We start from the raw sequence: 121,900 nt of genomic DNA, 5'->3' as shown, positions 1-121,900 counted from the left end.
GGGACAGGGTTTCACTGGGTAGTCCTGGTTGTCCTGGAACTCACTCTGTAGACCAGGCTGGCCCTGAACTCAAAAAGATCTGCCTGCCTCTGCCTCCCAAGAGGTACAAGCTGGGATTAGAGGCTTGTACCTCCACCATTTGGTTGCAAGATTTTTTTAGAATAAAGTTTATAAAATAAAACATTAAAACTAAGATTGGAGACCTCTTGTCACTGTCCAACAGGCCCCTGCCAGTGTCACCCCCACCCCATGCTGTGTGGCGGTGGGAGCCAGGGACTTGGAGAAGCCATGCTTCTGCTCATAGCAGGGCAGGGTTGACAGAAAGTGACACCTAGAAACAGCCCAGCCCATCTATGAGGTAAGCTGACCGCTATAGGAGTGGGCCCCTGGAGAAGGGACAAGGTGTAGACAGCCGGGGAGGGCTCCTTGGAGGAGGCCTTTTAACTGCCTTGTTCCTCCTGAAGGCCTGGGATGAGCTGAAGGCCAGAAGGCTGCTGTCTACTCATGCACTGGGGCTCCGCTTAGGCCCAGCTCGGGCTCCAGTATCTTCCAGAGGAAACTGGAGGGAGAGAGGAAGGGAGGCATTCCCACTCCCTCCCACTGGGCCCTGCCTCTCAGAGCCTACCCATGGCCCCTAGAGGTCCTGCCCAAGGCATCCAGACCTGGGACCTTCAAGAGGAAGTAAGGACTACCTGGTGGATGCTTTCAGGAGGCCCCGCTGGCCCCTGCTTCTCTCTGGGCCAGAGGGACCAGAGGGACCAGAACAGGCATGTCCAGCTGAAGGGCCAGCAGAGACTGCTGAGGCCAGTTAGAGCCCAGACTGTCACAGAGTCACCCAATGAGCTTGGAAAGGTTTTCAGACCTCAGTCCTCTTATTTGTGGACGGGCATGTCTTCCCTCCAATTTCTTGGAATGGAAGCCACAAAGCGACCTTGCCCTATTGTTCAGACTACCTCAGGCAACCAGAATAACGGACAGATGCCCAATAAATGCTTGTTGGTTGTACAGTCCATGAACCAAGGTGACTAGTACCAAGGAGGGCTAACCCAGGAGGGCAAATCCTGACTGGCAGGATTACCCTTGAGAGGGGCATACAAGGGCGCTTTGGGGTTCCCAAGGCACAGATTGTGCCTCTACTGGGCATTAGCAGTGAGGAGAGGAAAACATACAAAGGTGGACATATGTGTCCCTTTTCCCTGCCGGCTCCCAGCAGGGTTGAAGGTTTGAAGTAAGGATTCAGGCCAAGACCCCTCCAGGTCCATTTTCTATCTTCTTGGCAGGAGGTGAGATTGTGAAGCCTCCCCCACCTCCTCCCAACAGGTCCGCTGCCCTTGAGGCAGATCTTATCCACTGGTTTTAAACTTCCAGCTACCTGGCAAAAATCACAGCCGCTCAACATCCCCACATCGTTCTAACACTGCGTGCCCTGGCAGCTGTGGAAAATATCTGATAAAGATCTTGGGGCAGAAAGGGCCAGGGCTAGTTTCCAGGCAGGAGTAAGAGGCTGTGAAATTGCTGAGTGACCTTGGCTTATCCTTTCTTCCTTTCCCCAAAGTACCTGTGTCAGCTGGGAGGGGTGTGAGGCTATTTCTAGAAACTTCTGGCCCAGTACTCTCTCTGGAGTAGGCAAGGCTTGTGGCTGCTGGGATGCAGTCCCTCTGATAAACCTGGGACGGGTTCCTCCTGTTAGGGAGATAGCACTGGGCCACACGGTCTCTCCCCTCCTGTATTCAGCTTCGGAGAGGACACAGGACCCCCTACTCTGAGCACAGATTTGGGATTGGGCCTTAAAGAGTTTCCATTCTATTTGCTTTTGGGGCGCTTTTAAGCAAGTTTCCCCACTGGATGAGCCTTAGTTATTGCAGCCGCCGCAAGGCACCTGTGCCAGGGTCAGCTAGATCCCTCCTGCCTAGCCTCAGCCTGGCTCTCAGGGGAAACAGGGCAGTCAAGGAGCAGAGAGACTCAAGGAATCAGAAAAAAAAAAATCCTCACTGCAGGGGCTGAGCCACGAGGACAGGAGGGCAGGCTGCAGACCCCCAACTCAGGCCTGTTATCTCCAGGGCCACAGAGGGCCACCAGCAGAAGAGAGGATCCCACAGGAGATGGGAGCAGAGAGGAAAAGTGGGTAGGAAAGGGGAAGGAGGTGGATGGATTGGACGAACAGGGAAGCGATGGCGGGAATCCAGACTGCAGGGGCTGTTTCTCCATTCCACCACATTTATTAGATAACAACCAAATACTATTTTCTGGCTGAGCAAGTGCCCCTTCCCGGAACAAGACAAAGCCCTGCCCTCTGGGGGCTCACATTCTAGAGAGAGACAGATAATAAACACACGAACAATGGTCAGAATACACCTGGTGAAGAAAGTGCTATGCAGAAAATAAAGCTTTTTCTTAGGTCTCTGAGGATGAAACCCTCAAGCTTGGCCACCCATATGTGAGCAGGATCTGCAAGAGGTGGGGAGTCGGGCAGGAAGAGAGCAAAGGGCCCAGAGTGCAAAGTGAGGCTTGGGCTTCCAACAGAGCAGAGAGGTCTGGGTGTTAGGACTAAGCAGACTAGGTGTGTCCCTGGAAGAGGGAATTCGGGCCTCAAAGACCATCTTACAAGTTATAACTTATTATATGATGATGGTCAGATTTGGAGTTGCCATAGATCACATTGGTGGTTCTGTAAAGAACGGACTAAGGGAGACCAGACAGGGGTTTCTTCAATATGCAGTGATTGGTGGCCAGGCCTGGAAGGAACTTTAGGGTGGTAAGATGATAGGTGTCCTGCAGACAGAGATGGCAGCATTAGCATCTCTGTGGAGTTGTATGAGACCAGGTTTGGTTTTCTTTGGGGGGTGGGGCAGGCAGTGAAGGGAGCTCTCCATGGGAGAATATGTTCCTGGGTAGGGTGCCAGGATAAGGAGCTGATTTTGTTCTGGGTGTCTTGGTGCCAGGAGCAGTGGTATGGTGCGCATCAAATCTAAAGGAGGGAGCCTGGGGAGGGCAAGCGGGTGCCTTGGCATGGTTAGACAAGAACGGGGGATCAGCTCAATCCTGAGCCACAGGCCCACCTGGTTCCCTCCTGCTGCCCGTGGATTAGAGCCGCTTGGGAGTGCTGACTGAAGTCACACTCAGCGCCTCCGTGGCTTGGTAGAGTAGGGAGAGGGCAGACACTGGCATTTGTCTAAAGCTGCTCGGGTGACAATGAGGAGCTGTATGACCGAGATGCCATGGACTGTTGAACATCACCTTTCACAGGCAGTTAACCCCAAGCTACCCTGTCCCCAAGTTCCTGTGTCCTGTGGTCCCGCGAGGCTTTCCTGGAGAGGATGGGTAGGATGCAACCCTGGTGTCGTGAAATAGCCGGGTAAGAGGATGCGCTGCTCGTCGGCCTGATTCACAACACCAGCTGCAGCAACCTACCAGAACCGTGAGGCTTCCTTCTGGGGGCGTGGCTTCCTCCTGGGGGACGTGGCTCCTCCCATTCAGAGACTGTAGAAAACCCATGCAAACGTCTACCCTGGCCAGGAGTTGCCCTGGGTCAGAACCAAGTAGAAGCCTAGGGCTGCCAAACATGAAGCTGGATCCCTGCCCACTAGGGGCTCACAGACTTGACTCCACTGAAGGGAGACAGATCCAAATCCTACCCAGTATTCCCAGGAGCAGGGAAGGCACAGCGTTATCAGGAGCATGGCAGCCCTGGGAAGTCAGAAACAGGGCTGAGCCACTGGCATTCCCTTGGAGCCTTGCACAGCACATGGCCATGCCTGCTGTATCCTGGTCCTAGACAGCATTATCACAGCCGGGCACTAACTACGGTCAGCTGATGCAAAACGGAAATGTGTAGCCCCTAAGACATCTGCATGCTTAAAGAAAGGACTCCAGATTATTTCTTGGCCTTTTGGCTAAAACCAAGGGTAGGAAGGACCCCTGGCTGTTTGGCCACCATCACCCCACAGGTCTCCAGAGGTATAGGCAATGCACGAGACTTAATGTGACCATTTTGGAGAATAAGCAGGACAAAGTATGGCTAGTGTCCTCAGACGTGTGATGTTCAAAACCCAAAGTCGCGAGTTACAATTTAGACATAAAAGCATAAATCCTTGGATAAAATATTACATAGGTTCAGAAAATGGGGGCTTCCTCTGGTTGGGGCAAGGATGCTATAAGGTGTTTGTAATATCTCAAACAAAGAAAAGAGAGATAATCATTTAAGCTTGGTGCTTCGTGGCAGCCAAGGCAAAAAGTTGACTCCTGAATAGATTGCTATCTGGTGAGACCGAGATTTCATTTTTCTATTTCCCGCTTCACAAAACACTAAGTCCCCACCAACCCTTTAGCCTTCCATTCAGGTTTAGCTGCACTTTTCAATGCAGGGCTGGTCTGAGCTCAGTCCTGCTGCAGCTACACAAACTGAAGGAGCAATCCTTCTAAGAATTCAGGTTTCCAGTAACAGGTAAATTCTTCCAACCCACTGACTGCCAGGAAACCAATGAATCAGCCACTGTTTGCTTCCCTTACATCTAAACTTTCATTTTAAAAACATCTTTGACCTTCTAACTTTCTGGGAACACCCCTCCCGGCCCCAAACCAGGAGGGGAGGCATGGTCATTCTGTCTCAACCTGAATTCCAACTGTACATTTACGCAACAGTTTTTGTTTTGTTAACACGGTTTCAAATTGGGTGTGGGGCCCATGCCTATAATCCAGATTCTGGGAGGTAGAAGCCAGAGGATCAGGAGCTCAAGGCTAAACTTAGCTACTCAGGGAGTTCAGGCCAGCCTAGACCACATCCCAAAACAAACAAACAAACAAACAAAAAAACCCACAGGGTTTTACTGTGTAGCTCGTGATGGCCTTTTTTGTTTTGTTTATTTACTAGGGCAGTATTGAACTCGTGGTCCTCCCGCCTCCATCTTCTAGGTGCTAGATTGACAGGTGTGTATCGCCAGGCTCAATTTAATTACTTTCCCCCTGATTTTTGGGACAGTCTTGCAATATAACCATTGCTAGCCTGGTAACTGCTATGTAGCCCAAGTTAGTCTCAAACTTGCAGCAATTCTCCTGCCTCAAGCTCCCAAGTACTGGGATTATAGGCAGGTGTCACTATACCTAGCTTAATGGTCTCGAGATTTTGGGATCTAGACACCTATGACCTGCTCCTACAACAGGGACCATGCAAGCAACCTCAGAGCATCTTTTAAAAGCCCAGTTCCTCTTTAGCTATAAGCAACGCCTGGTCCTGGAGCCACAGAGGGAATAGGAAGGATGAGAGAAGCAAGCCTGGTCCATGCCACATACACATACTTTTGAGACTTGGAGAACCTTCCATCTGTGGGCTGACCATCAGAGCAGGGACTGTAGAAGACATTCACAGGGCTCTGCAAACAAGAGTTTTGTGTTTTTCTAGATTCAGTTCTTCATTTACTATGTAAAACAGGTGTGAGAAAACCAGCTCCTTGGCTAATCTGATTAGTTTAAAGTATGCTTTCTGGGGAGCAGCTACTACGATGGTTGGCTGTGGGCAAAGGCAGGAAAAGGAGGCTGAGACTCCGAGTAGAGACCAGAGTTGGCTGTGTTTGCTCGCAGGTGAGAGGCCGATGTAAAAACAGAAAACACTCAAGAGAATTCTAGGAGTGCCATGCATAGTGTTCACATGACACCAAAGTGCCCTGCCCATCTCCTAGAGCTCTCCTACTGGTGGCTTCCGGCACCAGGGGACCTGCTGAGGACACCTGAGACCAGGCCGCAGAGCTGGGTGCTGGACCCACACTGGTTCCCTCAGCGTTTGGTTTCCCAGCAGGAAGCTGTTTAGACTGCCTGGAACAAGCCTGGGCTCTTGCCCCAGAGAGCTTGGACTTCATATGGCAGGCACTGAAATGGGCAGTGAAGGGCCCCAGCCAAGGCTCAAAAAGGCAGAAGCAGGCAGACATCACCAAGGGGTACCTTGGGTTTGGGACTAGGGATTCAGCCCAAGTTGTCAGATGTCCTTCACCTGCGATATCCTGAAAACTTGACTTCAACTCCTCCACTCCCCACAAGGCTCTTCCCATCTGATGCCATTTGAAAAAACCATGTGGATGGGCTGCCTTGACCATGGCGGGGACACCAAGCAAAGTGACCAGATGGGCCTAGGCATGGTGTATTTTTCCTAGTCAGGCTGAATTTTCACCTCTTTGTTACAGCTCAAAGGTTCTTTGAACAAACTGTGCCCTGGAGCTTAAGGGGCTACTTTACCACACCCTGCTGTCAGTCAGAATGGTGCTTCCTGATCCTGCAAGGGAGGAAAATCAACTGAGGAACATCTGAAAACTAGCAGCCAGTGTCTAGCCCCTCCCCAGGCCACTGGAGCGGACTGCAGCAGTTTAGCTCTGCAGCTCAGGTGTCAGCAGGGCTGGGGGCTGCTGGGCGGGAGGTGTGGCCTTGCAGCCCAGAAACTGGTTCTTCCTGCTAAAGGAATGCTGATTTGTAAGTTTTTGAAAATATCCTTTATGCTGTAGGTGGCTTTTAAAGATCTCTTCTCTTCTGGTTAGATACTGAAGACACACTCTGGCCACTAGGTTTCTGCCTAGACACACTGCCTCAGCAGTTGTGTGGTCTCTTTGCTCTCTGCCTCATGGGCCACCATCCAGGTCCCCACATACTCCTTAAACAAGACAGGAACCCTGTGGCCTCTGTCAGGTTCTCCACTCACCTTAGTCCCTCGGCTGCTGCTGCTTCAAGCAAGGAAACATTACCACGTGAACGGCAGCACTGGAGCATGAGAAGAGGGAGCAGGCCAACAGAGCCCTGGTGCTCACTGCCTAAGCTGGCCAGACGGTCACTCATCTTGTTTGCTTCTGTGGGTCACATACAGAGAGCTCCTCCATCCCCAGCTTCTGGGAGACCTGCCTTCCATCTTCCTCTTTTGGAGGACAATCCTGGGACTGAACCTATGGCTTTGTGGTGGCAGGCAGGCACTTACCACTGTGATACCCAACCCAGTCCTTTTCTGCTTTGAGACAGGGTTTCAGGACTTAATTGCCCAGGATAGCCTTCAGCCTGCAATCCTCCTGCCTGAGTACCTGAGATTATAGGTATGCACCCCCATGCCCATCTTCATCTTTTTGTGTATCTTCTCTTGTGGCATTTCTTGGCCTATTTCATTAGTGTTTGGGTGTATACATTCAGCTCCCCAGAAACCAGGGCTGTTTTCACAAACTGAGAGAGGATCTGCAGCCTCAGGACTCCTGGTGACTTGCCATCAATCAGGAGACTCACCTGCAGGAGACCTCTCACTGCCTAAGAGGGCAGTGACTCTGTTTTAGAACCATGTACCAGGAAAGGGGACACTGTAAGCTGAGTCAATTGTCTGGCCTCAGGCAGGCCCTCAAACATTTGCTGAATTACATTATCCAATTATCAGCCACTGAAAGAAACAGGAACCACCAGCTGCAATTATCAGTAACTGTCCTCCAAGAGCAAAACCGATCTACCGGCTTTGACCTAATTTTGTGTCCTGGAATAGAAGAAACAGAAGAAAAGGCAACCCTGATGTGGGCTACTTACTCTCCCTGAAGCCTTATGAAGCCTTGTTTTGAAGGGCTAACTAAACCACACAGGGAAACCCCCATCACCTTTGCGAGCCACCTACATGGAGCAGGAAGAGGGACCCAAGCTGACTTTTACCTGATTAGGGTCTCCTGAGCGACAGTTCCAGGTAGCTGAGTCACCTGAGTTAACTGATGCTTCCTAGTATCTGAGGGCAAGGGAGCTGGTACCTCTGCCCTCCCCGGAGCAAGCTGTCTCTGAGGGAGTGATTCCCAAGTAGAAAGCAACTTCACCCAGCTCCCAGCTCTCCCGAGAGAGTTCTGCTGCTCTCCCACACCGCAGCTCTGGCACGTCTATGTCTAGGGATCTGCTCTCCAGAGTCACCCAACTCCAGCAAGAAGTCTCAAGGCTCTCATGGGAAGTCTATGCTTTCAAATGTGAATGGCTGCAATTGCCACCAAAGGGCCACACATCACACACCCATTCTTAGAAAAATTTTGGTTTGCTTTAAAGTTTTCTAAAAAACCCAGTGAGCCCAATTGCATGAGAGCTCATGGAAGGATCCCATTCCAAGCGAGGGAGGGACAGAGATGGTGAGGAGGATGTCCCAGGCTGGCATGGCCGGAGAAAGGGACCTGTGGGGAATTGAGAGGAGCTTCTAGACAATCTCCAGGGCAATGGGGACAGTTTTCAATCATGCTGCTACAAAGCTTCCTAGGCTCTGGGCCTCTCTTTCCAGCACCAGTCCATGTGTTTCCAAGGGTTTCTATTGCTGAAACCTGGCCATTTCCAGGGAATAGCTGTGGTAACATTCATGGTGGGTCACCAATGACTACCCCCTTTTATTTTTACTTATTTATTTTTTAATAAAAACAAGGTCTTAATTAGTTGGCCTAGAACTGAATTCAAGTAATCCTCCTGTGTCTGCTTTCCAAGTCTCCATGAAAAAGGAGGCCACTTCAAGAGACAGCTCCAGCAGTAGTTCTGACTCTACCCACCTCACCAAGGTCCCTTCAAAGGCCACAGCCTTGCCAGCCTGGTTCCAGGAGGTGCTCTGAGTTCAGAGGACATCAGGAAACCTTTACAAGGGGTGTGAGAGCACTGGTCCAGAGTACGACTCCGGGATCAACAGTCTGCCTCCAAGGGCCCCAGCAAAGAACAGGTTGAAAACTTTTGGGGAACCCTTAGGCTGAGCTCAGGTCATCTCATTTGGGCCCCAAAGAAAGACATGACCACCCCGTGCTGCTGGCCATTTGCATATCTCTAGGAAGAATACCAGAGCCCAGAACTTGACAGCATCCTTCCTGGTTAGAAGCATAGCAGGTACTGTCAAGAAACACCTGCCCCCTGGTCAGGCCCAGCCTTTCCTGCTATCAGCTGAGATAAAGGCAGCCCCTACTATTGCCTCCCCAGTGCTTTTCAATGAGGGTCCCAAATAAAGGCTCCCAGATCCAGAATGCCACGCGAATGCTGTTTACTGCCTACCACACCTCAGTTTGAATCTGAGGTCATTAATGACTTCGGATCCTATACTTACAGAAGGAGGTTGCTGTGCCTTGAAGAGACCCAGAGATTAAGAACCAGGTAGGCCTTGGGAGCCTTCCACACCAGGAGTACAGAAGGAACTCCCTTACCTGTCACCTTCTGAGGAGCCCCAGCTAAGGAGCTCCCGCTCCACTGAAGAACTGAACAAAGGGAGCCCATGGCACACTGGGAGAACATTTACTGGATGGACACAGGGGTGGAGGTGAAGGAAGCATCCTGAACAGAGCAAACACAGAAGTTACTGCATGGAAAGGAACACGTGACACATGCACTGACTCTCCCGTCATTCCCTCTCCCCACAAACCACAAGAGTGACCTCAGAAAAGCTAAGAAGGAAAGAACCCAGCCATGCCACCGACTGACGCAGAGAATCTGCCTACCGCATTCCCAACAGAAGCTACTCATCAGTGAGAATTAACTGCAGTTTGCCTCTTCCCCCTTCTAGCATACGCAGCATTCAAAGCCCCGATGGAAAACACCTGGGAGGCCACAGGAGGTGACCAATTGTTCCATTTGTCAGCCTGCCTGAACTCCAGCTACTGCCTTCTCATCCTGTTGCCATTTCTGCTACTTCAGAAGTGCAAGTCATCCAAGTAGCTGCAGAGCTCCTGTGGTTGCAGAACTGTCAGCCTGCGCCAGGCGCTCCATCTCCAATAGTGAGCGCCAGCAGATGCCAAGCCAAAGGCACTGCAGACACCCAACTGACCCTATAATTTGCTCATTGTCTATCTTCAACCCAGAAGTGACTCAGTGTTCACTTGCTAAATCTGTTCCCAATGAAGGGGGTCACGCAACCTTTTGCCACTAAAAGCCAGGCTATGCTAGGTCTTCCGGGGCCAGCAGAAGGCTACAATACATTCACACTGAGGCCAGATGCCCCATCTAGAGTTGTGACAACCCCCTTTTGGCTGCAACAAGTCAATGAAAATCAGAAGCAAATGTTTTTACCTGCCTCACACCTGAGAAACCCGTGTTCAAGGGCAAAGGCAGTCAGGAACAAAGCATGCCAGAGCAATGCTAGGTCTCTCTGCCCACACTACCCCTAAGTGTGCAACAGTCCTCAATCCCCTAGCAGAGGCTCAGTCCACCCTGTAGCCAGTTGGTTGGCAGGCTCAGGCGACATGCCAGTCTGGAGGCTATTTCTAGCACAGTATTCAGCAAGCTCCAAGCATGAATGGCTAGGATAGAATGGACTTAGGGGAATTTGGCAAGTGACATGAAATACCCAATGAAATAACTAGATACAAAGGCTTTGACGCCCAAGGAGAAACACGGGTGTGGAGATCTAGCCTAGGGAGGCAGAAGTTGGCGCATCCAGCTAAATCAGTCTTGGGAGTTTGAACCAGGAGCTATGACAGGCTATGCTGAAACCCAAAGCAAGAACAGACCCAGCTTTGTTATTCTAATCAGCCAATGCTGGGCACTGTGGGAGGACCCTTAATTCTTTACTTAAAATATCTTCAACCCTACCTCAACCCTAGGGCTTAAAGTGACAGGGCAAAAGCATCACGGCAGCACAGATCTTTCCAGCTCGAGTCTGAGTTTACACGGGGCAAAAGTGGGGTCTGCCTTCTGCCTCCAGAGAAGTGACACTTCTGGCCCTCCAATGGACATCCTTCTCCCCAGCTCAGAAGTCACAAAACCAGAAGACATGCTCAAAGAGGGGTCCTCAATTCCATTTCATTGTCCCATTGAAGTCACCTAACTACTTTGGAGGAGGAGGAGGAGAAAACAAAACAAAACAAAAACAAAGGAAAAGAACAGGGAAAAAATCAAATCTCCAGGCCCTGAAAAGGTGCTGAGCAGTCAGTACCTCCCTGTGAGGCTCCCCAGGAGTTAGTTATGAGATACTGAAACAGCCTCTACAAAGCACCTTTGCTTTTGTTCAAGATTAGAGTTTCTGCCCTGAAAGACAAGAGACTCCAAGAGCTATTTTCTCCTAATTTCTCTAGGTAAACTATGAAAGCGCAGACCACGCCCCAGGAAAGGGTTTATTCTCTGAACAAGCGAGTGCAGGGCTGGCTCGAGTTTACATATCTGTCACCCAGTCATGAAGCTGTAGACATGTATGACTCCCGGACACAGGGTAATGCCATGCCTTGCAAACTCAGGGTGTTCTTAGTTCCACACAGGCCCAGCATGCCACATGCAGTCATGGAATCACTTTACAGAGCAAGCACTGGAATTCGCTTGTAGGAGGCTTAACCCTTTTGGTACAGTTATCTCATTCTTCCACAAAGGTCTCCCCATACTAACTCCTAAGCTCCGGGCCACTACCTGAGCTGCTGTTTTTCCTTCCTGTTGGCTTTAGGCCTCATCTGTGCTGTTATCCTACATGCAGTCGGCACTGCATAAAACAAGGACAAATTCAGTTAACTCAGATGGGGTAAAGAAGAGACAAGCCACGGAGGTCACAATCAACTCCAGTTTTCTCTAATTATGGAGAAGGAACCAAGAAATAAAGACAAGATGTGCTATCAAAGTCTAGAGAGCTCCCATCACAGCACTGTGAAAACAAATCATGTCAAATCTTGGTGCGCATGAGCAAGACAGACCTTGCTTAGCTAAACCTCCTACGGGCGGGCTTGCCTTCTCAGACTTCAAAGGAAGGTCAGTTTTGGGTCTCACCTACAAGATGAGACCAGGGAAGGAAGACAGAATAGGACCAGAGGGCCCTTTACACATCCTGAAATCCATGTCCTTTCCCAAAGGAGAAAGTGCAGGAGTGACTCTCCGTTAGTAAGAGATTTTCCCCTAGGAGCCCGTGGAAAAGGGTTCAAGAGTGTTCAACATCCTGAAGAGCAGACCCTGCCCAACTGGCTCGCTCAGGAGCAAATGCTCATTTTGATCTTTCTAGTTTAGGGCTCTGATGTGGAGAGAGAAGCAGGGTCCGCAACAGATGACAACTATTGTTCAGGGACCAAATACCCAGACTGCAGATGCCAAAATGTTTCTGAATGTCAGACATGCAGAAGGAGCCCATGAGCTTGCCTTCATGAGTGCTGAAGCGGATCACCAAGTAGAACTGCCTGGCAAGGGAAAGCGGCTTAAACGTTCTCTGAGAGGGGAGTGAAGTCATCCATCAGCTCACAGCAGAGCAGAGCAGTGGATAGGCTCCCCCAGATTCCCCTTGAGCTGGGCACTCACACTGTTTCTATCCAGCGGTACCAAGCCCACCTTTGAACCCTCCGGGATCTGTGGAACAGCAGACCCATCCGCTGGAATCCTGGCTGAAGAACGAGGGGTTGTCTGGGGATACCTGACCTCAAAGGCTACTCAGCAGGACAGCAGCACAGCAGTCCACCCACAGACTGTCTATGACCCAAGGCTGACGTCACACTCAGCTAGCCTTGGGAAAATGCACTGTGACTCTGCTTCTATGGACTGCAGCATCTGAGTGAATGTGACTCCAAAGGCTTTGATTCCTTGCTCACGATGAATAATTTTTTAATCATTTAAAGTCATATTAGCCAAATTACAGACACCTACGTTAACTCCTTCTCTGGGTCAAAACTATTGCCAACATTTCCCGAATAAACACACACACACACACACACACACACACACACACACACACACACACCCCAAAACAAAACAAAAAATCCAAAATTTTAAAAGAAAAAAAGGAAAGAAAAAATGTTTAAAAGAAATACAAATCAAAGAAATTTATTGATACTGACAAAAATACATAATACAAAAACAAAACACAATACAACAGAAACAAAACTGGGAAGCCCACCCCAGCTGGCCCACATACTAATATACTGATAGTGTACAGGCAGTCCTAGCCCCATCCAACACAGCACTTAATTCATGAGGACCTCCATCTGCACCAGCCTGGCATTGGTGTCCCCAGATGTTCGGTAGGGTATCATTCCAGCAAAGGTAATCAGAGCTCTGGCTTGACTTCGGAGTTGCTGAGAGAAAAGATCAAGACAAGAAAGCTGGTTAACTGTCAATGCAGAGTGATGCACTGAGAACCACCACGGCCTCTTCTACGCTGTATACGCGGTGTCAGGAATGCCTTAGCCTTCACTGTCACATTCCACAGGGTGTCAGAGCTCTCAACTGAGCAAAGGCTGCTTGCTCTGCCAGAGAGCTGTCTCAGCCCAACACACTGTAAGGAACCAATCACAAATTATCATTTTATTTGACTTGCACCCCACTCCTCCCCCTGGTTTGAGAAAAGCAGTGATCCCACCACTTGAAGCTTTCTCCAAGAGCTTCCTGTATAAGATTTATACTAGTGCTAGGTCCCAAAGGAAGAAGGGTTGGGATCATGTGGTCTAAGGGGGCTGGGCAATTGCAAACCAGCAAAATGATTCTTAGCAATGTTTCTCAGGGATCTTACAGAGTCACGGTCTTCGATCACTCGCTGGGGCCTGGATGCTGAAGATGGACTTGTTCCCTTGAGCCTCTTAAACTGTGTGAACAGGATGTTCATGGTGGCAAGAAGTACTTCTGAGAGGTTGTGCCTGATCTACAGAGAGAAAAACACCTGGAATAAGTGAAAGGGACCATGGCCTCTGCCTGGTCATGCTACATCCAATAGCTGCCGATAAACAACTACAGCCACCAAAAGGGAGCTAGCAGCACTGTGATGTCAAGAGTGGGACCAAATTTTTGGAGTTGCTACTCACTGGCCACTAACCTTTTAAAACGCGGCTTTCTGGGCCATTCCGCCAGCGTGAACTCTGGCTATGGAGCATTTCAATGGCATCTGTGGGCCCGGGAGTTTGTGTACCCACTCGGGGTGGGGAGGAAAAGTTGCTGAGACCATGCCCACGGCTTAGCGCTCCCTGCCTGGGCAGGCAGCGGTATCAGATCTACTAGGCGTGCACAAGTAGGAGAGCATGGCAAATTCCTGCCACCATACACAGAGATATTTCCAGGCCACGCAGTGCGCTGCATGGTGGATTTAGCTTTTACTATTAAAAAAAAAAAAAAAAGTTTAAATGCTGCATGGTGCTACCCAGAGTTTAAGTGGTGAGGACTGCTCCTACCCGGCAGTCCTAGAGCTGAGGTGAACTACCTCCATCATATTTAAAGCCTGAGAGAGGCAAGAGCCAGCACCCAGGGCCACTGAGACCAAGCTGCTTAGCATTTTAAGAAATGCTTCTGAGCCGGGCGATGGTGGCGCACGCCTTTAATCCCAGCACAGAGGCAGGCGGATCTCTGAGTTCGAGACCAGCCTGGTCTACAAGAGCTAGTTCCAGGACAGGCTCCGTAGCTACAGAGAAACCCTGTCTCGAAAAACCAAAAAAAGAAAAAAAAGAAAAAAAAAAAAAAAAAAAGAAATGCTTCTGATCAGAAGATAATTACAGATAACACAGTAAGGACAGATTCAGACATAAAAGAACTCTAAATGGGTCACAGTGTTGGATAAATGTATGCAGGCTTGGGAGAGAGAAGAAAAAGTACAAAGAGTTGGAAAAGAAGTAGTTTTTTAAAAAAAAAGTCTTTAAAGAGGCAGAATACAGATTGATGTGGGAGTGTCATATCAATCTGTTGATTTCATTGGCTGAGCAATAAAGAAACTGCTTGGCTGGCCCTGATAGGTTAAAGCATTGGTGGGAGGAGAAAACAGAATAGGATGCTGGGCAGAAGAGGAAGTGAGGTCAGACTCTGCTCTGCTTCCAGAGGGACCGAACAGCTCTGCTCTCTGGAGCAGAGACACCATGATGGACGGAGGCTAGAATCTTCCCAGTAAGCGCACCTTGGGGTGCTTACACACATCATTAGAAATGGGCTAGTCCAGGTGCGAGAATTAGCCTGTAAGGGTTAGAGTTCATGGGCCAAGCAGTTCTTAAATGAATACAGTTTGTGTGTTGTTATTTCGGGCATAAGCTAGCCAAGCGGCTGGGGTGTTGGGGACGCAGCCCCGCCGCTCTTATTTCAACAACAGATAATCATAGATTAAAGGGAATAAAGAAAAATGAGCCATGTAAAGATGGAAAATTCACAGACTGTGGATTATGTGTATATTATTGTGTTTTCTTTGACTTTTTTGACTGTGAAGGAGCTAAGTACAGAGAGACATTTCACTGTATGGGCTGCTAAGCTAAACCAGCATGTATATTATAAAGGTATCTCGACTTCAGAATTTGGGTCTAAGAACGAGTTGCTTGGGAAAAGAGGTTCTTCTTTTGTTTTCACAGAAGATGAGAACCTGAGGATTGCTTCCAGGCAAATATGGTTTCATGGACCAAGGCCTCCTGAAAGGTCGCCATGAATACCCTCAAAAAATTACTTCGCCCAGCTGCTGACTGAGATGAACTTAGCACGCAGGATACACCATAAAAGACCTGATTAACAGCACCCCCAATCAGCAGGAAGCAGTTTGGACAAATCTACGCCCATATTCCCAAATATTGTTTATAATTTTGTTTACATTTAAAGGGGGATATGCTATAGAAATGTATCATTTGCTTTGGTGTGGATCTTGGTTTACTGAAACAAATTTAAGGTCAATTTTGTTGTAAGTGTATTTCTGATCTTGATTAAGGTATTGTGATTGTGTAGCTCATTTAAAAATGTAATGTATAATTAAGAAATATAGGTTAAGAGATAGTCATCTATAATAGTCAAGCTTGTAGTCATGTTAGATTTTCTAGATATATAGACACATATTTCAGTTAGATAGGAATTCTTCATATTTTTCAAAGACTACAAAATATGGCATTTAAAATGTTTTAAGAACTTAGGACTTTTCATGACGGTGAGACATGTCTGCTCCTGGCAGCACCAATTACTCAAGAGGAAGATGGGCATTGAAGAAGCTCCTTAGTCATTTGGGTAAAAAACTGCTCTTACCTGGGCTGCTTCACTGGACATGCAGTACCCACAGAGAAATGAATGTTGAACTTGCCTAAAAGTCCTTTGGGATTCATAAAAGAGTCTGCAAGACATTCTGCAGGACACAGAAGTGACTAAACTGTCTTTGAAATTTTCTGCTTCATGGAGAAGTCTGCTGGATACTATGGGCCTGTAGGCTGAAGATGGATGCCCCAACGATACAGAAGAACTTTGGGTGACTGTCTAGGCAGTGAGATATCTCTGTCTAGTTTTGGAAGTTGTTTATAATGCACTTCCTGATTACTTAGGTAATATTATAACCTTCTGGAGTCTTTGATGGAGTTGAAGAATTTATAGTTATAGTTTTCCTTCATTATGATAAAAGATAAAGTAAATAGAAATATTGTAACTGTAACTCTTGCTTGATACCTGTTATATGTAATTTTACTATGTTAAAGTTAAAATCTTCCTTTTTATTTAACAGAAAAGGGGAGGGAGGTGATGTGGGAGTCATGTGTGTTGCCTGTATTGGTTAATGAATAAAGAAACTGCCTTGGTCTGACAGGGCAGAACTTAGGTAGGCGGAGAAGACAGAACTGAATTCTGGGAGGAAGAAAGCAGAGTCAGAGAGAAGCTATGGATCTTCTGCCTGACACAGATGGGCCAGAAAGCCACTGCCATGTGGTGATACACAGATTAATAGAAATGGGTTAAATTAAGATGTAAGAATTAGCCAATAAGAAACTACAGCTAATAGGCCAAGCAGTAATTTAATTAATACAGTTTCTGTGTGGTTATTTCGGGGCTAAGCTAGCTGGGTGGCCAGGATGACAAGCGGCCCTCTTCTCCAACAGACCCTGCTCCCTTATGATACATGATACTTTAGTGGGGCAGCATGCCCAAAGCTCAGGCACCAACTCCAAGCATGGTGGCTCTGCTGGCCAGCATAACAAGATTGAAAGTATCTGTATCTAGTATTAGAGGGTAAGGGATGCATATGGTTCCCCAGTTCCCCACAACTCCCCATTGCTTCAGGTCTGCCCACCTGTCTTCACTGGTCCTTCCTTGGGAAGCCTAATAGGACAGAGCTTAGTATTGACTTTAGCTCATGAAGCAACAAACCTTGTATATAGGGAGGGTAAGAAATAACAAAGGAAGGATGGTTAATAGCAGAATTCTCCCTGTGTGAGGTGAAAGATGACAGAGGACGATTTCTGAGCTTATGTGCCATGGTCCCAACAGTCACACCTTCCTCATGTGGAGAAGCTAGCCCAGGCAGCTGTGTCCAGAGTATATTATCTATGTTCTAAAGAAAATTCTTACCTGAGTGTACATGGAATGATCAGGAGAAGACCATGCTATAGCCCAGCAGGGTAAATAGAACCTTGTGGGGCATGGCCTGGATGCTCAGAGATTTAAAGCACTCTTAGTGGTTCCATACGTAGCCCAGCAGAGCACCTTGAAGTAGATGGTGACAAACTTGAAGCCCTGGAGAGGCAGTGAACCTAGGGCTTCTGGGGTGATAACAGTCCATGGTCATTTGCTTCTTTAGAAAAAATTACCTACTGTATTTACACGTGTGTGGGAATACATGCTTGTGTGTGTATGTGTTGAAACTGGAGGTTAATATTAGTTTTTTTCTTTTTTTTTCCTCTGTGGCACTTTACCTTTTGAGAAAGTATCTCTCAGGAAACCTGAAGCCCAGCATTTTGGCCAGCAACCTTTGCATACTCTACTGTTAGGTAGGCACTGGTCATCCAAGCTCAGGTCCTCACACTTGTACATCAAACACTATCTACTGAGCCATCCGCCCCCAGCTCCAGCCTTTTGATTTAATGAACCTAATAACTCTGAGAGTTCTAGTTATGATAGCCAACTAGACTACATTTTTCTAGAACGGGTTCAATTTCAGCTCTCTGTCTGGTGTTCTATGAGTTCATACAATGTGTTCTTCGAGAAACAGGGTTTTGGTTGACCTGTGAGTCTAGATGAATTCTCTTATTGTCTATGTATGTGAGATATTTTAATACTGAAGTGTATCCACAGGGTGCATGACATATACCCCATGACTTATACCCTATGTCCCCCAGTATATAAAGTGTAGGGCAACTGAAGAAGACATCTATCATCATCTGAGGGTCTCCACATGCACCCACACATGTGCCCATATACATGGAAACATACAAAAACACACAACACACACACAATTAAAAAAATTAAGCTTTCAGTTTTGGAAAGGAAGGAAACAATTCTGTAATGAGTAAAGTCTCACTTCATCACTGAAGTTTCTGAAGGCAGCCACCCTTTCTTCTACACTTTCCTGGTTCAGAGGCACCAGCTTCAAGCGGTCAATGATCTGTTTAAAAGAAAACATCACCAAGCCCATATGACACAGCATCAGAGTTATATCATTCCCCAAAGGCAACAGCCAGCTGGTGAAAAAACGGCTTTTAACAGAAAATGCACTCTTCATGTACAGAAAAGTTTTGATCCTAACTTACTAACTGGATTTTTGTTGTCATTTCCAGACCCAATTCTAAAATTCGGAAACCCCCACTTCTTTCAGAAGCCTGTGTCTAGATTAGAGGGGAGAGGAAAGAAGCAAAGCGAGTGGGGCAGCAGGGGTACAGCATCTTCACATCCTGGGCTCACACTTGTCCTCCGCACATGACAGGCACGGTGGTGATACCCTGCACTTCAAAGCTCCTTGCAGAAACTCACGTCAAAAGCTCTGTCAACATGACCACTGTGATACTCGTCAAAAAACGTTATCAAGTCCAAGAGGAGGTAGAATGTAGAGTCCACAAACTTATTTGCACTTATTCCCTGAGCCCTGTACCTGAAAGACAAAAAAGAGGGGCGCTGAGGGAAGCAATGGTGGAGCATGGATGGCCACAGAACCCTAACCTCGGGACAGCATTTCAAACGCATCAACCTCCTAAGCTCTCTGGATGACGGGCACTAGGGAGAGGTGAACAGTGTTCACTTCTGACGTTGTAAAGGGCTGAGTAATGTAGATTTGGCAACACTCTAACTCACATTCTGAGTGAAGCATGCTTCTTTAGTGTCTACCAGTAACTCTGCAGCCAAGTCTTTAGGAAAGAGATGAGGACTCCATGTGTTAAAACCCCGAAGACCAATGCTGGGGATTACTGCCTAAGTGGAGAGGCCTCACTTGCCAAAGGTTTGTGTATGCGTGTGTTGCTGCAGGAAAGCATCTCAAATCAAGTCTCCTCTGGAGTTAAGCTGGTTACAATCTGAGAACTCAGTGACTTTACTGGGGAGGAAGGTGGATTCTCCAACAGTGCTCACAAAACCCCTAAGATCACAGGGTGTTCTAGAAGAAGGTGCATTAGATTAACCTCTGTGAAGCTGTCTGCCAGTACCTAGTGAAGCTGAACATGCAGCAGCGTGGCATAGTGACTTGTGACCAGGCCCACTGGCCCTGGCCTTACCTCTCGGCAATGGAAAGGGCCATGTTCTTCAGTCTTTCCTTGTTGGACTGTGGGGCACTGATCTGTGGGACCACAGGGCTCAGGAGTTTGTTCATCAGCTCCAACACCTTGTCAGCGTTCTGTTCGAGTTTTTAAGATGAAGAAAACAATCAACAAAAGAACAAATTAAATAAGCAAAATAAAAACAGCAACTTTCTGGGGTGATGAACGGAACTCTGTGTACTGAGACTGGAAACAGCCTAGGACAGTCCATCTAATGGACTACCACCTGCATATTCTCCTAGGCCCTAATTATACCCCAACCACAGTCTTTTCAAATTTAGAAAAATCTTCCTTTACTTAAAGAAGATTTATTTATTTTTATATGTGTGTGTTTTGTCTACACATATGTATATGCACCATGTTGCATATGCCTGTTGCCTACAGAGGCCAGAAAGGGCATCAGATTCTCTGCAACTGGTAGTTATGGATAGTTGTGAGCCACAAGTGGATTCTGGGAACCAACCTGGATTCTCAAGAAGAGTAACACGTGCTTTTAACCAGTGAGCGATTGCTCCAGTCCCAGGAAACCTGCCTTTTTAGGTCACCTAAATCATCAGCAGTCATCACATATTCTTAGGGAGATGCATTAACCCAGGCTCTTGGACTACGCACTGTTGGCTACTGTAGAAGGCTACCACAGGAAACCACGGTGGCTTTGACAGTGCCTGTAGGAAAGCCTTTCAGTATGCTATCTTCTTTGGTCAGAGATACCTTTGGGGCAATAAAACGTCTGTAAAAAGGGAATTTTACCCCAAATGAACCATTAATACGCTAGAAACAGTATTCCAGCAGGGACAGTGATAAACAAGATAGCGCTGAAGCTTGAGAATTAATGCTAAGAGGCTGGCGGAGCTATCAGCACAGAGAAGAGGCATGAAAGGGGCACATTTACCTTGGCAAGATCATAAAGCTTGGCTGCTTCTTCAAATAGTCCTTTATTTTCTGCCACAGAAGCAACTTTGTTGATAATTGGCTTTGTGTCATTGGTAAACTTATCAATGACTCCAGGCTGTGAAGACAAATTATCAAAGGGGAGGAAGAGACTCATCACCCAGCTGCAACTGTGACACAGAAGCATTTGAACTGGAAATGCTTGCCCTACTCAACACGTTTTCATCTCCCAGACAAACCCCAACCAAGACCATGGAAAGAAAGACGGGGCACATTTACTGGAAGCACTGTGGAGCTGGCTATGGCACATTTGTGGCTTCTGAAAGACTTTCTAAAACGACTAAAAGTAGGTAAAATTATTAGTGATTCTTAATCAGGAAGTTATGAGAAAATTATTTTCAAGACTTTCAATTTGCTTTCTAAGATAGATACTAAAGCAGACACGAAGTGGTGGTGAGTACTTTGAAAAAAAGTCTCCATCACCATCCAACAGCAGGCATGTGATCAGGAGAGTCTGAGGCCCTGGGATAGGGGAGGGGCTATGGACTACGCAACACCTGTGCTTATCCAGGCTAATGCTCCACTGGGGCTGGACCAAGTTGGGGTGATTTGCCCTGGATCAATAAAATATATATGTTCAGATTCCAGTTGTGTGGTATTAAAGAAAACAATTAATTAACCTGTCTTATTTCTGCTTTCTTACTTGGGAAAAAGAAGATAATGGTTCTCACTTTGTAGGTAATTGTTCTAACTAAGAAAGTACCCACAAAACACTTGGCACAATGCCCAAGAAGATGGACTCCCATCATCAGGACCATCAGGCCTCTCACCTGGGCTGCTAGGCCCAACCATGCAATCTTACAAAGAGAAGCGAGTACCTGTGGGGCACAAAGGGAAAGCTGGGTCATGGCAAGTCCCTGAGAACTGTTTAGGACCCTGGGAACGGCATCTCCAGGGCGGCAGGGGTTCTGAGTACTTAGGAAGTGGTCCTGAGAGAGGGAAGTCATTTCTAACTCTTCCATCTGGAGACAGCAGGCATAGCAATCAACCTACTTTTCTTCATGTTTTCTGAGTCAAAAATGGCAAAAATTTAGCCATCTTAGCTTTTAAAAAAATGACAGGCATGCTTTGAACATATGAAAAAGCTAACCACTAATCACAAATTTAGAAACTTTAAAGAAAAGAAAAATGTGTGTAAAGCCAAGTCCATTGGCTGGGCTGTGATTTCATCTTTGTTAGAATGACTGTGTCCAATGTGAACACAGTGTAACTCGTCCTCTGCAGTTAGGGGCACATTAACCCACCTTTCTACTTCCGTCGTTCTCTAGTTTCCCAAGGATCATATCAAACTGTGGAGGAAAAGATTTATTTAGCTTACTGATCAAGGAAATAAACATAACACACAATTCCTTAGGGAAAAACATGGAGGACAAGGGGCACAAACTAGACCACGGTGATACTGGGATCAGTACTGTCACTGTTAGAAACCAAGGAAAGCTCCACCCACCTCTAACTCTAGGCCATGCACAACATACTCAAGGAGCACCGCAGGAGAACACATTGAAAACTCCCAGAGCGAGCAGAGAGCTGACCTACCTCTCGACTTTCTATCACAAGCTCACTCACACAGCGCAGAAACATGTTTTCTCCTTGACTGTCTTTCTCGTCCCTACAAAAGCACAGAGACAGCTTGGGTGGGTTGTGGTATGCACTCAAGAGTCTCCTAGAGTCGTTCTCAGAATGAAGAAATAAAAGGGAGCCAAGTAAAAAGGCAGAAGCAGGTTTCACCTGAGGAAGTAAAAGTACTGGAGCGCTTCCCTTGGATCTGTGGACTCAAACTTGCGGGTGTAGAGCATGAGCAGACGCACGAAGTTCAGCCGCCGCATGCAGGGAGGGTCACCAGGCTCGTGGCTGACTGCACATGAGAACAGAAGGGCTCACATTCTGACAGCTCCTCTGAGCCCCAGAACCCACGGAAGTTGGATGTGCAGGCTAGAAGTGTGCATTTCTGCAGCCCACTCACTCCACATTCCCCAGTGGGAGCTCACCACTGTCATTCACTTTCCTCTGTACAGACAGTAGAGGAAAATGTCTCCCATGATAAATGGGCAGCATGATGGCCTTTACAGGAAATGTCTTAGTACCTGACCATCATGGTTCATATACTGACCCACTAAGGACCCACCCACTCACATCTGCCTGCCTCTCCACCTGCCTCTCCCACCTGGATAGGCTAGCTGGGGTTTCCAAAGTCTTTAAAATCAAATCCCAAGTGGCCATGATATTCGTGACTCTTGGAAGACTTTGTCTGGCACAAACCTAGTAGTGCCTGGCATCACCCTTTAACATTCCAGGAAATGCTGAGGGGTTACAAACAAGCACTTGTAACACTAATATAAAAGCTCAATGGCTACAATGCTCTAAAATGACCGAATCCTGAGGGTTTGCCGTTTCACAGCCACTATGACCAATGGGAAGATGTGCTCTGTACACCTCTACCAGCTAAGAACTAAATACTCACGGAGCTGAGCACTCTGCCCTGAGGATTTTAAAAGCAGCTTTAGCTCAAACAGCACCAGGGCCACATGGACAGCATGGCAGCGCAGCCGCTCCATACGGAAGAGAAAGGCAATGGCAGCCTCAAACTGCGCAGTCAGGAACAGAACTTGGAAGTAGAGGAAGGGCTGCTGGTTCACTGTGAAGTGGGACTCGCCTGGAGGAGAGGAGATGAAACCAACTCAGAAGGAAGCTGCCACCAGTATCTACTGGTCTTGTTGGGTGGGAAGAAAATACCAACATGATCTTAAACTAGCTGAAGCAACTCTGGACACAGTAAACTACATGAAATATGACTGGAGCCAGGAAAGGTGGCACATGCCTCTAATATTTTAAGTCATAGCAATAGAAAGGCAGAGAGGTGAATCTCTCTGAGTTTACGATCAGTCTGGTCTACAAAATGAGTTCTAGGACAGCCAAAGGGAGACCTTGACTTAAACAAAAAAACAAAAAAACAACAAAAAAAAAAAGACCCAGTTCCTCTACTTTCTCTAGGCTTCACTACATGACTGGCAAGCAGCAGTCCCATCATAAGATTTAAGCTGTTTGCACTGAAGGTGTTTGAATTCTCCAAAGTGAGTTTGTCTTCAGTATGAACAGACATGGAAACCACAGAGACACTGAATGAAGTGTACTTGATTCACAGAACTCTGAACTCAGCAGCACTAGCTGTAGCTGCTGATCTGTTACTTCCCAGAGCTGCTCACCAATGAGGTCAAAGGGAAAAGCTACAGGTCTCTCCTTTGTAGCCAGATATGACACTAGCAAGACCTAAGGGAGCAACAACTAAGGCCTCATTCACATCCCTCCCAGCAAGAACTAGAAAAAGTTTATAGTCTATGACCATGGAAGCCATAGATTTCCCCCCATTTTTTTCTTTTGGTGGTGCCAGAGATGGATCAATCTGAAGGCTTCTGGAATATCAGTAAGTACTTCACTAAGGAGCTACAGTCCCAGACCCTTTAATTCTTATTCTGAGACAAAAATCTCTCTAAATTGCTTCACTCTGAAGACCACGCTGGCCTTGAACTCATGATCTTTCTGCCTCAGTCTCCCAAGTATTGTATACAGGTGATACATATTTTTTCTTTTCTTTTCTTTTTTTCCTCGAGACAGGGTTTCTCTGTAGCTTTGAAGAGCCTGTCCTGGAATTAGCTCTTGGAGACCAGTAGACCAGGCTGGCTTTGAACTCACAGAGATTCAAGAAATTCGCCTGCCTCTGCCTCCTAGGTGCTGGGATTAAAAGTGTGCACCACTGCCCAACTGATACATATTTCTTAATGCGTAAGTCTCTGCCTGATTGAAAATGGTTAAAACTCAATAGAGGAGTTTATGTGTGAAGGACTTCCCCACAGGTAAGCCATGTGTCCAATAAGGAGAGAAGGTGACTGTCCAGGATCTTACCATAGTCTTCTAGCAGCTGTTTCTGGAACTGTGAGAGAGTGAGCCTGTCTTGTGGCGAGCTGGTGCCGTCATCATCAAAACACACCTGGTTCAACTAGATCCCCAAAGGAAACACACACACATTGGTACAAACTACATCTGCAGCCATATGTCCAGCTGTGACTGTCCAGCAGCCATGCTCCGTATGAGCTGGAGGTTGCATGAGACCCTGGGGCTGGGTTGTAGCTCCACGGTAGAGCATGCCTGAGGCCCATTCTATCCCTACCAATGCATAAGGGAAGGGAAAAGGGGGAAGGGGATAGGGGGAAAGGGAAGGAAAGAAGAAGAAAGCTAACTGTGTAGACATTAGTGGGAATTGTACAACAGAAAGCAGGCTGACAGACAGAAATTCCATGGCCCTGTCCTGATCGGCACACAAACATCATGCATTAAGCAGGTAAAGAGACTGAAGAACTTGAGTTAGCAAGTGAAGCTTTGCGTACTTTTAACCATAAGTAGTCCTCAGTCTTGTCTGCTACTTCGCTCTGATTGTCGGTGATGTCGCATCTGCCAATGATACAGTACACAGCACGCTTATAGGGGTCTGTGTTGTTCCTGAGGGCTCTGCGGTAGTGAAGCCGGAGCTTGTTTTCAGTAGCTGGAGACAATCTGAAGACAGAGACACAGATTCAGCAAACATCCTCAAAGGCCAAGTAAAGGCATCCATGTAACAGGAAGCTCTCCATCAATGACCTGACTTGTAACTACCAGCACCATGTTCTTTGGCTCATCAGCTTTTCTCCAGTCCTAAGACTTCCGGAGGAAGGTCAGAAATGCCAGAGATCATTATTCCACTCGAACATCCCTCAAGTAGTGACAGAGTGGGTTCTTCCCTTAACTGGACTGTTGTCAAATGTATGTCTGAATGCACATTTGTGTACAGTAGACTATAGAGGCCAGAGTCAACCTTTCATGCCATTCTTTAGGTGGTGTCTTTTTATATAGTATCTCTCAATGGTCTGGACCTTGCCAATTAGTCTACGATGACTGGCCAGAGTCCCAGAAATCTTTAACCCTTCTTTCTTCGCCTTCCCAGTGCTGGGATCACAAGCATGTGCTACCATGCCTAACAAGGGTTCTGGGAATTAAACTCGGGCTTGCACAGCAACCACTGTCTTCATCCCTTGGCCTCCACATTCCCTTATTCACACGGGCTACTTGCACCAAAATCTTTGGCTCAGGATCTTCTGCTGAGCTGGATGTGGTGACCAAACATGAGGCTCTATGCACACTCTGCAGCAAATGCTCTCCTTCTGAGCTAATCTTCAGCCCTAATCCTACTTTAAACTATGAGCAAACCAGAGGCTTCTGAGTTGAGACAACCTTCTAATACGGCAGTATTACCACTTGAATATTTGCTTTCCACAGGTGCCACTGGAGCACTGTATTTCTTCCATGCTTGTGCATAAATACAAACTGGATTTGAATGGAACGTGTGTCAATTACATAAGAAAAATCTCGAGAAAACTGCTGTTTAGCCGCTTCTTAGTTCAGGAGAGCACCTCACAACCTCAACAAACACTATATGCTGATTTCAAGATGATCAAATTCTAGCTCTAACTTTTGAGTTAGGAAGTGTATAGCATATAATTCCACAAGGACTGAACAAAGAATATTATGTCACATATAGTCACAACAAAGTGACTATAACACAAAAAGGCTCATTTTATTTCAGTTATTTATTAATTTTGGTTTTTGAGATAAGGGGTCACAATGTAGTCTAGGCTGACTTTGAACTCAACCTGAGTACTGGAATTATAAGTACATGCCAACACTCTCAGCTAAAATGTTCTATTTTATAAAGCAACCTTAACTTAAGAGTACATCCTAAGCACAGTCCTCCAGGGCACAGTCCTCCAGGGACAGGAAACTTCCCGAATATACCCTGCAGGCAGAGCATAGCAGTGTACCTTCTATCTTTGCTATTCATGTACTCTTGGAACCAGGTTTTAAATTCCCCCAGCTGGTGCTGGGCTCGACTGACAACTTGTGATGCAGCAAGCAGGTCTCCACAGCGCATGCAGTAATAGATTAACGCCCAGACAGGATGGCCTTCTACCTCTCCATCCTAAACGACAAAAAACCAGTCAGTCAAATAAATGCTAATCAACCACTTTCTTTCTGATGTGCTGATGATAAGCTAAAGCACTTAATTCTCACCAGAACCCATGAGTTAAGAGCCACGGACAGCATCCTACTCCCTGTATTTTGCAAACACTAATTTGTCCAGAGAAATCTGGAAGAGCAATGTAGTACGTATCTGGAGTTACTCTGAAACGAACAGAGCCCATCTGATCCACGACACCCACGCTTTCTGACAGAACCCTTGCTTTGTCTCTCATACCCACATGTAAGTTTCTAAGAGTTCTTTCTTAGAGCTCAACTGCTTCCCTTTCCTGCCTTTACTCAGGATTCCTGCATGACTAGTTTTCAATGGGTCCCTGGGAAACAGCCCCACCTGCTCATCCCTGGCCTCTTCACCAAGCAGAATCCTCCCTCATCCCGCCTTTTTTTTTTTTAAGACAGGGTTTCTCTGTGTAGCTCTAGAGCCTGTCCTGGACCTCGCTGTAGACCAGGCTGACCTCAAACTCACAGAGATCCGCCTGCCTCTGCCTCCCAAGTACTGGTATTAAAGGCGTGAGTCCCCACTGCCCGGCTCTGAACCCTCTTTTAACTGAGAACACCTGAGAATAACTGACAGTTTCAGAATTTGTTTACCCATAAGATGCTTCTAGTACCTGAAGTCCTGGGGAGGGAGCTGGCAGTTTAATGTTCAGGAAACTTCGAACCAGCTGATAAGTCCCTGGCACACCGCCCAGTTGGGCCTGATGCAGATTTCCAAACACAGTCACAAGGGTATAATTTTTATAACTGAAAAATTTTAAAGAAAAATGGTGAGGGTTGGCAACATGTATTTCACACATCTATGTCCACATCCAGAATGCTCAACTATGAACTCTATGGTCAAGGCCTGTATTTTAAGTCTCATACAGAAGAGCAAACAGTACATGCTTAAAGAAGCAAATTCCATTCTTATTACTGTACAGATTTATACTACGGCTACCCCAAAGTATTCTGAGGGGACTACAACTGAGGCTTCAAATACGTTAAGGGTGGAGCCCTCATGTTCTAATGGGTTTGCTAGAAAAAAACCAACAAAACAACAAATTTTTAAAGAATCTGAAATAAATTCCATGAAGTCAAAACAGTCCAGTGAATAGCAACACATCCTTTACCTCGATGACCAGTATTGACATTTGTATGTGTTTCCCATCTCTACATGTCCTACCTGACACCCAAATGTACACAGGAACATGATTTTGTTTATTCCCAGAAGTGAAGGCGTAAGTCACGAACAAGGCCACACCAGTTTGGAGTTATGATTAATAGGGTGTTATTTATTTAAAGGGGAAAACTTACAGATCACCGTCCCAGACAACAGCCATCTGCACAACCAGGAAGGGAGTCTAGTCTCCGGCGGAGCAGGAAGTGAAGAGAGCGAGCAGAGGAAATAGCCGCTTTTTTAAAGGGAGAGAGACCACGCCCCAATGGGCTGGTATCACAGCAGCTATTGGTTGGAGGGGCGGAAGGACCTCCCGCAACACAGAAGCATTTAAAAATACACTACAAAAATCATGGCTACCTACATCATTTTAGCCGTGTACCTAAGACTCAGGAATGAACCTAAAGGCCAATTACAGAGAACAAATTGTGGAATCTGACGCAGCTAACAAAAATGATGTTAAAGAATTAGAAGTGGAGCTATGTAAAACTACTATTATAGGCCGGGCAGTAGTGGCACACGCCTTTAATCCCAGCACTTGGGGAGGCCAAGACAGGGGGATCTCTGTGAGTTCAAGGCCACCCTGGTCTACAGAGGGAGTTCCAGGACAGGCTCCAAAAATATATAGAAACCTTGTCTTGAAAAACCAAAAGATAAACAAAGCTACATATTACACACACACACACACACACACACACACACACACACACACACACACACCTGGACCATAAAAGTAGAAAAATAAACTAAACTAAATACTCATGGCAAAAGAGGGTGGAAACTATAACGAAGCAACAGGAGCCTCTGGGTGTGAGGAATGGCATCTCCCCTCTTTCTTGCAGCTCTTCTCAGCATCTTCCTAAATCTCTATAGAAGTGTACATTGTTCTACAGTGGAAAAGAAGCGTAAGGTAATTAATCAATGCATTCTCCTCACCACTACACGCATTTAAAAGCACAAGATGAGAGAACTGAGTTCCCTGTAGTAACCAGGACAAGCAGATGCCCACTACCACCTCCTCCAACTTGCAATAAGACAACTTATGTGCTGGCAAGATCCTAAATCAAAAGAGCCCAAACTCCTTGAGAACCAAGACAAATACATCCCACTGCAAGCTTTGGAACATGGAAGGGACAAGCCAAGCCTATATTTTCAACATTTTTGGCCTTATATCAAAAAACATATTTGGAACTAAGTCTCTTTTGCCATCTGGTAGATTATGTAACTTGAAACAGTTATACTGTCAGCAGAATAGCATCTGCAGAAATACTGTAACACAGAGTACAGATATTCAAACAGGTGATAAGGAAGCTTTCAGAAAATGCTGCCAGAGAGAGATGCTGCTCCAAAGATGAAGACAGGCTTTGCTAGCTAGGCAAGAGCTTCAAAGAGCTAGAGACTGGGCAAAGAAAAGAATCATTAAATTAGGATCTGGAGAGATGGCTCAGCAGTTAAGAGAACCTGGGTTCGATTCCCAGTACCTACAAGGAGGCTTACAACCGTCTGTAAGCCCAATTCCAGGAGATCCAGTTCCCTTTTCTGATCTCACTGGCACCAGGCACACACATGGCTCACGCATGTACTTGGAGGAAAAACACTCATACCGATAAAATACATCTAAAAAAATTAAAAACATTTAAAAAAAACTAATGGCAACAAATAATAAAATGGGATACATATTTAGGAATGTAGTCTGGTGGCTGAAGCACCAGTTTAAAGATTAAGTTTATCAGAAAAAGCATTTTAAAAATTTCTTTTTCTTAAAATTTCTTAAGAGTTTTATATGGGGTAAGAAAATATGCCTCATAGTTTGCCAGCTAAAATGAATAAATGTTGCTACATTAGATTCCTTATGGTTGACGATCAATACAACCAAACCTCCATCTCAAAGGTTTAGCCAAAGGGGCTGGAGAGATGCCTTATCAGCTGAGAGTACTGGCTGCTCTTTCAGATTCACATGACAGCCCACAACCACAACTCCAGTCCCAGTTATTCAACACCCTCTCCTGGCCCTCATGGACACTATACAGACATACAAGCAGGCAAAACAACCACACAAATAAAAGTATAAACTGAAGTGGAAAAAAAAAGTTTAGCTAAAGTCTGAAGAATTACTTTATAAAACCTTCACATACACATAATCTACAGAAATTAAAAACACAGAACCCAAAACCTTTTTAAGTTTCAGATTTCTTGTAACAAAGGAATGGAAGTTAGTGAGTATACATCAGAGGGTACTCATTTTATGTAGCTAAGGTGCAATTAGCATAGTATTTGATATGAAGACCAGTCTCTGCAGCATCAAGTCTGAATTTCCTCAAGGAACGTCCTAACCAAGTATTATTTTGTTGACAAAGCTCTTCTCAAGCCAGTAGGCTGATGCCCAGTGCCCTGTCCCTAAAATAGAGTCTGCTACACAGTCCTGACCATTCCTGCTAGGATTCCACAGAGTTCCACAAAGAGGGGCTAACGGCACACACCCTAATAATGAAGCAGACATAGGGTTTGAGGATACAACCACAAACCCTTCAGCAACCAAGCCCAGATACAAAGCACTGGCCTCAGCAGCTATGCAGAACCCTGACTCAATGATTAACTGGGTAGAGCCAGGAGGATAAAATTAGAGCAGGTCTTCTTGAGGTTTCAAATTGCAAGGGTGAGTTAAAATGCTGTAAGGAAATGAAGGAACCTGGGGAACAAATGAGGAACCATATTATGACCCAAGTCATTATCTAAGCAATATGTCTTCACATTAAATGATGACAAGCACAGAAATAAAAGAGACGTCGACAGTGCTCCCCTTTACCACCATTCCCATGTACGATTTTATCAGCTGCAGATACAGTCCTGGTAGGTAAGTGTTCTGACAACAGAACTAACTCAGCTCCAGTCAGTCTACAGGACTCTAGGTATAGCACCAGCCCCAGACACACACACACACACACACACACACACACACACACACACACACACACACACGACTTACAGCTGCCTTACCTCTGCTCAAGGTATCCCAAGGCCTGCCTGACAAACTCCATGCGCACTTCTACACTGCTTCGGCTCTTCAGGGCATCAGTTGCTGGTGTCAATACCACATCTGTCATTTGTTTGACCATGGCCCACATGTCAGAAATGCTCTGCATGTAAATGAGATTGCATGTGACAAAGCTGTAAGGATGGAGAAGTTATGTGGCTATAACTGCAATGGCAGGCAGAATGAGGAGGGACTGAGGCTTTCTGTCTGAGACCATCCTGGCTTGAACTCAGTGCAGAAGATGGGCCTCTGCCTTGCCAAACACCTGAGCTATGACCACTGATGAGCAACCCTTCCTTCCTTGGAGTTGGTCTTCAAATCAATTACCATGCCAGGCCTGACAGAACCAGCTCCATCACTGCAGGAACATGAATGTAGCAAGGGCTGAATCTCAGCAGGTCGTCCCTTAAGAGTGTCTGAGTGCACTTCTAATCAACCAGCACTAGGAGTTTAAACACAAGTTCTTACAAGGTTATTTAGGTTTTTAAGGCTTAAAATAAGAGTTTAACCTAAATAATAAATGTTTTGTCTTCCCAGAGGCGATCTGGGCTTATGAATAAATGTCACAGCCTCCCTCAGAAGAGCCTCCAGGAAAGAGGCTTGTCTTTGTGTCACCCTACCCAGTGGGCCTCCTCTCCCCAGGCTGTGAAATCCTCCTTCACAATGTGTCTCCGGCACGCTAAAGAGAGAACCAGAGAAATGCAACACTGTGGAGAGAAGTTGGTTCTTATGGTGCCCTCAAAAGGGAGAGCTGTAAACACCAGGCAGACGTGAGGAGTGAGTTCTCACTTTTGTCTTTAAAGCTACTTACATTGCCTTATATTTTACTTCTGGAAAAACCCCACATTTTTTGAAAAACAAATCAGTGTATAGCTGCTTCTGCTGCAGTAGCAGCCTTGGCTTCTTTTAGCCTCTGCTCGCACCTTTTGATTCTGACCCACCCATCACTGCTGCCCCTTCCTAAAGGAGAAAGCAGGCCAGGAATTAAGAGTGTGGACATAATAAAAATTGGGAGAAGGGATTCCAGAAGGAAAGGATGAGTTAAGTCCAAGGAGGTCACACAAACGGTGTCCTCGGCTGAGACCTGAGGAGAACCTCTCACCACTAGCTAATCCCAGTCTGGCCTTTTGACGATGTATTTTTAAAAAGCCACCATGAAAACAATCACTCCAAATATATATAAAACACTAGAAAAAAGAATGTTATTTCATAAAACATTCTTTCTTACTATACTGAAGCCAAGTCAGTAAGCTACTGACCCCAGATGAACACTGAACTTGTGTTTCTACCCAGGCTGGCGCTGGGCACTACCTTGTCATCCAGCTCTGCGACAGATGAACACAGGTCCACCAGGTTGGGCTGAAGGTGTCCACTCACAATCTTCTCATTGTAGATATAAATCTGAAATAAAAGGAACCAAGTGGCATGATCTATTTCACTTCCTTTTACGATCTGAAGTCGTTATGAAGCCGGCAAGTGGCCAATAGAGCCACTTTCCCCTTCCCTTCCCCAAAGTACCTAATCATTAACAAGACCAAATTTCCAGCTGTGGCTAGCACCTTAAAGCTAATCACTAGCCCAGTCTTACAAACACCCATCAAACAAGGGACCAAGGTAGTTCAAGGAGAAAGTTTAAGACCAAAAATGAAGATGGGACTGAGGAACCATGGCCTGGCTAAAATCCATGTCAAAGTCTGCTAAAATTCAGGTCAGAGGACTGAATGGTCATGGGGCCAGGGTTCATGGACTGGGGTAGGTTTGTCAGAACAGTGTCTGCTACACATCTGGAATACCTACTTCTAGAAAGCATCTCTAGGCCAAGTAGTGTTTGCTTCCAGGCCGGACAAGCTGAATTAAATCTCTGAAATTACCTACATAGTAGAAGGAGCGCTGATTGCTACTTGTTGTCCTGACCACTGCCCCCACAACAAACCAACAAATAAGTAAATAAATAGATGTAGTAATAAATAATCTCTGCTCTTCAGGTAAAATCTCTCTCAAAACAAATAAACAAACACAACCAAGCAAACAAACAAAAAAAAACCCCACAACTATGATTTGATGCAATGTTTATTAAGGTTTAAGAGAATACTTTACTTCAGATTTGATCTAAAAATATTAAAATCATGGTTACAAACTAAGTTCTACTTCTGTGTGTAAGGTTTTCTTTTACAATTTGAAGTCCTTGTTCTACAGAGGACTGAGCTAATAACAATTCATGGACCCATGGAACCTTTACTTCTTCTATTTTAAATGGAGGATGCTGACATCATATAGCTTCCAGGGTTGTTACAAAGATTTAACCATAAGTAGTACTTAGGCACTCAATAAGCATGTCCAAGAGCCAAGGCTGTATTAGACACAGCACACAAGCATTCACTTTCTGTGGGAGAGCCAGATAAACAGACAGCTAGCATTGGATCCTAAGTGCTGCAGCAGTCAAGTTCTACAGAGTTTAGCTTTTCAGATGAAGAAGCTACATTGTTTCTTCATTCATTTGTAATTTTGTTGGGTCTGAGATGATGGTGGCCATAGCAATGGAGGGAACCAGCCAATGGAAACTTAAAGGATAAGGGTGTGGAACAAATGTAGGAAGAAGAGGGAGAGTGATCTAAAAAGCAGAGAAAGGAGGAGGATGGACGTAGGCATCAGCTGCCTGGAGTTTGAAGCAGCACTGTATGAAGAACTCTGCTCCCAACCTGCGGAGTACATTCTCTGCTTTTACTCTTACTTAAAACAAATCTACATTTACACAAAAGAAATAGCTAGGATATCTCTCTCGACAAAGTGTTAACTAAGATTTCTAGTGATACATGAATCAGTTAATGTAGAATCCATTAATTAATTAACTGGTAACTGAAGAGGGAGTCCTCTATTGGGTCTAATAGTTCTTTCTTCCGTTTATGTGGCTGTCATCTGTGTCTTACCCAATCCCAGTTCCAAGGTGGCAGGAGGGGAGTAGGGAATGTATCAGTGTGTCCTCTCAAGGTCACGGCTAAGTGATGCAGGGCATAACATCTTGGAACTTTGTGGAGGAAAGTGACAATTACTTTGAAATACAGGCTTGACTCGCATTGTTTTATTCCAAGAGTCAACCACAGGTAAGTCCTACACACAGTTGCACATGAACCATCTTGATCCGTGCTTACTGATGCAAGCTCATGATCAGCAACCAGGAGCATGGTTCTCAACACACCAGGAGCATCCTTATCTCCACTGCAGCACTAACAGGATCAACACACTGTGCTTATTAAGGTAGAAAGCATTTTGAAAATCCCACTCAGCAAGGGTATAAGAATTTAACGTATCATTCATTAGCCAGCCAAGTAATTCAGTTAATACAGAATTCCATTTGCCACGCATTATAGTTACTCAAGGAAGCTATTGCCAACAGAGCAAAAAGAAACACCTGGTCAGCAGAGAGGGTAGATTTCAATTTCGCTGCATTCTCTGAGTCATTTGATTACCCTATTTAACCAAATGGAGAACAGTGGCATTCACGGTAAAATATTAACTAACCCTGTGAGCAAGAAGCCCACTTGCTTTCACGGCTGACTTTCATGTGAAGTCACTATTCCCTCTGACTCTCCTGAGGATCACACATTTCTCCAGGATTATCTCTTCCTAAAAACCATACTCACCTGCCGGGCATAGGCCATCTCAATGCTATCCAGAGAACTTCGACCAGGAGGACCCACATCACTGATGTAACTTGGCTATAGAGAAAGAGACACCCAGGATTGGTTAAGAATAGTACTCACCCAAGGCATAAACCCCACAAACTCACCCTTGTCTGCATACTGTTAAGTGGGGGAACCTAGTGTGGGGAATGAGGGAAAAGAAAGAAGAACAGCAGCAAGGCTCTGCTACAAGGACACGGGCTCAGCTATCCTTTCATAGCCTCAGGAAACAGTTTCCAGTACTAAAACCCTACTTTTAAAAATTATCCATTTAAAGAGTAGTTGATTGCCACCTCTGAATTTCCATTTAAATGACTTTTGCCTAATGCTCTTGTTTTCAAAAGCATTTCTCCTTCAGTTGCCCTTGGCCAAGCCATTATTTTTACCACATATAAAGTCAATTATCCATCAACAGGGTGTGTGCACTGTGATTCCTGAATAGAAGTGGCTGGCAAATATTCGACTGGAATTCCACACGCAGGGCTGTGTAAGAACATAGATGCTGGCATAAGGATGGGAGAATGCTCCCTCTACTTCCTACGTCCAATCAGGTCTCTGCACTGGGAAAATGTAGTCAATATACTAAGCCACACTGGGTATGACAGGACAGGACACAATATAGAAGTGGATAACAGGGGCAGCGAACACCAGAGATCAGAAAGGCAAGGCAGCCAGACTAACTGGGTCAGGGAAGAGTGCGGCTCCCCAGGCGTCTGGAGGTATGTAGGGAGAGAACAGGCATCGCTTACACACAAGACTGGGAATGGGCTTCACAGAGCAGAGAGCGTTCAGAAAACAGACATTCTGGGACAGAAAAGAACGTGACGGAAGGGAGCTGCAAACTATTAGCACCCATGACTGTGAAAAGTGTACCCAAGGTGTGTAAAACTCTTTCTCAAGGAGGGTTCACTCCAGACAGGGAGAAGGAAATACTGTAACAACACTTTCACAAAACAAGCCTAGGGTGAAAAAATCCAGTGATACCACACACGGAGATATAGATGGTCTTACCTTCATGAACACAAAGAGAAATCAAACCAATCAATTTACAATATTTGGTAATAAAAGCCACTACTGTTAGGAAAAAACAGCAACAAAAACAAAAAAGCAAACAAAAGCCAGGACCAGCACAGCAGAGCTCTAAATGCAACTTCGCTGTGTAGAACTGTATGCATAAAACAAGCAGAGCCGGGCGGTGGTGGCGCACGTCTTTATCCCAGCACTCGGATCTCTGTGGGTTTGAGACCAGCATGGTCTACAGAGTGAGTTCCAGAACAGGCTGTAAAGCTACACAGAGAAACCCTGTCTTGAAAAAACAAAAAACAAGCAAACAGAAACTTGAGCAGAATACTTGAGCATGCTATCACAGCCACCAAAAAAACAACACAGGCCGACATAAAACAACTCTAGTGAGTAAACATAAGGCAAAGCCAAATTGTAGAACCTCAAATACACAGTTTAGAGCTGACAAGAAAATGATATGGCAAGAAAAGAATATTCCTAAGAAAAGCACACAGACTGACAGGAGTTCTGTCTGTGCAGGGTAAGAACAGCCACCAGGAGAGGAGCTCTTTGTGGTACATCACAGCAGTAAAATGAAGGACCTGGTGAAGAGAGATTCGAACAATTTCTGCAAAGAGTAGTGGAGCACTTTCTGTGCTTGGAATCTTACTCAAATCCCAACATATGAACTAAACCCATCCCTTAGGAATCTGCCAGGCAGCACAATATACAACTTAGTGTGAGGCTGTCAAATTCAAACTGTCAGTCACTCATTTAAGACATGTCGTACATGCCACTATTATGTTGGAAAGAGAAAAAATGCTGCCAAACTACACTAAATAAGGCATTGTGATTTCAGAGATGTTAAAATAGAGGAAAGCCATATGATTGACATTTGAAATAAGGTCTTAAGTCTCTTATCAAAATTAGTGGCTGCTCAATATTCGCTGAGTTTTATGTACCAAGTGAAGAGCAGCAGCCGCCTCACCTGCAATGAAGCTTCAGCTCGGCTTCTGCGGGAGCCTGCTGCTTGCCGAGTCACTTTCCAGACACCTCATCCAGGGATCTGCCCACTGCCCACGGCCAACACATCCAACCCACCTAAGTTAAATCCACCTTTAAATACTGCTTTTTAAAAAGTGTCTCAGAGACAGAGAGGGAGACAATAGGCATGCATAGATAGGTCGACTCTCCTCATCTACCTTTACATGGGCTCTGGGGACCAAATTCAGGCCAGCAGGCTTGCCTGGCAAGTGCTTTTACCCACTGAGCTCGCTCACCGGCTCCAAAATACAGTTTTAAATGTCGGCTAAGCTACATCTAGGAATTCCCACACTGTCAACTCCATCTTGTCATGTGAACAGATGTAAGAACTGTGACACAGGATGCACATCAGGGCGAACAGGCAAGAGACTCTCAGTGAAGCACATTATTTTTACCCAGGAAATACTTGAAAAGTTAACAATCCGTCAATTCCTGCCTTCCTTTAAAAAGCTGTATCTCTTTCTTCAATGACATCCTAAGGACATTAATTTTCCAAATAACTGCATGCTATTAAAGTGTCACTTCCTTTATTAAAATCTGCCAGGCATAGATACTAACATTATGTTTTTGCTCTTCTGTTATTGAAAGGCTCCAGGGACAACAAACGTTCTAGGGACTACCATATTTCAGTTCATTTCTGCCTTAAAAAATATTTTCTCCGAAAGCCTCGGGCTCAGCTTTATATTAAATTATCCAAATCTGAACATTTTCCTTCAAATATAAGGTCAACTCAACATGATCCAAGGCCTCCCCTCTAATGACTTTTTGAATTCTGCAATTCTTGACAATAAGGTGTCCAGAAAAGAATGCTATAGCCACCAAGACATACTTCAACTGACCCTAATAATGTGCAGTTTACCCAGTGCTGACAGAACCACACACTGTTGGTGTGGGAGAACTGTCTGTATTCTGTCAAGGGAAGGAGGAAGCCCATTCCTACCATTCCAGCCCAGACCACCGAGAAGCAAGATGTAACCTGTCCGGCTGAAAGGTACCGAGCCACATGGCTAGCATAGATAAGAATAATGGGCTAATACAAGCTACAAGAGCTAATAAGAAGACTGAGCTAATGGGCCAATCAGTTTTATAACTTATGGAGATCTCTGTGTGATTTTCTTTGGGGCTTGCTGGCTGTAAGGAACTGGGCAGGACATAAACCCCAACAAGCAGACCCCCTCCTGTTACACATTGTACAGACCTGGAGCATGCACCCCATGTCAGGCACTGGACTGAGCTTTGTACCTGCTCTCAATCCTTACAACAGAAAAAAGGTATTTCAGATAGAAAACCAGGTTCAACCTTAATTCTGAGGCCTGTCCTCTGTCCTTCAAACTATATAGTCTCCTCTACAGGAAGAACAAAGTGGAGATAATGCACTTTTCCACCATTTTGAAGAAAATTGCATGCAAAGAGTCTATGAAAACACATACCACAAGAATGACTAAATGCTAAAGATAAAACCATGTGTGACACAGATACGAGACAAAGGGAATTACCACTGCTATTGGAGGATATACTGTTGATACTTAGGGGCAGTATCTTTAAAGCTGAACTTTCACAAGATGTGGTGGTTCATGTCCTAATCCCAACCCCTGCCCAGAGACTAAGACAAGAGGATCACCGTGGGTTTGAGGCCAGCAGGGGCTACACAGTGAGTTTTGGGCCAGATTAGACTATAGAGTAAGACTTTATCTCAAAAAAACAAAACAAATAAAAACAATAAAAATGCTGAACTTTTCTTTTTCCGGGGAGGGTGTGTGTGTGTGCCAGAGATTGAATCCAGGACCAGGTACAAGCCAAAGTGCTTTTCCAGTGAACCCCAACTCTAGCACCAAAGCAGAATATATACATGTACTCTGACCTAACAACTTCCTTTTAGGAGTACCCAAAAGAGATACAAATATATATTCTTATCAAAAGATAAAGAAATGCTCATAATAGTATTGTTTATAAAAGCCAAAAACTGGAAACTATCCAAATATCATCAGCACTATCTATCAACATCAGAATGGGCAAACAAAATTACTGATACAGTTCAGTCATAAAATGAAAGGCTTACCACTGCAAATAACATTTATGAGTAGACAGCTATGCAAAAGAAGCTACAAATAAGCACATTTCGTGGCTCAGGTAATACAAAGTTCACAGAGACCTTTAGGAGTGTGGCAGAGGTGGGAGGCTAACGCTGAGGAGCTGGGGTTGTTTCGGTACTTCATTTTTAATAATCCACTGAATCATATGCTTAAGACTTTTATTCTTTTCTATATAAACCTTTTTTTTATTTTTTATTTTTGAGACAGGGTTTCTCCATAGCTTTTGGTTCCTGTCCTGGAACTAGCTCTTGTAGTCCAGGCTGGCCTCGAACTCACAGAGATCCGCCTGCCTCTGCCTCCAGAGTGCTGGGATTAAAGGCGCGCGCCACCAACATCGCCCGGCTTCTTTATAAACCTTACACTTTAAGTAAAAAGTTAAAGATAACAAAAGCTAAAGATTCAGATGTAAGCTCAGGCCTGTAATTCTAACACTATGGAGAATGAGACATAAGAATCACCATGAACGAGGTCAGGCAACACAGTGAATACCAGACTAGTCAGGGCTATATTTTAAAACCCTAATCCTATCTCAAATCAAAACAAAGAAACAAAAACCTCCCATGAGTTTCCGGAAAACGGCAATTCTCTGGATAAATGGAGTGGACCGTGTGTAACACCTAACGCCTTCCCCAGCAGCATCACCACCCCACCAAGGCTCCCGACAGAGAACAGCACAAGCATGAGCCGCCCTTCAGGGGCCCGAGCCCACCGAACAAACACTGAACACACTGGTCTATTTTTGAGAGAAGAGCAATTAAGGAAGAACATTTCATTTATAATCTATAATTACTTTCAAATCCCTATACAGAGCACAACCTATTAACACCATTTTTAAAAATAAAGTTTATAAAACCAGGCGTTGTTCTAATTATTTGCTCAGTCTCAGAAAGAAGTGAATGGAAACCCTAGATTAGCCACGGGTCTGGAGTGTTAGTCTTTTCTCTGCAAAGACGTTTCTACCTGAAGTCTCTGAGTCTAAGAAATATAGGACAGGGTCCTTGAGGAACGGTTTCCCAAAATAATCAGACATTAGCAGCTATTTATTTGGAGACTAATTGACTAGAAAGACTAGTCCTTAAATCAAGAGCATGTGCAGGTACAAAGCATCAGAAGTCACCTTGCCGGTCCCACAGACTGAAATCCACCCAATCCTTGGCCCACATTTCAGTATAGCCAAGACACAGAAGGCAACAGTTCTAGGTTTTGCCATCATGTTACAGCTCTGAGTCCGACCTCTTCTCTCTACAGCAGGAGCGTAGGTACCTGCACTGGATGCGGGGCATATACCTGTTAATCCAGTACTTGGGAGGACAGGTGGTGCTACATAGTGAAGTCTTGTCAAAAAAAAGTGCTAAGTACTCATCAAACAAGTTCTAGGAAAAAGGAAAAAAGCTGAACACGAAGCACTGGTAAAATTAACACTTACTCTTAAAACATTTTGAAATATCTACTTCTAAATTACCTGAAATTAGTTTTAGATATTTAAAAAGGAGAGAGATAGGCTGACCTCAACTGTGAACTTCTTCTAATCTTTCTCCTCCTTAGTACTGTGGATTGAACAGAGCTTTGCGCATGTTATACTAAATGAGCTACATTCCCAACTCTGAAACTGGGTTAGAAAAGACAACACAGCACATGCCTTTAATCCCAGCATGCAGAAGGCAAAGGCAGGCAGATACCTGAGTTCCAGGCTAGCCAGGACTTAAAAAAGAAAAAAAGTAGTAAGGACGAAACAGCCAGTGTGAGTCAGATTCTCTATCATCCGGATATGCGCCAACAATGCTACTTCACCAGACCCTGAGGGTCTGTCTGAGGGTCAAACAGCTCGTACAAGGCCTCACTGGACTCTATGACTCAGGATCTCAGGTCCAGGCTTGCTCCACCCCTCCTCAATGGTGAACACATGGCAGGCACAAAGGCAGACAGGTCTGTTAGGCCTAGATGCACCCTCCCAAAGTTCCTTGCAGGAAAGATCTCCAACACACAGCGAGACGAAGAAGGATGCAGAAGAGAGCACACAGCTAATTTTGTGTAAAGCACAGAAAATTAAATTATACGTCAGACACGTACATTTGTATAAAGCAAGACTAGAAACATGTATGGAAGAAGTAACAGTGACGGCTTAGGGAGGCTGGACAGGGGTATCTGCAGATAGGGTGTTTTAATTTTGGAACCACATTTCTATTATTATTTTTTCCGAGACAGGGTTTCTCCGTAGCTTCTGGTTCCTGTCCTGGAACTAGCTCTTCTAGACCAGGCTGGCCTCAAACTCACAGAAATCCACCTCTGCCTCCCAAGTGCTGGGATTAAAGGTGTATGCCACCACCGCCCAGCTTTAAATTAAAATTTTAAAAGAGAAGAAAATTTGCAACTTAGTACAACTACTAATCAACAGTGTTAAGTCAAACCCTGGGGCTCCATATTTTAACTAACGTTTATCTGGTTTAACCTACCTCACTTTCTTGGGTGAAGTCAAGGGCGTCCTCTCCTGATGCCAGCAGTGTGTGCAGGATTCTTTGTTTCACTTGTTCCCACTCGACCAGCATTGACTCTCGATGATACTCTTCAGCCATACCAAAGGTCTGTCAGAGAGGGACGGAGAGTGCAGGCCCGGTGAGGAAATGCGGACTGGTTCCCTTTAAAACCAGGTGGAACTACAGAACAGGGGCCCCCACCCATCAACCACTTTCCTAGAATCAGATCCAGAAAAAACAAATCTATTTTAAAATTTATCATTTAAAAATTTTGCTAACAACTATTTCTAACATACTTCATATCTCACTGATTTGGAGACATTTTTTAAAACTTATTAAATTGTGAGAAAATATACATAAGATTTGCTGTTTAAAATTATTTTATTATTTTATATATATAGCTGTTTTGCCTGCATGCATGTCCGCACACCACATGCACAATCGGTGCTCATGGAGGCCAGAAGGGGATATCGGATCCTTGGGGCTGAGTTACAGATGGTTGTGAGCCACCACGTGGGTGCTGGGAATCAAACTCAAGTCCTCTGGAAGAGCCAGTGCTCTTAACTACTGAGCCATCTCCAACTCGAGGTTTACCATTCTTTAAGCGGACAGTTCAGTGGCATAAAGTACAGGTGCAATGGCCATCACCTTCCATCCTTATAATCTAATGCAAAACTGAAGCTCTGTAGCTGTTCACCAGTAACAGGCCATTCCTTTCTCTACCCAGACCCTGGCCACCATCAGCCGCTTTGTCCCTGAGAGCAGTCACTGTAGTTACTGCACAGAAGTGGAACCATACACTGTGTATTTCTTTTTTTTTTTTTTTTTTTTTTTTGGTTTTTTNTGTGGCTTTGGAGCCTGTCCTGGAACTAGCTCTTGTAGACCAGGCTGGTCTTGAACTCACAGAGATCCGCCTGCCTCTGCCTCCCGAGTGCTGGGATTAAAGGCGTGCGCCACCATCGCCTGGCTACACTGTGTATTTTTATTAATAACTTAGTTTATTTAGCAGTTCTTAGGTCCATCATATTGAAGAATGTGCCAAAATTTCTTTCCACTTGTGCACAACACTGGCAAACACATAGGTATACAGATCTCCTCAAGTCCCAGCCTTCAATTTGGGGACAGACTCAGACGCAGTATTGCTGGCATCACATTAGTGATCTCTTTACTTTTCTGAGGCTACATACTGTACATCACCACTGATAGCGAATCAGGGTTACCATTTCTATAAATATCACCACCACTTATTATCTGTTATTATTTTTAATAAGAGTAGCTTATTTAGATTTGTTTTCCTAATGATTAGTAATGATGAGCATTTCTGTGCTTTACTAGATTTTTGGAATTAAGCTACCTATTACAAACTACAGTAGTTCCTTTTTTTTTAACAAAGACCAAAAAAAAAAAACCCACAGATTCTCCTTATTTGTTTATGTATTTTAAAACATTGATTTTTTTTTGCAACAGGAAGAAAGCACTAAAATAAAAAATAGCCTTCTGGTATTGATTTCCTAACAGTCTATTCAACATCAGAAAAATTCTGGTGACTACACTACTGTCAACTGACAGAGACAAGACAAGACAGGAAGCTACCTGAACAAAGGCACTNGAGAGAGAGAGAGAGAGAGAGAGAGAGAGAGAGAGAGAGAGAGAGAGAGAGAGAGAGAGAGAGAAGTAAGGCTGTTCTCAGCCTGTAACTCTTTAACTGGTAGGGCACATTTCCCTCAGCTAAAGCCCACTTTTCAAAAGGTCATCTCACCTACAGTGAGACTGCCATCTAATTAAGGAGCATTGAGGGCATATTAGTAAGGCCTGTTTTATTTTAGGCAATGTAGATAATTATAATGGTAATAGTTATGCACACAAACTGTGGAGAACTATTAGAAAAATAAATATACTCTTAAATATACTCTTTCTACAATGTACTGAGTTTATTTGTTACAATGTAGGCTAAAAGAACAACGGATACAATACACATGCAAACAGAAAATGACTAGGAAGAAGGGCAGAACATTCTGTACCCTTTCTACAGTGTGCTCTGGAGACATGGGAGAAATAAACATTAAACAGTCTTCCCCCGCTTTGTTCTTTGTACTGAGAATCACACAACATGAGTGTCAGGTATGGAGTAGACCAGCCAGTTTGCCAGAGCTGAAATATACACAGGGAAAACCTTTGTCTCCTGTACATACATGTAAACATAAACATAGTGGCTGTACATTCTGACTGATGTGGGATTTCCTTCTGTATGTGTTCCTTTTACTGGTTGACAAATAAGCTGTTTTAGCCAATGGTTTGGCAGCCAAGCGGGAAATTGAACAGAGAGAGTAAGCAGAGTCAAAGAGACACCATGTGGCTGCTGAAGAAGGACGCCAGAACCTTACCAGTAAACCACAAGCCTCATGGTAAAATATAAAATAATAGAAATGGGTTAATTTAAGATATAAGAGCTAGCTAGAAATACACCTGAGTCATTGGCCAAACAGTATTGTAATTAATATAGTTTCTGTGTGATTATTTGGGTCTGGGCAGCCAGTCTCCGTTTACATTCTGACAGAGAAACGTGATGAATCAGGAAGGTGGAGTCAAAATGGGGAAAGAAGCTATCACTAAATGTGACCCTCTAGAATGTACACACAAGGAAGTCATACTATTTTTCAAGTTCTTCTTAGTGGCACACCAATTGCCTCTTTAACCCTGAGACTCTCCCAGCACAGCAAAGTACAGGGTACAAGTGGCAGGAGGACCAGGGCAGGTGGAATAAAGAGTTTCCAAGAGCAAATAAGACAGAGGCAAAGCTGTGGCACTAGCCAAGGACTCAGCGTCAGCAGGTTTCTCTCGGAGATGTGTCTCTGGCTAATAACCAACGCAAAGCCATAGAGGCAGATCAGTTGATGGGGACAGTGGGGTCAGAATTCCAGTATCAGGTAAGGGTTAAAGTGACAACAGCGGGGATTAACTACACCCACTCCCACCCCTTCAGCTATCCTGGTCAGCTTTGAAAATTGGACACTCTAGGGACTCAAGTGCTCCCATGTCTGAAGGAGGATGCCAGGCTACTTATTTACAAACAGCCAGCAGCCTAAACACTGTCAGTCTCTTCATCGGTGGTGTGATAGAAAGCATAAAATAAAAACAAAGGCCCAACATTAAATTCTCTTCTCTTCCACACCACCCCAGCTTATCTTAATTACACCGGAGATAATGAAAGATCCAATCTGTGCGCCACTAGGGATGGATAGCTAGCCACCCACGGTCCACCAGTGGCCGACTGGGTTTATAGCAAAGTCCAAACTACTGAACTAGATTTTAAAAAAAGAATGTTAACAAAAGAGAAATCAACAGAAAAATAAAAACCTAGAGAAAAGCGTAGCGAGGGCCTGAGGCAAGGTAGGAAGTAGACAGAAAAGAGTATGGGGTAAGCTGAAAGAGAATGTAGACCTGAAAATCAAAAGGAAGGCAAGACCAACCACAGGAAAAAAAAAAAATAACAAAGCAGTGGAGGAAACTATTCAAATTAATTTTGAATCACTATTATTGTTATGTGTGCAAAGCATTACCTGTAGACCGCAGTAAAGATAAGAAGGCAGGGATCAAACTGGATGACTGAATTAAGAAGAGGCTGGGAGCTCCTCACCTATTTTACTAAAAGGAAGGGCGCAATAGCTTCAGCTTCATATCTGTTTATTACTGAGCTGTTGCAGCTTTTAGAAACACTGCATGTGCTCTGAGAGTGTCATTTTGGCTCGCTGAGATGCACCAAAAGGGAGTAACAAGGACATATTTGTGGTTTTCTAGCCTGTTTTCCTGGTATTTCAGTGGGGCATTGGCAAGTTATTCAGATATAAAACTGCCACCAAAATGCCAAGAAGCTGCTGATTTTTTAAATCATTTTTTATTGAAAATGATTTTTGCTCAGTAACAACCTTCTAGGGTCCAGCCAAGTCAGAGGTGTCCTCGCAGGCTGGCTCCCGACACTGGAATGTCTCCCTCATAAAAACATATGCACACATTTTGCGCTGTGGCATGTCACCTAAATGTTTTGGCTGGCTGCACATTCAGTCTCAGTATGGCACAATATTTAGAGACTGCCAATTTGAGAAACACATTCTCAAGGTAAATGGATTAATATGGTTTGGAGGCATTCAAGAATCCTAATTTAATTTCATTGGTCTTTTATAGCAGGACAATCAATTTTGGTGAGAAATTCAAAAGTGTGAACATTTTTAAATGTCTTCAAATATAAATCAAATAAATTTCCCTATTTCCAAGACTAAGTACTGCCTCCAACAATGTAATTAATGAAATTTAGAATTTTCTTATTGGTCACTTGCCGCCTTTGGAACATTTCTTGCACACTAGAGAAGGCAAGACTCCTGTGAGCCTGTTGAGGATGACCAGCTTTGGAGAGGGCTCTAACACAGCACACTGAGTAGGAGCATTTCTTACTTTTTGGTTTTCAGATGACACAAATAATACACAAACACATTCACTTGACATCCGAGCTAAATAAACACTGAGACAGAGAATAGGCGTTCCTCATCTGATTCCCTTAGCAGAGAGGTACAACAGGCAGACTGACAGATGTTTCCAAGAAAAGCCACCTTCTCAGACTCAGGTCAAACTTGACAGCTAACCTGTTTTCCTTCCTCCCTAAAGACCTCTCAGGAGTTTCAAAACTGAACTGGGATGCTACTGAAAGGCTGTAATCCTTGTCAGAAACAAAGGAGATAACTCTTGTTAGTAAAGGAAATGGCACCAGGAAGACTTTTGCAAAATATGCACATTTATCTATCCTACTGTATCTGGGGAGTCTCACCTAACAATTATTATATGCTCCCAGAATGAAAGCATCCAGAAACACCATTGAGAGCATTTTGCAGGGGTGGAGGTAGGCAAAAATGTACAATGGCTATTCTGGCTGATATACTTGCCATCATTTAGCGTACCAAATATATTTTAAAAGCATTTGAGAAAATGTTAGCATGGTGTTATTGGGCTAGCAAGATAGCTCAATGGGTAAAGGTGCTTGCTGCCAACCTGGAAACCCAAGTTTGACCCCCAAACCCACACAGTAAAAGGAAATAATCGACCTGGCAAAAGTTGTCTTTTGACTTATACATGTCCCCCAAACTAAAAAGAAATGACAGCATAAAACAAAATAAAATAATGAAAAAAAGATGTTGCCATCATGCTGTGACAAAGAAAGCATGGACCTGCACTGCACTGCTGAGCACTGCACTTTTAGTTGTTTTCTTACCCTCTTCCGGGACTCTTCAATGGCAGATAACAGGGCATTATCTTTCTCATTCTTCAGGAAGCCCTAGGAAAGGAGGTAAAATGACACAACCAAGGTTACCTTCAAATAGCAGAAGTACACTGCAGAACAAAGATCATCAGAAGAATCTGAGGCGGTACGCAAGGCTATAATTTCTACCTCCAAGGAGGCAGGGAAAGGAGTTATCAGTTCAAGGGCATTCTCAGCAACACAGGAAGTTGTAGGTCAAACTGGAAGACTAGGAACTATGTCCTCCCCGCCCTCTCTGTCCCTGCCAAAGCCGAGCACCTCCATTTACTACCATTTACTAATTTAGCGAAACTTAAATCTCAGTTGACTTATGTATAATAATGAGATAATATAATCAAGTTTTTGGCCTCAAGGCCCGATACACAACTCTATCATTAATACTGATTAAGTCTAGATATGTTGGTGGCATTAAGAAAAGGTAGCCAGGAAGTCTTCCTTGTTCTTGCTCTGTCCTTATTTGCCTGAGATGAGGCCAGGTGAGGGAGGCAACAAGAGATTGCAACAATAGCCACAAATGGATGCAGGCAGACTCGAGGTCAATGCCCCACCTTCCACACAAATGGAAAACATCTTTTCCAAGGCTTGGAGCTCAGGAACCAAATATGAACACAGAAAACTAATATTAGTATTACATATTCTGGTGTTGAGATCAAAGTTTTAGCTGTAATATGGAAGACTCCAAGTTAAGATCCACCCCAGTTCCACCTACAATGTAAGACACAGTTAATATTTGGCAAAGTCCACTATTCATCATTTGTACGTTTCTAAAATGACCTGCTTTCCTTGTAATGCTTCTGTTATGCTTTATTTAAAAAGGAATTTGAGGAACTGTAATAGAAAGAATTATGCAAAAGGTTTTAAATGACAAGCTCAATTTAAAGGTATTTGATAATTTTCTACACGTTAGTTTTGATTACTTACATTTTAACAACCAAATAGTCCTGGTTCTTAAGCTTCTGGTTAACAAATGTGGATGGAGGGCCATATGGGACTATAATTTGGGTAAGATATTATTAATGTTCACAGATTTCCAAGATTTCTATCTATTGGCCCGTGAGTCCCCTATACCTGTGCTCACACTCCAAACTGCAGGATGCACTGGGATGGGCGAAGAGCAGCCAACTCCCAGCAAACAGTCCTTCAGAAAGACCACCCAGGGCAGCTCTGAGGACTCAATGCAGACTGTATCTATACTGGTAACAGGACTGTGGGTAAGGGTAGGAAGAGGCTTCAGTCTCCTTTTTAAAATGTAATGGACTCCATGTATAAGAAAGGGGGAGGGGGGGTAAAAGACATAGTTATAATATATACATACATTGTCCATGGGGGAAAAGTCAGTAAACTTTTATTACGAATTCTCTGTTTTTGAGTCAGGGTCCCACTGTGTTGGGGCCACTCACTATCTTTCTTTTAAGGGCTTTAATAGCCAAAGCTAAATTAAAGGTACACAGCGTCACCATTCATAAACAAAACTATACATCTATTACCGTGAGTTGATATTACAAGCAATAGGTAGGCAGGGACCATGTTCTGCTACAACAGAAAGCTGATTGAACAAAGCAGGGTAGGAGGAGAAGCTGCTATTTGTCAAGGCTTAGCTTAATTTTTAATTTTAATTTAATTTTGTTTTAGCTGAAGCAGAGAGCAATATGTGTGTTGAGTCTGATATTCCGTCTCTGCTTCTCTGATCAGCACTTAACTGCTTGTAACTGTGCCTGCACTCAGACTTCTCTTACATACATACATACTAACAAATGCAAAGCAAAATACTTCTCACCGTGAAACAGAGCCCTTAATTTCTAAGAATGAAATCTGAAGAAGACCCCTCTCTCTCTCTCTCTCTCTCTCTCTCTCTCTCTCTCTCTCTCTCTCTCTCACACACACACACACACACACACACACACACACACACACCTCAGCAATAACAGGCAGGAAAAAAAGGGCTAGGAATTTAAGAAAAATTAGGGATGGAGCTTTTACATAGGAGAGGCTGGAGGGAGGAAAAGGGAAGGGGGTAAATGATCCAATCATATTATAATTTCAAAGATAAAAGATTATTATAGAAAAAGAGAATAGACATCATTTGGGGTCAGAGCAAGCTATTTGTCTTTTAAAAACTATGTTTTTAAATATCAACAAATTAACTAAAGTATTTGTGCATGAGACTCAGATTTCAGATATGACCCACATATGAACAAAGACCACACCTTTATGTACCTCAAAAGCTGCCTGTTCTCTGTGATGCACACAGCTCACAGCACAACCATCCCTCAGAATGCTAGAAGACTGGTTCCAGACCCCTTCCCAAGACACCACAGTATTCACATATAACCTATGCACAATTTAAAGCATAGGTTATTCACACAACATAAATGCTGTATGAATAGTTTATATACCATATTATTTAGGCAAAAATGATAAGAAAATATGTATGTATTCAATCTCTACCCCCGACAGGTCCGTCCACCTCTCTCTCCCAGGCTGCCCTAAACTTCCAATTTTCCTGCTTCAGCCTGCCAAGCTAGGGCCACAAGTATTACAAGTCTGAACCACCATATTGTGCAAGTCAGACAAAATGCTTATTCTAGAAAGTTAGTTTTGGTTATATACATGGCCAATTATATTTATTCTGATCTTAGATTTTTATCCTTTATTCCTTTCTAAAAGGAAACATTAGAATGGGTTATACATATTATATTTTTAAAAAAATATACATTAGAAGCCTATCTTGAAAAGAATCTTAAAAAAATTAACAAGTACAGAGTAGTGAGGGGGTCTTGTGCCATCTAGTGGTGATTAATATCTATTAAAGAACACATCTCTTAAGGAAAAAAAATAATGAAAAATGAAAAAGACATTCTAAAGACACAGTTTCTCTCCCTCTGGCTAACAAACTATTAGACAATAGACTCTTCCACCCCACCCTCACAAGAGATTCAAATTTCCCCAGCTACCTCATGATGGGAGAAAATGGGCTGAAGCCTAGTGCCAGTCAAAGGGGCAACTGGTCCCCAAGACAGAGACTTTCCACGGGTCCAACAACTTCTCAGACCACCTTGCAGAACAGACTGGAGCCCAGACAGTGAAGGGAGGGGCACACCTGGACTAGCACTGCTTAGCTATGCACACATCTTGCTCTCTATTTAAACCTAAACCTCATGTCAGGACCTTGAAAATGGATTTGCTCCTCTTTGTTCCTCTCCCAGTGTGGCCAGATACTGAATAAATGTTTTTCTGCTCTTCATGCCTGTTTTGTTAACTAGCCTATAGAGGATGGGTAGCCCAAACTAGGCACTGACTATTAACAACTCTGGTAACAGTAACAAAATCACTAAATTACAGATGGAGACAACAATGTATTTTATCACGTAAATAAAATAATGAAGCAAAAATAAACATCAAAGTGGGAAAAAGACTCTTTGTCTTCCTCTTCTTTCTCAGAAGCTGGACAGGGCCAGGTGTGGTAGCTCACCACCTTAATCCCAGCACTTGGGAGGATTGCTGCAAATTCAAAGCCAATCTGAGCCTCAGAGTGAGACACTGTCTCAAAGCAACAAAACCCAAAATATAACAGGAAAAAGAAATAGCTGGACAGAAACATGATCTGCCTCCACCCAGGTTATCCAACTTTCTTCCTTTGACTCGTGATAACTAAAGTTACGTTTTAAGTATAAATTACTATGTTTAAGGGATCTATAAAACAAAAATACCTCTAACCTGTAAGCCCCACTTGCCCAAGGACTTCCTGGAATGCTGGGAACCACTGCTCATGTAAGATAATAAACTACATGGTTTTTGCTTCTGTAAACAAGCTTGGTTGCCCCAACTGCACAGGAAGTACTTGATCACATGTAGGCAGGAGGTACATGGGCAGGAAGTAGGTCAAGATGTAAGCTTGCTTCTGACTGAATAAAGATGGTTAATATACAGACTTGTGGGTCTTTATAAACCCCCGCTTAATGTAATTCATTGCCATATCTGGGAATCCCGGGTATAGATCTGGCCAGTGTCCACCATTCTGACCAGTATTTAATAAAGCTTGTTTCAAACTTTTGATAGTGTTATTATTCTCCCCTGGTGGGATTAGCCAGACGTTGTCTATGTGCTTCTTTTCTCTCTGGACTCTGTGAGGCTCTCCTCATCCTGGAGAAGTGGCTTTTCTCATCTGAAAGGCCTCTGGAGAACAAGGGGAAGCCTCTGAGCAAAGGCACATCAGCCCTCTCCCACTCAGAGTAATATGCCTACTCCTAACTTTTCCATTTGCTCCTCCTTTCCAGAAACAGACACTGTACTGGCTTTTGGAATGGGTTTTGATTTACAGTTTTCTGTAACACAGAATAGTCCCATTCAGAAAGGACTTAAGCCATCCAAAGATGGGGCCAATTCAAGCCAAATACCACCACTCCACCCCTAGACTCCTCCCACCCTATTTACAGCTGAGAAACTGAAATGTTAACATTTACCTCAGCAAGAATCCCCAATTAGGAAGAAGCACAGGAAGCTCTGAGTACTGGCTCTCCCAATGAAAATTAAAATCTCATTCCCTTTAAAAGGGTGGAGCCCCAAAGAAGACAAAAATATCCTTAATACATCTGTCCTTTCCTGTTGGGGGCTGCAGACCTCTGACCCCTTGACTTTCTATACCTGCCTCAGACCCTAGAGTGAACTGAGCAAAACAACTTGTTTACCTGTGCCTGTAGCTGCTCTGAGCATGAGACCCTGAGGGCAGGGGAGTGGGTTCTGGTGAGGCCTGCAGCTGAAAGATCCCCAGAGCTAGGGCATTGCTATCAGTTAAGGATCCCTATATAAGCTTCCCTGGAGCACAATAAACTTGCCATTCTTGTATCAAGGATGACCGGTGTCCCCGTGTCTGTCTGTGTGCGTGTGTTTTTAAGTCTCCAGCTTAGTCCCAGATTGTGCACAGTCCTGTAGCGCAGGAGCTACACTTTCCCATGAGGTTGGGGCCCAGAGAGTCCTACTCTGTAAGACAGTTTTAAAAAATAACTGGGCCAGCAGAGTCCAGCTCTATTGACTTCCTGCCAAGGTTCAGGTCAGATGCCTCGGTGTAGTGAAAAGACTTAGAAAATTACTAGCCTAAGAAGTATGGAACGAGTTCAGATATGTGCTGCTCAGATCATGTTCTTTATTCTTCTTTTCCCGTTCTTTTCTCATTCTGCAAAGGTTTCAGTTTATACACACACACACACACACACACACACACACACACAACAAAGGCAGTTTCTCTTGGGGTCATAAGGGGGATGAGCACTGTCCTGGGTGATGCAGTCAGCAGTTTATGGTTCCGGGGAGGCCTGGCTAGGAAGCCGCGGGAACAGCACGAGGAGGCAGAAAGGTTTGTTCAATAGGTTCTAAATTCTAAAGGGCGTTTGTACAAAATACCACACTTTATTATAGGCATGTGTTACATATGCCCAAATCTGGCTCTCACTTTTAACCCAATGTTAAACTGTCTCTCTAATACTTATCTATATCATATTTTAATATACATACTTTGAAGATATAGCTCAGTGGTAGAACTGCTTCCTAAGCACAAAAGTCAGTGTTCAATCCTCGGTATGTATAAATAAATAAACAAAAGGAGGCTGGAGAGATGGCTCAAGGGTTAAGAGCTGCTCTTTCAGGGGACAGGGGTTCAATTCCAGCATCCAAACAAGCAGTTCACAACTGTCTGTAGGTCCAGTTCCAGGGGATCTGACACCCTCATACAGATATATATGCAGGTAAAATCCAATTTATTAATTAATAAATCTTTAAAAAAGAGATAAATAAAAGTTTATTTATATAAATAAAGATAAATAAAGGGGTTTTTGTTTGTTCAGTTTTTATTTTGTTTTGTTTTTTCGAGACAGGGTTTCTCTGTGTAGCTTTGGAGCCTGTCCTGGAACTAGTTCTTGTAGACCAGGCTGGCCTCGAACTCACAGAGATCTACCTGCCTCTGCCTCCTGAGTGCTGGGATTAAAGATGTGCATACGCCATCATTGCCTGGCTCCACATAAAGGTTTAAAAGTCAAGTAGTCACATATTTTTCTCGTTCCTATCCACTTAGAAGCGACAGTAGCTCCACATAAGAAGATCTAGTTCACCATGTGTGGTGACACACACCTTTAATTTCAGCAATCAGAAAGCACGGTTAATCTATTTTTTAGTTTAAGGCTAGCCAATAATTAAGATACAGGCTTCGAAGTGAAACCTTGTCTCAAAAACAAACAAAAATGTGGTTGGGGGCCACAGACCTAGTTTACAATAGCAAAGTTCAGACTTATAACTCACATTTTCTGGCTGCTTTCTGAATGGAAAATGAGGACATGACTACTCCAAGGTATAGTTGAGAATGCCGATGGCAGCCATGAGGGAGAAAACAGTCGGAGGCATCTGGAACAGTTCAGGCTAAATATGGCCAGCAGACTCTACCAGGCCATGAGAGAGGGGAGAAGGTGGAGAGTGAGAGAGGAGAAGGGGGGCAAGCAACCCACAGAGATGCGGGAGTGTAGACAGCAAGGAGCCCAGAGACCACGTGTCCAATGTGGCTGAGTTCCATAGGGACCAGAAGCTGGGGGAAGGGAAGCAAAGTCCAGGCCCTGGGAGGGAGGGGTTCAGGGTAGGGAAGGGTAAGAAGTGCTAGGAGAAGCACAGGTACTGAGGGGGTCTAGGGTGGTTTGTTTGTTTCTCTGTTTATTGGCTTTTTAAAAGGATTCTTTTACACCTAACACTACTTCACTATCTCTCAACCAATCAAATCAAGGTGAGAGAAGCAGTTTACACTTGCTTGCTATGCCCTCTACCTCACAGAGGAGGGATGGCAATAAACGCTGATGTTTGGCATACCTTTAAGACAATAGCTTTAGAGACATAGGTCAGAACCTATAATTAAAGAAGAATTTTCTTAAATTTATTTTTAGAAAAATTGTGTTAAGTAACCCAGTGGCCTTAAACTCAAGATCCTCCTGGCTCTGCTGGGATTAGAGGTTGTGTGCTACACACCTGGCTCTCAAACAGCATTTTAAATTAAACAAAATGCAACAGAAATTGTTAGATGGTCTGGATGGACACTGTTTTGTGAAACTTTTGTTCCAACTATGTATATTTATGGCACAAGTGAGGCTATGAGCTTGATCTCCAGGGGCAGGAAAAAAAAAAAAGGTGTTACTTTTGACTATATCCATTTACTAGCTGTCCTGGCTAGTTTTATGTCAACTCAGCACAAGCTAAAGTCATCTGAAAAGAGGGGACCACAATTAAGAAAACGTCTCCAACATACCCAGAACTGGCAATGGCAGTTCTCCTGTGACCAGGCAACACTTCCAGTGAAGGGACTGGAACACCAAGGCAGCCACATAACCTTTGAGCTACAGTCAGTCTGTCCTCCTATGGGATATGCTAGGGTAAGGGTGGCATAGAGTTTGTGGGAATGGCCAGGCCCATGCCATGAGAGTGAGTCCACCCCTGACACTACCTGGAGGGTCACTACCAGGACCCAGAGAATGGATGGCCTAGAGACCAAGGATAGAACCAAACACTATTGGAGGGGGAAAAAAAGCCAATGCAATGATGCCTAAGGATATTCTACTATACTGAGTATAGGGTACCTATCCTGATTGTCATCAGAGAGGCTTCATCCAGTGATTGATGGAAACAGATGCAGAGACCCACAGGCGAACAGAGAGGCTAAGCTCAGAGAGAAGAAGGAATAATTGTAGGAGCCAGAGGAGTCAAGGACATCACAAGAAAACCCACAGAATCAATTAACTATGCTCACAGGGGCTCACAGAGACTGAACTTTTTAAAAAAGAATCTCTAAGGAGAAAAATTTCCATGTTCAGTTTAGTCAGAAAAGAAAAATGGCATTAAAAAAAAAGAAAGAAAAATAAAAAAAGGTGGGCAGTGATGGCGCACACCTTTAATTCCAGCACATGGGAGGCAGAGGCAGGTGGATCTCTGTGAGTTTGAGGACAGCCTGGTCTACAGAGCAAGTTCTAGAACAGCTAAGGCTACATAAAGAAACCACATCTTGAAAAACTAAACCAAACAACCCCCCCCCAACAAAACTGCACTGTTTCTTTTAGAGTTTTTACTCATATCTACACTAATAAATGATCTTCTGGCCACTGCTGTACATACATATGCACACACACAACCAGAGGCTGACTGAACGAAGCAATAGCCATATTTTATACAGCCCTCAAAAGACAAAACACTATTCCCTATCTTTCTCCTTCAACAGACTAACCAGCAGCCCATGCTGTCAAAACCGAGAATGAGGCACTGCGGCAGGTGGGACACGTATGAAAAGGTATCAGACACAATGCAAAAATGTGGGTACTACAAAAATCTGTATGTTTCTTCTCATTTAATATGTATGATATAAACAAGTTAATAGGAAATCTGTAATCAATATTCAAAGTCAAAATACTTAAAGTCCTCATTTCACATTTACTTATTTGGGCAATCTGTGGAGCTGGTCCTCTCCTTCCACCACATGGGTTCCAGAGACTAAGCTCAAGTCATTAAACTTGGCAACAAATGCTTTTACCCGCTGAGTCATCTTACTAGCCCCAAATCAAAATATTAACACAAAGTCAACAGTGGTATTAGGAATGAATGCTGTGACTGAATGAACTGCCGAGACAGAAACAAAGGTGTAAAGACAAAATAAGCAACGAGGCTGGGCATGGTTGTGTACATCTTTAATCCCAACACTTGGGAGGCAGTTTGAGGCCAGCCTGATCTACACAAAGACAGTCAGGCTACATATTGAGATCCTGTCTTCAAGGTGGTAGGAGACAGGGGATATAAATAATTTTTTTTTTTTTTTTGGTTTTTCGAGACAGGATTTCTCTGTGGTTTTGGAGCCTGTCCTGGAACTAGCTCTGTAGATCAGGCTGGTCTCGAACTCACAGAGATCTGCCTGCCTCTGCCTCCCGAGTGCTGGGATTAAAGGCGTGTGCCACCACCGCCCGGATAAAATCTAGCTTTTTTTTTCCAGGTTTTATTTATTTATTTTTAAATATTTATTTATTTATTTAGTATACAATATTCTTTCTGCGTGTATGCCTGAAGGCCAGAAGAGGGCACCAGACCTCATTACAGATGGTTGTGAGCCACCATGTGGTTGCTGGGACTTGAACTCAGGACCTTTGGAAGAGCAGGCAATGCTCTTAACCACTGAGCCATCTCTCCAGCCCGATATAAATACATTTTTAAAAATAGAATAATTCTTCTTTCAAGATGAAACAAGAAATATAGTGAGCATAGCTAAAGACTCTAGAACTTTGGTTAGTGCTACAGAAACATTGGATTCAATAAAAACCATGAGACATTTTTTCCCATTTATGTTGGAAGACAATGACTGCTCAGAGAGGAAGAATCAGTCTTGTCCAGAGATCAGCCCCTGGGATTTTTTTTTTTTTCAATTCAAAAACCATAATTCAAACTGGTTTATAAGACAGTCTTCTAATTTTCACAGGAAAAATAACTCAATGTCATAAGGAGGCTCTAATAAATGGAAGAATGCCCAGACCAGCAAAGGGGCACAGAGGCAACATTTTGGCCATAGTATGCTGACCTGCCTGGTCTCTTAAAAAACCTGTATTAGTCCATCTGTACCACTGCCTTCCAAGAACGCCCCAGTATTTCCTCCCTCCTACCCATTTGTATGCCCCCCAAAGAAAAAAAAAACACCCCAGAACAAAAACCCATCTTGTAAGACTTCAGAGGCAGAGGTAGGCAGATCTCAGTGAGTTCGAAGTCAGTGTGGTCTACAAAGCGAGTTCCAGGATAGTTAAGGTTACACAGAGAAACCCTGTATCGAATGCATCCCACCCTGGGAAAAAAAAAAAAAAAAAAAAAAAAAACAAGAAAGACTTCAGAGGCGAGTAAAGCTGTGAGCAAAACAGCAGCATGGTGGTGTGGTATAGGCTACAGAGATACCAAAAAACAATGTGGGCACAAAGCCGAGCGGTGGTGGTGCATGTATTTAATCCAGTACTTGGGAGGCAGAGGCAGGTGAACTCTGTGAGTTCAAGGCCAGTCTGGTCTACAAAAGCTAGTTCCAGGAGAACTAGCTACAGAGAAACCCTGTCTCAAAAAAAAAAAAAAAAAAAAAAAAAAGTGGGCACAAAGTACTGGGTGCCTCTTCCCAGTTCTACACCTAGGTGTCAGACTGAGGATGGCTAACACATCGAGTTGCTACCTTGAGGAATACCATGACAGGGACTGCAACCCAGTGAGGGCTACTTAAATCATATGCTACTGGTGTTATAATAAAGCCAGTTCTGCCCCTTTTAAGGGTACTGGGCATTCTTATTACCTGCCTACCAGCCATGTCTAGATATTCAAGAAAGAGAAACAGTTCACACATCTCAGCTATTGAAAGGCTTTGGAGCCGTCATACAGAGGGTACAAGGATGACATCATATAAATTAGTACAATACTTAACAATTATCTTGACATTGGTGGCAATAAAATACTACTACTGCTAATGATGATGATGATGATGCTTTTCTGGAGATTCCTCTTTCCTCCAAATCCCAAAGTTCTGCCATCCCCTTCATGCCTGTGTAAGGGGCTGAAGAGAGAAACAACCTCATCAGTACTGCTATCACACTTAAAAACTATGCCCAGGCCTGTGCCCAGTTGAGAGGGGCCATGATGTACATGGGTGCCTGACTGTGGTAGCAGAGCCTCTGCTGGCCATCCTGTCTTCCCTTTTGCTGGGAGAAATGAAGATATCACACTGGAAGACATCAGGCAAGGAAGGGGGCCAGCCAGCTGCTCCAACACTGAGGTAGCACCAAAGAGAAAATACAATTGTGAGCACTTCCTCTCCTTCATCCAATTGCCCCCTAAAGTCAGAACATTGCTGGGCTAAACTGTGGAGACACAAGAAAGTGAAACATTCTGCAGAAAGAACTTTTTCAATCTAGCTTTGCAAGTGGAATGAATATTAATAGTTCACTGTATGCCTGGCTTCAAAGAACAGCAGCAGAGCCCTCAGTCAAAGACATGAATAGATCTAAAAACTGAACCCACGGTCACTCTAGGGGAGGAATAAGGTGGTGCATTAGGGGATAAAAAAAACATTTCAAGTCCATCTTGGACTTCAGATTCTAAACCTGTCCTTACATCAACGATGGCCTCACTTATAAGCATGCCTTTCCATGGCCCTCAAAACCATCTGAAAGAACCCATAGAAGTAATTTCTACCAGTAACAAGAAACAGGGCTAGAAGTAGATTTCTGAGCTTTATCTGATCTTGTGCCTTCTACTCTTCTGGGGGTGGAGGGGAAGCAGGCGTTAGACACTGAGCCAGGGGTTGAGGGTAGGGGTTTAGCAGAGGGTGTATCTCAGTCAGCCAAGTGAGAGCCAGCAACTTGTTTTCCACAGGATTGAGTGTGAGCTCTTAGCAAGCAAAAGGAATGCTGTTAGGACAAAGTTTACATGCCACACTTATATTCATTCCCTGCTGGTACACAGTGTCGGTCGGTCATTCACACCACAGTCAAGAATCCTAGGTTCTTCTGCTCTGCAGCAGTGTTTATGCTGATGGCATCTGAGCATCAGCCAGGATGACTGTCACAGAAAAGAGGCCTAATTTCACTGCAGCTCCTTCTTGAAGCTCAAAAATTCATTTTTTTTTAAATGTGGAAACAACCATCAGAAGAGAGCTTCTCTGATTTCCAGTTGTTTTAAGTGTAATTTGGTCAAGGCATTCCTTTGTTAAGAGTGCTTGGAGCTTCGCTCTCTCCTAAACCTGTTTTAAGGCTGGAAACCTTTTGACTTTACTGTTAGAGCAGAGGAATACTGCAGAAAGCACCACTTAGTACTGTCACCATAGATACAGTCAGCAGGACTGAAAAATATAAGCAATGGAGAACATGGGGTAAGGCTATTTTTTTCAAGCACAACTGCCCCAAATGAAAGGCAGCTAAATGCCTTTTACTAATTCCCTTCTCCGGCAGAAGTGGCACCCCTGAACAGTCTCTCATAGCTGGAGTAGAGGGGTTAGCTGCTGGGGATGCCTTCAGAGAGTACAGGTCTATCCTAGCTCTGAGTGCCTTATTCTTCATGTTCAACCATCACTATGAGCCTAAGAGCTCTACTTGCGGGAAAGATCATATTTTTAAATGTGTGTTTACGAAAGACAAACTGATAAGTGTATATCAACTTCAACACAAACCCAGAAAGACTGCAAGCACAGCTCAGAAAGTCATTTCTGAAAACAGACACCTCTGTGAGTCAGGATGCTCCAGCACAGACAAACTGACTGTGCTGGAAGCTCAATTGACCAGCCAGTCAACAAAGAGGAAATAAAAATGGAATCTGATGCAGACAGCATGCAGGTCAGGAGTTGGGTGCTGTGGATGTAGAACGGTATCAGCTGCTTCCCAGAGATCTACCCTCTGGTTCCCTGACCTTGAGAAGTTATTTATTGCAGCAAACCTTACTTTTACTTAACCTGGATGAGCTGACTACGCTAGATAAACTTCATGGTCAGCTCCAAAAATTCCAAACCTGTAAGAGATGGGGATGGAAAAAGCAGCACTGTCATCGCCACTCTGACCACACCTCCCCTGCAGAATACGCGAGACCGGCGTATTTCATATGTAAAACAACAAAAGTTCATGAAAAACTAGAATAAGACAAAAAAATTCTCACAAGAATGATACGTACAGTTCTACATTTTCTAAAACTGTATCCATATAACAAGCAAGCTTATACACTTAAAAAAATACACATCAGAGGTCATTCCAAAGTGTTAATACAATTTCTTAAAGGTGGTATATGAAGTCTAGATACAAGCGCTAACAAGCCTTTAGGAAAATCTCCGAATTTCTCTCTCCTGGTAATAATGAGCATCCATGAGCGAGAAGCAGTGCTTCTGAGGATGTCTCCAGGACTAAGAAAATAACCCAGTCCAGCTCTCTTCAGTGCTCGGGGTGACGCCATTTTACTCCTTCCTCACTGCCATCTTAGTGCCACCAAACGCTTCCTAGCAGGCTGGCTGGCACGTCTGCTTGTCTGCACACAGTTCTGCCAGAGCAGTCAAAGGTGTGACAGGAAAGTATTTGCTGTCATGGAAAGAACCAACCCGATTTTTCACTATAAGAAAAGGCTAAAATTTTGTGTGAAAAACCAAAAAGCTTCGAAACTGCAGAGAATCACGCATGCCCTACAAGTATCAAGAAGAGCCTCTTCCAGCAGCCAAACTTGAGTAGACCAGGATGGAAGAAAGAAAATACAATGCACTAGACCTCTGCCACCTCCCATCTGATCTAAAAGGGCACTTGGCACAGAGCTTTTAATAAAGTCTATAACAGGAAAAAAGAGGGGAGGACCCACAGAATCTTCAACCAAATAGTTTTTAAAAATTTTCAAAGAAAGGCTTTGTAAAGCTCCTTAAACCACCTACGCCACACATTCTATGTAAGTAAGGCTGCAGTTCTAATTCACTGCCCAAAGATTTCATTTCAACGTATAATGCTTGTGGATTCAAAGGGAAAGGGCCCTTTGCTTTCTAGTATATATATATGAACAATTAATGCATTCAATGCAGGCTCCTTAGGATTGAAAAAAAAACCACACTGATAGCCAGGTTTTACAAGCACTGGGGACTTAAGAAAATCTCTCTAGGGGTCAGGGCTTACTGACTCTTCTATGTCAATGTAAAGTTGCTGTGAAGGAAACTGCTCTCTTCTGAGTCTCCAACATCTATTAAACAGATATGGTACGCAGTGAGCAGGACAAACGTCAGCCCCAACAATCTACAGGAGGTAGCTTTCTAAGCATGCTACAAGCCAGAAGAATTCTGTGAACTCAGTTCTGTGAAGGATGAACTGAAACGGCCACACAGCCTGGTGACTCACTCCTCAAGCATAATTCAGGGCCAGACCTACTATACAGTCTTCAGGTTTAAAGACAGAAACATTCTTCAGCCTTTAAAAATAAACACACAAGTCGAAGTTAAAATCCACACATCCCTCTCAGCAGCAGCATAACAAAACAAAGGTCTGAATCAAGTCAAATCCAACTACATTTAAGACTCAAGGTTTATAAGCGTAGAGCTGCAAAACTGAGGTTTATATGAGTAGTTTTTAAGCCACAATTATTAACTAAGCAAAAGCACTAGAATGGTCCCTATGGTCCCCATGAGTGAGATGGAAAACCTCAATCTATTATTTTTTTGAGAACAAAATCTTGTTTTGTTAAAAATACTTTTTCTATAACTTTTAATCATGCATTTTTAAGTCATTATATTTTTAATAAAAAGCTCTAAAATTTAACCATCCTTTTCAGAAATAGAAAATGTTCTTTTAAAGACAATAAAAGAAACTCTGAAAGTTACTGCTCTTTGCTTTTTTCCCTCAAGAATCATTTCCATCTGTGATCAGTGATAAATTCACATTTACAATAATTAATGAATAACTACTTAAAGTCATTTGCTAAAATCGCTCAGGAATCTCACATTTTAAGATGATTGCTCATCTGATTTTTGACCCAGGATCTCTGTTACACTCTTCACACTGGCAGCATTAGCTTGAAAGTATATTTTGCCTATTCAACCAAAGACAAATTTTCAACCTTTTACAGCTACACGAGAAATACCTACTATAGACAAAAGGATTCCATTTTCTTTCTGGAATATTTTCCCTTTCCTAAAACCAACTCTTCTCTACGGAATATGTTATGGTTGACATTCTTTACAGTAACAAAGCTGGGCCACAGCAGCTAATGCAAATGGAATGGCCCCGCAGTTGTCTTCAGAATCCATCCAGCTTGCCTCGCCCATGGTACAGCTAATTGTTAAAAATGGTGGATGAGACATTTTCCATACATTACATTAAGGAGCTCTGATGAAGGCACTGGCATCCACCCACTTCAAACAAAGGAAATAATGTGCAACTGTACCAAGGCACAGCTAACTGAGTCATTTCCCTGAACAGGGTCAGTGTTAGAGGTTCCTCCATCTTTTACAAAATGCAAACCACCACGGCTATTGTCTCTTTTCAGAAATCAATTCTGTGCAGCGCTGCACCAGGTCAGAGTTTTAAAGGAATCTTAGTTGGTAACCAGACCCCCCCAGGGCTGAGTGAAGCCAAATTCTGACAGCTCCCCTCCTGAGCAGGTCTCTCCATTTCCCACTTGACAGCTTCCCCAGCTTCTATTGTTAGTAAAGGAAAGTCCCACCTCTGAGGGGGCCAAAGCCCTCTACCAGGTGAGCAATTTCCAAGTCCGAGCTTCAAAAAGGGCTCTAGCCCCTACCGCTCCCACAATAAAATAGTTTTGAGATAGATAAGGCATATATATCACCTTTCTTGTTCTGCTGGTTTTTAAGGTGTGACAATGAACTGATTAAATGTTGAATTAAAAACAATTTACTTCTGATATTAATCAAGCTATTAAATATTACCTATAGAAACATTATTATCTCATTTTTCTCTAAGACAATGTTCATATAACTAGGAAATTTTCATTTTACTTCTCTCTGAAGAAACTGAAATACATGCACAATATATGTAAAAAAACCATATTCTTCTCAGTTGAAGTTTAAGAAATTAAAAACAGCTTTCTTAATCTAAATTGCCAATAACTGATGATTAAGATTTATAAATTAGAAGCTAATATTTAATTTTCTCATTTAAAATCTTATGCTAAAACATTCCCTGTGAGATAATTCCAAATATCTTTGACAGTAATTTTTTCTTAGACAGAAATCATAAGTTACAGGATTCTTTCACACACACACACACACACACACACACACACACACACACACACACACGTTCCTCAATTCTAAAGGAACTGGTTTTATCAAAGAAAAGAAATTTTATCTTCATATTTTACATCATACAAGAACTCTGTACTTCACCTGTCTCTTTTAAAAATCTTGTAGAAAGTCCACACTACTTGCTACTTAAAGATGAAATCCACAAATAAATAAATAAGCCAACTCTTTGAATCTTTAAGTGAACCTCTGCCCCACCCAATTTTTTAAAGAAAAATATTAAAATGACAAGGCACAAATCTGAGAGATTCTCAGAAGAATCAAACACTTTTTCTATCAAATGACTTAACTGCTACCAAATTTATCTCAAAATTTCACACAAACCAAGATCTTATCTTTCAAAGACACTGCAACATGCTACCACTCTGTTAACAGGGCACATTTATCTTAATATCTTTAGGAAACAAGAAATCCTACCTGCCGCTCTCAAAAATGTAAGGAGTTGCAGCCCAGCTGACGCTGCCAGTCACTGCAGCTCTTCCATACCCTTCTAGTGGAGTGAACGCGCCGGCACCAGTGCTTAAGGTTTCCCACCCTCAACTGCCTCAATTGAAGAGTCCGGTGGGAGGAGGAAAGAGAGAGGAAAGAAGAAGGAGAAAACCCAACCTCTCTGCAAGTGCTAATATGACTGGAGCTCTAGAGGCCAATTAGACAATGAGACTGTAGCACCCCCTTAACAGGAGGGGCATGGCAGACCCCCTGAGCAGAGCATCACCATCAGAAGTGTTCCACACGGATTCAGAGAAGTCAGCTATCAGTTTGCAAGCATAAACTGATGGGAGAACAGTTTATAGGTTACAGAAGGGTATTTTATTGTTAACGGACTGTACCAAGTTAAGATTAAAGAGGGGGAGAGACAACATGTAGGCAAGGAATGCTATGATACTTTTTTCCTCCAACCCAAGCCACCACAATTCCTCTGATGTGAATTTTTGATGACTTCCGACATCTTGCATGGTTAATAATCACTTCTCTGTCATGTTCAGTTCAGGTGGAAAATACATTTGCTGCATTGTGATGCAGTGCTGTGGCCACAGATTGCAACACCAGTTGTGCAAAGCTGGTCCCTAACTGAGCAGCAGGAATCTGCACATGTCATGATGCTAAAATAAATGGTAGTTAAAAGACTTTATACAGCAGCAGGCAGATTCTGCCATTTTAGTCTACGGAATATGTGGCTTCAACATGCAGGAATATCTCAGCTCACTGTGCCCTTGTCAACTGCACTGCCCTTCAGAGAGAACAGTAAATTCACCGTCTTAAACGCTTGGTCTCTTAGTAGTTAAAAGATTATACTAAATAACTATTCGAGTTAATTATATCTTTGAAAAGAACAGAGGTTATTTGCATTTCAGGAATATACAGCCAATGAAACTGTCAGTGACACAGGGAATGCAGGCCTTTTATTAACATATGTTCAGCTCAACTGTCACTTCTTAGCACAACATTTAGAGGAAAACATACGATGTGTATGTAATGAATGTTCCCATTTTACTGTAATGATTTTTAAGGTGCTTGTCAGAAAGGGGTATTTTTTTCTTCCATATGCTTAACATATAACTTGAAAATTAAAGATCAAAATACTAACGTTTCCCTTTCTAACAAAAGGAAATTCAATGCAGCAAATAAGTATGCAACTGCAGAAATGTTTTTGTGTAAGAGCAAAGATGAAATTGCCCAAGACCTCTGCCCAGATGGTTAAAGTCAGGTCAGTTAGGGAGAGGGCCATCGTTATGGCATAGTCTGCAAAGAACTAAAAGACCATTCCCTCTCCAACGGGAGGGACATCACAGAGCCTAAGAGTGCAATCTGTTGGCTGCAAACCCGACACCTACACTTGCAGAACCTGAGTGATCTAGGACATTTGCCAATGTCATAATGTACTTTTACATAAATATTGATCTGGCTTTTTAGTATTCAGAGTTTGGCTACTTAAGGTTGTTTAATCTACCACCATCATTTATCTTTTAAGAAACAGAACCAGGTTACAGACTTTGGTGCTTTAAAGAAAAGCAATCTAACAAACATTTCTTACATCAAAACTTCTGTCAAATACCCAAAATTGAGACGCTTCCGACATTTCTGTCTCATAAAAACAAATCAAAGCCCTCAACAACAAGAATAAACACAGGATCACACTACACACCGGTACTGGAACACTGAGTCCAACAATGAGAGAACCTACATTACTGACACAGAAAACCCACGTTTGCCTATTTTTCTCTACGACAGCAGCAAATTCCTAACTTGGAGATGTATATTGCTAACAAGCCTATAAAGCTGAAGAGCTTTTCAGTCTTCTTACCCTAACTTAAAATGAACTGCACTCACAGTGCTATTCAGTGGCACAGCAGAGGTCACAACGGTTGCTTCTAACATTCAACATTCAAGTTTTTGTTCCATACCCAATACAAGGTATCACCAAGAGCTCAGCACTGCACAGGGAGGACACCGGGAGCATGTGTTGAGGGTAGCTTTGAAATTAACCAGGCTCAGCTTATGCTCCAATTACTGGACAAAAGACAATCCTGGGGGACCTCTCTCTGGACCAATACAAGAAGCAAACTCGTTTGTTTTTGATCAAATAAATACTGTATTGAGCATAGCAGACATGCAGCAATAAGAATTCTGTCTGAGATTGGAGTTGCAAGAAAAAAAAATAAAAGAACAAGGCCCAAGTGTGGAAAAAGTCAAAATACCTCACTGATGTAGAATCTGAGGGTCATACACAGGGGAGTGAGAAAACCCTCTTTGTTTATATAAAAGCAAATTCTCACTGCACTGAGTCTGTAAGACTTTTTCTTTATTCTTTACTAACCCCAAATATAAATTAAGTGGATATTTCTTTGTGTCAGAGAAAATTCTAAAAGCAGCTCAGAGTCCTTTCCCCCCAGTTCCATGACCATTTTTAAGGAAACCATGTAAGAAGTTTGGCTCCGAGCTGCAGAACACTCTGGCAGAAAAGGCAGAGGACACAGAGGTGGTCGCTAATTTCCCTTCACCTAGTGCCTGGATGTAGAGGTTAGAAAACACTAGGAAGGTGCACTTACAAAAGCGGTGTTTCTACTTGTATCACTAGCCAAACACAAACCCACCCACTCTTCAATGTCTTAAATGGCAATCCATTTTCCAAGTTAGCCCTAGACACTAAAAACAAGCAAAACTGGGAATGTCGGTTCATGTTTGTAATCTCAGTACTGGGGAAGCAGAAGCAGAAGGATTTCAAATCCAAAAGACAGTCTGAGCTATATAGTGAGCTTAAAGTCAGTTTAGGCTATATAGTAGGACCCCATCTTAGAGGCTGGAAAGATGACTCAGTGGTTAAGAGCCCTTAATACACTTAGAGGACCCAGGTTCAGTTCCCAGCACCCACATCAGGCAACTCACAACTGTAACTCCAGTTTCAGGGGATCAGACACCCTCTAACCTTCATGTGTACCTGCACTCATGTGGTAGGGATAAATTCATGCAGGCACACACACATATACACAAATAAAAATCAATAAACAAATCTTTTTAAAAAGATTATCTCAAGTAAATTAAAGAGGAAAACCTTACGTGTCTAATAGTTATTAAAATGAAATAATATAAATCTCTGAATTCAAGTCCAGCCTGGTCTACAGAACAAGTCCCAGGACAGCCAAGGTTGCACAGAGAAACCCTGTCTGGAAAAAACAAACAAATGAGGGGGTGAGGGGGACAAAAAATATAATAAAAGTACACAGACTCACAAAATTCATAGCTATAAAAGTACTGAGAAAACCCATTTCCTTTGTAGGAGAAGTTAAGGAAATGAGGTGCAGGAAACTGAGGTTCTGGCCAGGGTCCTACAGTCAGTCACCTGGCCTGGGTTCTCCCTTCAGTCCAGGACTTGGTGTTATTGCTCCTTGCTGAGCTCACTGTCTAGTGACTGTGCACTGAGAGAAACAGCCAGGCATAGGACCTGAGCCCCAGGCTTCTGGGAATCTGACATTACGATATGGAGGACAATTACGGCTTCAAAAGAAGGACCTTTAGCTTACTAACTCTTGTTGCCAGTGTTCTTTACAAAACAGATGTGCTTCTGCCAGGTTGACTGCAAACAGAATCCTATTAAAAATCTATTTTACATTTAGTAAGTAAGCTGTTATGTGAAGAAATACTAAAATGAAATATCCCAAGATCTGTCTTATAAATCCACATATGCAGAGTATGGATTTGCTTATTAATGTAAGACAGTTATTACTATTATCTTAGAAGGGAGATAGATCTTGATTCCCATGCAAGCTTTTGCTGCACACCTTTATTCTTTCTACTTTTAGGTTACTAGTTAAAAACAAAAGACTATTTGATAGGGCGTGGTGGCACACACCTTTAGTACCAGCAACTGGGAGGCAGAAGTAGGTGAGCTCTATGAGTCTGAGTTCCAAGCCACCCAAATCTGCATAGTGAGAAATCTGAAAAATTGTAGATAAAAACAAAGGGCTCTTTAATAAAAGAAAAGGATTACTAAATTTACCCAGTCCCCAACCATTTAAATATGGGGCAAAAAAAACTCAGTCTGGGGTCATAATTTCACATTCCTGCATACAAAATATACATTCTTAATTTTTTTTCTGAGATGGCTCAGGGGGCAAAGGCACTGTTGCCAAGATTGATGACCTGAGTCCCATCCCCAGAACCTACAGGGTAGAAAAGAGAGAACAACTCTGCAAGCTGTCTTGTGACCTACATATGTGCACTGTGGCACACACACACATGTGTACATAAATATAGTTATAAAGGTTACTCTATGAAGGATGTGTACTGAAGTAAGTCCCTGTCTGGCAAGGTGTGGAAAGCTGTTATCTGGAAGTTCTGAAGAAGTAGGACACTACAGCTGTAGACACCACACTGTATACTCATAGTCTCTCAGACTACCATGCACTTTGGCAAATTATTAAAACTGAAGTACCTCATTAGAGTACTCACATACAAACTCTGAAATTAAGCAATAGAGACATCTCATGAAACACACACTGAAGGTGAAGTTAGTTCCAAAGCAAATGGGGTCTAGGTAACTACACACAAGTCATTTGCTCTATGTCTAGGTTTCCTTGTCTGTAAAATGGGAACCTTCCCCCAGACCTATAGGACATAACAGGATTATTCCTCAAAGTAAAGTGAAGTCATTTTAAATGATTTCTAAAACATGGGCTGCACATTTAATACATTTTTCAAGTATGCAGACTGATTTAGACATTTCCAAGGAGATACTTTATTCTGCTCCTTTGCTTTCTCTCATGGCATCTGTTGTTAGTTGCAGTTAAGGAAAAGCAAAATCTAATGACATTAACGGTAAACCAAGATCTCCAGCATTCAGCTAATTGCAGTGGGGTGCAAAGGCAAACAGAATGCGGAAAGGAGGCTGGGAGAAATGCAAGGGAATCAAGTTAATGAATAAAAACAAGTCCATCTTTCATCTCTTCTGGCTCCTACTGATGGCAGACGATCTATTTAATCTGCTGAGAGACCAGATTTAAGGCTTCCTTTGGCATAGTCCACCCATGAATTATTAATGCTCGCAGAAGCAATTGAACATCCGCTCACAGCATCAGAGAGGACAGTAATGATGAACAAAATGGGATTATTAATCCCACACACTTTCCTATGACTCCCTCTCCTTTTCATTTTCCTCTACATGACTAGAGTGTAAATTCTGAGCTACAGCCTCAATTTTATATTCAATACTCCCATAATGAAAAAAATTATAATTGACAAATCTTAAGTCATAACAGGCATGTCAAGCATACATTTTCTTGACCACTGTGTCCTTGACGACACAGAGCTAAAAACAAGAATGGTTCTAAAAAGGACGTATTGGCCACACCTATAATCTCAGCACTTGGGTGGTAGAGGCAAGAGGATCAAGAGTTCTAGGCCAGCCTTGGTAACATAGTAAGTTTGACTAGCATGGGCTACTTGAGGTCCTGTCTCAAAAAATAAAAACCAAACAAACAAAACCCATTGCAAATGGTTAGGTATCTTTTAGGGACTCAAGCACTCTTAAAGATAAACTGCATCATAGGTTGGTGCTAAAATTTATTTAACAAAAATATTTTCTGGGGTTATTTACAGGTAAATCCAGAAACCATGAGAACATCTAGAAAACTGACTTCTGTGTTCACATAATCCAGTTGGTCTCATATAAGATCCATTTATTAAGGCATACATGATAGAGACTTCATCCTAGGGCTAATCACTCTGTGAGGGCTGAGCATACCTATGTCTAAGAAATTCAAAAGTGACGTAAATGCTACTGGTCTGGGGGCCACATTTAACCACTAACCAAAAGCCTGCTTCTAGCTAGAAAATATGCAGAAAGCATGAAAGTTGTACGGAAGGAAACTAAAGTCAACATCAGGCAGAAGCTAATACAAAACAGAGTTGAAGTGTGTGGCCCCAGACCTCCCTGGCAGGCTCTGCAACACATGTGCTGCTCTGGTAAACCTCCCATAGAAACATAAAAAGACACAGGAGCTTGCAAAGCTAAGAACTGGCGTGCATGAAGCCAAACGGTAGATTAACTTCCAACTTCATTCACGAAGTGCGAGGGGAATGTCTTGTTCTCACTGCTCTCTCCCACCCTCTTACTTAGTTTGCTGTTCCGTGCAATTCTCCTTAAAGAACGAATAGTTCTAACAATCTCACTCTAACCTCTACAGATAGAAAAAAATTTTTTTACACATCTTCAACACCAAGCTGAAGGCAAAAGTAGAAAATTAGCAGAGAATTTAAGCAATGATCTAAAAGTAAAGAAATAATTTTCAGGATACTTATTAAAAGAACAGAATAAACCTGTAATCCCAGCACTTGGGAGGCTGTGACATTAGGTTCCTGAGTTCAAGGCCAGCTTGAGCTATATAGTAAGACCTTGTCTCAGAAAACAAGAGAAAAGGATAAGATAAGAGCAAATTAGCTGAATGTTGCCTAAAATACAGTTCAATTTTTTATGCGAATGCAAACAGAAAATAAGAACTGGTATTGAGAGAATACACATGGCAGCAGGCTAACTAGAAGGGGAAGCAAGGTCAGACTTCAAGGAGCACTTGCCAGTTACAAGGCCCAGCTCATTCCACCCCTGCTGTGCCTGTCAGCAGTGGCCAGTGCCTACAGTGAGGCTACAACAGAAGCCTTGGGAACAGCAGACCTTTCCCAGCAGGCAGGACAGAGGGATGGGCTAACCCTGAAAATATCCTCCACCTCACTGTGGTCCGGGCACTCAGATCTGATTTGGTCCATTTTCATTACTGGTGTCAGCATCTGCTGTCAGCTTGTCTGCAAAGGCTCAGGCAAATGGAGCAGGCGGTAGGGAGGATACAGAGGAGAGGTGGAGAGCAAGAATGAAAGGAGGGAAGTGAGAGAAGGATCAGTATAAAACAATCGGAGTCTTCTGGTCTACTCTAAACCCTGACATTCTGGTCCACCTACAGATCCACGGTTGTTTTCATACACCACTTTGCACTTATTTGGCATTGAGAACTTATTCATGTAGCCTTAATGTGGCTGATGGGTTCTAGTATGACAAGACTTAAAACATGTCAAGTAAGTCCTTCACACAACAGTGATGTGTTAAAAGCAACAGCAAACATCTGTGTGACTTTTTGTTCCAAAGTATTTCTTCAGGAGGAAAAAGTGGGGCTTGCCATTATTTATCATAAAGCTCACAGGAGCTATGAGTACAAATTGTTTTCCTAAGTAGCACCTTATACATCCTTATAAGCCAGATGGTTGACCCCCAAAGTTTTCCATTTTTTTTAAAGGATTTTCTTTTTTATTTATTATGTATAGAGTGTTCTGCCTGTATGTCTGCCTGCAGGCCAGAAGAGGACACCACATCTCCCTTACAAATGGTTGGATGGTTGTGAGACACCATATGGTTGCTGGGAATGAACTCAGGCAGGACCTCTGGAAGAGCAGCCAGTGCTCTTAACTGCTGAGCTACCTCACCAGCCCCCCCCCCCCCAATCTTTCACCTAGGAAGAAATAGATAGAAGCATCATTTCAAATAAAACAGACAAGAAGCTATTCAAGAGCAAACACGAGGGCAAAACACGAATAAAACCACCAGTGAAAGAACCAGTGCAGCTTGCTGACCTATACCTGTGAGCTTAGCACTCAGAGCCTGAAGCAGGAGGATTGTGCATCTGGGGCAGCCTGGGCTAAAAAGCAAGACCCTGCCTCAAAACAACAACAAAACAAACAAACGACCATGCATACATATGTGCCCACAAAAAAAACATACAACAAAATCAAGTCAGACATGGTGGCCCACAGTTTTAATCCCAGCATAGGAAGAAGAACAAAAGGTTCTTCTTCAGCTATCCAGATAAGTTGAAAAGCAGACTGGGCTACATAAGACCATCTTTTTAAAACAACAACGCCCACCAAAAAGCAGCAAGAACTGGCTTAGAGTGTTTGAAGAACACAGCTGCACGAAAGGCACTCTACCAGACTACTACTTGATGCTCTTCAGCAAAAGCAAGCTACGCTGTCACCTGGATGCACGTCTCACACTTGACAGTAACTAATCTCTTCTGATGTCAATTTCTTCTACTTCTGACTTAGTGTCTTCTGGTTTTGCTGTAATAAAATATTCTGACAAAAATAACTTGAGAAAGAAAGGGTTTATCTTAGCTCACAGCTCAAGTTACATGTGGTGGTTTCAATGAGAAAAGCTTGACAGGCGCATAGATTCGAATACTTGGTCACCAGAGTGGCAATATTTGAAAAGATTAGGAGGTGTGGACTTGTTGGGGAAAATGTGTCAATGGGAGTGGGCTTTGAGGTTTCAGAAAGCCCATTCCAAGCCCAGAGTCTCTCTCTTCCTGCTGCCTGCAGATCAGATCTGGATACAGAACTCTCAGCAACTTCTCCAGCACCATGTCAGCCTGTGTGCTGCCATATTCCCCGCCATGATGACAATGGACTAAACCTCTGAACTGTAAGCCAGCTCAATTAAATGCTTTCCTCTATAAGAGTTGCTGTGGTCAATGTGTCTCCTCACAGCAATAGGAGACTCACTAAGACGGTACAGTTCATCACGGCAGAGGCGACAGGGCAGCAGAAGCTTGAAATAGCTGATCCTATTTCATCACAATCAGAAAACAGAAGGATGAATGCGCACATGCGAGAATGTCTCTGCCCACAGTTAAGATAGGTCTTCCACATCCACTAACATGATCAAGACAATCCCCTACAGGTGTGCCCAGAGGCCTATTTCCCTAGTGTCTCTAGATCATGTCAAGCTGACAATTAACATTAACCATCATAATTCCTAAATAAAGATGAGTGAGGCCTACATCACTGGACCATCTCAAGTACTACAGCAAAAGTGAGTGAGTAATGGACAAGTATTACACAGATAGCAGGAGTGTTCTGATATACCGCTAATAGTTCAGATAAGATTCTGGCTAATTTTTTCCCCCAAAATCTTCCAAACCAGGGCAAAGGTGCAGATTTTCGGAATAGCATTCCAAATGGTCTGAGGAGGATAACAAAAATGATTCAATGAAATCAATGTGTTTTGGGTCCTTTTTCACATAATGAAATGCTTCTCAATTATAGAACGAAATAAAACACCACATATCGTTTTATAGGCACTTAATTATTCTGAGTAGTCATAGTTATTTCAGATAATCTCTAATGTATGTGTCACATACTAATTCCTCACTTCATTTACAAATATGCCACTGGGTGGTGGTGGCGAATGTCTTTAATCCCAGCACTTGGGAGGCAGAGGCAGGCCTGGTCTACAGAGCAAGTTCTAGGACAACTAGGTCTGTTACACAGAGACAGCCTGTATTGAAAAACAAAACAAACAGATGCCTCCTTCTTTCTCTCTCTCTCTCTCTCTCTCTCCCTCTCTCTCTCTCTCTCCCTCCCTCCCTCCCTCCCTCCCTCCCTCCCNTTATAGGTGTGCACCACCGCATCCAGTTGTGGTACTGGGGATCAAACCCAGAGCCTCACACATGGAAGGCAAACATTCTACTGATTTAGTAGTCTTCTGTCATTTCAAACAGAACATCCCACAGTCCTAAGATCTGGTATATTGTCCAGATAAATACTTTCAAAATGGTGGCTGTTCCAACCACTTTATGAGGTAGCATGTCAGTCAAGACGGTTGCTGTGGAGCCATTTCCCAGGCTTACTGTGATAGCTAAAGTAAACTGTCAACTTGATACCGTGTGAGATCACCTGGGGAAGGAGACTCAATGAGAAACTAGATTATGATGGTCTGCAGGCATGTCTGGGACTGCTACCTTGACTGCATCAACTGATCTGGAAAAGTGTGCCCGCCGTTGTGCACTGTCTCCTAGGAAGGGAGTTACACTATTTAAGAACAGAGGAGCATGCTGAGCATTCGCATACATGCATCAATTCTCTGCTCTCGGGTTCTGACTGTGGATGTAATGCGACCAGTTCTCCCAAGCTCCTGCTGATTTAAATTCCCTGCCAGGATGGTCTGTAACCTGGAATTGTGAGCTAAATAAATTCTTTTTCTCTTGTTTTTGTCACAGTGTTTAACTGTGAACATTCCGCGTGCACTGGTCACCACCCTTTCAGTTCTGTTTAGTGTTTCCTTCATGACTCAGTGGAGTCAGTTTCTATTTACTGTAAGGGACAGTTAGTCCAGAGAATGATGACATGCATGATGTCAGGCATTACTATTCTGCTGAATGTCAACTTCTGTCTGCTAGAAGTGAACAATCATGCTGTAGATAAATTTTTCCTATATTCTAGAATACATGCAAATTTGAGAGTTTTGTCTGTGTCTTTAAAATTCAAACACACAATGCCGGGCGATGGTGGCGCACACCTTTAATCCCAGCACTCAGGAGGCAGAGGCAGGCGGATCTCTGTGAGTTCGAGACCAGCCTGGTCTACAGAGCTAGTGCCAGGACAGGCTCCAAAGCCACAGAGAAACCCTGTCTCAAAAAAAAAAAAAAAAAAAAATTCAAACACACATAAATACCCTTAGGCAGCCAAACCATATTATACGATACAAGATTTCAACATTCCGGCACACTGCCAGAGCTTAATGGCCAGTCAGACACAAAGTGAGGAAATGGGTCTGCATTAAACCTACAAATAAGTCAACAATCAATAATCTGGTATTACAGGAAAAATATGATGTGCCCTTTAAATTGCTTCTAGCATCATCCTTCTAACTCAAGCTCTGCTTCAGAAACAAAGAAAGATGATCAAACAAAAAGCTGTACACAACCTATTCTGCACAAGTGCTCCTGGTTCACACACAAATCTAACTGTGCACCTATAGGGCAGCAATCTGGGAAATAACAGGCTGTGCTTTGCACAATAAATTAAACTGACAGCTTAGCAAGCAGAAAAAAACACCAAGGAGGCAGCACCTGGAGTATAACTCTGCCCAAACCCAGCAGGGCTTTGCATCATGGTTTGTTGTACAGCTTTTTACTCAGGCAACATTATTTTACAGTTTAGTTTCTTGGGGGAAAAAAAGCAGGACCTAACAGTGCTTGCTGTGCAAGCTTGAGGACCTAAATTCAGATCCCCAGGACCCACACAAAAATCTGGTTTTAGCCATGAACACACCTGTAAGCCCACCCCACCACTGTTAGGACAAAGACAAGTGGATCCTGGGGGCTTACTGGCCAACACCCTGGCCCCAGTTCAGTGAGATCCTATGTCAGGGGAGTAAGGCTGAGAGTAACAGGGGAGGACATCCAATGTCCTCTGGCTCATGCCTGTACAGATGTATGTGCCTATATACACATACAGTTTTAAAAAAGAAAGTAAGATGGTATATCTTTCTCAAAATATTTAAGGTGTGAAAATAGTTTATTAAGAAAGAATGGAGAGCCGGGCGGTGGTGGCGCACTCCTTTAATCCCAGCACTCGGGAGGCAGAGGCAGGCGGATCTCTGTGAGTTCGAGACCAGCCTGGTCTACAAGAGCTAGTTCCAGGACAGGCTCCAAAACCACAGAGAAACCCTGTCTCGAAAAACCAAAAAAAAGAAAAGAAAAGAAAAGAAAAGAAAAGAAAAAAGAAAGAAAGAAAGAAAGAAAGAAAAGAAAGAATGGAGATAAGTTAGTGAGCAAAGGCAAGTGCACACAACTAGTTTTTCCTCCTTCAAACACACCTTGAATATCTACGTCTTTAATTATCCTAGTCTATAAAGGAAATTCAAAACCTAGGGGGCTAAGACCATAGTACAGTCAACAGACTGGAGTGAAAATCTAGCCTCTGAAGACTTTAGGTTCCTATCTGGAGAATGGAGTTGACAGCAAACATCCATCTGCCTCAGTGGGTGGGTAGGAAGATTAAGGGAGAAAACCCAGAAAGTGCTGCCGCTGCCATGTGAACAAAAAAAAAAAAAAAGATCGCTAAATAAATGATCAGCTTTGCTACTCTGACATTAGCTACAGTAAAACAACACAGGAATTTAAACTTGCCTTTGACCTGCACTTTCCTATACAGGAAGGAGGGCAAGAGAGAGGTAGGCGGAACATTACTCAAAGTACAAGCAAAGGAGTATTTCTCTGCTAATGTCTTGCTCCTAGTCTGTAGAAGGTAAGTGCAAAACCTGAGAATAGAGGCTGAAAAACTGGCTCAGCAGTTAAAAGCACTGGCTACTCTTGCAGAAGACCTGGTTCCCAACACATGGCAGTTCACACTGTCTCTAACTCCTGTTTCAGGGAATTAAAAATCCTCTTCTGGCCTCCACAGGCATACATGTGGTGCACAGACATAAACCAAGGAAACCACTCCTATATGTAAAATAAAATAAATAAACCATGAATACAGTTAGAAACTTTTATAGTAACTAACATAAATTTTATCACTACTGAACCTAATGTTTTAAAGCAGAGCTTGTATTTTGTATGTCTTTATTTTTTCTAATAATTCATTTTTATTGTATTTTATAAAAGTATCAGCTGAGTGTGGTGGTACTTTAATCCCAGCACTTAGGAGGTAAGACAGGTAAATCTGTATGAGTTCAAGGGTAGCCTATAGAGAGTTCCAGATCAGCAAGGGCTTCACAGTGAGATCCTGTCTCAGAACAAACAAACAAACAAACTTCTAGATCTGAGATGAATCAGGAGTGTGGGGAAGGGATGATCCGCAGCTTTGAATGACTAATGGCTACCACATTTCTTCAATGCTAAGACATCTGGGATAGGGGCCTCATCACAAAACCAACTGCCATTATAAATGATCATAAACCTTCAAGGTCCACCAGGCCCTGCTCATTTAGAGGCCAGGCCTGCTGTGACAGCTTGACAGACACTGAGTATGGGAGTGTCCAGCAGAGGAGAGTGCTCAGAGAATAGCACAGCCATGTACTCTGCTTCCTGAGGAAATTAAGTATATCATAAACTCATAAATTAAGTATATCATAAGCATATGGTAGTCTGCCTGCTTTAAGATGGCAACTGCATTTTTAGAAGCAATAGAGGAACACATCCCTCATATCCTTCTGCTCATGCCATTCTAACTAATAAGTCAAATTATACAATAATAATAAAACTTAGTTAGCAAATCCACAGTCCACTTTAGAGTCTATTGACCTGAACACCACCCCCTTGTTTTAGATATTAAACAAACAGTCCAGTTCTGATTATAAAAATGTTTTAGGAGGGCTGGAGAGATGGCTCAGCGGTTAAGAGCATTGCCTGCTCTTCCAAAGGTACCGAGTTCAATTCCCAGCAACCACATGGTGGCTTACAACCACCTGTAATGAGGTCTGGTGCCCTCTTCTGGCCTGGAGGCATACACACAGACAGAACATTGTATACATAATAAATAAATAAATAAATATTTTAAAAAATGTTTTAGGAGACAAGGATTCTTTTTGTGAAATGTCTTGGTAGCTGCTGCATTGCATTAAGCACCCCGGGTTTCTGAAAAGCAGCGGCAGGCTTTTCTCACAATCACTCAGGTCTGGCCCTTCTGTCCTCTAAGATAACCAAAGTGGCTTGTGGGCCTGTGCCTATCTTGTCCAGGATGACAGCAGCAACTTGCCCTTAAACAATGTTGAGATTCTACACACTTAAGCCCAGAATGGAAGCTGGGCATCTGTGAAGCAGAGAAACGCTTTAAGCGACAGCAAAGCACCTGCTTCTGTGTCAGAGCATGCTGCCCTTCCACTCTCAGCTCCAGCCTCACACCGAACTAACAAGAAGGAAAAGCCTCTGCAGTCGGAGCTCCTCTCCACTCTTCACGTGGTAGGCAGGTGGGGACACCAGCGACCTAGGCCCCAAGGTTTGTAATTACAGAGCCATACTTTGCAACTGCCGTCAGCCAAACAAAGGCACCACATCAGGCTACAACCTGAAAAGCTCCAAATTGAACATCCCCAAATGGAAATAAGATCGATCACACAATGGAAATAAGAGCACAGTAGTAGACCAATGTGGTACAACAGGGTCAAGGGCTGCCATCTAAGAAGGGCTGCTAATGCTTGAAAAGGTTTTAATTCAAATCATATCCACTCTAGTGTCAAATAGTTGAGAAGATAAAAGGACATGCTCATTTCTGATTTCTGAACCAAGCCATTTTAAGATTCTAGGCCAAAGACGACAACCTGTGCTCCCCAGCTCCAGGAAGCTGACACATCAAGGGATATCGGCAGGTTAAGAGGGCTAATGAAGGAGGAAGGGATGCTTCAGTGCCAGTTCAAAGGTACAGCCTAGCCAGTATCTGCCCTGCTCTATTCAGATGCCAGATAAATATTTTAGCTGTGGGCTTGTTCCAAGATATTCTTACAGAACTATTCCAACTTCGTTCTTCTTTAAGGTGGTAATTGATATTCTCCTGCTCACTACAGGATATAAGAAAACCCTGCGAAGACAAAACAGCCTGTCATTTCCTGCTTGTTCAGAACACATTCAGCAGCCATTTGCTTGCTTGTTCTGAAAGCCTAGCATTCAGAAGCTACTGTGAATGGATAAATAAAAGGACTGAAATTTTATACTCCTGGCTTACAGAGAAGCAGTTTTCACATTTTCCACAAACCCAATTTGACTCCAAAAGTTACAGTCTTTAATTCCATTCACTGAATAATGTAATTGTATTCTGCCACCAAACCACAATGGCTGTCATTTCTCTGATCACAAGCGGGCAGAACAACATAATCGTTTCAGTTCTCTATCGGCTAGTATTAATACACTCAACTATAACACAAAACAGGATGGACACTAGCCTGCCTCTGTGAAGACACTTGATTTTTATAGTTTACTGGGTTTTGCTAACTGTGAGACTGACACTAGGTCAAGGTTTGGTGTCAAGGAGAGCAAATATTATTGAACGTGTATGATTCCATGTGAGCTTGGAAGCCGCTATGTTCACACAAGGAACAAAACCTTACCTAACTTCTGTCCCTGAAGCAGAGCTGGGATAGAAGAGATGTAAGCTTGGCTAAAAGCTGCTCAAATGCCATGCTCACATCTTGGTCTAAAATGTATCCGGTATTCCAGAAAAGAGTTTCTCTCCAACAAATAGACCCTGGATACTGCTACACTCAGACTCATCTGCTAGTGAGCCTAAAAGCACTAACCACAGGCTATTTCAGGAGCAGGAGAGGAAGCTGCTTTAAGCTACGCAAAGACAAGGTTCAAATGTTCACTAAAGTCCTCTATGATCAGAGCTGGGAGGTGGCTCAGTGGTTAACAGCACTGACTGCTCTTACAGAGGATCAGTGGTCAGTTCCCAGCACCCACGTGGCAGCTTACAAACATCCTTAACTCCTATTCCAAGCGACCTGATGCACTCTTTTGGCTCTGTGGATATGATGCACAAACATACATACAGGCAAAATATTCATATATAACATTTAAAAATGTTTTTAAACCTCTACAACCTTAAGAGAAAGGTTACCATGAACTTTCCATAGACGCCTTATAGTTGGGAGAAATACAGTAAAAAAGATTAATAAACACAAATGCTTACCTAAAATCTTTCAACCATAGAGTACATGAAATAGTTTTATGTTTTCCTATTACATGAAAATATGTAGAGAACAAAAAAGTCCTATTTCTTCAGTCCACAGTCCTTCAATTCAAATTTTCCAAACACTTAGTCCAGCTTAGATTACCATTTGGTGCACAAAAACCTGTTGTTCAAGCATATGAAGCACGGTAAAGCGAGACAGAAGTCAGGTGTGTTTTGTCTACTCAAACCATCCCTCAGAATTGTAGAACAAATGGTCAGAATGCAAATAGATGTAAATCTTATGAATGAACCTCACCTGTCTGTAAACTTCCGACTGCAATTCTGCTAGACCTCAGTTTCTAGATACAGATGAAAAGCAAAGAAATTCATTTCTTTAAAAATAGTTCTAGAACTGGGTGTGGTGACACCTGCCTTAAACCCAGCACTGAGAGGCAGAGGCCGGCCTGTTGTACACAGTAAGCTCCAGGCCAGCCAATGCTATACACTGTTGAGACTTTCACAAAAAAAAAAAAAAAACACACACACACAAGAATCCTAGAGCCTGGCAACTTAGCTCCAACCCACGGGAAACAGAGGAAGGAGGATCTTAAGGCCAGCCTGGAGTACAGAGCAGGTCTGTACCTACAAACAATAGCAACCACACACTCACACACAAAAAACAGTCAGTCCTAGTGCTAAGACATGGCTTGCCCACTCTGACTGCACTTCCCCTTAGCTAATTCAGACTAGAGGAGTTTCCAGATGCACTTCTTTTGCAGAATTAATATTTACCCTGTAATGTTCCCAAAGAGCCGCTACTCATCGTGCCAATCACTCTGGCAAATCCAACACTTTCTCCAGCAAACTGCACAGACACACAATTAGTGAGCACCACAGCTTCTTTCCTCTGTCATGTTTATATAGCTGTGTTTAAATGGTAATGTCTCTTTCTTAAGACAGGAAGTCAAAAGACAAACTGAAAACAACAATTTGGATGATAAGGGGTTACAGCACTGATTCATTTTTAAACTCACAAAGACATTTAGTTTTTCTTCTCACTGTTTAAAAAAATAAAGTGAGTGGTCTGAGCACACTCTACATTTCCAAGAACAGAAAAAAGAAAGAAAACAGTGAATATTTTATCATAAATACAGTTTGGTAAGCAAATGACTTAACAAGCATCTCTACACCAACGCTGTACATGTGACATATTAGCTTTCCTGATTTAATTTTCTCATGATAATGTATCTTTTATTGAATACTTGCTTTTCACTTTACTCTTATAAAACATAACCTGCTAATTAAGGCGGATTATGAAGTTGGAGGCCAGCATGGACTACGGAGTAGTACCGGGAGACCAAAGGCTACCCTGCAAACCCCTACAAAATAAAGAAATGGGGAACGCTTTCTGGGTTTCATGCTTTATAAGCAGCAGACTATTAGCAACTGAAAAGGTCTGGGCTGAAGGCTTTCCAACACATAATTGTTTGCTGACCCGTTTGGACAGAAGGCATGGCACTGAACTTGGGGATCAAGATGTGTGTGTAGTCTCACTTCCTAAAGGCCCCAAGAGAATACTGAAGATGTGCTGGCCTTGTCGGCCTCGTCAGGAGGACAGCTAGCACTAAACTGCCCAACTCCGGTACTCTCCATGGAGGTCAGCTGAAGATGTTTCATGATCCTAAGTGAAAGGTTCAGCCTTTCTGGCACTATAAGTGTACTGAAGTGAAGAGTGCTCCCCAAAAAGAAATGTTCAAATCCTAACCCCGTGAACTTGTAACCATCATCTTCCTTGGAAATAGGGTCTTTGTAGATGTGACTAACTAAGGATCTCAAGATGAAGTCATCCAATGAATGCACCCGCCTTTCCTGTTTTCAACAAGGCTTTAAGATGGGTCTTATGAACTGACATGGTAATTTCACTGACAAGAGAAAGGAAAGGTAGACTGGACACCAGGAAGAATCTATGAAGACAGAGTGTGAGAGACACTACCACAAACCAAGAATGAGAACCCACTAAAGCCTGAAGGAGATTCTCCCCTAGAGTTGAGGAGGGCAAACAATGGTACCAATAATTTGATTTCAAATTTCAGAACTCAAAAATGTCAAAGAATAAATCCCCATTGTTTTAGGGTACCTATTAATACTAGTTTCTGGTAATTAGGTGCAAATATTGAAATGCTGATCTAATGCCATTTAGAAATAATGCAATTCCCATTTTTATGGCCTAAACAGACTATCTCTGTATAGCCTTATTCAAATATACATGCAATATAGTGAAAAGTCCAGAACACAACTGAAACCATAGTATGTTATTACATAATTCATGAGATCATGGTGAAGACATGCAATCTGCCCTTAATGGTTTTTTGTTTGTTTGTTTTTTCTCTCTTTCTTTTTCTGGTCAAGACTGAACCAAGCAAGTGGATCTCTGTAAACCTTGTGCCCATGTACTCCATAGTTACTTTGATTAGTTAGTACAGTCAATTAAGCAGTATGTCCTATTACATTATTGCTCTCACACAAATTTGTAGGCCTTCTTTATGATTGTTTCCAAAAAATAAAATCAATAAACATCTTCAAAAATTCTATTAAGTATCATTCATATGTATATTTTAAGTGGTTTCCAAGACATATTACCATTGCTGGCCACAGCAACTTTTTAAAAATGTATTCTCAATGCATGCCAGCATCACTGATTAGAACAAACAAAACAGTAAAAACAAAACCCATATTAATTTCAAGCTCCATTAGAAACAGAAGGAAATGTACTCAATGTTTACCAAATAAAAAGAGAAAGTATGCCCACAGAAAAATGCCTTGAGAGCTTATAAGCTCATAGCTTATAAAGCTATGAGCAGCGAGGTCCTGACCAGCATCTGTCAAGACAGTGTGCCAGCCTTTCCTTTCATGACAGTGTGTTCAGGATCTTATAAACAGACATGACAGTCCTACTCTAATACCTGGCATGCGGGGTTATGGTACAGTACATTCATGTCTAAAAAAATTCACTATTTTAAAAACAAAAAATTTATATACAATACAAAAGTCAATCAAGCAGGATGTAGTGACTCACTTGTAATTCTATCAGGTGTATGATATATGAACGACAGACCACCAGCTATACTTGACTTCTTTCCAGCAACTGAAGATGTCCAATTTCCTGTTACCCTCACCAGAAGAAAGAGAAAGGACGAGCTCTTGGTGCGAAGAGTGGCACTACGTTAACCAGGCTCCAACATGATAGCGCTAGACTAACAACACGTGAGCATAAATCAGTGGTCTCAACCTTCCTAACGCTGCAATCGTTTAGTACAGTTCCTCATGTTGTGGTAACCCCCAAACATAAAATTATTTTTTTCTACATCATAACTATAAGTTTGCTACTGCTATGAATCATAATGTAAATATCTGATACGCAAGATATCTGACATGGGACCCCTGTTAAAGAGTCGTTTGACAACCCCCTCAAAGGGGTGCAACCCATAGATTGAGAACCATTGGCAACTGAGCCACATATTGTAATTAAAACCATCAACTTACTACTGATAAACTTGAGTCAGAAGCCCAGTTCAAAATCTTCTCAGGCCAAAGCTATATCTTTCTTCTTTCTTGGCAAGAAGATGAAGTTTACAGTAGCTTAACACTACCAAGTCTAGGCTTTTTTTCAGATCTAACTGATGAATTCTCAGTTATTTTTGGGGTGGAAGGTGAGACGAAAACCCAGTCAGCGAAGCAGCTGCCTTGCAACACAAGGACCTGAATTCAGATCTCCATAACCCACATAAAAAGTTGCAAAGGTGGGTATGCCCATACTCAGCAATGAGAGAGTATAGACATATAATCAGGGAGGCAAAGAAAGGCAGGTCCTCAGAAGCTCACAGGCCAGACAGTCTGTTTTATGTGGTCAATGTCCAGGCCAATGACAGAGTCTTTCTCAAACAAAAGATAAAAGGTGCCTTAAAAAATAACCTAAGGCTGTCCTCAGTCTTCACATATCTGTAACTTCCAAAATCACATACATGTGGGCAAACACACTGGAACATACACATAATTGTACTGGATTAAATATTTTGCATTATTTATTTATTATGTATACAATGTTCTGCCTGCTTGTATGCCTGCAGACCAGAAGAGGGCACCAGATCTTATTACAGATGTGAGCCAACTTGTGGTTGCTGGGAATTGAACTCAGGACATCTGGAAGAGCAGCCAGTGCTCTTAACTTCTGAGCCATCTCTCCAGCCCAACATTTTGCATTTTTAAAGCTATTCTGGCAAAACCCAAGTAAGAGAGAAAAATCTAAAAACTAAAAAGTTCAAAGATTTCCCTACACAAGACTAAAATTCACAGCAATAATCATTTCAAATTAAGAAATTATTTCTGATGTAACTGAGCATACACTGCTGGGAAACCATCTAACAGTGCTGAAGGAGGATGTTCTTACATTAAGCAAATGACTAGATACGTTGATTACTCATAGTATTTGAGTTCTATCCCATTCATGCCATACCATCAGTATTAAAGTATTATCATAGAGCACCAGCAGTTGCACTTCAGATTAGGTAATGTTTGTTATAAAAGCAAAATAAAAATAAAAACTTCTGGATTTTTGTATTTTGGGAACATATCAATAACCAAAGAAATCATGAACATTAGTAATTTCTAGTCTCCCCTCAAAAGAATAGGTTTCCAAATTAGAACAATTCTGAAATGTAGTCACCAGATGCACTACCATGGGTCTTAAAAAGATTTTGGAATACAGTATCAATTTAGGCCCAGCTCATAGAGAACACAATTATCACCCATTTCTTCCTGAACTTGCCTTTTTATTTCAAAGGAAATCTTAGGAAGTCAAGGCAGGTGGTGGCATAAAATCCCCACTACTCAAGAATTAGAGGACCATGATCACCTGAGGTCAGACCCTACAAGAGTGGACCCCATCTCAAGCAAACAAACAAAAACAGAACAGGTAAACCAATGCAAGCAGTACAGCATGCACTCATTCCTACACAAAACAATCAAATCACGAGGTTTCGCCTTAACAAGCTTACAGCAGTTTCTGATTAGATAAAATAGCAATCAGCAGCTAGGGGCATGTCAGGCTCGAGGAGACTGGGGTGCTCTATTAGGCCATTTCCTGGTATCACTAATGCAGCCAAATATTTCCTGGAAATCACTGAGCTGATTGCAGTAAATAGTACTTTAAGCTCCAATACATGCAAGATGTAAAAAGAAATGTGAACAACAAATAGTAAAATTATCTGAATCTAGTAAATCAAGCAAGAGAAACTGAATGACTCCTGTCTCTGCACCTTGGATTAAGCCCAAGTAAGGCAGTAAAATCCGTTTTCAAACCAGAATTATCTAAAAAGTACAGGATGGAATTGCTTTCTTAAATTTACCCACAGAGAACACTCTGAAAACAACCCAATGATTGCCCCTCTGATCTCCAAACCTGAGTCTCCTGTTCTTTTAGTATCTGAATAAGAAGAAAACTGATAAAGAAAGTGGCAGTCTTAATTCAGTGGTGAAGAAAGGGCCAAGGCCTACGGCCTGGGTACACTCCAAGCTGCTCTTGCAGCTGGCAGCTCTTACCTGAATGTCTGTGTCCTTCACAGGCTCAAGAGGTTCAAAAGTGGTCGCTGCACTCAGACTCTCCAATCTCTGGGAGATGTGGGATATGTCAAGTCCCCGTGACCCAAGAAGAACTGATCTATATGGGGATGTAGGACAGAAAGACAAAGAGGGGAAGTAGTATTAGGGTCTGTAATACATGCCATAAAATACTAGAGCTGTTTTCATTCAAAACCTCTTATCTTGGAGTAGGAGGAAGAGGCCAGAGCAAATGGTAGAGCACCTAACTAGAACACTTCCATCTTCTGGCCGGGTCCTGTTGTACGGCTGATTTCTTACCTGCCCATAAAGGTCTAGGAACTGAAACAGCAGACACACACTACATTTGGGAGTAAGATATCCAAGTTCTAGTAATGACTGAATTAGAGGGAGAACCTCGTTATAGAATGGAATAATAGCAACACCACAGTCAGCTCCAAACACTTTTAGAAACCCCTTGAGATAAATGCAATTATTCAGCCCTAGATCTAGAATACAAACCCTTCATCGCCTCTCCATGTTTAACAGCTTCTGAAGAGAAAGTCAGTAAAGCACATTTTAACTTCAGGAGTAGCAGGTCCAAACACTCCCTGAGGAAACTGTCTGGAGTAGCAGATACCTTACTCAGGGGCAGTCAAAACAGAATCAAAGGCTAGTTCTGCATGGCTTGTCTTCAAAGTCCAGGTACCATGCCACTGCACCTTCAAATCCCCTCTCTTTTGCTTAGCCAAGAATACAGCTTTTTTCTGAACAATAAAAGCTTCTGAAGAGAAATGAGAATATAGTCAACTCCATTTCTCCTCTCTAGGCAACAAAACAATGAACAAATTTAAAATATAAAATAAACCAGGAAACTGTACGTCAGCTAGAAAGGCTAAAGCAAAGGACTGTAAGCTCAAGGCTAATCCGGGCTATAAAAAAGAGCCCTTCTCTCAAAAATCAAAACAAAAAAACAACAGATCTTCCCTAATATCTAAAGCTCTTTGAAAGAAAGAAACTTGGGCATGTTAGGTCAGCTTTTCTAAGATTTATTTTTATTTTTATTCACTGATGTGTGCACAAATGCCACGTATACACCAGTGCTCAGGAAGGTTGCTGGATCTCCTGGAGCTAGATTCACAGGCCACTTGACATGGCTGCTGGGAAGCAAACCCAGGTCCTCTAGAGGGGCAACCATGCTTTTAACCTCTAAGCCATCTCTCCAGCCCAGTGTGGAATAATCATTCTGTATTCTGTGAACATGTACTACTCTCATTATTAATAAAAAAAACTGGCTGATAGCTGGGCAGGAAGAAACTGGGTGAGATGGTCTGACAGGAGAGAATGCTGAGAGGAAAAAGGGCAGAGTCTGAGGAGTCGCCAGCAGAAGCAGGGAGAAGCAAGATGAGCCACACTGAGCAAAGGTACCAAGCCCTATGGAAAAGCATGGATAAGAAATATGGGTTAATTTAAATGTAAGGGTTAGCTAGTGACAATCCTGAGCTGTTGACTGACCATGTATAATTAATATTAAGTCTTCATGTCAGTTATTTGGGAGAGGCTCCCAGGACAAGAAAACTTTGCCTGCACCAGGTGTATATTTTTGTTTTTGGAAGTCTTGCTTTTGTGCCTTTCAATTCAAGAAACAGAAAATGTGCCTCCATGCCTACGTTTATCAGATTACCATTTTTGTACTGTGATTTGGTACCCCAAAATGTCGCCAATGAAGTATGTTTTTACCTTGAGTAAGAAGTTAGAAAGTCAGAGCAAATGAGACCCAAGATGATGATGATGGGGATGAAAGAGGAGGAAGGGAGGCTGCTGCTGCTAAGGCATCCGAGCCCACACATAATACCTATGAGTGTAAGTCAAGATTTTCAATCACAATCTAACAGTTTTCTCAGAGAAAAAACTATGCCTAACTGTATTCTGGCAAAAATGATAGAATAAATTATGCTAATTCAGACAATTCTTCCCTGTAGACTATTAATTCCTTTGGGTCAACTAGGACACCATCCCTCAGGCTTCCCTTCTAAGCTGACATATCTGACATCTCTCTCCTCACAGTCTTTCTTCAGTGCTTCTCGCCTGGTAGCACATCAGGATCACCTACAAAGACTTCTTCCCAAAGACCTAATTTGATTACTCCTGGGCAAAGAAAAATATTAGTATAACACTCTCCCTCCTTTTGCACCAGTTCTACTGATACGAATTTGCTTACTGCAAAACTCATCAGTTAGTTTATGTACAATTTAGTAATTTAAATATCTTCATATAGAAGTATATGACCATCACCATCAGCAATTTTAGAATATTTTCAACATCCCCAAAAGAAGGCCCTATCATGAGAAATGCTTCCCTTTTCACCTGTGAGACCTTGACAACACATGTAAATGGAAAAATATTATAGTCTTTTATGACTGGTGTCTTTCTCTTAGTGAAATGTTTTTGAGTGTCATCTACCCAGGGTATATATTAAGAATTCATTGTATTTTATACTATACCGCATTTTATGTATCCATTTATTCAATCAGTGGGCATTTGGGCTGCTTCTAAGGTTCTCACTCTCGTGAAAAATGTGGCTCAGAACACCTACACACAGGTTTTGCCTGAATGTTTATATTTCTCTTAGATATAGACCTTGGAACAGAGCTGTTGGATTAAATAAGAATTTTGTGAGGAACTTGGACCATTTTCAAAAGTAGCTTCACCATTCTGTACCCCCACCAGGAATACACAATTTCCACATCCTCACCAACACTTCCTTTAAGACTATATTATCCTAGTCAGTCTCTCTTTTCTGGCTGTTTTTTTTTTAAAGTGATTAGAACACAAAATTAAAATATTGAATTTCTTTGTACCTATCACTCAGCTTCAACAATCCACAGATATGATCAATCCTATCCCACTTGTTCTACCTATTTTCCTCTACCACTCAGATTATTTTGAAATAGATTATGGTAGATTGAAGATACTTTCCAATTGTTTCATAATTTGAAAATCTGTGTTCATCTGAAAGAGTGCCAAATAAGACCTTGTAGATGACTGGGATGCTTTCTAAATCTTTTTTTCTTTATAGCTTTTCCCCTCTATCTCATTTTTTTTCCCTTCTAATATCTTTGTGGAAGAGTTTGGATGTGCCCTGTAAAACAATGTAACTCAGATTTAATTATACTTATGAATCACCTGATTTGTTAAAATGCTGGTTTTGATTCAACAGCTCTGGGATAGAGTCAAAAAATCGTGTGGTTGTCACTTATAATTACTGATATAAAGATAAATTCAAAGCAAGTGCTAGAGGTTTGATCAGATGCAGGAGCCACTGTTTTGTTGCTGCTATTTGTTCTGGTCACACTTCCATCAAGAGCTATGGACTACCATACACATAATTATTTTTGAGGCAGTTAGTAGCTGCTGGCTTCTTTCGGCAATTGTGGCTTTCATTTATTAAAACCTCCTGGAATTTTATCAGCTGAAATGAATGCAAATGCTGACGAATGACGCAGTTTTAAGTAAGGCTTTCATCATCACTGTAGTGCAAGCCCAATCTTTCTCAAGAGCTTGGCTTTGTACCTTTCTCGTGAGGCAGTCTTTCCAACTACCAGGATTATAGCTTGGGGAACTGTAGATTTCAAGGTTTCAACTTTTGAGATTACAGCATTCTGGACCAAGCCCTTCAACAGTATGACCGACCCATCTGGCTCCCCAACAATCCCAGTACTCACTTGGTGAGTATAACTATATGGAATACCATGTCTCCTGTTTTTAGGGATCTGGCGGGGGGGACCTCCTTCGTGATAGTCATTTCCCTGACTGTCTTAACCATGTTCAATTTAGACAAAGCTTAAGTATTTTCAAAGCATTTCCTTTTTTAAAGTCAGCAAATATGTACTCTTTTTGGTTGTGAGCCTAGTCTTTAACGGCTCAGCCATCTCTCCAGCTCGTATCATTTACTCTTTAAAAAAGAGCTTGTGATATAATTTTCTTACTATACAATCCATCCATTAACAGTGTAATATTCAGTGGAAACTTTTAAAGTATACTCAGGGTTATTCAACCATCACTATAATTAATTTTAGAACATTTTCATTGCTGCTAAAAGAAAATCTCTACTCATCAGTAATCAGTTCCCATTTCCCCATTCACTACCCCCTAAATATGGCAGCCCTCATTTATTTTTCTTTTCCTGCAGATTTGCCTATTCTGGACATCACTCAAACACAATCATACAATATGTAATCTTTTGTAACCAGTTTCTTTTACTTATACTCTTAGGGTTATCCGTGTAGAGCATATGTTAAATCATTAAGCATAAGCATACCTAATGCCCTTTTCTTGCCAAATCAGATCCCATTACACGGTTATGCCACATTCTGTGCATCTATTTATCAGTTGGCCGACACCTGCCATTAAAATTCATGTACAAGTTTTGTGTAGACACATTTACATCTCTTGGATTTATACCTAAAAACAGAATCACTGGGTTATGTGGTAACAACTCTGAACTATCTTCCAAAGAGGCAACCTACCAACAGTGCATGAAGAAAGACTCACCCAGATTCTTTCAACTTTCGGCACATTCTCACCAACACTATTACAAGTACTTTTGGTTAGAACCATCCTGGTAGGTACGAAGCGGTATCACACTGTATCTGACATGTACTTCTCTGGTAACTAATGACACTTATTGGACAATGATCTTATGCCATCGTAAAATTAAGCTGTCTTTTTATGAACAAATTCTAAAAGACTAAAAAGAAATAAAACATGGGCCAGTGAGTTGTTATAGAATATTATTTTAAGATGTGTTCCATTTGTTTAACGATGCAAAGATGTGCTGCATCTCTTATGCTGCATTTGTTTAACTGTGTGAAGCTGTGTTACTTTGCCTGCCTAAAACAGCTGACTGGTCTAAGAAAGAGTTTAACAAACAATAGCCAGGCAGGAGAAAGGATAGGCGGAGAGAATAAAGAAGAGGAGCGAGAGAAGGGGACTCAAGGGGCCAGCCACCCAGCCACACAACCAGCTATAGAATAAGAAGTGAAGAAAGGGATACAGAATAGAGAAAGATAAAAGCCCAGATTGAAAAGATAGACAGGATAATTTAAGTTAAGAAAAGCTGGCTAGTATTAAGTCAAGCTAAGGCTGGGCCTTTTTTTTTTTTTTTTTTTTTTTGGTTTTTCAAGACAGGGTTTCTAGGTAGCTTTGGAGCCTGTCCTGGAACTTCTTCTTGTAGACCAAGTTGGCCTCGAACTCACAAAGATCTGCCTGCCTCTGACTCCCGAGTGCTGAGATTAAAGGAACTGTCTACCACTCTGAGAATAGCTTGAGCAAAGGAGACCCCAGAATCCACCCCAACAGTCACACACTTCTTCCAACAAGGCCCCATCTACTTCAACAAAGCCAGACCTCCTAATAGTGCCACTCCCTGGGGGGGCCTGTTTCTTTAAAACCACCACAAAGTTACTCAGCGTAATAGAAAATGTTTTCCCCTAAAACATATTTCTTTCTTGACAGTTGCATTTGACGCACAAATGTTTCATTTTGATAAAACTGAACTGATCTTTTTTTTTCTTCTGATATATCCTATTGGCCTAATATCCTAGATGGCTCTGCCAAATCTAAGGCCAAGAATATTTGTTGGTTTGCTTTTGAAGCCCAGGTAGTCCTGACTGATCTTGAACTTGTGCAGACAAGGATGACCTTGAATTTCTGAATCTCATGCCTCCACACTCTAGAGTGCTAATATTATAGGCATGTCTTAGTCATAACTAAGTTCTACTGCTGTGAAGAGGCACCATGACCAGGCAACTTATAAAAGGAAGCATTTAACTGGGGGCTTTCTTACAGTTTCAGGTCAGTCCATGGCCATCATGGTGAAGAGCGTAGCAGCAGACATGGAGTCATGGCGCTGAAGCAACAGTGGAGAGCTTACATCCAGATCTGTAGGCAGCAACAATGGAAGACTGGACCTGGTGTGAGTCCACCCCCAGTGACACCTCCTAATTCTTCCTAAACAGTCCAACTGAGAACTATGCATTCAAATATGTGAGCCTATGGGGGCCGTTCTCATTCAAGTCACATGGCCACAACATTTAAGTGAGCAAGGGACTAAGCCCAGGGCCTTGTGCATGCTAGGCAAGCACTCTACCCAGTGAGCTACATCCATATCTCTTGAGGCCAGGAAAACTTATACCCATATTTTCTTCTAAGAATTTTATAATTTTAGTTCTTATATTTACACCTACAGTCTGGCTAGAATTAGTGCTTGTGTGTAGAATGAGATAAGGGCCAACTTTATTCCTTTACATATAGACATCCAGTTACCCCAACCTCATTTGTTGAAAAAGACTACTCTTTTCTTGTTCAACAGTATCAACACCTTTATTGGGGGGAAAAATCATACATAATCAAATAAACTTTTTAGACATGCAATTCTAGAATTATAGCTGTTATGTTTTAATAAGAGTAAAGGAAAAACCCAAAATTCTTAGAGCTGTTTTAAGATTATAGATACTACATACTACTGACATTTTTAGATTTATGTTTATAAGGGTTTTGTGTGCTTGTATGTATGTGCATCACATGAGTGCCTGTTGCATCTAAAGGCCAAATTAGGGTGGGAGAAAACCTGGACCTGGAGTTACAGACAGTTATGAGTCACCATGTAGGTACTAGGAACTGAACCCAAGTCCTCAGGAAGAACACAACCACTATATTTCAACAATCTATTTATCCATCCTCATGTCACATAATCTTGATTAGTGTGTTTTTTGTTTATAAACACAGGGTCATATTACAAATCCCAGGTTGGTCTTGGAACTCACTATGTAAGGCAGGAAGACCATGAACTCACTATCCCGCCTAAGAGATTATAGATATGGATGACCACACCTGGCAATTTATTGTGGCTTTCTAGTAAGTTTCGAAATTTAAGCGTCAGTCTTTTTTTTTCTGTCTTTTTGGGGACTGGAGAAATGGCTCTGTGGGTAAGAGCTCATTCTTCTAGAGTGGGAGCCGAGAGCCTCAGTTTCTTCACTTGTAATTTAGGAGTAGTAAAGATTATGTAGTTGGCCGGGCGGTGGTGGCGCACGCCTTTAATCCCAGCACTGGGGAGGCAGAGGCAGGCGGATTTCTGTGAGTTCGAGACCAGCCTGGTCTACAGGGTTTGTTCCAGGACAGGCTCCAAAGCCACAGAGAAATCCTGTCTCGAAAAACCAAAAAAAAAAAAAAAAAAAAAAAAAGAATACAGTTTGTGTGCTGTTATTTCGGGGCATAAACTACCGGGGTCCGGGCGGGAACGCAGCCCACCACCTCCTCATTACAGGTCTACTTTCGCTGAAAAACGTGGGGAGACAAATGATGAAGGACACTCACTGACACTGATAATATTCTGTATTTTAATGGAAATATACAAGTAGGTGTTCATTTACTCGATTACTCTCACGTGGAGTTAGTAAAATTATATTGTAAGAAACAGACAGCAAACATTTCAGTTTGCAGACCATTTAATCTATTGCAATCACTCAGCTCTGCTCTGCAAAAAAATCACACAGTCAATATATAAAACAAGCAAGGCCATGTTCCAGTAAGATGTAACAGGTAGCAGGCTCATGGGCCACAGTCTGCAAACCCTGCTTTATATACCCCAGGCATACTCTAAAACTCCACAATTTTAAAAGATCAAGAACACACATACAAAAATGGCACCAAATCTGTTCCTTAGAGCTGGAAGTACTGGCACACACCTGTAATCCCAGCTACTCAGAAGGCCGAGGCAGGAGAGTAGTGTGTTGTAGGCCAGTTGGAAATTATAAGATTTAATTAAAAAAAGACTGTTCCTTTAGAAATAAAAATGCATGTGGTGCAAGCAAAACACCCATACACATATAATATTTTTTTAAAAAATTAAAAAAAAATCACAGAACTCAGGTCAGACTTAAATCTACAATCCAAACTAAGACCTTAAAGACAGAATTTTCTTTCAAAACTTAATTCATGTAACAACAACAAAAAAAAATCCTACTCAGTTCTCTGTTCTGCCCTCATCCAGCAGGCACTAAAATATTCACATCATACTTTGTGTCCCTGCCTATCAAGAAGATGGAAAAATACAGTCATCAGCCCTCTGGTTTCTTTTTAAGCTCCTGCCCCACCCTATATCCATTCTTTCAATGTTCCAACTCCCTCCTCCCAAAAATAATGGATATAAGGTAGAAGAGACAAGGAAGAATGGAAATTTACAAGAAAGAGAATAGAAGTGATAATTGTTACCAAGAAAACATTTTCCCTTTTTGCTCTTAATGGGCTGTAAGGCTGATGCAATTAAATTATAACTATAGCAACTCAGCGGGTATCCATGGGCTTTTGCTCCTGTAGCATCTTTGCACAAGCAGAGGCTGCCTGCTTAAATTAGGGCAACTGCAAGCAGTCAGGAACAGAAGTTTGGAGCTTACCAGGAAGGCAAGTTAGGAGAAATATCTACAGGCTGGTTGGTTGCTGGAAGTTCAGGGTAGGTTAGCTATGAGCAGCATTTTGCTACAAGGCTAGATAGTTCAAAAAAACAACACACACACACAAGCACAAAAACATTGCCACAGTTCATCTGACATGTGTTTGTTAATGTCAACAGAATCAAGTTCAAAAAACAAACACAAACACCAAAAAAACTGCCACAGTTCATCTGACTTGTCTTTATTAATGTCAACAGAATCAAAACTAGTATTTTAAAAAATAATACTCTAGAGAAGGCTACAGAACGTACACAGCATACTACTGACTCCAAAGAGCAACCAGACTCTCAGTTCTCAGATAGGAAAGGAACACAGCCTTCCATTTACTAAATACCTAAGACAATGCCTCTCATTAGCACCAGTCTTTCTCAGGTTCACAGAATGAGAACTAAACCGACATTTCCCTGAATTATACATAATCTTTGCGACTTTCTGAACCTGCCAAAAGCTCACTACGAATACCCTCTTCAACCTTCTCTCTCCAAGCCCCTTCAAGAAATACAGAAATTCTGGACTCAGTCTCACTGGGTTTGAATCTTGGCTCACCACTCACCTGCTGTGTATGTAACCTAAGCAAGTTACCAGCCCTCTCTGAACCTTTGCTGTTCAACTATAATATAGGGATCAGTCTTGATGCAAAGACTTAATGTGTAAGGAAGTTTCTAAGACACAATCAATAACCATTAAATCACATTTCTCAAAGAAAGCATTTGGTTTTGAATTTTCATTGGGTTTTTGTTTTGCCCAACCAGGACCCTCTGCACACTCCATCATCCTATCCTGCTATGCTGTATGACCCCGCCAGTCAGCATTTTTCCTCCAACTTTTGTTCTCCTGGGGGTTGCCCACCTTCCTGCTGTACAATCAGCTGAAGGCCTTTCAGAGGCAGCCCTGGGGTCACTGGCAACGAGCAGACAGAATCATTCCTCACTTGATGGCTTCTCCTCACTGACCATTCATCAATTTTTCCAATCACCCTTGAAAACTGTTCAGAGCTGAGTGCTTTCTGGCTTTATGCAGCACTTCCGTGCACGGCCCACATCTAACACACTCGAAGAGGCTATTTATGGCTCAAAAGCCATGGACCCAAGCAGGAACTACTGAGAGCATTTTATACAGAAAACTCTTCCAGCCACTTCACCTTTACACCTCTGCAGATAATATGGGCTCTCGTGCAGTTTTGTGGCTGGAACTCTAAAACCCGAGAGAGGCAAGGAAATGAAGCAAGGTTTGATAACCTGCTATACACTCTCTGAGTTCCTGACTCAGAGAGTCAGTTGTGACTGCCATAGAAGAAACTGTTCCTGCCCCCAAACTACCCAGCCAACAGCATCTCCCCACCAATACTCACGCCTTGACATCTGCTGTCTCCTGGGATGTGCGTGTGAGGGTACGGGAACGCAGGCGCTCACCCGCTTGCTGGATCTCCTGTAAATTCCGTTCCACGTGTGGAAGCTCAGAGATACCTTCGGTCTCAGCAGCAAGCTGTTCAGCCTGCTGAAGGAGCTCACCAAACCCTTCAGTATCCATTGGAGATGCAGGTGCTACATGAAAGAAAAAAGAGCTACGTCAAGGAGAAGAGAGGTTTCCATCGCTGCTTCAATCTGTTACAAGATTAATAAACCTCCAGGACTTTTTGTAAACTGAAAGGGACACAGTTCATCAACAACAGAAGGTGTTCCTGAATACAGCCCAAGAACAGGCCTGACAGAAAATGAGTCAGACTGCAGAACAGATCATTTCTGTGCATACTGATTTCACCAGCAGGTCAAAGACAATCCATATTAAGCCACAGGCCAGAGTTCCTGCCTCCTCCTGCAAATCCAAAGCAGGTAAGGAAATGAGTATCATTGCAGCAAGTTCCAGAAAGCCTAAAGAACAATCCCTCTATACTTCCAATCTCTCCATTTATCTTGAGGGAAGAAGGCCTCATTAAGAAGGAATTGCTACAGCCTAAGGCCTTATGTCATAGGATTTTCATGGTAACTCCAAGCCATGGAAACTCAGATATAAACCCAGCACACACCCTGCAATGATTTGGCTGACCTGAGACCAGAGGAATGCCATGTATCTTCTAACTCAGCCTCACTTTATTCTGACACAACCATGTCTTCATTAACATACAAGATATTCTTTTATTATTCATGCCTGGTCTTCATTTACCTCACAAGGTGACTGAAGGCCTCATTCCGTAGGACATCTTACTTGTTACTGCAGCTACTAACTTTAGAGTAAGCATAAATGACAAAGCCACCTGCTTCTCTAAACCAATGGAAAGTGCTGTCAAGAGTGTTGCTCCACGGCTTCAGAAGATGGCTGAACGGGTGGGGTGCATTTGCTATTGCGATCAGCTTTCAATTCCTGAGACCCACATGGTGGAAAGAGGGAACTGACTCCAAAAACAACCCCTGCAAGTTTTCCTCTGCCCTCCACACGTGGTGTGTTATGACTCCACACATACATACAAACACACATACACATACAGCTGATCAGCAGCTGGTTAAGAGCACTGGCTGCCCAGGACCCACATGTCAGCTCTAAACCAACTCTAACTCCAGTTTCAGGGGATCCGAGACCCTCTTCTGGCCTGAAGGAACTGCATACATATAGTGCACAGACATACATGCAGGCAAAACATACACATAAAAAAAAATCGTTTAAGAAAGTGCTGCTATTTGCCATGCATGGTGCCCACCTTTAATCCCAGCACTCAGAAGGTAGAGGCAGGTGGATCTCTGAATTCAAGGCCAGTCTGGTCTACAAAGTGAGCTTCAATACAGCCACGGCTGTTAACACAGAGAAACCCGTCTTGAAAAAACAATGACTTATTTTGACGTGTGTGTTTGTGTATCTATGTGAGTGTTTACCATGTGGGTATGGGTGCCCACAGAGGCTAGATGAGGGCTTTGGATCCCCTGGGGAATGAGTTACAGGGGTTGTGAGATGCATGCTGAGATTTTCCAAACTTGATTCCTCAGGTAAAGCAGTTTTTGAGACGAGCATTAAAGGACATTAAATTTAAAGGCAGGTTGCAAGGTTAAAACAAAAATAGTGCCAAGCGGTGGTGAGAAGAGACTGTGAAACCTTTAGTTCTGCCATCTTCACTCTCCCACAAGCAGTGATAGTCAGGTACAGTGAACTGTACTGTGTGTGTGTGTGTGTGTGCATAATTTTCTAGGAAGTTTAGACTTACAGTGTAAATGATTTTTGTTAAAGATTAAAGTCAACTTAGAACTTCATGAAGAAAACCAAAATGTTTTCAATATGATACTCTGAAAGAAACTATTTTGTATTTTGGGTTCTTTTTTTTTTTTTTTTTTGCTTTTGTTTTGCAAGACAGGGTTTCTTTGTGCAGCCATGTCTTTCCTGGAACTCACTCTGTAGACCAGGCTGGCTTCAAACTCAGAGATCTGCCAGTCTCTGCCTCCTGAGTGCTGAGATTAAAGGTGTGCACCGCAATGCCAGCACACAATATCCACTGGAAGTCTTAAACCAAACGCACACATAAATTTAAAAATAAATAATTCTTTTAATATTTATTTATTTATTATGTATAATATTCTGTCTGTGTGTATGCCTGCAGGCCAGAAGAGGGCACCAGACCCCATTACAGATGGTTGTGAGCCACCATGTGGTTGCTGGGAATTGAACTCAGGACCTTTGGAAGAGCAAGCAATGCTCTTAACCTCTGAGCCATCTCTCCAGCTCCCTAAATAATTCTTTAAAAACACTAGCCAGGCAGTAGTGGCACACACCTTTAATTTTAAATTAATTTTTAAAAAAACAGGAACATAAAGGAAATGCCTGGCATGTCCACATTATCTCTGTGGGAAAGGCAAAGGCCTGGGAGGATTGTTCTTGGTTCTTTTCACATAACCAAGATGGTAAGACACAACACCAGGTACATTCCACCATGGTACTTGTCTTTGCATAAGCTAACTGTAAACATCACCTTATGTTGTGCTTGCTTTAATAATAAAAATAAGAAATGCTTTGTTTACACTACTCCAGGCTCAAAGGTCTGGGGTCTCCTAGTACCCCACTCAGATCCTTCGAACCTCAAGACTTAGTCTTGTTGACCACAGGGTGGGTCAACAGATGATGAGAAAATAACTGAAGTTCATAATTTCTCACGCTGGCTTGCATTGCATTCACCTGCCATTCAATCTCTAAACAATGTATGCACCATGGGGCACATCAACATTCTTAAAAGAGGTGGATGCAAGTACATGTGGTTTGAATGTGAAATGCTCCCAACAGAGATGTGTCTGAACACTTGGTCGTGGGTAGTGGTGCTTATTAGAGCACATTGTGGCACTTCAGCAGGTAAAGATCAGCCTCAGTCTATTCACTCAAGCCCTGGCTTGTGACTGCAAAGTTCCTGATAGCATGCCTTCCCTGGCATGATGGGATGCAGCTCTCAGCCAATGTCTCAGTTAGGGCTTCTACTGCAGAGACGAAGCACCATGACCAAAGCAAGTTGGGGAGGAAAGGGTTTATTTGGCTTACACTTCTACATCACTGTTCATCATTAAAGGAAGCCAGGACAGGAACCCAAACAGGTCAGGAACCTGGAGGCAGGAGCTGATGTAGAAGCTGTGGAGGGGTGCTGCTTACTGGCTTGCTCTCTCTGGCTTGCTTATCCTGCTTTCTTATAGAACTCAGCAACCAGTCCAGGTATAGTAGCACCCACAGTGGGCTGGGCCCTCCCCATCCCCCGTCCATCACTAATTAAGAAAATGCCTACACAGCTCATAACCATCTGTAACTCCAGTTCCAGGGATATAACACCCTCTTCTAGTCACCTCTCCACCAGCACCAGGCATACACATGGTGCACAGACATACATGTAAGCTAAACATCTATAAAATAAAATATAAAATGAATGAATGAATGTTTTTAAGGTATATGATGCATTTTTTCAAATACAGACATTTAGCATCAGCTAGGTGGCTCAGCCCTTGCAATGTAAACCTGAAGATCCAATCTAGATCCTCTGTGGAATGAGTGAAACAACTGCCGCCTCGAATCAATGTGATACGGAAGATCTCTCACAGACATGCCCACTAGTCTGTCTCCTACATGATTTTAGATCCTGTCAATTTGGTAATCAATAGAAACTATGTATTCGTCAGAGCAATATCTAGAAATATATTGTTAAAGAAATACTCAGCAGCCAGAATAAAGAGAAATATTCAGTGGCATCAAGATTTATGTGCTAAACTATCACTATCATTTTATTTTAATGTGTGAAAAATTAAGTGATCTAGTATCTAATAAGACTGATGGTTAAGTAAAAAGAGAAAAGGAAAGGAAAGGAAAGGAAAGGAAAGGAAAGGAAAGGAAAGGAAAGGAAAGGAAAGGAAAGGAAAGGAAAGGAAAGGAAAGAAAAGAAAAGAAAAGGCCTTCAGCTGGATCTTATGGAGGCGTTTTCCAAATTGAGACTCCCTCCCCCCTGATGACTCTAGCTTGTGGCAAACTGACATACCCAGCCGGGCACAGAATGAACTCTCTCCTTTAAACTATCTCTTGCCAAGTTATTTGGTCACAGCAAGCAGAAAATTAAGTAAAACTGCCATACAATGCATATATGGTAAAATGAAGTCATTATATAAAGAGAGTGAAAATAGTTCAGTTATTTCAATTCAATTCAGGTGCAGTAAAACATGGAGTTTTAATTATGAAAGAACATGGTCATTTCCATATTTTCTCAAAGTAACCACGTTAAATAATCAAATCAGAAAAGAGCAGATATCTAAATATTCAAACTACTGAGCACTTCTAAACCATTCTAAGTCAGTGTCCTCATAAAATGGTACCTTTAGCAGTCTTCTAAGTGGCCTCAATCTTGGTCTCAAGATATTTCTGCTTGTTGTATAAAAACGTTCTCACCTGTTTCTAGTACTACTAGCTTACTGGTTTCTCTCCTTTTGCTTTTAAGTCCCATCCACAAGCAAAATACTCCTTTTCACCTACCGGGCATTATGACAACTCCCAAACTGAGGATTCACCGAGTTCTTTAAAGACTACTACATGGAGCACGGCTGGCATATGCCTATAATCTAAGCATTTGGAGGCAGGAGGATGAGGAATCCAAAGCACCCTTGGCTATTGATCACCAACTTGAAAGGATGTATAGTCATCTAGGATGCAAGTTTCAGGACACACCTGGGAGGGATCATCTGGATTAGGTTAGTGTCTGGGTATTTCAGAGACGAACTATCTACAGTGGGTTAACTGAGGCAGCCAGACCCAACCTAAATATGGGTGGTACATCTCCATGGCCTGAGATCCTGTACTAAGTGAAAAGGAGAAAGCCAGTGAAACACAAGTATTCATTCTTCTTCCTGACTGCAGATGCAGTGACCAGCCCTCAGCTCCTGCCATCATGGCTTCTCCACCAAACTGAGAGCCCGGAGAAACCTTCTCCCTCATATTGCTTTCGTCAGAGTACTGTGCCACAGCAACCAGAAACGTAATATAGCTACAGTTTGCGGCCAACCTGGACTACATAACATTCTCAAAAGCAAAAAGGACCATTGGATCATCCCAGAAATAGATACTATTCAGTAGCTCTGTTTTGAACCTGTTCTTCCCAGAACACATTCCACAGAGACCAAAGTCTTCAGAACCTCCAAAGTGAGAAGAAACAAAGGGAAGCGTAAAAGACCTCAGAGCTAGCCAGCTCAAGTGTGGCTAGTCTCCTAGAAGCAAGGGAAAGGGAACGATTATCTCAGGCTTGGTAGGCCAGTCTCTGTCACTACTCAACATTGTCACTGTAGCTTGACAGCAGCCACAGAGGACATGCAAGCAAATAAGCCTATCTGCTTGCCAGTAAAACTTAATAATAGGGCTGGAAAGATGGCTCAGAGGTTAAGAGCATTGCCTGCTCTTCCAAAGGTCCTGAGTTCAATCCCCAGCAACCACATGGTGGCCCACAACCATCTGTAAAGAGGTCTAGTGCCCTCTTCTGGCTAACTGTATACATAATAAATAAATAAATATTTATTTATTAAAAAAACTTAATAATATATGTTACAGTTTGAATTTCATATTACTTTAACATGAAATGTATCCTTTTTAGAGTCTTTTCAATGATTTAAAGACATGAAAACCCTTCGCAGCTTTTCTAATCCTGGAAGTGTGTCTAAACTGGTAAGTCATGGTTTGATGCTAGTGCTAAGTACCTGGCTAAGTCACACATGCACTGGGCTCTAATAGTGTAAACAGGTGCAAATGAAGGCTGGGGATGCAACTCAGGGTAGGGCACTTCTCTAGCACACACAGTCCTGGTTCTGATTCCCAGCACTTTTAAATAAAAGATTAAATGAGGGGCTGGAGAGATAGCTCAGAGGTTAAGAACATTCACTGTTCTTCCAGAGAACTTGGGCTCAATTCTTAGTTCCCACATGGTGGCTCACAACAGCCTATAACTCCAGCCCAGCAGATCTGATGTCCCTTCTGGCCACCATGGGCACTGTATGCATGCACATAGTGCACAAACATACATTCAGGAAAACATTCCCACACAAAAAATAAAAATAAACCTCAAAGCCCACCTCCAGTGACATACTTCCTTTTAAACAGTGCCATCAATTGGGGACCAAGTATTTAAATGCTCACAACTATGGAGGGACATCTCATTCAAACCACAACTCACATCGATATAATCAAACAGTACTCAGTACCAGCATAATTCTAATTTTACCATGTACCTAAATACTATCTCCTTCAACCACAAAGATCGTCCACCCTTTAAAAAAAAAGGCAATTAGCACTACTATATTTTGGGAGATATTGTCAAAGACAGACATTGGAAGTTAGGAAGATGGACTGGTGGATAAAGAATGTGCCTGCTACGCAAATATGTGGACCTGATTCTGGACCCCCCCCCAACAACCACTTAAAAAGCCAGGCCTAGTGGTATATACCTGCATTCCCAGCACTGGGAAATGAAGAAGTAAAGATTAGGGGAAGGAAGCACTCTGCTCTACCAGTCAGTCTAGGCAAATGGACAAGATCCAAGTTGAAACATAAGTCTCAAAAAATAAAATGGAAAGTAGTAAAAAGAAGACAACCAACACTGACCTCTAGCCTCCAAAAAACCATGTGTGCACACACACATGCACACAATGGGAAATTTATACATAGCAGGCAGCTAGATCTCTGAGTTCAAGGCCAGCCTGGTCTACAAAGTGAGTTCTAAGACAGTCAGGGCTACACAGAGAAAAAAATGTGGGGGGGGGGGGTGATGACACGACCCACAAAGAAAAGCAGTAGTATTTTTTGTTTTGTTTCTTTGTTGTGCAGAATCTCATTAATTCTATAACCACTAGTCTGGAAATCATTAAGTGGCCCAGCGTGGTTTTAAACGCAAGGTGATCCTTCTGCCTCAGCCTCCCAAGTGCTAGGATTACATGTATGAACTGCCAAATCCACATAGCAAAATTAATTTTAAAAACTTTAAACAGTTAAAAAGAAAAAAGGGCTGGATAGTTCCCTCAATGGTTAAGAGGATTTCAGCACCCACATGGTGGTTCATAACCACCTATTAACTCCAGTTTCAGGGAATCCAAGTCCTCTCTGGCCTCACTGGACACCAGAAATGCATGTAGTGCACATTCACACATGCAGTCAAAACACTTAACACACACACAAATTAAAATTAAAAAATTTAAAACTACTTATACACATAAAAGAATTATAATAAACCTAACGGGGGTGGGGTAAGGAGACAGCTCAGTGGTTAAGAACACTTGCTGTTCTTCCAGAGGACCTGAGTTTGATTCCCAGCACACAATGGTGGCTCACAATCATCTCTAACTGCAGTTCCAGGGGATCCATGGCTCTCTTCTGGCCTTTGAGGGCACTGGGCACACATGTGGTACACAAACATACATGTAAGCAAAACACTCAACAAAAATAAAAATAATTTTAAGGAGCCAAGGACCTGTAAAATGGCTCAGGGGATAATGGTGCTAGCAGCTAAACCTGACAGTCTGAGTTCAATCCCTGGGATCACATGGTGGAGAGAACCAACTCCTGAAGGCTGTTCTTTGACCTCCACATAAGGAGTCACAGCTGCAATTATGTTCACATTTGCACTTGTGATCACAAATGAGTGCATACATAACACAAAAATAAAATGAATTGAAAAAAATGTTAATTATGGTTTTGTGTAACTGTAAAACATTGGAATTAGGAGGATCTGGGGAAACAGAACACTGTCCCACAAGCAAAAGACCTAAGTTCAAATCCCCAGAACCCAAGCAGAACCCTGATACATAGTAAGAGTGTATTAGCACAAGCATCTAGAATCCCAGCATTCCTAAGGGGAGACAGCAAGCAGAGACAGAATTCTCAGAAGCTAGCCTGGCATACTCAGCAGAAAAAAAAGAACAAAGACTCCATCTTAAACATGGTGGAAGGGGAGAACCAACACCAGAGGCTGTCCTCTGACCAACATACATGTCGCCATGGTATGTAAGCCTATATTTACACACTGGAACACATGTGTGCATGCACTCTCAAAAACAAGGTTGTTGGATAATTCTCTAGACATAGTCTTCTGGAGAACCCACAGAGAAAAGGATCTGGGTAAGCACTGCCCAGGAAGACTCAGTGTTTGCAGTAAGGAATGTACAGTGTCAGAAAATGCCACTTGTATTAGTTCATCTCCAGGTAGCAAAGAGAGTAACCCATTAGCACACACAAACACAAATGAACTTTCTAAGGACTTTACATAAGGAAATTTCTGGTGAACTCCAGATTGTTGGGGCAGAAGTCCTAGCTAGAAATAGAATGCACGAGAGCAGACCCCAGGAGCTCCACCCCACACCCACCCTCTCACTCTGGAACTGCACTGTCCAGCGTAATTTCTAAGCGACTGCCACACTGCCACATAGACACCGTCTGTCTTTAGACTCACCTTTAAACTCCTCAGAAGGAGCAGTCCTACTTTAGAGGTGACACAAATTCTTTACCCTAGGAATAAAGCAGGCTCCATCTTCCAGCTGGCATAAACAGATAGGTGACCAAGGCAGTCTAAAGACCCCTGACTCTGGTTCTCACCTATACATAACTTTGCCTCCTGGGGCCATGTGTCAGTGTTCTGAGTCACTTTTTGTGGTGGGTTGAAGAGAAATGGTCCTCATAGACTCATGTGTTTGAATGCTTGACCTATAGGGAGTAGCCTTATTGGCCTTTTTAGAGGAAGTGTGTCACTGTGGGGGCAGGCTCTGAGGTCTTATATGCTCAAGATATGCCCACTGTGGCTCAGTCTCCTTTTCCAATTCCACGTCTGCCTGCATGCCACCCATCATGACGATAGTAAACTAACCCTCTAAACTGTAAGCCAGTTCCAATTCTCCTTTATAAGTTGCCATAATAATGGTATCTCTTCACAGCAATAAAACCCTAACTAAGACAGTTTTGAATGTCACTATTTCAGTAGAAGACATATTATTGTTATGTAGAGAGTGGAGGCCAGGGTTTCTGCTGAACATCCTATAACACACACCTCGCACAAAGAATTGATCCAAAATATTAATAGTTTCTAAGCTGAAAAACCCTTCTGTAAACCAAGATAGGTGTCTTAATTAGGGTTACTATTGCTGCGATAAAACACCATGAGCAAAGAAACTTGGTGAGGAAAGGGTTTATTCATCTTACCATTCCACATCACAGCATCATCAAAGTAACTCAAGCAGGCAGGAACCTGGAGGCGGGAACTGAAGCAGAGGCCATGGAGGGTGCTGCTTACTGGCTTGCTCAGCCTGCTTTCTTATAGAATCCAGGACCACCAGCCCAGGGATAGCATCACCCACACTATAAATCACTAATTAAGAAAATGCCCTACAGGCTTTTTTACAGCTGATCTTATGGAAGTATTTTGCTATTTGAGGTTCCTTCCTCTCAGATGACTCCAGCTGTGTCAGGGTGACATAAAAGTATCGAGCTAGGTTTCAAAGGTACACATAGAGACACTAAGACCCCTGGAAAAAGTGCATATGTTTTTTAAATATCAGAAAAACAATATAGATTTACTAGGCAGTAACAACAACTTAAGAGCCTTCCCCCTCAAAATAATTTAAAAATCACTGTATACACAAAATTATTGCATTTTGGGTTTTTTAAGGTGGTATATACCCTAGTATATCATACAGCAATGAAAAAGATCAAATTATAGACTATACTACCAGCAAGATTCCCTCTCAAAATGAAGGAGGCAAGCTACATGAGTCTAGTTAAAAACAGAAAAAAACTAATCTATTGTGCTAGAAACCAGAATACTGGTTACCCAGGAGCTCAGATGGAGTACTGATGAGGAGTGAGTATAGCAGACCCTTCTGGGTACTGTGGACTGAATTGTGGCCCTTCAAAATTATGCCAATGGAATGACATAAGGAAATGAGGCCTTTGGGAGGCATTAAGTTTAAATAAAGTGATAAATGCTAGGGCCCATAAGATGCACTTGGTAGCTGTCTATGAAATCATAAAAGAGCTAGCCTTCTCCCATCCACTCCCCCTCAGGCATTTGCCAAGGAGAGACCATGTATGCACAGTGAGAGCAAGATGGTAGCAATTAACAAAACCCTCACCAGCACCCAACCATGCATAAACCTCCAATTTCCAAAGCAGAAAGATAAACCCTTTCAGAAGGGTGAACTGTGTTTGGTCTTTTCTATTTGTACACTGTGCTTTGTTTTGTTCTGACAAGATCTTGTCGTGTAGCTAAACTGGCCTAGAAAACAGAATCCTACCTCTGCCTCCAGAACGCTGGGTTACAAAAAACCAAGTCCAGTTGAAATTTCTGGTTAAGCACCCAACCTTTACCTGCTGATCTATCTTATCAGCCTCAAAGAAACTTTCTGAAAGAAACAGGTAGGTATTAGACATTACTGCTAATGCCTAGTAAAAACTTTGAAACCAAATTCTATTCACCTCCTACCTGAACAGACCAAAAGGGACATTTAGATTCTTACAAGATGTTCCAACTGCAGTTGCTGGCTTCTCACAAGGCCTGGCTGTCATTCTTAAGCTCAAGCCCTTGTGCGACACTAGGCACTGCCTCCTGTCAACCTACTGTTTTTCTGACATCACTTTTCTTATAATGCTCTTGCTCAGGAACCCTCTTGGGCCCCACTCACAGGGATGCATTCCAGCGAGACTGCTTTGGACTTCGACATCCGATCACCAGATTTACTGTCCATGAACATCCCTTTACTTGCCCTGCCCTGGCTTCTATTCACACTTTTACCAAACAAAAACAATCACTCAAGCTCCAAACAGCTAGTTCATCCTTATATTTTGAGACTATGGGCAAGGGAATTACTCCCTCTGTGACTCATCTTTAAAACTCACTCCCTCCCCTGCCACATAATAACCATTCAATAAATAAACATTAGTAAGGTCAATTCAAGTCTCAACCTAATACTACGATTTAGATAGATGTGTGTTATGATCAAAGTGTGCTAAGATCAATGGGCTAAGAGCTTGGTCCCAGTGTGGCAATGTTTAGAGTGTTGGAACCTGTAGGAGGTTGGGCCCAGTGGGAAAACCCTCCCTGTTCCCTGGCTTCCTGTCTTACCATGTGACCCCCCATGTGTGTCATGATGGTATCTACTATGAGTCCATTTATTCTTAACACACACAAACACATGAGTCCACTTCTGTTTATTCCACCACTACCATTCTGCTCCACTTGCACATGTCACATCCAGGTGACCCAGTAGCCTCCAGGGTTGGTTTCCCTGTTCCTAACATTGACACCTTCGCTACCCAGAATATTTTCTGCCTAGCACGCTCACGGCCCTAGTTTCAAATTTCAGAACTACAAAAATATGTGGGGTTTTTTTGGGGGAGAAGGGCTAAACCTTCACTAACTCCCATCATCTATAAACTACAGTCCAGCCGGATGTGATGGCGCCTGCCTGTAATCCCAGCTACCCAGAAGGCTGAGGTAGGTGGTACTCAGCAATAGGGCTTGTTTAGCACGCATGAGATCTGAGTGAGATTCCACCATCTGTCTCTGTACCAACCCCTGCCCTCCTGCTATACTTTTTCCCAGGACTATGTGCTTTGGCTCTATGACCTCCTGTTGGTTCTTCAAATACACTAAACTCATGGCTGTCACTGGCTTCTACAGTCACCACTTCGTCTGCATCTACAGTGCATTCGACCCTAAACGTCAATGAGGCTTACCATTCCATTCGGTCTCTGTGCATGGGTCTTCTTTATGAAGAAGCTAAGACACTCCAGCTAAATCAGTCCCACACTTCTATACTCTACCCTTAAAGAAGCTAATCAATACCAGGCACATGGCTACTTGTTTGGTAATCCAACATCTACGTCCTAGTAGGATCCTGGAGTCTGGTGTACTTGTCCTGCTTGTTTTCACAACACCAATTTCTAGTGCCATGAACTCACACACCAAAGACACTCCAAAATCACTGTTAGGAGAGGGGACCTTTAGTGGACCTTACAGACCAACACAGGGATTCAGGAAAGAAATTTCTGGTAGTGTCTGAGATTTTTCTGGTAGTCTGGGGGATTAGGCTACTATTTGAGTGCACTGGTGGAGTACACGTGCAGTAGCCTGAGGTGGTGACACAAGTATGAGGATCTGAGTCTGCATCCTCGCAGTCACATATAAAACTGAGTATGGTGGTACCAGTCTGACCCCAGCACTGAGGGAGGTGGACACTGACTGATCCACTGAACAACCAGTCTGGCCAATCGGTAGGCTCCAGGCTCAGTGAGCGCCACTATCTCAAAAACTGCAGTGGAATGATAGAGAAAAATACCCAACAGCTACTTAAAGCACCCTGACCTCTGACATTCACAAATACACATACATGCATGCCTCAAACACAAACAAAATGTGAGGCTACAAATATTTCAAGCTTTAGGTTATTTGAGACAGAAGAGATACAGCTATGGAAAGACCATGAAGGCAAAACAGAGACTCCTGCATCTCTGAGTTATGATTCTTTCTCCAAAGCAATTATTTCTAATTGTCCACCTGATACCGGTACCTGCCTGATCTATGGGTGCCAGCAACAATTCCAGCTCTTCACCTTGGGTCCCTGTAACAGCCAATTTAGCCAGAAACCATCTGCTCCCCCTCACCTGAGCCCATACTATCTCCAAGTTTACTTCTCATACTGTTCTGACCTTGTGCCTTCCTCCTGATTACCTCAGCATCCTCCCATTTCTTCTAACTCATTCTCTCCATGGCCAAAGTGGCTGTTATAGCACACCTCCCACCTTAGACTCATCAGGGCACCTTCAACCCCTACATAAGTGTTCAGGCTTTGACACAGCTGCAAACTTCAACTTCTCCCAGCCATATCTTGGCAGTTCTCCGCTCCTGGGGAAACCTTATGCGGTTCTCCCCTTCGCTCTCCAGTACTTGTCAGGACACCCATCCCCACCCCAGACACAGCGAGCTCCTATGCCTACTTCCAAGTCACAGGGCAAGTCTACTGCCCCAAAGGCCCTCCCCGATTACTCTGAGCCTTCTATTTGCTCCTCCCCAGTGGAGACACTGTGACCATCTTTTTCCAGAAATGTCTTCCTGTAGGAGAAGGTTCACAGGTACTTAACTCTGAACCCCAAGAAGCAAAGTCTGTTAATTAAAATGACCTGTAATCTTAAGAGACCTGGGTCCTCTCACGTCTTTGCTCTGATACCTCCTCACCGCCTCGATACAGCTACTTTGTAGGCTAAGGGGCTGGGGAGATGGCTCAGCAGTTAAGTTTACTGTTCTTTAGAGAGTCCTAATTCAGTTCCCAGCACCCACACCAAAGATTTACAACTGTCTGAAACTCTAGCTCCAGGGATAACACTCTCTTCCGGCCTCCATGGAAAAATGCACATATAGAATACACACAGCAACACATGGGGGTTAGGGTCCAAGCTCACCACAGCTCCAACTGTCCCCGTTTCATGGTTTTTACACTTGCTGCTCCCACTGCCAGAAAATTTCTTGCTATTCTCATGGTTTTGTTTCATTAAGGTCTCTCTTTCAATATCCCTGTCCCTTCCTCCAATACAAGGGATCAAACCCAGAGCCTTGCTCATGGTAGGCAAGTGCTCCTTACAGTTCTAGACCTTTAAAACTAGTCCTGAACTACATTTTATATTTACGTATTTATTGTTTATTTATGTGATACCTCCAAAAGAATAGCAAGCCTGTCTCATCTTCAAGCCTATGATATCAAAAACATTCCTTTATTTTATATTTATTGAGCACCTATCTACTCTACTGTGTGCCAGACCAAGGGACTAGCCACTCATGTGCTACAGGGAGAAGACAAACAATACATGGAACATGTAAAAGCTAACTGCTAAGAACAATTAAAGCAGTGAAGACAGGAGTCTTACACCCTACATGCACCTCTAATAAAAACTCCAAGTAAGAAGACAGGCAAAGCAGACATCCAACTGCAAGAGCAAAGCCCTGAAGTCAAAACATGTCCAGCAGCTGTACAGGAGGGTAGCAGACAAAGAGAGCGTGGGTCAGATTACTTGAAAGGCTTACAGCTTACTGAAGCACAATCAATAAAAACTCAGAGAGAGAAATTGGGGTTCAACCTCAAGATCCGAAAAGCAAAGCAGCCAGCCACTGGCTCTTACCTCAACCTCAGTTCAAAATGGCGATCCTGCCTCCAGGATCTTTGCCTTTGAGATCTTCAGGCTGAACCTCAATTTCTCTCTCTGAGTTTTTATTAATTGTGCTTCAGTTCACTACGGGGAGCTTATTTTTATCATTATTACTATTAGTATGAGAAGACTTACTGGACAGTTAGGGAAAATGAGGATTCTTCAGACAGAATCTATCTCACTTGTAGTCCAGGCTGACCTCAAACTTGAAATCCTCCTGCCTAGTTCCTAAGCACTAGGATGACAAGCATGCACCAGCACATTCAGCTTGGGAGTGGGGGTATAATCTAGCGAGCTCTTTAGCTGCTGGTGAAAAAGCAAGGCAAAAGCAGGAAGCCCAGATGAAAAACCAGTTCAACAATGCAACTGAGAAGTGATGGTGACTTGTGTCTTGGTGGCAAACATTGAATATGGACTGGCGGGAAGAGAGGGAGCAACCAATGAAGACTCAAAGATTGCTGGTCGGACCCTTTTTATATCACTAAATGAGAGAAAATGGAATGAGGGACTAGGGGTGTAGCTCAATGGTACAGTACTTGCCTAACAAAGCCTTGGAATCTCTCCCAAATACAAGAAAAGGAGGAGGAAAGGGAGGGAAAGGACAGCAGCAGGCAAATACTGCTAGACTTCATTTCACACGAATGTCACCCCAGCACAGAGAAAACTATGATGGGAGGATCAAAGTTTAAGACAAAGGTTTTCTGCTGGGATGCACAGCAGAAAACCTACCCCCCCCCCAGTAAAACATTTAAATCAATCAATCAATAGGCTGAGGAGCCGTTTGGCGGAGGAAAACAGAAGGGAGTTTGCTATCTTTATGCTCTGTTTCAGCAGGTGATCAGACAATCTGAAGATGTATAAGGGTCAAGGAGGAGCCTAGGCTGAAAATATAAATACAGGCTCTTAGCCTAATGCACAGGAATATAAAGCTGGAAGAGCTCAGCATAAATTTAAAAAAAATAAAAATCCCAAACACACGGACAGTGGCTAAATGTGGAGAAAAGATGCTTGGGTATTTTTATGAAATAAACTAATGTTCCTAGTACGGTTACAGGTTTGGGGTACAGACACAACACAAAATGTGTCCCCAAACGGAATTTCAGCGCTGACCTCTGCTTGTGTTGAAAGCTATCTATGGGGGGGCAGGACTGGGACAGGGTCTAACACAGACCATGCTGTCTTCAAACTCCCTTTGACAAGCGACAGCAAGCCCAACACGCTGTGATGTTCTTTCAAAAGGAACCCAATATACTTCGGGATCCCTTACAGAAGACAGGATGCAGGGTACCCAGAGACAGGTGAGCCAGCCGGAGTGGCAACCATTAGCATCCTGTTGGATTATCAGTAGAGGGGAGAAGAGTTGATAGGGCTTCGCTGGGTCGTCTCCCTTTACTCGGAAGAGCCATTCACTGGAAGGACGACTCCAGCCCCCAAAGAGCGCAGCCAGGCCCGGCGACGCCTGGCTGCCGTGAGCGCGGGTGGGCGTGGCGATCGCGCCCCAGTGGGGAGGACCACGCTCGGAAGAGCCTAGTCACAGCACTCGGTGAGGTGTCGCTGGCCGGCGTTCCCAGCTAACTCAAGACAGGAAGCGCGAGCCTCGTTGGCTACGAACTCCGGACGGGATTACGATCAGCCTCGGGGCCAGGCCAAGAACCCGGGGCCACGTGACCACCCGCGGCTCGTACTCCTTACCTGGCTCTGCCGCCGCTCCGCCGTCTGCTCCTGGCTGCTACACTACGCCGCCGCCGCCGCTTCTCGCGCCGCTCGCCCGCGCTTCCTGATTGGCCGAGGCGGTCCGCTCCCAGAAGCCCCTGCGCGTTGGGCCACCAAATAAACTTTATGGACACCCGCGAGAGCGGACACGGACATGGGCGGGGCTGGGGCGGAGCCTGAGGCGGAGCTGTCGTTGCAAGTTAGTCAAGGGAGCTCCGCCCTCCTCCCCGCCCACATGGTTGGAGTTGCCGGGACTAGAAGTCCCCCTAGCTGGACAAATCTAGAGAGATCTGCCATCCACTGTGGAGTTCCAGCCAAGTGCCAGGGCTTATTCTAGACGGCCCGGACATGGTGACTTCCACCGCCAAGATCCTTGGCTTCAAGCAGTTCTCAGCCTAGTCAGGGAAATAAAACATAGGTAACTGCAGGAGTTACTAGGAGAGCTAGGAACTGAAATGCAAACAAATTGAAGAAAATGGTTGAATAGCCAGGGAAGGCTTCTCCTAGGTGACATTCCGACTAAAAGGTGGAAGATGAAAGCATGTTTCAGGGTTTCTAGGAGAAAAGCCTGTGGTTTGGCAGCCTGAACAAGCTAGCCTGGGCTGCCCACCCCTATAGGCCCGTTAGAGAAAAGAGCAATGGGGAAATGCAGAGAAAAGAGATTGCTTCAGTGTGGCCACTACAGGAACAGGAACAAAATGTGTCACTGGGATATACAAGGACACTAATGGAGATTCTGAGTCTGGTAGGCAGAAGAAATTTAAAAGCAGACTCAGAAGGAAACTAAAGGGCAATTTTGTTGGGAATTTGAGAGAAAAATAACAGGGCAGGCAAGCTATAAATCTCAGCAATTGCTGAGAGGAGAGACCTGAATAAGAGGATGTTTAAGTTAGAATTAGAATTCAAAAAAAAAAAAAAAATTCAAAAGAGGTCGGGCAGTGGCGGTGCATGTCCTTAATCCCAGCACTTGGGAGATAGAAGCAGGCAGAACTCTGAGACCAGCCTGGTCTGTAGAGTGAGTTCCAGAACAGTCAGGGCTACACAGAGAAACCCTGTCTCAAAAAAAAAAAAAAAAAAACCAACCAACCAACCAACAAACAAAACAGACAAAAGAGTAGAATTCAAAAGGGGAACAGGCTTAACTCTGAGGCTCTGTAAGTAACTGTATCAACCAACAATATGACTTCTGGTGTATTTACACCTCCTATCCCCTTGGCATCACGGTGTGTGTGTGTGTGTGTGTGTGTGTGTGTGTGTGTTCTGGTTCCCAAGGTCAAAAGAGGTCATCATATCCCCGAGAGCTGAAGTTACAAGTGGTTGTGAGACACAGATGCTGGGTACCAGACGCAACAAGAGCAGTATGTTGAGCCGTTGCTTCAGCTCCCATACTATCTTTCAACTGTTAACGAGGCATTTTTCGGAGTGCACAGTATTAGGCGTGTCTAGTCTTTCAGTGAAGGTCACAGTCATGATATAATAATGAGGAACATGTAAACACAGGCCTAGACAAAGTTGTCATCATTAGTAATTCTAGTTTGCAAGATACCTACGTGGTCAAGTGTTATCTTAAACTTTGCTTTACATACTTAGGTAACATAAATTCAATTAACATACAAAGAAACTGACACTAATTAGCATTATAGCTGCACAGAAATTCTTTCTGCATGCGCGTGTATGTTTGTGGTATAAATTTGCGTATGTCCAGGAGTGTGTAAGCGGGTAAGTGCACAAGTTTGGAGGTCAGAGGGTAATGTAGGATGTCTTTATCACTCTCCACCTTATTTTAAAACAGTGTCTCTCACTGGTGAGCTCCAGGATCCACCTATCTCTGCCTCCCTCCCCTTAGCACTAGGGTGAGAGAAGCTTGCACCACCTGGGGTTTTTACTTGGGCACTGAGGAGCAGAACTTAGATTCTCATATATATGTAGTTGTTTTTACTCTTTACTCTTTTGGGGGCCCACCACCCAGCTCCCAAATAATCACACAGAGACTTGTTATTATTTCTAAATGCTTTGCCTTAGCGTGACTTATCGCTAGTCAGTTTTTAAGTTATCCCATCTACCTTTCGCATCTGGGCTTGTACCTCTTTCTTTCCTATATTCCTTTCTTTCTTTCTTTCTTACTGTGTGGCTGGTGGTGTTGCCGGGTGGCTGTCTCCTGTCATCCTCCTCTCCTGCTTTTCTGATTTTCCCCTTTTCTTCTCTCCTCTTTATTCTTTCTGCCTGGCAGCCCCGCCTGTCCCTCTCCTACCTAGCAATTGGCCATTCAGCTCTTTATTAGACCAATCAAGTATTTTGGGCAGGCAAGGTAACACAGCTTCACAGAGTTAAACAAATGCACCATAAAAGAATGTAACACATTCTTGCATCATTAAACAAATATTCCACATCATAAATTGAATGTAACACAGCCAACTAATATTCCACATCACTCATATTTGTGCAGTGGGTACTTCACCAATTAAGTCTTTTTGCCAGCCCAAAAGTTTTTATTCAATTTTTTATTACATTAATTAATGTCTCATGTGTGTATGCACATGCACACACAGGTCTTAGACTTGGTAGCAGTGTTTTTATCTGCTGAACCATCTTGCTAGCCCCAGAAATTGCTTAATTTTATGGATATGAGTGTTTTGCATGCCTGTGTGTATGTGTTCCAAACGTGTGCCAGATTCTCACAGAGGTTGGAAAAGGGTGTTGGATCCCCTGAGACTGGAATTACAGGTGGTTGTGAGCCAGCATGTGGGGGCTTGAAATAGAACCTGGGTCTTCTGCAAGAGCAACAAGGACACTTTACCACTGCATCAACTCTACCTTTGTGCCCCACCAATAAGTTATTTTTTTAAATAGTTTCTTTTTTCTTTTATTATTTATACAGTGTTCTGTTTGCATGCCAGAAGAGGGAACCCGATCGAATTACAGATGGTTGTGAGCCACCATGTGGTTGCTGGGAATTGAACTCAGGACCTCTGGAAGAACTGTCAGTGCTCTTAACCTCTGAGCCATCTCTCCAGGCCCCCAATAAGTTATTTATAAATTAACTTAGCTTCTATTTCTTCAAGCAAAATTTAGAACCCCTGGCTCTATAAGATGTCTATAGAAATGACAAAAATCAACACTTCAGACCTCTTGCCTGTGTAGGGAGTGGAAGTAGCGACCACCGTAGTCATTTCCTAGTTCCAACTGTGTCTCATGTGTACAACAGCAAAACACTGATTTAGTCAAGGCAAATAGATATTGACCAGTTTTAAATGGAGGATTGCCAAAATGGCAACGCTTTTTCTGAATGGTACTGATCACAGATGATATAAATGTCCCATTTTTATTCATTATTTAATATATTGTAAGTCCTGGTGCAGTGCATATTGTATAAGAAAACATTTTGTATGTATTAAACGTGCATGCTATTAACTGTAAACTTTTGCCTAACATTTAAATAAAGTTCAGATACATGGCTCTACATATTTATTTCTAGTCATGGATACATAGTGTGTTAAAAAGCACTAAAATTACCTTAAACTAAATGCTTATAAAGTGGTTATCAAAAAAGGAGCATAGGGGCTAGAGAGATGGCTCAGTGGTTAAGAGCATTGCCTGCTCTTCCAAAGGTCCTGAGTTCAATTCCCAGCAACCACATGGTGGCTCACAACCATCTGTAATGAGATCTGGTGGCCTCTTCAGGCATACATATAGACAGAATATTGTATACATAATAAATAAATAAATATTTAAAAAAAAAGGAGCATAAAGCTGCTCGGAGTGACCCACACTTTTAATCCCGGTGAAGCTTTGAGAGTCCCAGGCCAGCTGATCTACACAGTGAAACCCTGTCTCCAAAAACAAAAACAAAATGAATATAGTTACTTAAGTGACCCTACATTCTGTTAAGACTGATTCCTAATTAGCCAAAACACCTAAGAGAATAAGCAGAAGCCCAGTTTTCTTGATGAAAATCTTTTCCTTGAAGCCAGCTTTTACAAATGTTCCTAAGAGTAGGATTTTTTTTTTTTATTGTTTTAGACATGGTCTCACTATGTAGTCCTGGCTGGCCTGAAACTTGCTATGCAGACCAGATGAACCTCCAGCCTCTGCCCGCCCCACCGCCCCTGCCGGGATTAAAGGTGTACATTACCACACCCAGCCTGTAGCAGAATATTTTTAAGAAAACCTGTTCCTATAAACACAAAGACTTTGGTTCTGTTTGGTTGGGGGTTTCACCCCAGCTCCTGGAATCCATTTTGGAATGTTGGGTGGAAAGTTCCATTTCAAAGCTCCCCAGTGAGTAGTCTTAGTCCAGACTCCACCTCCGAGAAAGCCCACCAAATGGTGACCCCTCCCCAGGGAGGGTCAAGACCACTCCCATAGGCTATTTAAACTGTCTCCCAGAGAATGGTCTCCCCGGTTCTCCTTTCCCCCTCTCTGTGTTTTCTCAGACTTCCACCCAGGAGCACTGGCATCCATTAAACCCGGGCTTCTTCTAATTTGGTTTAATTTGGTCTGGTTTGGATTATTGCATCGGCAGAGAGGCTTATCGGGCTGGAAAAATGTAACAGGTTCTGCTACCTCAGCACATTAGATTTTTACTTTGTAAATTTTCTTCAGATAAATTTATATTTTGAACTATTTTATGAAACTTCGGCATTTAGACATGATTATTTCTTAATAAAATATTTTTATAGCTTTTCATCAAACCAGCCTAAAATGTTTAAGTTTACTTCTTAATTATGTGTATATTATGGGTGACTTTGTAGTACAGGTGCCTGTGAGTGGCCAGGTGTGGGTGCTAGGAACCAAACTCAGGTCCTCTGCAAAGAGTGTAGTAAGTTCTTCTTCTTCTCTTTTTCTTTTTTTGTTTTTATGAGACAGGGTTTCTCTGTAGCTTTGGAGCCTATCCTGGAGCTAGCTCTTGTAGACCAGGCTGGCCTGGAACTCACAGAGGTTCTGCCTCTAGAGTGCTGGGATTAATTAATCACGGAGTCAGTTTCTTAAAATTTTAAAAAGTATTTTTTGTATTATAGAATTGTCTATGCTAATTTTAGTTTCAACTCTAGGGTTGGGGGTATAGCTCCATTGTAGAGTACTTGCCTACCAGGCATAAAGATGTGGATTGACCCCCAGCAGTTATCAAAGTTTTTGGGATAAAAGCTTGGGCACAGGCATAGTGGGAAGGAAATTCTTTCTACATCCATTTTTGGCTCGGTTGATGAAGCATAAAAGACAGGGGAAATTAAGGCTTTTGCCAAAGGAAAGGAGCCCTCAGACTGGAATCTGAAGCCTCTCACCAGCTGAAAAGCAAGAACTCCGGTGCTGAGGTGTCTCAGCAGGAAAAGCCGCCTAATGACCCAAGTGTGTTTCCTGGAAACCACGGGACTGAAAGAGAGAACATACTCCCACAGGTTGTCCTCTGACTTTGGCAAGCACACCATGGTGCATACACCCATGTATATGTATATGCGTGTGCGCACACGCGCACAGAGAGAGAGAGAGAGAGAGAGAGAGGTAATTAGCATTTTAAAAGAATTCCAATACAGTCAAACATTTGCTATGAAGGCTGATAGCATAAAAATAATATTCTTAGGCTGCATATAGCTCAATTAGTAGTGTGTTTTGCTTGCATGTATGAAGTTATGATCTGAGTTTGATCTCTGGGCCTGCTTGGTAGAAGAAGAAAAATGACTCTGACCTCGACTTATCCACCATGGTATAAGTCCCTTCAACACACACACAAAGAGAAACGAAAGAAAGAAAGAAAGAAAGAAAGAAAGAAAGAAAGAAAGAAAGAAAGAAAGAAAGAAAGGAAGAAAGAAAGAAATAAAGACTTTAAAAACAAACTCACACACACACACACACACACACACATACAACTATTGACCTTTAGACCAGCCACTGAATGAAATTTGCCATACATGTTTCTAAATAAGGCTTATATCCAAAATACATAAAGAGCTTCTACAGTCATAAAGATAACTCTATCAGGAATAAACAAAAGACCAGGACTTGGAGAGAGCTCAGTAGGTAAAATTCTTGTCCTTGAAATCCCAAGAGAAAAGAAGGCAGGTGTAGTTGTTAATCTCAGCGCAGCCGAGGCCAGGACAGGTAGGACCCTGGGACTCATCAGACAGTCAACCTAGGCTCAGTGGGGGACTCCAGGCCAGGGAGAGACCCGTTTGTACAGAACAAAGTGGAGGACTCACAGGCATTGACACCCAGGCACACGGGCATGTACACCTGCACAGAAGAACATGCACACAAAGCCTGTGCACACCAAGACAAAGAGAAGTAACTACAACCGCCATCAACAACTTGCATGAGTCTCATAGAAGGAGCAGTAGAAGAATGTAGACCCAAAAGGAAGATTCTGTTAACATGGAGTTCAAATCAGGCAAAGCTAATTGCTAATCTGTGGTGATGGATGTCAGAAGAGTGTCTATTTTGGAGGGGAAAGGGGGTGTTGGCTGGGAAAGAAGGCCTCTTCTCGGATCTGAAAATGTTCTGTTTCCTAATCTGGCTGCTGAGTGCCTGGGTGTATTCACTCTTTAAAAATTTATTAAGCTGCACATTTAAGATCTGTGCACTTTGCCACACATATATTATTCATCATACTACAATAAAATAGTTGCAGAATTTGAGATCGTTTTGTGACCCAGAATTCATTGCATGTCCCCTCCCCCAACTGTTTGCAGTCTGGGATTCTGATTTACCGTTTTTGCTGTTCCCCCCGCAAGTACTGCACCCCTTCTGGAGTACAAAGCAAGAAATATTTTGCAAAGGACAGACAGACGCCTCCCCCACCGCACTGATTGCTCTCCTGTCTCCAGCTGCTGCTGCCGGAGATGATTTCGTAGTGGGTGGCCGCTAATTACATAAAGCTTTGTGATCTGTGGCTGAGTGATCAGCAGTATTCTCCAGGAGACATTAAAAGCTTAATAGGGACGGCTCTAACTTTGCCCTCTGCACGAGTTTAATTTCAACTGCACAAAAGGTGATTCGACATTATTAAGGATGGCAAATTGGCTTCTGCTGAAACAGCGGCTTCTGGCAATGCAGCAGGCATGCCTGGAAGCTGGTGTGAAGGATGCCAAGAGCAAGGCCAGGCTCAATGGAGGCACGCTAAGGGCGCGGCTGGGTTGCTCGGGATGCTGGAGCTGCTGGTAGCAGTTGAAACAATGAGGCATCTTGCTCGCTCACCTCATTAGAAGTCCAGCAGGCTTTGTGGGAGCCTAGGCAGTTTTGATGCTCACCTTACTAGGCCTGGATGGAGGTGGGTGGTCCTTGGACTTCCCACAGGGCAGGGAAACTTGATTGCTCTTTGGGCTAACTAGGGAGGGAGGACTTGATTGGGGGAGGGAGAGGGAAATGGGAGGCAGTGGCGGGGAAGAATCAGAAATCTTTAATAAATAAATAAAAATTAAAAAAAAGAAGTCCAGCAGGGAAGCAAGTGTCTGGGTGACAGACTCAGGCCTTTCCATCTCTGTGCTTTGCCACCTGTAGTGTGGACTTATCTCAAAGAAGGAAGACGGCTTCTGCTTGAAGAATGTTGACAGTTCCGCCCCTGTAAAGCAAATGACTCTGGATTCTGTCAGCTGTGCTGATGGATAAAATATACATAGAGCTGTTCTCACCAACTGGGATCTGTTAAAGAACAGACCCCCAAAGACACCGCTGCTCCAGAAAATGAACACTTTCTAAGAAGGTTAAACACACCACCTAAGACCCAGCCGTTCTGCCCCTACATACTTACCTAAGAGACATGGAAACGTATTTACACAGAAGTGATTCTGCAAAAATGTTCGTAGCAGCTTTATTCATAGCAACTCCAAACTGGAAACAGCTAGTTTCCCGTTGTCCATCAACAAGGAATAGATGGCTGTGTGAAGCGTGGCATGGCGGTGCAATGGACGACTTCTTGGCAATGAGCAAACCGCTCCCTGCTGCTGCGTCTGTGTAAGTGGGTCTCATAAACTGCGGTCAGAAAAAGTAGTTGGTGATCCCAATTCTAGCACGCTCAAGAACACACCACGCCAATCCACAGTGAAAGAGCTGAGACTGTTCTTTCCCGGACGTGCTGATGTGTTGAGTGTGGTCTTGTGCTGAGTAGGCACACAGAAGTACACACATGCAAAACCTTACTGAGATGTGGGGTAGGACTTGGGCATTTTGTGGCAGGAAATTATTTCTCAGTAAAATGTGGATCCACTGGGGCCATAGCTCCATGGTAGTATGCTTCCCCAGCATGCCCAAGGCCCTGGGGCTGTGCTCTGGCATTGCAAAAAAAAATCGAATAATGGACTGGAGAGATGGCTCAGAGATTAAGAGCACTGGCTGCTCTTCCAGAGGTCCTGAGTTCAATTCCCAGCAACCACATGGTGGCTCACAGCCATCTGTAATGAGATCTGGTGCCCTCTTCTGGCCTGCAAGTATACGTGCAAGCAGAACACTGTATATGCAATAAATAAATCTTTTTTTTTAAAAAAATTATCGGCGCACGCCTTTAATCCCAGCACTCAGGAGGCAGAGGCAGGTGGATCTCTGTGAGTTCGAGACCAGCCTGGTCTACAGAGTTTGTTCCAGGACAGGCTCCAAAGCCACAGAGAAACCCTGTCTCGAAAAACAAAAAACAAAACAAAACAAAACAAAAATTATCAAATAAGGCAATACAATGAGAGGAAAAATGATTTGCTTCTTCATTTCCCTGCAACAGCCCTGTAACCACCCCAGGAAGACAACGAAGGTTTCTTAGCATCCTGAACTCTGTGGGGGAACCGAAGCTCCAGAGGTACCTAGGCTGCGGTGGCAGGCCAGCAGGAGCACTCTGGACTCCTGCGATGGAGGTCGGTACTCTCTGCACCAGCCAAGCCTCATGGGTGAGCCTGGCACCCTTGGTGAGTTCCAGAGAAGTCCTTAAAGCTTTGCAGCCTGATGTGGGAGTGATTTCTTATTAATAAAGAAACTGCCTCGGCCCTCATAGGACAGAAAATTAGGTAGGTGGAGTAGACAGAAGAGAATTCTGGGAAAAAAGAAGCTTAGGTGAGTCGCCATGATGCTCCCACTCCAGACAGACGCAGGTTAAGATCCTCTCTGGTAAGCCAACTCATGGGCTACACAGAATATTAGAAATGGGTTAGAACAATATGTAAGAGCTAGCCAATAAGAAACTGGACCTAGCCGGGCCAGGCAGTGTTTGAAAGAATACGGTTTCCGTGTAATTATTTCTGGGTATAAACTAGCCATGCGGGCGGCCAGGTGCCGGGGACGCAGCCCTGCCACCGCTCTTATTTCAACAGCAGCCCACTGCGACTGAAATGGAAGGAAAGCCCACACGCTCGTTAGTCATCGGCAGCTGACGATCAGACAGCTTTGTGAAGGTGGTAGGGCTTTTCAAATATCTAGCTGTTTTATTTGTTATTAAATATATTGACTGCTGGGTGAGAAAAGGAAGAACGAAACCCAACCATCCCACACATTTCTCCGTTGCTGCTGTTTAGAGACAGATTTGCCGATGGCTATCAACTTTGTTTATGTCAGATTGGGCAATTTGTCGCGGATGCTGAAACTGTCAAAAGAAACATGGATTTGATTGACAAGGCCCTGAGGCTCCTCTCTCTTCCTTTCAAAATTCCAGATGTTATCTTTAAAAAACAAGTTTTCTCCACCCTCAGGAAGGCTCTTCTGTGGGTGAAACACGTATCAGGGGAGCTTGGGGGATGTGGTTTTGGCTTTTGTGGAAACTTTATCTCCAGGGGACCCTGTCTTCTTGATTGACTCAAATTACTCTCCACTTTCAACTGATGTCTTTCAATGGAACCATCTGTTTTGAAGGCCATCTGTCAAGGGCTCTCTTGTGGTTGGTTGTCTGTTAAATATATTTGCAGCTAATGTTTCAAGGGGGAAAAAAAAGACAAAAGAAAAGCATCCCAGAGAATGAAAGGAGAAAACAGAAATAGATTTGTAGTCATGAGTGTGCTCAGGAAGCAGTGAACTTGATTCTGTAATTCCAACATTTAGGAGGCTGAGGCAGGAGGATTGCCAGGAGTTCAGGGCCAGCATGGCATACATGTGAATTCCAGGCCTGTAATATTAGACACTGCCTTGAAGGAGGAGCAGGAAGAGAAAGAGAAGAAAGCTTCTGCTAGGCACGGTTGCATAAGCCTTTAATCCTAGCACTTGAGACAGAGGCAAGGGATCTAGCCTAGTCTACACAGCGAGGTCCATGCCAGCTAGAGCTACATAGAGAAACTCTGCCTCAAAGTCAAGTCAAAACAAACAAACTGTATTAGGCAGGTTTCTCTAGTAACAGAATATATGGAATGAATCTATGGGGTTTATTGGAATGCTTTCAAGGTTGCAGTCCAGCTAATCCTACAATGACTGGCTGTAAATGAAGTCCAAGAATCCAGCAGTTGCTCAGTCTGCAAGGCTGGATGTCTCAAGCTGGTCTTTTGTCGATTGCGTTGGGTGGGTTACTCAGTCTAGGGGTTTGTAACCCACCCTGCAATCAGTTATTCCAGGGTCTCAAAGGGGCGCTACCTGGAAGGGAATGAGCTAGGATAGAAGAATGAGGCCAAGCAGATTTGTCAAAGCCCCCTTTATTAGGATCATGATTGCTGTTTATATAGCCCCTGAAGGGTAGGGAAACTGGACTCTTGCCTCGTGTTCCAGGTCACGTAGGCCAGGAGGTAGGCCAAGAAGTCACAAGTTGCCACACCTAGTTCCCTGGATAGCTGGAATGTGAGGCGCGTTCCGCTAACAGATAAGTTAATTGGGTGTGGGGCAGGTTCTGTCAATAGAACATAATTATGGGTGTGAGGTTCCCTGCAGACTCCCCAGGGTGATGATTCCTGTAATGATTTTTAGGGGGGAAATGGCTCGTGACATATCCCCCTCTCTTATATAAAGGCAAGCAGTTATTAAGTGGAGGGCACCAAGTCAGAGTCAACCATGGTGTCAGATCTAAAGGAGAAGGGATTGGGACAAGTAGAGACCCTCCTCTCGAATGGTGAAGCAATTTATCTCTCCTGGGAACAGAGAGGTGCCCGATGATTCTTAGGTCAAGTGGGGACCAGGTCTCTTTTTCTTTCCCCCTTACCCGTCATAGGGTTCCCAGGACCTTGTCTTAGGTTGGGGGGATATCCTGCCATAAGTCGCCTGACCTTGGAGCTCCTCAAATAAAAGGTATCTAGCAGGATTAAAGTAAGCAGACCACAGGGCATCCTGTCTTAGGCCATGTGGAGAGCGTTCCTCATACCTGGCACCATGCCATGTTGAGCCGGCCTTTACAGCCTCTGTATGGTGTGCTAATCAGGTGAGGATCCACACTAACTCCCGTCATTGGGCCCCTGCGTCTATCATTAATGAAAAACTGCGAGGAGCTCCTCAAACAAAAGAAATGCCAGTGAAGTAGGCTCCAATGCCAGTGAAAGAGTGGGGGTGCTAGCAAGGCGAAGACAAGCAGACAAAGAGCAAAAGCCTCCTTCTTCTGTATCCTTATATAGACTTGCAGCAGGAAATGTGGCCCTTATTAAAGGTGTATCTTCCTGCCACAGAGTCCGAATCAAAGGTATGTATTTTCCTACCTCAGGGGCCCAGACTAGAAATAGATTCACCAACTTCAAACCAAGCAGAAAATCTTTCACATGTGTACCCTCCTCTTCTGGATTGTAGTTCATTCCAGCTATAGTCAAGTTGGCAACCGAGACCAGCCATCACACAAGCAAAACATGCTTCTTTCTCTACAAACCCAAAAGGGCACTATCAGCAAATAAGGAGAGGGCCCTGGTGAACGTGATGACTCCCGGGTGTCTCGTCTTTCGCTCTCCCTTTCTTAGGGTCTTTGTGTTGTTTATATACAGTGTTTAAAAAAATTATTTTATTTTAAATTTTCTCTTTGTGTGTGTTTATGTACGTCAATATAGGTGCCCAAAGAAGCTGGAAGAGGGCTTTGGATCTCTTGGAGTTGGACTTACAGGTAGTTGTACACTGCCTGGCATGGATGCTAGGAATCAAACTTGGGTTAAAAACGAGCAAGTATTCCATGGATCCTGTTAATCCCACCAAATGAGAGTAAGACCATTGCCCACATTCTTTGTCAGATTAAGAAAGCTTTATTCTCTGTCTAAATTTATTTTATTTCTAAAGTAGGGGTTGAGAAAATAACATTGAACATAGTAAAAAAAAAAGTGGGGTTTATATAGTCCCCAAAACTGCAAGGGTAGGGGGTTTCCAAGGGTTTTTGGTTATGCAAGAACTTGGCAGAACATCTCAAAATCGTGCTATTTTTGTTGTTGATTTTTGTTCTGTGTTTGAAATAGAATGAACTCTGCAGTCTAAGCTGCCCCTGAACCTTTGATCCTCCTGCCTCTGACTTCGAGTATTGAGATTACAGGTGTACACCATCATGCCTAACAGAAAGACGTATTTGTGCTTGCAGTTCAGAGGTTTCCAGCCCTGTTCTCGGCCCTGTTGAGTCTGGGTCCATGGTGAGAGAGCACTGTGGCAGCAGGAGCATGTGGCAGAGGCTG

The 121,900-nt window shown here is 43.2% G+C and overlaps 1 protein-coding gene across 1 annotated transcript; it reads right to left on the bottom strand.

The window, feature by feature from the left end:
• Nucleotides 1–12,713: 12,713 nt before the first annotated feature.
• On the bottom strand, nt 12,714–109,493 carry Nup93 (nucleoporin 93). Its single transcript, XM_050144249.1, has 22 exons — nt 109,362–109,493; nt 93,355–93,547; nt 83,494–83,611; nt 46,116–46,178; nt 40,835–40,963; nt 34,204–34,278; nt 31,874–31,963; nt 30,526–30,665; nt 26,984–27,116; nt 26,156–26,313; nt 24,689–24,854; nt 24,207–24,300; nt 22,768–22,959; nt 22,035–22,161; nt 21,843–21,915; nt 21,551–21,595; nt 20,248–20,364; nt 19,314–19,432; nt 18,580–18,697; nt 18,131–18,214; nt 13,415–13,543; nt 12,714–12,980 (listed from the first exon to the last, which is right to left on the bottom strand). Exons 2-22 carry the CDS (start codon nt 93,531–93,533, stop codon nt 12,870–12,872), a joined length of 2,460 nt encoding a protein of 819 aa, XP_050000206.1. The 5' UTR covers nt 93,534–93,547; nt 109,362–109,493; the 3' UTR covers nt 12,714–12,869.
• Nucleotides 109,494–121,900: the final 12,407 nt, after the last annotated feature.

The sequence above is a fragment of the Alexandromys fortis genome, unplaced genomic scaffold (assembly GCF_014885135.2).
Source record: "Alexandromys fortis isolate MF-2015 unplaced genomic scaffold, M_Fortis_MF-2015_v1.1 scaffold_1, whole genome shotgun sequence".
In the NCBI taxonomy this organism is placed as follows: Eukaryota; Metazoa; Chordata; class Mammalia; order Rodentia; family Cricetidae; genus Alexandromys; species Alexandromys fortis.
The sequence above is the reverse complement of the archived record's forward strand: the minus strand, read 5'-3'. Positions and strand labels throughout refer to the sequence as shown.

Coding starts and splice junctions, on each gene's coding strand:
- Nup93 (XM_050144249.1), bottom strand. CDS start 93,533: ATGGATACTGAAGGGTTTGGTGAGCTCCTTCAGCAGGCTGAACAGCTT. Junction 22,960..24,206: donor ACAGCTGCTAGAAGACTATG/GTAAGATCCTGG, acceptor CCTCTCCTCCAG/GCGAGTCCCACTTCACAGTG. Junction 21,916..22,034: donor CAGTACTTTTACTTCCTCAG/GTGAAACCTGCT, acceptor GTGCTTTTGTAG/GGACGAGAAAGACAGTCAAG.